Source organism: Pinus tabuliformis, chromosome 1_2, assembly GCF_031772625.1.
Source record: "Pinus tabuliformis cultivar Carrire ecotype Pingquan chromosome 1_2, CPIR1, whole genome shotgun sequence".
Taxonomy (NCBI): Eukaryota; Viridiplantae; Streptophyta; class Pinopsida; order Pinales; family Pinaceae; genus Pinus; species Pinus tabuliformis.
Window position 1 is genome coordinate 133,601,625 of NC_142298.1, and position 144,179 is coordinate 133,745,803.

General features: G+C 39.3%; 2 protein-coding genes and 1 pseudogene across 2 annotated transcripts; 1 reads left to right on the forward strand and 2 right to left on the reverse strand.

Annotated features, from left to right (window-relative positions):
• Positions 1-19,516: 19,516 nt before the first annotated feature.
• Positions 19,517-20,254, reverse strand: LOC149204878 (ABC transporter B family member 16 pseudogene; annotated as a pseudogene).
• A 3,923-nt stretch (positions 20,255-24,177) lies between these two features.
• On the forward strand, positions 24,178-88,428 carry LOC149204879 (small ribosomal subunit protein eS17-like). Its single transcript, XM_089394819.1, has 4 exons — positions 24,178-24,336; positions 24,434-24,721; positions 87,570-87,638; positions 87,781-88,428. Exons 1-4 carry the CDS (start codon positions 24,334-24,336, stop codon positions 87,856-87,858), a joined length of 438 nt encoding a protein of 145 aa, XP_089250945.1. The 5' UTR covers positions 24,178-24,333; the 3' UTR covers positions 87,859-88,428.
• A 45,443-nt stretch (positions 88,429-133,871) lies between these two features.
• Positions 133,872-135,819, reverse strand: LOC149204880 (putative pentatricopeptide repeat-containing protein At1g26500). The gene is made up of 2 exons (XM_089394820.1): positions 135,024-135,819; positions 133,872-134,942 (listed from the first exon to the last, which is right to left on the reverse strand). Exons 1-2 carry the CDS (start codon positions 135,744-135,746, stop codon positions 134,133-134,135), a joined length of 1,533 nt encoding a protein of 510 aa, XP_089250946.1. The 5' UTR covers positions 135,747-135,819; the 3' UTR covers positions 133,872-134,132.
• Between the last annotated feature and the right edge of the window lie 8,360 nt (positions 135,820-144,179).

The window sequence follows — 144,179 nt, forward strand, 5'->3', positions numbered from 1 at the left end:
GTTAAGACTCCGAAGATGAATAGAAACCCGCCCCAGAGCTCTAAAGGAGCTCCCCACTCCAAAAATAAGTAATGAGAATCGTCTCCTGGAATTGTAGGGGTATGGGGAGCAAAATCAAGGAAGAAGCAGTAAAAAATTTGATAAGATCGGAATATCCTGACATACTCCTCATCCAGGAGACTAAAATGGAGGACAAGGTCTTCCTCCAAATAGGCAAAAATCTCTGGAAAAAAAGTGAAGGGCAAGCTGTCTCAGCAAGAGGTGCCTCAGGAGGCCTGGGTACCCTTTGGAATCCAAGCAAGATCACAAAGGTGAAAGAGATCGCCAACACCCATTGGTTATTCACAAAACTAAAGCACGTTGATACAGATGAGATCCTTTGTCTCTTTAATGTGTACATCCCGGTCAGCGCAGGAGAAAAAAAGAATTGCTGGGATTCTATCAGAGAGCTGGCAGACTCTGAAGATCTAGCAAATATTATCATCGCTGGAGATCTTAACCTCACGCTATCTGCGGCTGAAAAACGTGGTGGAAGCATAGTAAGGGATCCAGCGAGAGAGTGGGTTGAAGACCTACTCCAGGATTGGGACATGATCAACATCAAACCCTCGTCGGGCAAATATACCTGGTCCAATAAAAGGCTTGGCCCAGGCCACATCGCTGCAAGGTTAGATCGATTTCTTGTTCAAAGTTCTTTTTTACTTCTTGGTCTAGATACTAGAATGCATATTCTTCCATGCAGTGTCTCTGATCACAGGCCCATTAAGCTAGAACTCTCGGCTCACTGGGATAAAGGCCCCACTCCTTTCAAATTCAATCCTCTCTGGATCAAGGAGCAATCCTTCTTGCAACTAGTAAAGGATATGTGGAAGCAACCTGTTAATGGCTCTCCGTTCTTTGTGTGGGAGGAAAAACTCAGGAAAGTGAAGGCAGCCCTTAAAGTTTGGGCAAAATCTCTCCCAAATCCTACAGTGGAAAGAAAGAAGTTACAAGAGCAGCTAGAGATCCACCAGCATAATTCAGAAAATGAGGAGATCACAAAAGAAATTCTCGAAAAAGAAGCAGATCTCCAGCAAAAGCTGCTCAAAGCAAGCCTGGCCGAGGAAGAATATTGGAGGACCAAATCTCGCAGACTCTGGCTCAAGGCAGGTGACAGAAACACATCCTTCTTCCATAAACAAGCCCAAGCTCGGAAAAACTCCAACAGCATCATCGAAATCAGGGAAGAGAACGCTATTCACAGAGACACTCAAAGCATAAAAAATGTGGCCTTTCAACATTTTAAAAAGTTGTATAATGAAAAAGAGGGACAGGCTCAAATTCCATTGACTGTAAATGAGGTTCCCAAGCGGATTTCTAATAGAAAGAATCAGTTCTTGGAAGCAGAAGTCACAAATAACGAGATCAAAACAACTCTCTTCTCTATGGAGCCGGACAAGGCTCCAGGGCCTGATGGCTTTACAGCAAGATTCTTACAGCACTGTTGGCAGATTATCGAAAAAGATTTGTGCAGGATGGTCCGGAAGTCTCAAAATTGTCAGAAGATAGGGGGAAGCACTAACTCGGCTTTCTTGGCCCTCATCCCCAAGGAAAGAGGTGCAAACTCCTTCTCCAGATTCCGCCCTATCTCCCTCTGTAATATAGGCTATAAGCTGATAACAAAAGTTATAGCGAATAGGTTGAAAACAATCCTCCCGGGCATTATCCTTGAGAATCAGGGGGGCTTCATTCAGGGAAGGCAAATAGCAGACAACTACACACTGGTTCAAGAAGCAATCCACTCAAGTTTAGCCCGGAAGGAGCAAGGAATGGTTATCAAACTTGATCTTGAAAGTGCCTTTGATAGGGTTAGACACAGATTCTTGCTGGAGGTCCTTCATAAATTTGGATTCGGGCATAAGTTCATCAATTGGATCAAGGCTTGCATTAGTGAGCCATGGATTGCCCCACTGGTGAATGGGAGAGCCACAGACTTCTTCAAAGCCTCAAGAGGGCTGAGGCAAGGGTGTCCCCTCTCCCCCTTGCTCTTTGTCATCCAAGCATCAGTGTTAAGCTTCCTTTTGAATAGAAAACAGACAGAGCAAGAAATAATGGGAATAAACATTGCAAGAGGAGTAAAAAGCATAAACCATGCGTTGTTTGCAGATGACACTCTGTTGCTGGGAGCTGCTTCAGTGGTCTTGGCAAACCGATTTAAAGAGGTAGTGGATGACTACTGTGCAGACTCAGGAAGTAAGCTTAACAAAGGCAAATGTCAAGTTTACTGTTGGAACACCTCTGCCAGATTGACTCAAGCAATTTCTATTTGTCTTGGCTTCACAGCCTCCTCTACTTGGACTTCTTTCAAATACCTGGGGCTTCCTGTTTTCCAAAAGAAGATCCTCAACAGAGAATGGATGCCACTACTGGATAAATTCAAGCTCAAAATCCAGTCCTGGGGATATAACTGGCTCAACCTAGCAGGCAAGACAGTTCTGATAAAGTCTGTATTGAATAGTCTGCCTATCTTTCAGGCAACAGTTATGATGGCACCCATGGGTATAATAAGGAAGATGGATGAGTATATAAAAAAAAATTCTGGAAAGGGGGCAAAGGTAACGAGAGAAAAATCCCATTACTAAACTGGAAAACGATCTCTCTGCCCAAGTTAGAAGGTGGCCTAAATTTTAAAAATTTCAGTATCCAAAACACAGCGATGGGTGCCAAATTGGCTTGGAGAATCATCGCTCCAAATCCGGGTTGGGCACAACGGGTTTTGTGGAAAAAATATTTCGGAGGGCAGAGATTGCGCTGTCTGAGTAATCCAAAGGGAAGAACAGGTACGTTGATCCACAAACTATGTCAAAATTCCGCAGCTCTGATCAGACAACACGCCCACTGGATCCCAGGGAACGGACAACGAATATTCATTTGGGACGATAACATTATGGGAAGTGATCCGTTGGCAGAAGACCATTCCTTAGCAGCTTTGAGAGAATGGATGAATACAGAAAATATCAAAACTCTGTGGGATCTGTCCCTTTGGGATAAGGACGAATGGTGGCGGTGGAAACATCTAGAGGTGCCTGCGAATCTTGCTCAGGATTATGTTGTTCTCCTATCCCATTTAAAAGGCAAAGCTCCGTTAAACAGAAGAATAGCCGACAGCAGAGGTTGGGGATCAATCCCAGGCAATTACACTGTGTCGAAGGGATATGCCCAGCTCACCCGAATCCCCAGCGCACCGCCTGACCCGAGACCATGGCAGGGGGTATGGTCTTCTGCTACGTTGCCCAAAGTGGATACGTTTTGCTGGCTTCTATGTCATCATAGAATTCTGACAGAAGACAGGCTTAAAAAAATAGGGCATTCAGGGCCATCCCGTTGCTCTCTGTGTGAAAATCATGAGGAAAACGCAGCACACATGATGTTAACCTGTAACTTCGCTTCAGAATTATGGAAGGAGGCTTTAGATGCATGGAACATGAAATTTGGTCCATTCAATCACTGCTCAGAGCTCTTTTCCAATTGGAAACGAATATATCCAGGTGGAGCCGCCCAGGACTCACAAATCAGAGATGCTTGGCTCGCCCTGCCCAAGCTAATTTGCTGGCATATCTGGCTAGAAAGAAACCAAAGGATTTTCAAGAGTAAGAAGAGAGCTTCTAAGTTAATCTGGGTTAAAATTAAAAGCCATCTTAAAGAATGTATGGGAGATCAGTTAAGCATAAAGGGCCTCACTGAACAAGATATAGCCTGGGGTGCCTCCCTGGATCTTCACTTCTCAGATATTGAAAAGAACCCCCCTCCCCCCTTAAAGTCTTGGCAAATTCGCTTAAATGATACAGAGTTTGCCGAATTCTGCAACAAAAAGGCGAGGAAAGCCCTCTTTTTTGACGGTGCAGCTAAAGGAAATCCTGGCAGTTCTGGAGCTGGTGGGGTCATTAAAAGTGAAGAAGGTATAACGGAAGCTAGATATGCTTGGGGAGTAGGTGTCAACACCAGTATTCAAGCTGAAGCTCTAGCTCTCCTACAGGGTCTCAAGGTGATCAAGAATTTGGGAATCAGAGAGGCAGTAGTGTTTGGAGATTCTCAGATCATCATAAACGCCATGGTGAACAAATCCTCTCCCTCTGATTTAAGACTTTCCAGATTGCTGAGCAGAATCAACATCCTCTCATCCTCCTTCCAGAAGTTGGAATTTCTTCACATAAAGAGGGAAAACAACAAAGAAGCAGATGCTGAAGCCAATATAGCAGTCCATCTCCCTCTCGGAAAATGTATAAGAGACGGAGAAGAAAGTTGGGATCCCATCCCCTAGCAGATCAATAAGAATGTATTACTGTGTATTGCTGAAGCAGTTTGTTTGTATTTTTAAATTAGGACAGATTGGAAATTCTGCAAGACGAACAACATGTAAAATCAACAAAATCTTTAAGAAGACAGCTATATGGATTCTGGATGAGGCAAAAGCTGAGCCTCTCCCCCCATTTTGTAATTTGAATTGAGGCATTTCAGCCAAGAAGGAATATATCAGTCTAACCGTTTCTTTAAAAAAAAAAAAAAACATACACATTTATGGAAAATGAACTTGTAATTGTATATATTAATAGAATAAAGGAGGAAGCATACAACCAAGCCTTGATGTCAATAAGCTCTCCTTGAGTGAATGTCCAAGTCCAAGCTCAAGCTCTCCAAGCACTTCTTCTCCAAGCCAAATGAGTAGCATGTAGGCACAATCTCAGCACAAGGGTGCAAAAAGCCAAAGACCAACCATCTGGGAATGGGATAAGATGAATATATAGGCAAGGAAAAGCAGTTAGGATCCCTCCAAAGATAGGAGAAGGCCCTTATCTCAAGTAGGTAGCTCATACAGATAAGACCAAAGGGCCAAGTTGAGAGAACTTGACCTCATCCAAGATGAACAACCTCCAGCTTGTCGATCTGGAAGCCTCTAGATTGTGAAGCTTATTGACCTCTTTGGGAAAATTGCCTTTTAGGGATCATCGCAGGTATCAAATCCAAAAGCGCGCTGGCATCGCGAGGCTAGTACAGTGAAACTAGAGACCAACACGGTTTCCCAGTGTCAGGGGATTGATGATGCTAAAATTAGGGTTTTAGAGCTCTTTCCTTCAGGGGAAGCTCAAGGCATTTTTCCATCAGTTTTTAAGGAGGATATGAGCTGCATATCTAGATGAGTACACTGCATGATTGCCAAGTTTCGGACACTTCAGGGTATGTCACGAGGAAGTGCGAGAGGTGTGACAAAATATTGTGTAACATATGCCCCTTAAAGCATAAAGGCAGAACAAGGAGTGATGGTTGAAATGCTTTATGAGCTTTTGCAAGGACGAGAACAAGCACTGTCAGGAGACCTGCAAACCAAGGACGCATATACATATACATATCTGATATCAAAACATGAATCCATGGTATGGAAGGAGCTATCCAGATAGTAAGGACTATGAAAAAGATCCAAGACATGGGCGCAACCATCCAAATGAGAAGGATCATCTGTAAATCTAAGATCTAAGATATGGACACAGCTACCCAATATAGAAGGATCATCATAAATGTAAGGTCCCACAATATGATCACAATCATCCACATAGAAGAAAGATGTGTACAATCATGAACAATATATAACTCCACGCAACCTAAGTCATATCAGACAAAACTCAAGGTCTTGTGCTCCATCCCAACCCATCGAAGGAGGGCCATGATGAGTCCCCCATCATCGACACGAAACGAGGAACAAAGTGGAATGAAATGAATAGGATCCAGGACTGTAGCGAAGGGTCATACAATGTATAGGTAATAGACTGCATATAGGACTTCCCTTGAACATCGGTGACACGACTTCGGAGTGTGGAAACATTTGACTCAACATAAGACCAAGGGTCATGATGATGAAATGAAATAGTCATATGAGAGACAAAATGGATCACCCAAACCCAAAAGGACAAGTGACTGAGCGAGGATATCCCAAATCGGACACGAGAAGCAGATGAGTTTCATGTTCAAGAGCGACATGCTGCCTATACAAAGGATATTTCACTTTCATTTTCCCTACTATTTCTAATGAGTACCCCAATTATTTTTTATCACAAGCTTGAAGGGGATAGCATATGCTTGTCATATAAGTTCATTACTCAAATGAATCCATCCTAGTAAGTTTTATGAGTTCTAGGAAGAAGAAACTTGATCTCATCATGGTGACAAGTCTTTCGTTGTTTAATAATTAATTTTTAACGAGTTTGACAGAAGAATAACTCAGTATCTTTTTCATATTTAGAGAGTTTGAAAAAGAGACGAAAAAGAAAACTCTGTCAAGTCCCTTTTCGTAATTTGTCTCTCGAACCTGAAAAGGTAGAAAACAATATTCGAGAGAACCTCTTGACCATGTCAACCAAGGTGTTCCTTTTTCGTAAATAGTCAATCCCAACCCAAAAAAGGGGTAAACATATACTGAGACAACATCAAGTCATTTAATTTAACGATTTCAAAAAGACAAGTACTCGATGATCTTTTATTTTTTCGAGAGTCATAAAAAGAGCTTAAAGATGGCTCCTCCTAGAGGAACAAGTGGTATAAAAGGATAGCAATTGGTTCCGGTGATGATAGAATTGCCCAAAACATGTAAAGGTCAAGAGGCTAGCTAATAAGACCACTCATCGTAGATGTTCCTCACGCAAGGTTAAAACAACCAAGTCAAAGCATATGATTGGCCAAAGAGATGGTGACAATGGAATGAAAAAACCAAGGCTCATCTGGAAAAATAGGCTAATAAAAATGGCAATCACGAGATGTAAAGTGGGAATGGTTTCATTTTTACACAAGCTTGAAACATGGGAAACTATGCTCGAGTATACTTGAGGATGGTTTCATTTTTTCACAAGCCTTAAACATGAGAAAAAACTATTCTTAGATTTGGTTTCATTTTTACACAAGCTTGAAACAAAGATAAATTATGCTCGAGATGAGTTTGCATGCCCCCAACATAATGACTCAATTTGAGGAACATGCCCCCCAAGCTTCATTCCATTCACCTAAGTGGATGGAATGAAGGTTCACTTATGAGATCAAGTGAAAGACTCGAATTGGAAGTGGATTTGTTTCATTTTTTAATGAGCTTGACACAAGAAAATAACCATTCTCATGACACCTTGTTTCAATTTTTAAAGAGCTTGACACAAGTAAAGCAAATTTGCTTGTGAGAACCTATTTCATTTTTTTAACAAGGTTGACATAGTAAAAGAACTATCCTCATGGTCCTTGTTTCATTTTTTAACGAGCTTGACACAAGGCAAAGAACTTTGCTCCATACCCTTTATCACAACCCAAAAGAGGCCATGGCTTTCAAGAGGTTCTCATCAAATGGAAGAACAACACTCTGGAAGGGATACATGTCCAGGGATTCAATGGAAAAATCAGGTTCCAATGTCCCTAATACATGGTGTACTACATCACCTACTAGATCATCAATAGATGTGGGCGTGGAACACGTGGCCACGTAATTCACATGTGGCAGGGAGATACCGCTTGCATATAAGAACCACTTAGGGATGATGGTTGATTGGGGGCTCTCTCTCTCTCTCTCTCTCTCTCTCTCTCTCTCTCTATATATATATATATATATATATATATATATATATATATATATATATATATATATATATATATATATCAGGACCAATGAATGTAAGCTGATCAATGATCACAATGCTTCCTTCATGTGGGAAACACATCACACGGAAGAGAGAAGAGACAAGAGCTCCCATGACATAAACATAGTCACGACCAAGGAGTAGATTAAAATCCAACGAGCCTTGGACAACCATCGCGTCTATATAGATAATTTTTCCTCCCAAAGTAATAGGAAACTTAGGAAGGATCCCTAACGGTTGACTGGTTCCTCTATTAAAAGCTAATAGATTTTGGGTGACGGGGACAAGCTGAGGAGAACCTAAAGCTTTCCAAGTTGTTGAGGATAGGATGCTAATAGATGCGCCCTCATCTATGACTGTGCTAGGTATGACCATATGGTAACCCTGTACTGTAATCTGGAAAAGCACATAAGACAGAAGACGATATCCTAGCAGTCAAATCCAATCAAAAGAAGTGACCAAACTACTTGGAGGGGGTGTCATAGGAATAGGAGAGCTACCCTCTTTCTCCATGGGAACAGGAGAACTGCTCTCATGCACCTCGAGAACAGGAGGATTTCCCTCCAGTTCATTTGAAACTAAAGAAACTAGAAGAACCTGAGCAGTATGAGGTTCATTCTCTACCTGAAAGGTATGGTGAACTGAAGGTAGAGTCAGGTGTACCGTTTTCTCAACCAATGGTTGGTTGAGAATAGACTCACGAGAATCACTTTCAGAGAGAGAGGGGTTGACCAAAGATGACTTTTGATCAATCACCGAATCAACTAGTGAAGGATTAGGGGAAAGCTTTCGATACCCTATCAAAAGACGAGGTTGAGAAGCAGTAAGGTTTTCCAACTCTTTGGAGGCTTCATCCATAAGAGGACAAAGGTGAATGGGATGATTACCTTCACACAACTTATAGGGAAATTTGACTTTTCCCTTTTTCCCATGGACTTTACTAGTTGAAGGTTTGTCACCAGCATGAACTCTAGAGGCTGATGACATAGGCCGATGTGAACATGTAGACCACTCTTCTAAGACCTTGGGAATACCAAGACAATTCCAAAGAAGGTGGTCACCCCTACATAACATGCAAGGGAATTTCACTTTCTGGGGTTGGTTGGAAGATTTTTCTACATCAGTTGCATCGGTAACAATAATTGTTTGGTTGCCCCCTTGCGTATTTTGCTTCTTCTTCTTTGGTTCCTGGTTATTAGGATCCATACTTTCACCAGGCGAAGAGGAAGAACGGGGTGAATAAATAGGTGAAGAAGGTGAGGGGTCAAATTTAGGATCAACATGAGGTTGATGTTGTTCAGGTGGAGGAGAACTCGGTTGAAAAGTAGTTTGGACACTCGGAATCACCGAGGTTGAAAATAACCAAACTGGCAGACCAATGGTCAATCCAGGAAGGGACAACGTCGCCATATAGGGAGCACCAGTATTTCCAAAAGACGGAAAAGGACTAGGATTCCCGTAAGATGGGTTTCCTTGACTGGTAGACTCAGGTAATGTTGCCATTGGTATCAACCTAAGATCTATTAAGGATTATTTCCACAAGAAGGATGTTTTTCTACTGTTAATTAATTTATTTTAGAACTTTAACAAAAATAAATAAAAAAGGGGTAATCTAGGCAAGAGGGTTTACCAAGTATCTGTGAACCATTACCAAGGAAGGATGTTTTCCTGCGGTCAATTAGTTGATTTTAGAACTTTAACAAAAATAAATAAAAGGGGTAATATAGGCAAAAGCGTTTAACAAGGACTTAACATACGACAACCAATCTCCCCGAATGTTGTGTTCGATGTATCACGTTTACAAGGCGGTTGACTCGGTTACCTGTGGCTAAAAGATAGCAACCTAGTGGGGTCTCCCAATATATACTCGATGGTACGGGGAGCACAAGTCCGTGTTAGCACTGTTTAATGCATAACCGTTCGGTTAGAGCGTTCCCATATACTTGCCATACTAAAGTGCCTCCTATATACTCGAAAGTATTGGAGAACCTTCGATATACTTTCGTACTGGAACGAGATTTCACCCCCGTGATACAATGTAGGCAGTTAACGACAATTGTTATGTTTAAAGATGTCAGGACATGTCTCTAGCTTAGACCTCTAGATATTTGCGTTAAGTTCCAAATGCTCCTTAGGTAAACTGAGGTAAATTTTAATGTTTATTTTCAATTATGTTTCAATTTTGGGCTCAAAACGATGTCACCAGAACACCTAAGATGCAGCTATCTGAGAAAAATAAAACTTTTCGTTTCAATGAAAGCTAGAATAATCAAGGGAATAAATTTCAATCAATAATGCATCAAGCATCAAGCAAAATGCCTTTCACTAACTTTCACTTTCATCTTCCAAACACAATGCCAAAAGAAAAAATGATTTCCACTTTTTACTATCCTAAATGCAACTTTTTCGAAAGCAAAATGATTTTACTTTACAAAAATGCACTTATATGAACTATGTTTTTTTTGTTTTGTTTTGAATGATTTGATGCACCTAATACAATTTTTAGCTTTCAATCACTGAAAAATGTGATCTATTTACAACGATGAATTTCAAAAAATAACTTTTCAATGCAACTAATCTAATGCATTTTCACGAAAAGTAAATTTTGGAAAACAAGCTAAAACAAATGCACAATGATGTTTTCAATGGTTTCCACAGAAAACAACACTCAATCAATTAGCAAAACCAACATCTCAATGACACCAAAAATCAGCAAGTAATGACCAATTGACCATAAACCCCATAACTCAGTCAAATTTCACTTTGAAGCCAATGAGACAAATTTTGCAAATTAATCAAGACAATCAATCAAAGAACTGAAAAATCCAAGCATACACAATGGGAAAAGACATCAGGGGCCAAGACACACTGGATTCTAAGGCAGAAACCCTAAAAATTCACACGTTTAAGGATCAACGCTGCTTTTCATAGCAAAACCCGCGTTGGTCGTGGTCATCATCACTACTTTATATAGCAAAATTAGTGATGATTTTCACCGCAACTGTATAGGTAAAAACACGCGCTACCAACACGACTGTCACTAATAAAACTTGCAATGAGCAAGGAATATGGGAAAAAACAAAAAAAAAAAAATTCCAATAAACAATCTAGACTTAGCACTCTAAGGTAGTGATCAGTGATGGTATAAACTTATATTAATGCACACAAGCCAAGAAATTGACGGTTGGTCAAACTAGTCAAAGGATCAGATTGAATAAATGGATGGAAAGGGTTATAGCTTCCCCAATGGAGTCGCCATTTTGTTGTCTAGGCAAATCCTCTCTGCAGACAAAGACGATCCCTCTAGCCCAATAAGTGGGACTAGCAACCTACGTGACAATCTACAAGACACTTTCCAAAATTACAATCGAAATGGGAGAAGAGGAAGATGACATACCTCGTTATGATGCTATAATGTTCTCCTTTGTTGAAGACCTCGAATCACTTGCGCCACGGGCTTCATCCTACTTCTCACAGCGTTTGAATGCCTGCACAAGATATAAAAACACAACAAAGCGTACAAGTACAAATAACATAATCGAAAGTAACCTACTTAAAAGATAAAGAAGCATTAAGATAAATGATGTGTTAACATACACATTTATGGAAAATGAACCAATAGTTGTATATATTAATAAAATAAAGGAGGAAGCATACAATCAAGCCTTGATGTCAATAAGATCTCCTTGAGTGAATGTCCAAGTCCAAGCTCAAGCTCTCCAATCACTCCTCCAAGCCAAATGAGTAGCATGTAGGCAGCCAAAGACCAACCATTTGGGAATGGGAGAGGATGAATATATAGGCGGGGAAAGGGAACTAGGATCTCTCCAAAGATAGGAGAAGGCCCTTATCTCAAGGAGGTAGCTCACAGGGATAAGACTAAAGGGCCAAGTTGAGAGAACTCGACCTCATCCACGCTAAACAACCTCCATCTTGTCATTATGGAAGCCTCTATATCACGAAGCTTCTTGTCCTCTTTGGGAAAATTGCCTTTTACGGATCATCGCAAGCATCAAAGTCAAAAGTGCACTGGAATTGCAAGGCTAGTATAGTGCAACTAGCGACCAACACGGTTTCCCAGTGTCAAGGGAGTGATGATGCTAAAATTAGGGTTTTAGAGCTCTTTCCTTCAGGGGAAGTTCAAGGCCTTTTTCCATCAGTGTTTTAGGGAGGATCTGAGCTGCATATCTGGATGAGTACACTGCATGATTGTGAAGTTTCGGGCACTTCGAGGTATGTCACGGGGAAGTGTGGGAGATGTGACAAAATACTGTGTAACAGGTTCGGGTGGGAAAATAATGTTCACCCCTACCAATAGAATGTGTTCATTTTCATCGTCCTCCCTATAATTAAAATTTGTAACTTGGCTTTGTCATTGTTTGCCTCTGTCACCATTTACCTCTAGAATTTGTCACCGTTTGCTTTCCACGACCATCCCGATTAGCTGCAACACTCGTTCTTCCCACCATAATTTCGTTGAGCGCCTCTTTAATGATCTTCTTCGACTGGTTGTCCAATGATGGTTGCCTCATCCAATAGTAATATGCTTAGATTCTTTTGAAAGCCCTCACTATTGCAATTAGTTGCTTTTCCCCTCCTAATAATTGCAGTCCTCTGTCTCCCTAGTTTGTTTCATACCCCTGACCCAAAAGAATTGCATAGTTTCACTATCCTAACTCAGTGTCTTAATTTATTACATAAACAATATCTTTCAATTTCAGCTAATTCATTGTTCCTAATTTATTGCATAAGCCTGAATCTGTTTATGTTAGAACAAATGAAGTAATTACCTAATGAAGTTGTAAGCGTTTGCAACCTTCGCAACTTCAATCAATTCCACCTCGGTTGCATTCTCTTTTCCGTAAAGAATGTTGTCTCGAATGCTTCCACCGAACAGGGTGGGTTCTTGACCTACCAGAGTTGTAAGTCTTCTCAGACTCTTCAGGTTGAACGTCATGATGTTTATGCCATCGATCCTCACCATCCCTTTTAATGGGTAGTAGAATCTCTTGATTAATCCAATGACGATCGACTTTCCTGATCCACTTAATTTTTCGAACCAGAGCCATACCTTTCCTTTATTCTTAAGCAAAAGTTCTTGAAGATGATCACATTTGGACGAGATGGGTAAGAGAAGTCCACGTTTCTCAAATCCATGTTCCCTTGTATATTATCCACGATCTCGCCTGTTGGGTCCCTATAATACTAGTGATTACCCCATTACTATTGTAGTTATACCCCTTATTTATATTGTTGTGCCCCTATTACCCCCATATTATTATTTCTGTGCCCCATAGAATCCCTCTATTGTTATTTTTGTGGCTTTATATTATTATTGTTAGGTCGGCTGGATTATATTGTGACTCCTTAGACTCCTATATATAGAAAGGAGGTTTTGTCATTTGTATCATCCAAGAATTGTTCATTTATGTAATGTAAAGGAGGTTGCCCCCTCGAAGAGGCTGAATTCTAAGGCGTTGATCTATCTTTTCTATCTTTTCTTGAGCTGGTTTCATAACATTTGGTATCAGAGCTTTGGATTCTAGGGTTTCGCTGGTCCAAACAGGTCATCGTGGCATTTTCGCTATAACTTTTTTTCTGTGACGTTTCAGAAGTCGCAAAAAAAAACCCATTTGAGAAGAATTGGCGCTGAACCTTGGGTCCGAATTTCAGAGCTTTTCACGCGATATTTTCGGAGATATGATCTGAGGAAGTTGGTCTTTTTGCAGACTCCTGAATTACATTCAAAAAAGGTGACCTGGGGAAAATCGTCATAACTTTCTCTCTGAGGATCGGATTGAAATTTCGTAAAAAGGTACAGAAAGAGGACAGACTGTAGTTTCTTGTGGGTGTTTTTTAGATCCAAAGGTCGAAACAGTGACTCGCGGCACGTCGTACAAGTTAGCTCTACTGAACTAGTCTATAATCAAGTCACTGTGGGAGATTTCGCATAACTCTTCCTTGGAGAATCCAATTTGGGTCAGACTTGTGGCATTGGAAAGAGGACACAGAGAGCTACTACAGGTCACAAGTTCAGAACTAGATGATTGGAAAGTACAGAGATACATTAGAGGCAATATCGAGCTCCTACAAAGTGAAAAAAGGTGTGTAGATTTTTTTAAATGTTTGCTTAAGCTTGGTTTGAAAATTTATTTTGAAGGAATTCAAAGGGCATAGTAGAGCATTATTATCGGTAACTGATGCCCCGAGGAAAGAAAATTCAAACACCTAGTAAGGAACCTGAAATCTCTAGCATGACTCATGAAGAAGAGGAAGAAATGCTACATGATATATCAAAATTACAAGAACAAGTGCAACAAATGTCACGCTCACAAAAGTTAACAGATGCTAAGATAAATGGCGTGGAAGCTAAGATGAATGGCATGGAAGCTAAGATGGACAATTTGAAGATAGATTTGAACACAAATTTGAAGACAGGCATGGCAGATTTGAAGACAGATTTGACTAATTTTCTACAAGAAATACTTACTAATGGTGAAAAGGTAGTAAAGGAAACTCATGATGAGAACAAAAGAAATGTTAATCATGATTCCATAGACGCTAATGTTGGATCGAAGAATCACCACATTCCAAAAATCGATATGAGGAAGTTTGATGGCAAGGATCCCGCCACATGGATATTACAGATGGAGCAATTCTTCGATCTCAATAATGTGCAAAACACACAAAAGGTACATATGGCAACTTTATATTTGGAACCAAATCAGTTTGTATGGTATCAATGGCTTTGTTCTCGTAAACAATTTATCACTTGGGCAATTTTTACGGAAGAATTGATAGCACATTATGAGGATACAAAAAGCAACACTTTTTTTAGCCAATTGATAAGTCTCAAACAAAAGGGTTCAATAATGGAGCACATTGAGGAGTTCCAAAAATTGAACATAAGGGTAAAAGATATTCCAGAGGAGCATAGGATTGATGTGTTCATAGGGTCTTTAAAGGATAATATCCAACATGATGTGCGCCTTTGGGAACCTGATTCATTAGAGAAGGCATTCAGGTTAGCAAGAAAAATGGAAAGCAAAATTATGGCAACTAGGAAGCATACCATTCACAACTATAAAGACAGAAGTGTTGTTGCCCATAGTCTTCCACAACCTACAAGGTTGACACCACAACAATTAAAAGAAAAAAGAGCAAAAGGGCTTTGTTACAATTGTGATAGCAAATACACAAGAGGTCATAAGTGTGCTGAGAAGAAATTATTCTACATAGATTGTGAAGAGGAAGAAGAAAAGGAGCAAGAAAGGTCAAAAGAAGAGAATATATTCCAGGAACAAAGCCTAGATGAAGAAAAAATAAATCCGACCATATCTTGTAATGCATTGGCGGGAATTACCACTCCTCAAACCATCAAGATAGAAGGACAAATCAAGAAGAAAAAGGTAATAGTGTTGATTGATTCAGGAAGCACCCACAATTTTATTCATTGTAGGGTAGCAAAAGAATTGAATTGCTTCCTATATCCAGCACCAGAGTGTCAAGTGATGATTGCAAATGGAGGAACAATAAATTGTTCTGGAAAGTGCCATAATATCAAGCTATCCATGGGAGAATATGTATTGACTAGCCCAATGCTTTCCATTCCAATGGGAGGTGTTGATGTTGTACTAGGAGTCCAATGGCTACAATCCTTGGGTACAATAGCTTTTAATTTTCAAGAACTTTTCATGAAATTTTCTGTGGAAGGAAAGGAAGTTGAATTAAGGGGTATTGCAGGGAAACCAGGAAAGATAATCAGCTCTAATGGCATGACAAAGCTTCTAAAAAAGGAGCAAAGAGGTGTAATTGCACAATTATGTTTGCTAGATGTTTCCACATTGGAATCATCTATTTCTCCAGATCTCCAAAAAGTCCTGGACAATCATTCCAAGGTATTTGAGACTCCCAAAGGTCTCCCACCTATGCGTGATCATGATCATGCTATTCATCTGATTCCAGGAAGTGTTCCTCCAAACATCAGGCCGTACAGATATCCATATGTCCAAAAAAGTGAAATTGAACGTATGGTTGCAGAAATGCTAGAGGCTGGTATAATTCAACCAAGTCAAAGTTCTTTCTCAGCTCCAGTAGTATTGGTGCACAAGAAGGATGGATCATGGCGCATGTGTCCAGATTATAGGGAGCTCAACAAGCTCACTATTAAAGATAAGTTCCCCATTCCTGTCATTGATGAATTACTGGATGAATTGCATGGATCAATTTACTTCACCAAGTTGGATCTTCGTTCGGGATATCATCAAATCAGAATGAAGATTGAAGACATTCCGAAAACGACATTTAGAACTCATGAGGGTCATTATGAATTTTTGGTCATGCCTTTTGGCCTTACCAATGCACCTTCAACATTTCAAGGTTTGATGAATTCAATTTTCAAACCATTCCTTAGAAAATTTGTGTTGGTATTTTTTGATGATATACTAATCTACAGCAAGTCTTGGAAGGATCATGTTGAACATGTTGACAAGGTGCTACAACTATTGGAGGAGAAACAATTATATGCAAAAAGATCCAAATGTTTCTTTGGAGTCCAGGAGGTGGAATATTTGGGTCATATTGTATCTCATGAAGGAGTTAAGGTAGACCCTAGCAAAATTAAAGCCATTAAGGAATGGAAAATCCCCACATCCATAAAGCATCTGCGAGGATTTCTTGGGTTGACAGGGTATTATCGCAAGTTCGTTAAGAATTATGGGAGAATAGCAGCACCTCTAACAACATTATTGAAGAAAGATTCATTTTCATGGACTCCGGAAGCAACAAAGGGCTTTAAACATCTTAAAGAGGCAATGTGCCAAGCACCGGTCTTAGCTACACTGGACTTCACAAAAACCTTTATTGTGGAATGTGATGCTTCAGGAAATGGAATTGGTGCTGTTCTAATGCAAGATGAAAGACCCATTGCTTTTGAAAGTCGTCCAATCAAGGGAAAGTTTTTAAGCAAAGCTATTTATGAGAAGGAAATGTTGGCAATACTCCATGCACTTAAGAAATGGCGACCCTACCTAATGGGAAGACACTTCAAGGTAAAAAAGGATCATGATAGCCTTAAATACTTTTTAGAACAAAGATTATCCTCTGAAGAGCAACAAAAGTGGGTCACAAAGATGTTGGGTTATGACTTTGAAATCATCTACAAAAAAGGGAAGCAAAATGTGGTGGCAGATGCACTCTCAAGAAAGGATGAGGATATGGAAGCATTGTTGTGTGCCATTTCTATTATCCAACCAGATTGGATAAACGAAGCAAAGGAGGAATGGAAGAATGACGAAGAAGTGTGGGCACTTATTCGAAAGCTACAACAAGATTCCAGTACTTCTGATACATTTAGCTGGCAAAATGATTCGTTATGGTACAAAGATCGCTTATACCTCTGTAAGAATTCCCAGCTAAAACAAAAGATTCTTATGGAATTGCACACTTCTCCCTTAGGAGGGCACTCAGGATTTTTAAAAACTTACCACAGGGTTAAGAAGGAATTTTTTTGGGATGGCCTTAAATCAGATATTCAAAAGTTTGTGGCGGAATGTTTGGTTTGCCAACAAAATAAAGTTGAAACAATTAAGACACTGGGTCTATTACAACCTTTATCCATTCCAAGCCAACGTTGGGAGGAGGTTTCAATGGATTTTATCACAGGTTTACCCAAGTCTGAGGGAAAGAGTGTCATCATGGTGGTAGTTGACAGACTTACCAAGTATGCACACTTTTGTGCATTATCACATCCATTTAAAGCCAGTACAGTTTCTACTGCATTTATGGAAACAGTTCAAAAGCTACATGGAAACCCAAAGATTATTGTAAGTGACAGAGATCCCATTTTCACTGGAAATTTTTGGACAGAATTATTTTCTTGTCTGGGTACTCAATTAGCTCATAGCTCATCTTATCATCCTCAATCTGATGGGCAAACTGAGATAGTAAACAAATGTTTGGAAGGATATCTTCGTTGCTTTGTATCTGATAAACAGACACAATGGGTCAAATGGTTGCCTCTGGCTGAATGGTGGTATAACACTTCCTTCCATACAGCAACAAAAATGACCCCATTTATGGCACTTTATGGGTACCAACCACCATCAATCACATCATATTTAAGAGAAAATTCTAAGGTTCAAGCAGTGGAACATCACATCGAACATCAACAACAAGTCCTCCAACTCTTAAAGGATAACCTCGTGTTGGCACAAAATAGAATGAAACAACAGGCAGATCAACATCACAGTGAAAGAAGTTTTGATGTAGGTGATTGGGTATTCCTACGGCTACAACCATATAAGCAAATGTCCCTAAAGCAAGCTAAGAAGGATAATAAATTATCACCAAAGTATTATGGTCCGTACAAGGTGTTGGAAAAGATTGGTACTATGGCATACAAATTGGAGCTTCCTGCAGCTTCTCGATTGCACCCAGTTTTCCATGTTTCATGTTTAAAGAAGGTTATAGGCGACAAGCTCCCAGTTCAAACAATATTGCCAGAACTTGACGAGGAAGGAAAAATTATATTGGAACCGGAAGCAGTCACAGAAACAAGAACTCGACAGCTACAAAATCGATCAATTTCAGAGTATCTTATCAAGTGGAAGAACTTATCCGCTGAAGATTCCACATGGGAGGATGAGAATTTTATGCAGAAGTATCCAGAACTACTCAAGCGTTGAGGACAACACTTTTTTGAAGGAGAGGGGCATGTTGGGTCCCTATAATACTAGTGATTACCCCATTACTATTTTAGTTATACCCCTTATTTATATTGTTGTGCCCCTATTACCCCCATATTATTATTTATGTGCCCCATAGAATCCCTCTATTGTTATTTTTGTGGCTTTATATTATTATTGTTAGGTCGGCTGGATTATATTGTGACTCCTTAGACTCCTATATATAGAAAGGAGGTTTTGTCATTTGTATCATCCAAGAATTGTTCATTTATGTAATGTAAAGGAGCTTGCCCCCTCGAAGAGGCTGAATTCTAAGGCGTTGATCTATCTTTTCTATCTTTTCTTGAGCTGGTTTCATAACATCGCCCTTCTCATTGTCTGGGTTTATGGGGATCTCTCTGTCCAGGATGCCGAACATGGATTTGATTGTATCAAATCCTTTAACGATGTTATTGCTCATACTCCCAGTGTCTGCTATCACTTTCTCGGTGCTCATCAACATGAAGAATGTTGGAAAAAGAGCTTTGGAGGTGATATATCCTTTGAAAACAAGGTGCCCTCCATACCAAAAATCTAAGGTCATACTGCATGTTGTTAGACATTGAGAAATTCCCAGTACTATTCCTTCAAACAAAGATTGTTTGAAATTGTCTCTTTGAGGGCCTTCTTATGTCTTTTTGAAGAGACGAAGAATCTTGTCATGTGAAGAGAAGGCACTAATAGTGATGGTTAGCAATAACCTCTTCCTCCAGTTGACTACCCTAATATTGAGCTTTTTGAGCCTTCAGAGACATGGTCTTCAACATAACCTTTTTGGTGTAATAACATAATATTACCAAAGGTTGCGCTGTTATTATTACAATTGCAAGACACCATTCTATAATCAAACCCAACCTGAAGGCGACTGCCACAACCGACACAATTTGTATAGGTAATGATATACGATCTTTGACCAGAGATCTCACCTGTATCACAAAAGCACATTCGAGCATTTGAGCTATTAGAAAATTGTACCACGATTAGATATGGGCTAGAAACATTCAAACAAAGGTAAGATTAGAATTCTTTTCCTTGTCGAACCACCCAACCTCGAAAGTAAGAATCCTGGATAACATCCGCTCAACCATTTCAATTGCAGCGCTTTAGTGCTCACTCCATCAAACAAAATCTCTCTAGCTTGGGGATCTAGAATCTCTCTATCAACGCCACAACTGTAGATTTCCCTGACCCACTTCCTCCCACCAACGCAACGATCGTACTTGTGGGAATGGTTAGACAAAAGTTGTGAAATATCTTGGTCTCTGGTCGAGATGGATATGCAAATTCAACATTTCTAAATTCAATTTCACCTCTAACCTCCTGCAATATTTCTCCATTTAAATCATCCGAATCAATGATGGGTTCTTTGTCGATCATCTCAAAGATGCATTTACCAACAACCCATGCTTCTGAAAAAGATCTGAGATTCAGAAGTGCAATTCCTAGACATCTGCAAAGATATCAATTATTCCATAAATTATGTTTGAGATCCTTGGAGAAATTATAGAAGCAATCAAAAGAGAAAAATTGACAGGGACAAAGAAATTACAAGCCACCTCGAAGTAGAGAAACTGAACTTATGAAAATCTTCCCTCCTATTGCGCCATGATGCATAATCAATCTACTACCATACCACGCGTTAAACACTCAAATACTGAAGGTGACTCCTCCCCTTCCTACTGCCAACCCTTTGACAAGACCTTGTTTCAGCCCAAGCTTTACAGTTCCATTGAGCGCATCGAAGAACTTGGCCATTGTCCTCTCCTCTCCAACAAAAGAAATGTCCGTTCTGATCGATGACACAGTTTTCTCTGCAATATTCCCAACTACATTATAGGCTTCATTCAACTTGAGAGAAGTCCCCACCAGAATCCGTCCATACATTAATCCTGGAATGATCAACAAGATCATGAAAGGAAATGACACTATTGTGAGTCTCCATGTCAAGTAGAATGTCACAAAATAAGTCCCCACGAACATAGACATATTCATGATGAAGCAGGGTATCTGAAGATGGATAAGAGAATTAGTAAAACCAATTTTTAGGTTTAAAAGAGACAAAAATCATGTAGAGTTAGAACAAAAACAAAATCCTGAAGAGTGGGAACAAGACAAATTAACTAAGAGAGAGACAAACCAACATACCTTTTGTAGTGTTGTTTTAATCAATCTTAATTGACCAAGATTGCAACCATTTAATTGTCAACCCAGGGTAGGTCTGTTATTTCAATGGAGTTTGCACTATCTGTTTTGATACGCTACAACAAAGAGTGAAAATAGAAAACAGTAAAGAATGCCGCTAAATCAATTGCAGAAACTAAATCATTCATGCAAAAATTAAAACACTCTACAAAAATGAAATCCCTTCATGATTACCAGAGCAAAGGTGCGCCACACACTGTACTGATAACTACACCAGCTGGTCAATTACCATACTACTTAATCAAATTGGTGTAACAACATGACATAATTATGGAACTGAAGCAGATATATTCTATAAATTATACAACGACAACAGAAAACCATACAAACAATAAAAGAGAGAAACAATAATATACAACTACTCTACCGCTGCAGTCCCTGCTAAAGAGGAGGGCCCTTCCTCCCTAGCAGGGGTGTAGGAATGAACACGAGATTAGTTAAAGAATCAACTTAGAAACAACAACAACATCACCACAGTGTCTTTGATATTAAAAACAATTAAAAGTTACAAGATCAAAATAACAGTGCTCTCTATGTCGTTCCCCATACATGAGAGATTAAGTTTCTCTTATAGTTATTACATACCCAAAATCAAGAATAGATCAGTCATGAGAATCTCACAATTCTCATGCTGATCATAAAATAGAAATTGTTATAACCAGTTCCTAAATACAAATGCTATTCAAATACATTGGTTAAGATCACAACTGCTAAAATAAACAATTCATAACTTCCAGTAGTTGTTGTGTGGAATAGTACCCACGACTTTGCCAACTACGGTGTAACAACATCCTGCGATCAAATGACGGTTTGGGATGTAACAATAATCATTGGGTAACAACGACCCTGTAACGGCACTTGAGGTGTAACAACGGTAACCTGTGGCAACAACATGGTGTAACAACGACACCTGTAACAACATCGTGGTGTAACAACAAGATCTATAACAACACATAGAGTGTAACAACAATATGTTCCATCCTGCTCTTAGACCAATCAATGCGGGTGTTCATTCCATAACCTCGTTCTCGCAAGCAACACTTGAAAAAGAGGAGAGGATGCACAAGACTTCTCCAATGCTTACCCCAGTTAGTCATAAAAAGGAATATTGCATCGTTATATTCAATAAAAATGGCAAAATAACATGATGGCAAAATAGGTTGTTCTTAATAAGGAAAAGGCAATTAATATGTAAAGTTTTGTTGGCTTGAAGGGAAAGAGGATCAAAACTGGGGAAAGAAAGTATAGGAAATAGGTATAAAAACTACACCCAACACCTTTTCAGCGAAGAATCCATTGTCGTGCTTCAATACCCCCTTCAAATATTTTATGCGCATCCGAGATACTTGTTTGCACATTGTAGTAAAGTAAAACATGTTGTGTCAACTGAGCCATATGGTTTTTTATTTAAATACAATAAAATAATAATAAAATTATAGGTTAGGTCACACACATAGACATTGCTTAATTATTCTATGTTTTGTTTTCCATCATAATCCAATGACACAAACTTTGGTGAGATTCTATTTTTTATTTTTTAAAATGCATAAATGGATTCAATGCTCTTAAAAACCTCAACAACACTCAAATTGTGGAAATTACAAATCTCAAACATGCAGTTTCAACAAATCCTTGTTGGATTTCATCCAAAATTAATTGGAAATTATTCTAGAAAAATGGCAAAAATAGAGAAGAGTTAAACTACGCGTAAAATATATATTGTATAATGGCATAGATCTCAACATTTCAAATCCAATATTATTGATTTCAACATTTCATATCAGTGGCTTGTATTTCAACTTAGCCTATTGAGCATATGCTTTAGATCCAAAAATGTATGTTACAATATATATGTATGTATAGTGTTTGTCAGATCTTCAATTCATATTTATTCATAAATGAAAAAGTAGATCTACGTGGAAAGTTGATGGAAGAGATTCAAAATAAGAAGGGGAAGTGATAAAGCTAAAACCTTCAGTAAAGGAAAAGTAACATTAAAAGAATTTAAATTACATTCATAGTTCAATGAAGAGTGTAATGCAATAAGAGAAATATATTTAAAAGACAATAGCAAAGAGAATGCCACTTTATTCCATACAATTATGAAGAAGTGAAAAGTATAAATGTAAACATATGAGGTTGAGACAACGAGAAATGTTGAAGATGGCAAAGGAAAACTTGTAATTTTTTTTGGAGGGAATTATGAAGCCCAAATGAAGGGGTAGCTAATGGTATTACATTGACTTGGTGATTATTTCAACAAAACTTTAGATGAAAATCTAGCAAAGAGAGAAACTATTCAAAATCAACACAAAGAAAAAAGCCTCCACAAAAGAGGATGAGAAAAAAGGTTAGATAATGCTATCACATTGATTCTAATCGATTTGGCAAATGAAGTGGGCATGAGATTTGGCAATGATAGTTCAAGCAAAACCTTAATCTCCAATCGTAAAATAAAGATAATAGGAAGAATGGGGCCAATTAAGTACTCCAAGAACATTGAACCCTTGACGAGAGATGGAGGCTTGGAATCATTTATAAAAGGAGCTTTTGAAACACCATCATGTGTGTGTATGACAATGTCTATAGTGACTAACTCATAGTAACGGATTCCATGGAATGCTTGTCCATTATGATGATGGACCATCGATGGAGAAGCATTTTACGATATTTTTCATAGTTCCACCCATAAAAAGAAAAATATATATGTACAAATTCATGGTTGCACCACTTACAAGTATTTCATACAACACATTTCACAATGATGCATATAAGTGAGAATCAAGAACCCCTGTGTAAGTCCTCGTGTGTGTTTGCTTACCTCACTATTGATTATCTATGTGCTTCATCTTTGGGCTAACAATTTCTTCAAATTCATCTCGTCACTCTCGATACTAAGCACTTAAATGCAAGTTACACACTTGTACCACCCTAACCACATCACTATTACCATTGTTTGCTTGCCTTCCACATAATAAAACATCTCACTTGACACGAGCCCCTTTGATTGCAAGGACTGGAGTGGTTCCTGAGGTTTGGAGGTTAGAAAGTTCTTTCCATTCAGTGTGGCATTGCGCAACCCATAAGGCAACATCAAAGATGTAACCTGACATGTCACACAAAGAGACAATTTCCTTCCACATTCCCTACTTCTCCTATCGACGTTCCTCTGCACCTCTCGGTGCAATTACTAGTTAAAATACAACATTCTGCACCTTTAATATCCATTTCAATCATTTTAACAGAGAATATTGACAAACAATTTTTTTTTTAATATATTTGATGAGCAAATCACCCCGTAACGGACTTGACCATCCCTCCTCGAGAGTAAAAGTGACTATTCTTCCTCACGTCCATATTAGATGATAATAGGACATATGCATGAATTAACGGTTAACTTATTCACTACAACATTGCAACCTTTGCATGTGGTCTTTCAACTTGGGGATAGGAGAAACCATGACTTTTTAGATACCACAACAATGCCTTCTAACCAATTAATCAAAGTAACGATATGTTCATTACAATAGGATGGGAGCATCAACCTTCAAAAAATATAGGGTTTAGGCTTTCACTACCCGGCTAAAACGAACCCTAATCCACGATTCTATTTTACATCCAACTTTTAAAAATATAGGGTTTAGGCTTTCACTTCCCCGCTAAAACGAACGCTAATCCACGATTCGATTTTTAATTCCTCCACCCACGGAGGGAGTAGAACGCTCCACTGGTTTTTGCTTAAGAGTTCATTTCAACCACCAATGGTGAGCTCATCGCCATCATAATCTGTATTTGTCGTGCTAAACTTAGAGAAGGTTGCGAACTGCGAATAAATAATAAAAATGAGTTCGGTTTGTGCAGGGGCGCGTGAGAACGAAAACGGTGAAGAAATCCTCTCGGCAGGTGCTCGAGAGGTACTATTCTCGCATGACTCTCGACTTCCACACCAACAAGAAGATCGTGGAGGAGGTGGCCATAATCCCTTCGAAGCGCTTGAGGAATAAGATTGCAGGGTTCAGCACCCATCTCATGAAGCGCATTCAAAGAGGCCCAGTGCGAGGCATCTCTCTCAAGCTTCAAGAAGAGGAGCGTGAGAGGCGTATGGACTTCGTTCCCGACGAGTCTGCCATCAAAACCGATGTTATTGAGGTAAGGAATGAAGGAAAATAAACTGCATCCGTTCGGAAAATCACAGACAAGATAGCCTTACGACATGTTAATCAAATCGTTTAGCCATTCTCCCCTTTAGCTTCAGATCCAATCTCAAATGAGGTTGCCAATTGGAAGCCACTGTAAAGCCCCTCCCTAACTAAATTTTCTAAATCAAATGCTTCTTGCCATTTATTCCACATTTGCTTTGCCCATCGATAGTTTCAAATTAGATGGCGTATATCATCACTATCCACATATAGGCCACAATCAACATACATGACACATGGATTCTTGTCTACGAGTACATATTGTGGTGACTTCTGGTAGTAGAATACCCAATGAGCCAATATACAATGCAGCAAGTTCCCTCTGGGCCGAGCATGCTTCTGCCAGATCCACTTTTAACTAACTTGGAAGAGGTGCTGCTTGATCTGTACATGATTATAAAATCTGTCTAATAGATTTTCAGTGTAGTCTTTCGCTCTTGTAGACATGAGAGAGTGACTTGGAAAATGGTGTTTCTCTGAAGATTTGATAGAATTCTCGTCTCTTTAAACACATCCCTTGTTATTTCTTCCTTTCACAATTTGATAAAAACCTACTGGATCAATCCAGACACAATTATGCAAATTTTAGAAATGTCGCACCTGTTGCATACCATTTTTTTCAACGGTGTAACTAAATTGTTCAAAGCTCGGTTCTACCTTTATCTCCTTTTTTTGTTTTGTTAATCTCAGTTGGAGGATACAACCCCAAAGTGGTATTGGGGGATTTCTTGATACTGGACATCAATGCCATCTTTGTAGTTTGCTAGTATTAACAGTGAATCCTTTATTACATTTTTGGAACCCTTTGATCCACCCAACTATTTTCATAGCGACAATTTTTCTTTGGCAATCTAGCTAAGTCACAAAATGTAAAAGATAGCCAACCAAAAACACAAAAAATGCAAACCCTACCCACAAACCTAAAACAACCCAACCTTAGTCATATCCTCATTTTGAGCATTCCCATGTATTCCTTGTTAGGTAAACTTGACTTGATGAAATAGTCAAAATTGTTAAATCAACAATGGTGGTTTTTTACCCCATGGTTTTTGTAGCTTATGGTATCGTGTCCATGGATTGCATGTAATGAAGCTTTCAAAAGGCTTAGGATTCTCCATTATCATGTGCATGGAGGTGAGTGATATAGGCTCACTTGGTTGGGTTTTGCCAAAGACAATAATAGATCTGTTGATGCTTGTTTTTCATGTGTTGGGTTTTCCAAGACAAATCATGTGTCACAATTTATGCAATGTTTCCATGTGTTATATTTTACTTATTATTATTTCTCTTGCATTCTAAATTTTTAATATGGTATCAAAGTGAGGTTGGCTTGAAATTTCTAGTAGGATGGGCCTAGGCATTTCTCTAACTATGGATTCAATATTTGCATTTGTTGTTGATAGATTGATATGTCACCATTGACATAGACCCCAAATGTCTTGAATATGCAGTCACTGAAGACTTGTGGTAGCCCTTGTAGCTGCTTGTATGGATGTCAGATACCAACTCTAAGGAAGAACTTGGATTTATGACTTGTTATGGGGAAAAACCATGAAAAAGTAAGGTAGGTGGCATGTATGATAGAAGTAACTTTGCTCTAGTAGGGCAAGAGGAGAAGAAGCCTTTCAATTAAAGAGATCACATCAGTTTGAAGGCTAAAGGCCAGGATGTGAAGAAACCCGATTGTAAAACACAAGTTTGGAAGCATTGGACGAGAGCTTGTTGCTGAGGGCGAGCATACATGGGGCACGACTGTTGTAGAGGTCTAGCAACCATAGAACACGAGGGAACCATGGGACAATTGAAGGAACAATAGAACAATTGGGCCTATTCGAGTCTTGTGGTCATCCTTGATATAATATGGAACTTGGCATTTACTGCAATGACAACAAGGGTTCCCATCATCAACAAACATGGAAACCCTAACATGCTTGATAAGGTTTGGATAGTGAGTTATACTCTAGTGCATTTTGTGCATGTTTCACGTGTTCCTTGAGTATAGAAGGCGAGTGGACCAATGGTGTAGATGGGGGTGATATACACAACGATTAAGCTTCTCAAGGGATGGCTTGAAACTCAAACCCTTGTTTTTGATCTCAACTTCACAAAGATCTAGAGGTGTTTGTCATGATGTTGGGAAGCCCTACACCGCATCATGATTTAGATGTGGCATTCAAGTGATCTAGGTGGCCATGACTTTGATCATGATTGTGGTCACGGGGGTCATTAAATGTGAGCATGAATGACGCAGGTGGGGTGGTTGAGGCTATGGAGCATGGAGTTGGTAGGGTGGGGCTATTTGGGTTGGCATCAAGCATGAAACTAATGTACATGTAGGCATTTGTTGCTCGATTTGGAGATGAGAGTCAAATTCGTGATTTTTTTAAGTGATTGTGCCAGAGGTTCAACTTACATGAAATGTGGGTTTTTGCATATTTGTAGAGTTTGCTCTATGGAGCACATAACTCATGGTTTTCTTTAAATTGCAGATTGAAAGTTTTCAGTGATGAAGTGAGTTGACTAGTGGAAGAGAGATATGCACAATGTTGGCTTGAATCAAGATTATGGTTTGGTTTTTTTGATGGTTCTTGGATATACTAACCATGGTAAATAGCAATAATACAAAATATATATCATAATGGAGTTGAAGATTCAATTACATGTAAATGGGCATATGACTGTAAGCCCTGTTAAGGCATGCACACCCTTGGTAAATTACTTGTGAAGTTTGAATGTAGACTTAGATGATAGGGGAGAGCATGTAGAATTCTTGATACCTTGGTTATAGACTTTGAGGGGGATAGGCTTTGGAGGTGAGTGGTGAAGGCTCACTCAGCTAGTTTGATTGGAATTGGGCAAGGGAAATCTCAAGTGACGTTTAAAGGGGGGCATGTTATGTTAAATTTGACTGGGTGAAAGAGTCAAAGTTGTTAGGTCAACAATGGTGGTTTTTGGGCCCGTGGTTTTGGTAGCCCATGGATTGCTTGTAATGAAGCGATTTAAAAGGCATGGGATACTCCATTATAATGTGCCTATAGGTAAGTGTTGTAGGCTTACTTGGTCGGGTTTGGCCAAGGACATAATTAGATATATTGATGTTAGTTTTCTCGAGTTGGGTTTTCCAAGTTAAATTGTGTGTCATGATTTATGTGTTGTTTCCATGTGTTTTATTTTACTAATTATTATTTTTCACATTTTAAAGTTTTAAAAATCTTGTACCCAAGTAGTGGCATCAATACCCTTTTTTTAGCTAACATAGGCCATACATGATTTGGATTCCATTATAACATGGCTTCTCCTACAAAGTCAATGAGGTCAAGGATGTAATTCGTAAAGAATGTCAAGCATTCTTTGAAAATATAGAGATCTCCTGCACCTATAAGATCATTGCATTGGAAGTTGAGATTCGACTTCTTAAGCAACTACCCAAAAAAATGGACATGTTTGTCAATATCTTAAAATAGGTCCAAGCATCAAGGTTCCATACAGGGTTCAATATTGCTCCAGATTGAGTTCCTTCTTTGGTTTGACATATTTCCTTGGGATATCTTGTTAGTTCTTACCTAAGATGGTTATTAACAAGTTTGATGGCATGCATGTGATGACTTGATTGGCTTTGTTATCGCAAAATCTAGCTGCCTAGTGCAAAGCCTCACTAGGTAGTGTAGGTTTAGAGCAACAATGAGATCAACCATTACTATCACCTTAATGGATTTTCCATTGCTATTTTGTGGTCATCTATTATGCCCACAAGGGAGGTTGGATTCACAATTATACTAAGGGGAGGGAGGATGAATTAGTGTAATACAAATTTTACTTATTTAAAACATTCATGCACTATAAAATATCAATCTCATAAGTATAACATAGAACACATAATATACGTGGAAACCCTTTAGGGAGAAAACCACAAAATTCTTTTAATTGATTGTTCTTTGTAGGCAACAATCTACTATTACATGCTTTGTAGGCACCAACCTATGTGAGACACCAATCCTCTCTGCTAATTTGTATGCACCAACTTACAGAAGACTCCAATCCCCTCTCCTTCTTTGTAGGCATCAACCTACAGGGGAAACTAGTTCCCTTTGAACTTTGCTTGCAATATTTTCTTTTATGATCCTCTCTTCTTTTATGAATTTTCGCAATCACATCATCAAACTTTGTTCTCTTTGAATTATTTGCAGTCACTTGAAAATGTAGCGAGCAAGGTCTCCTGGCTTTTGCCTTAGCCAGTGAAGACCTCAAATTGTCCTCATGAGTTAGACTTCATTTAGGATGAGTTATTTCTAGTTTACTGGATTAATCATCAAGTTAACATGCATAGAGTTGGAGCTTTAGTTAAGTGGAGTCTTCATCAGTTTGACTATAGAATGAGCTAGCAGTTAGCAGTTCAGTTAGAGCGAGTTAGTCTTCAGTCTTGATTGAAGGAAGAGCGAGTTAGATCTCCAGTGTTGATTGGAGAGAGCATGAGTCTACAACTCCAGTGAATGATTGGAAGGAGAGTGAGTAACACTCTCAGCTAACTTGTTATCACAACTTGAGTTCTAAATTTGTATTTGCCTAATTTAGCATGGATTGAATCTGTAAAAGAAGGACGAAAGCACAAGGATTAAACAATTGTTTTGTGCACGAGGTTGTGAGACAAAGCAAGCTCACGAGATTGTGAGAGAGAGCCTTGATTATGGAGCGCAAGAATTAAGTTCTAAGAAATAGGAGCCACAAGTGCGTTATAATTTAGGAGAATTGGTTGTGTGTAGGTTGTATGGAGTTGCGGTCCTAAAAAATAGGAGCTCAAGTGCACTAAGAAATAGTGCTAGAAGCAATGTTGCAGTAATTGTTATCAGGATTTAATCGGCGAGGGGAAAAATCAGGAAAAAATCGTAACATACAAAAATATTCATTTTTTTTAATATCTAAAGCATCTACAACATAAAATAAATACATTGACACATAAATATGATAAAAGAACTAATATATAAGATGTTTAATATCATTTCTAGTGCTACATCACACATAACAGTGAATCATGTCTTGAATAGTAAGTCCTGACTCATGACTCCCAACTCAGCATCAAAATATCAACAAAAAATATAATAATGTATCTCATGAGTCATATCATGAGTCATAATGTCATATACAATGAAATGAACCAAATAACTAAAGTCTAATACCACTGATTTCCTCTGCCCCTCTTGCGAGAAACCTTTCCCTCTAGATGTAGATGCCGATGGAGTTGGCAGTGGACTCTGCTGTGCTCTAGAAGCTAAAGAACTAGGAGCTATAGGAGGTAGACCACGTCCTCTACTGGTGGCAGGGGTAGCCCGGGTAGGTGGTGTCACCTCCTCCTCCTGTTGCTCCGCCTCCTCCTCCTCCCCCTCCACTACCTCCTGCTCTAACCAATCATTGGCAGACTCCATGAGAGGCCTCTCGACCTCAACCCTCCATGCAACAGTGGTGTCAATCCCATTCAATGATATGGCCTCCACATCAGGTGTCCTCTCAAGTTGACTCACCCACAATCGAAGATTGTAGTAGACGTAGACCATGTCATTAAGTCGCTGGGACTCCAACTTGTACAAAGATCATGAAATAATAATTATAAAAAAAATATTGTTTAATGAATTCAAAAAATTATTTGGAAATTTGCAATATTTCAAGTGTTAACCTGTTGCGCTTCTTGTTGTGTATTTTTTCAAATACACTCCAGTTGCGCTCGCATCCTGAGGAGCTACATGTTTGGCTGAGGATTCGAATGGCAAGCTTTTGCAGAAGGGGTACCCTGGCACCATACATTCTCCACCATGCATCTACAACAAAATTACAAATAAAATTTTAAATAAACATAAGAAAAAAATGAAATTTGAAAGTTGAAGCAAAGTATGAAGTTATGAACTTGAAGAGACAATGAAATTTGAAACAAACTAAAAAATACCTAACATTTTAATCGTCCTATTAGTCACAGCCATGTCAAAGCCAAATGTGCCACTTGCCATCCTGTATGTCTCAATTTCTTTGGAGATTTCTGTACGTTCTGTTGAAGATCGCACCATCCTCTGAACACAGGTTAAGAATCCATCCATGATCTCAGCATCAAATACGAACCCACATGGGTAAGAAAATGCGGGGTTCAGGTAGATCCCTGCAGCATGAATGAGACGATGGAGTGTGTTGTTCCATCATTCATCAATCACTTCCCATAAGAGGAGTTGTCTCTGAAACCCTTCATCTGTCTTATCATCATAGTAGGCCCGAATGGATTCTTTTGCCTCGTCCATGGCCTCATACAAATAGCCCATTGCGGGCTTCTCACCATCAACTAATCGAAGAACCTTTACCAAAGGTTTAGTAACGGTGCACATCTCCTGCACTCCCGCCTAGAAGTCTTCCTGGTATGAAACTAATCTGCATATGGCCTCTCCCTCTGGTTTGTGGCTCATTGTCAAAGCATGCCACTCCTCTGAAAGAAACATTCTCTTCACATCCCACATAAAATTCAAGAGAGATTGAAGAGATATAAAATTGGTGGCAAACCGTGTAATGGCGGGGCACACCAACTCTTTGTTGTCGGTGAATTTTCTCATCAAGCTAAGCACAGATGTATGAATATATATAAATTTTGTAATGCTTTTTGATGACTCAACAATATCTTTGAGAAATGAAATTTTCCCTATGTTCTCCAACATCAAATCAATACAATGTGCAGCATAAGGTGTCCAAAATAAAGTAGGATGCCTCTCCATAAGCATCCTGCCAACAGCAACATAATTTGCAGCATTGTTCGTTATGGCTTGGATAACATGTTCTGCACCCACCTCCAAAATAAATACATCCAGTAGATCACATAAAGTTTTTGCATCTTTGATATGTGAAGATGCATCAATAGATTTCGTAAACATTGTCCCCTTGGGACAACTAACCAAGAAGTTTATAAGGGTTCTCCTCTTTTGGTCGGTCCAACCATCTGACATCACAGTGCATCCTGTTTGTGCCCATGATGCCCTAAACTCCTCCAATCTTTTGGTGCAGTCAACCTTTTCATTTTGAAGAATCCGGCCTCTAAAGTCATCATAAGAAGGGATTTTGTACCCTGGGCCAACAGTTGCAATAGCATCAACAACAGGCTGGAAAAATGGATTATTCCTTGCAACGCTGAAAGGAATATCACTCCAAAGGAGAAATTTGGCCAACAACTTGTCAGCTTGTTCTTTCTCAGTTTTTTTAAGCATTGAAGTGATAGATGGCTGTGAACTAGGCGTGGTTCTAGGAACAAAAAATGATGAGGCAGCTACCGGGTTGGTTGTAGATATTGATGCTGAAGTAGAACCAGTGCCACTTCCTTGTTCACCTGAGCCTAACACAACCTTTTGTTAGTTGCTTCTTCATTTCTGCTTTGGTGTCTCTATTGTGCTCTAAATTTTCCAATGATCTCATGGCTTTTCAGATGATTTTAGGATTTGTATTTGAGCAAGGCCCTACATCAAATCTAGGGATTTGTGTAAGGTTATACTTCAATCTATAACCCCCCCTGACATATGTTGCCCACACAACTTGCAAGACAAGTTCATTCTATCAAACCCTCCATCAGGTTCACCAAATTCCCACAGAGGGTCCAATTTCCTTGGCATGTTTGTAACTTGGTTGAACTCTGGATTCTTGAGTTTTAAATTTGTAAGATGAAGTTTGACTTTGAACTTTGAACTTTGAAGTTGAATGGTGATTCGGGGAACCTATGGCAAAATAAGACTTACAATTTACAAGTTACAAACTTACAATTTACAAAAACTAAAAAAAAATTACATACATGAGTAACATAACAAAACACATGGAATTTTAAATTTTTTGACAATTTAAGAAATTTTAACAAACAAAATGAAAAATCAAATGACAAAAACCCCATCAAGATTCAAATCAATTCAAAAATATTTGATAACCCATCGAGTTCTTTTGATAAACAATGGGTTATCCAGATTCCAGACCCAACCAAAAACATAAAAAAAACCAAAACAAAGTTACAAAACACAAAATTTTGGTGCCCATACCGGTTTGATGGAGAAAATTTCCCAAACGACCAAGAGGTCACTCCAAAACCATGTTACTTGGGAGCGGGAGCGGGAGCGAAAACGGGAGCGGGAGCGACCATTTTCAGAAGCTCCCGGTTTGGGAGCGAATCCGGGAGCGATTTTTTAAAAATATATATATATATTTTTTATATTTTTTAATTTTTGATACATATATGTCAACAAAAACATGTAGAATGATGAATTAGACATAAAAAACATAAAAAAACATAGATTGATCATTGAACCATATCACATCAATCATCTAGAAATTATAATCGTCATCAACCATGTCCACAAGTTAGTAAAATACATATTACAACTGCAACATATTGAGTCTTATAAATCATGATTCATCAAATTCAATATTAAAGTTTCAACTTCAAGCTTTCAGAATTGAAAATTCAATAACATTTATCATCATTGATCACCAAAGTTGTACTTGTAAGCTAAGTTTAACCATTACAAGAAGTAATATCGAAGATATTTCTAAGTCCTAACTTCTAACTGTTAACATGATATGAAATGTTAAAAATTTATAAAATGAAACATGAATAATGAGATGAAATGAAACAACTTTAGTCTTTCACAAAGCATCATATTCATAATTCACAATCATTACCAATGAGTTATAATTGCCAAGGCCCAACTTCAAACTTCAAATTTTCATTGTCACAGTGATATAATGTTTACAAAAAATATCATAATGATATGAAAGAGTCAAGAGTCAAGAGTCAAGAGTCAAGGACTCAAAACTCAACAGTTATGAAAACTAAAGTCTAATAGAAACTAAAAAAGACAAGTAAACTGTAAATCTACATGTGGCCCTTGCCACGAGAGTCTCCAGGAGTATAAGCAGGTCGTGGTGGTCTTCTAGGAGTCTCCCGCACAGACCGACGACCAGAATTAGAACCTCCACGCGAGGGTGTAGATGGAGGTGGCGACAGCAAAGGAACAAGACTCGGACCTCGAGCACTGCTACTGGATGGTGGAGGTGGAGGTGGAGGTGGCATGGCTGCTGCTTCATTTTCATCCCTTACAAGTTCCTCTTCTAGTTCTTCAATATGTACAATGCCATCCTCCAAATTGTCATCCTCTGGGTGATTGTCCCAAATTTTATATGTGGGATCCTCATTAGCCCGATCACAGTAATGACTCAACAACCTCAAGTTGTAGTGCACATAAACCAAGCTTTCTGCTCGGTTTTCATTGAGTCTGTTTCTTTTCACATTATGTATATAACTGTAGGTGCTCCAACACCTCTCTGCAGAAGAAGAATTTACAACCTGTGAAAGAACTTTTTTTGCCAATTTTGGCAAAAGTCCGTGGCCGCCATATGTTTCCCACCATGTGAGAGAATCAAATTTATCTTTGTCGTCCATTGCATGGAAGTTACCATACAAACCAGTGCAACTGAAGTATTTGCCTATTTCAAGGCGCACAGCTGCACATTCCTCCCTGTCAGGTACCAACTTTTCTAATGCTTCCAGATATCCTTTAGTTACCTCTTGATCTAAATGGGGTTTGGTCCTAACCCCACCCCCTGCTGTAGGTTGGCCCAACCAAGATGTAGAGTAGTATTTTGGCGTAAGGATATACGCCAAGCAATGTAGTGGAAGGTTAAGCCTATTCCACCATTCACACACACAATCATGAATCAGTTTGTACAAGTTGGGATCTCTATTATGAACAATGTCTTTTATTTCCCCCAACATGGTATCCATTTGCTCATACACCTCGCCAATCACTGGTTTGTCTGTATCTGCAAACCGAATCATGTGATAAATTGGCTTGGTGAAATCCAATACCTGCCTCACAGTTGTCCAAAACTGCCCATCAAGAGCGGCCTCCTCCACCATTTCAAAACCTGCCATGTCAGCTACATTTGTAGCCCTTTCCTTTAACACCTGCCAATGTGGACTTGATACCATGCTAGCTAATGCCTCTCTTACCTTCAAAAGGCGCCTGAAGGTGAGGTAATAGCTACCAAATCTAGTCCTCGCAATCTTCAGCAACTCCAATCTCGAGTGACTGCGGAAAAGGCCATGGGTATTGCTATGATTTGTAATAAATTTTATCATTTGTTTTCCTTTCTTGTACAAATTACCAATCCATTGGTATTGTTCATTTTTGTTTTTGACAATATCATGCAACAGAAGGTTCAATGTGTGAACCAAACATCCAGACCAAAATATGTTCGGGTATTTATCCTCAATAATTGCTCCCGCTGCCTTACAATTAGGAGCATTATCAGTGATGACTTGGATGACATTGTATGGGCCAATACGCTCAATTGTTTCAAGTAATGCTTCTGCAATGTTGATGGCGGTCTTGAACTTGTCTGAGTAATCATGTGCAGCTAGAAAGATGGGACCACTAACAGACACAGCAAGAACACTTATCAATGGCTTGCCTTTTACATTTGTCCATCCATCAGATACAATGGACACCCCATTGTCAGTCCAAGAACTTGTCATTTTATTCAAAGAATGTGATATTTTTGCTTTTTCATGATCAAGGCCAACAGTTCTTGCCTTGTCATACCCAGGGCTCTTGTATCCTTTAGGGGCATCATTTATGGCAGAAACCATTTCGTGCCAATAAGGTGAGCGTAGAACATTGAATGGTATCCCACATGCATAGAGAAACCTGTAAACTTTTGAATCCACATCATTCCTACACCCCTCATCAAGGAAATCTGATATGGTTCTACGCCTTAAAGATGATGACCCTGTGCCTCCATGTCCATATCCACTGCCTTGGGAGGATGCTGAAGGAGTTCTTTGTGATTGTGAGCTTGGTTCAAAGAAACCCCTTGATTTTTTTGTTCTGTATTGGGCTTCCTCCTCTTCCCTTATGTATTTGGCTCTATCTGCTGTTGACACCGCTGCACAAGTTTTAATTCCTATTTGTTTCTCTCCATCCCATGGCCTTTTCCCGCAGAGGTGTCTTCTAGCACGGGTGTATGAACCTGTGTAATCAGTGTTGCAATGGGGGCAATGAAATTTAGTGGTTCCACCCCCTCTCCCTGTTTCAGCCCTGTGAACATATTTCCACAATGGAGTTTGGTCTTGTTTAGTTTTTTGAGGGTCATGTTCACCCTCCACCTCCTCCTCACTGGGGTTTTCACCCATTTGACTTTCTCCGGCTTCTTCATCCCCCTCTCCAGTTTGGGGCCCCCTCCGTTTCCTACTCTCCAGCACCATAATAACCATAAAAGGGACCAGGAAGAGGAAAATGCCAATAAATATCTCCAGGTCCATGGTGTTTGATGTTTGTAGGGTTTTGATTCTTGAATTTGCAAATTAATTTAATTTATTGGGATTAATTAATTTAATTTAAGTACATGATCTTTAAACTCAAACAACTAAATTAAATTAACTAAATTAACTACCTAACCAGCTAAACTAACTAAATTACTAAGTTACTTACCTCTGCAGGCTTGCTCCTCAGCACTTGCTCCTCGCTCCTCAGCACTTGCTCCTCGCTCCTCAGTACTTGCTCTTTGCTCCTTTGCTCTTGCTCCAACTCCAAACTCAAGCTCAATGAAGTTATAATGAATTTTTTTTGGCCCATTGGGCTTATAAAACTAAAAAAATTTTCTAAATTTATTTTATTTTATTTATTTATTTTTATTTTTATTTTTATTATTATTATTTTATTTTTTATTTATTTATTTTTTAATTAATTAATTAATTAATTATTATTATTATTTTTTGTTTTGTTTTTGTTTTTGTTTGTTTGTTTTGTTTTGTTTTGTTTTTTTTTTTTTTCTTCCCGGGTCCGGCGGATTTTTTTTCCCGCCGAACCGCTCTCGGCCTGGCTTTAATGTTCGGGAGCGATCGCTCTCGGGCATTAAAAATCGCTCCGGGAGCGCCGGAGCGATCGCTCCCTAATAGACCAGGGAGCGCAAATTTTTTTAAGGGAGCGCGCTTCGGGAGTGGGTTCGGGGGGGGGGGGGGGGGCGCTCCCCCGCAACACTGCTCCAAAACCTCGTCGCTGCCGGAGCGCCGTTGTCTGTGCAAATGATTTCCAAAAGTCATGTATTTTGCTCTTATAAACACGATGTTTTAATGGTCGGCGATTTTTTGCTATCGAATCGCGAGTTTTTGGAAAAAATCGCCGAAAAAAAAACTTTATATTTATCAGGCGAAATTAAAAAATCGCAATTTTCGCAACACTGGCTAGAAGTGTGCTAGGAAATATGAGATCAACACAAGGAATAAGGAGGCCAAGTGTGCAAGGAAGGAGGAGCAAAATTGAAGCAAGACAACATCGTTTGCAGAGCAAGTCAAGGAGGCAACAGAGGAAGAATTGTGTGTAGGAACCAATATCAAGTAGTGATCAAGGCAGGCCAAGATCAATTGTATCAGATGAGAATTGTGTGAGACGTAGAATGCTTTCTCATGGGAGATAGATTGCTTTGTAATAGATTCTTTTTTTTTGCTAATGCAAGAGTTAGACCTTCAAATTCATTAATCATCAAATAGAGTACATAAAATACAAAAAATTCCGCATGGTCGTGGACCATGGAGAGACCCTATCAAAACCTGAAACCGGGATCAAAGCCCATGCCTCCCTCCCTACAACCAAACCTTACATTTCACAAATGAATGAAACAAGAATCAAGAAACGGAGCCGAAAAGAACCAAAAGAGTCAATAAAATAAGGGTATTGTGTCCGTCCGATTTCTTAACCCGAGGCACAATGGTTAGAGTGAAAAGTCTTTTAAGGTCAAGGACACCTGCTCCCCGCCAAATCCTAACTTGCCCGTTTAATCTTAACCGTTGAACCTTACCGTTCAATCCAATGACTATGGACCAATTCTCTGTGTTATGCAGCCTGCTATTTATCTCTAGGACCCACAGACATGCACGATCAATCCCATCCGTTGATCTGCACTGTATGATCCAACAGTTGAGACTGATATCGCACCCGCCTACCTTCGCGCACGTTAGCGTGCGATGAGGGCGGTATTCCTCCCGTCCCCACCGCCACGTGGAGCACGCTGAATGGGATTGCTCCCGAAAAGGAAAAACCGCTTCCCGCCTTTGAGGGCCGCGATCCCCGGAAAACCGCTCAGGTCGCGGTAGAGTGAGCCCATCGGAAAAACTTCGTGGTAATGTGTGCCAACCGGAAAATCTTCGCAGTAAAGTGAGCTCGCTGTTTACCACTGGGACCCGTAGACTTGCATGATCACTTTCAGCCGTTGATCTGCTGTGAATGATCCAACGGTTGAGATTGATATTGCACCTGCCAACCTTTGCGCACGTTAGCGTGCGATGAGGGCGGTATTCCTCCTGTCCCCACCACCACGTGGAGCCCGCTGAATGGAATCACTCCCTAAAAGGAAATACCACTTCCTGCCTTTGAGGGCTGCGATCCCCGAAAAACTGCTCAGGTCGCAGTAAGGTAAACCACCCGGAAAAACTTCTGGTTTCTTGGCCACCAATGGTCTTCGGCATTCGACCTGTCGCTGCGTCAACCCTCCTTGAGCCGATATGCATTAAAGCATCCGCCATACTTCCAGTTAACCACAATACCAAAACCTCCTCGTTGTTGCACCTGGACCCTATAGTGTACATAATAACCTGGAAATCGCTTGTTGACTACTGCAAGCCACTCTCAAAAGACCTGATTGAGAGCAAGCCTCTAAGCAAATAGCTGCTGGTCAGCTGTGCCTGCCTCCATGGCTCTTTCACGGAACACTGTCTTATCTTCATCTGCCTGGTTTTGACACTCCGTTTTTAATCTGTTTTGAGGGAGCTCTTGCCAGTCCATCGCCACTCTATTATCTATGCAGATCACTCCTTGATTGCCCAGCAAATCTGCCAGTTTATTAGCCTTTCTACGTACATGTACAAAACTCATTGTTCTCAAGCTCTGTAGGTGACTGTGAATCTGTTGAAAGACTTGGATCAGCCTCCAGTTTCTTGAGGCCTTTTCTGGTTTCGTTCCCCAGCTTATTCTCTTGACCGAGTTAATGATTAACTCGGAATCAGCTTCAATGATCGTATTTTGGCGGTTTTCCTGAACCAGGAACTCTAGACATTGTTCCATGGCCATCAGCTCCGCCATGTTGTTGGTTGCTTTGCCTAAATGACCATGGAAGATAAACATAATCCTTCCATTATCATCCCTTAACACCCCTCCGTGGCTGGCCGTGCCCGGATTACCTTTAGAAGCACCATCAATGTTGAATTTCAGAAAACCCTTAGGGGGAGGATGCTAGAAATCTAGCTCAGGATCCAGAATTGAAGCTTTCTTGACTAAGCCCTGAGGAACAAGCCCCTGCAACTCTAGCTTATATAGAATCCTCCATTCTGTAACAGAAGGGGGTTTCGTAGGGAGATTTTGGACAACAGTGCCAACAATTTCCTTAATCTGTTTTAGGATCAGATCATAGAGATACTGGGGAGATTTCTTAGCATTCTTGAAGATTCTATTGTTCCTTTCTTTCCAGACATTCCAAATAATGAAGCTTGGTGTTAGAGCCCAAGCTGAACTCAAAACTTCATTATCCGAAAAGTTCTTTCTCCAATTGGTTAGGGTATTGAAAAGACTTCCATTGTCTCTATCAGATTGTTGGAAGATAGAGGCAAAAGAATCCCATAATCTGGAAGTAAAAATGCAGTTGTTGAGAAGGTGCTCCATTGTCTCCTCTTGAACTTCACAGAGCGGGCAACTGGAAGGTCCCAGGACACCCCTTTTCCTAATGTTATCCCAGATTAGAATTTTTCTGTGCAGTACCAGCCACATGAAAAGTTTAATTTTCATCCACCCTTGAAGTTTCCATAGGTTTTGCCAAATCGTGTCTGGAGCTTGGGAATCTAGTTCAAGGAGTAGGAGTTTAGCTTCCTTGAGATTATAAGTCCCCTCATTATTGTCGCCCCATCTTAGCTGGTCATGCCCCCTAGAAACTGCCCCCGAGAAACTAGAATTTCCTTTGTTCTAACATCTTCATTAGCCTCTCAGCCTTGGCTTTTAGGGGACTGTCATTTCTGAGATCAAGTTTCCTCCAGTTTCTCCATTTCCTTGAACTGTTGTTTTGATCCCAAAAATCCTTAACTCTGGTGAGCTCCTTGGTGTTTGTTTCTGCTTTGAGGTCCTCCAAATCCTCCTTTAGCAAAATAGGTTCTTGTTGCCATCTGTCCTCCCAGAATAAGGCTAGGTCTCCCTCTCTAATTTCCCAGAAGTTGTGATCTTGAATTATGCTTCTGTTTTCCCAGGCTTTGTTCCAAATATATGATCCTCTTATATTTCCATCCATCCTTATGCAGTCATTATCTAGCCAAGAGCTTGCATATTTTTCTTTCCAAAGGATAGCCCAATGTGCCTCTAGTTCTTTGATCCATTGCCACCATAATTCTGCTCCTAAAACCTTGCTCAGAATCTCAGGATCATCCAATCCAAGACCCCCGTGGTTTCTGGGTTTATAGATTTTTTCCCAGGCAATCAGGGCCCATTTCTTCTTATCTTCCCCCTTGCCCCATAGAAAGTCTCTTTGTATGTTTCTCATTTGGTGCAGGATTCCTTTAGGAGCAGGGATAGCTGAAAGCATGAAGACTGGGATTGATTGTAGAACAGCCTTTGTGAGGACCAACCTGCCAGCCAAGTTTAGAGATCTCATAGTCCATTTCCTGGTTTTGTCTTGTAATTTATTAATTATCGGCTCCCAGATGCTCTTGTGTAATGGTTTGGCCGTTAGAGGAACTCCCAGATAATTTGAGGGGAGAGAATCCCTTTGAAAGCCCAGAATTCTAGATATGTTCCTCTGAATAGCAATGTTAGTATTGAAGAAAAAGATTTTGGATTTGGAAAGATTTACTTCCATACCTGAAGCCATGGCAAAGTCACTAAGGATTTGTTTATAAGCAAGTGCTTCTTTGACTGTAGGGATTCCTTGCAGCATGGTGTCATCCACAAATTGTTGATGAGTCAAGGCCTGTCCATTGTCCGAGAGTTGAAGACCCTTGATTTTACTGACTTCTTTTGCATTCTTGATAAACCTTCCCAGTCCTTCCATCATGAGGATGAAGAGGGAGGGTGAGAGAGGGTCACCCTGCCTAAGGCCTATGGAAGGAATAAAAGTCTCTGAAGGAGAACCATTGACCAGAATTGAGAAACTGGAAGAAGTGACCAAAGCCATAATCCATCTTACTCAATTGTGGTCGAACCCGAAAGCAGTAAGAACTTTCCTGATATAGATCCAGTTCAGCTTATCATAAGCTTTGGCTATGTCTAGTTGCATGATCATTCCAGCCTTTCTTTTGCTAGTAAGAGAATGCACCACTTCATGTGCTTGAATGATGTTATTAAGAATTTTCCTTCCTTCCACATATCCAGATTGTTCCCCCGAGACTAGTGAAGGAAGGAGGGGTTTGAGTCTATTAGCAACAACTTTAGATATTATCTTGTACACCACGTTGCACAAAGCTATAGGTCTAAACCTGTCAGGGGTTTGAGCCAATTCCTGTTTAGGGATCAGGGCTATAAAAGTGGTGTTCAGAGCCTTCAAAATGGTTTTGTTCGATCTGGAATCCTCAACCACCTGCAGAATGTCTTGTTTGACAATATTCCAGCAAGCTTTGAAGAAGTCAACATTGAAACCATCCGGGCCTGGCGCCTTCCCATTCTGCATTTCTTTGAGTACTCCACTAACTTCCTCTTCAGTCACTGGCTTGTAAAGATTGGCATTATCCTCTCTGGAAACCATCTTGGGTATATGCTTAGTGAAGTCCCGGATGTGGAGTTCTCTATCATAACAGGTTTCCGTTGCAATGTTTCGAAAGTGCTGGACTAGAACTGCATCTATTTCTTCATGAGAATTGAGAAGATTTCCTCTTTCATCCTTGATCAAAGAAATTCTGTTATGAGCTCTATTTGCTATGGTGGATTTGTGGAAAAATCTTGTATTACATTCACCTTCTTTTAGCCACTGAACTCTAGATTTTTGTCTCCAAAATATTTCCTCTTGTTTGCATAAATTCTCCCAGTTTTGATGATATTTGGTGGCTTGATCACTTCTTGCTTTGTCATGACCCTCCGCAATAAGGGCTTGGTTGAGTTCTTGCATTTTACCTTCAATAATTTTTTTCTCTTCAAAGATGTTACCAAATTCATTCTTGTTCCAGTCTTTAAGCCGGAGCTTGATGTGTTTTAGTCTTTTTTGAAGAAGGAACATGCTGGTGCCCTAAATGTTTAAATCTGTTGACCACCATTTGGCTATGTTGCTGATGAAGTCTGGGTGTGTAAGCCAGAGGTTCTCAAATCGAAAAGGTTTGTTCCTGGGGGTGCCAATGCCATGAACCTCCAGTTGTACCGGCCAGTGATCTGAGCCTCCAAAGGGGAGCATACTTGCTACCATTTCCTTGTCATTGAACATAAGATCCTCCGAGATTAGGAATCTGTCTAATTTAGAGGCCACCTGAGACTCTCCTACTCTTTTATTGTTCCAAGTAAAGATTCCATTACTCGTTACAATGTCCACCAACTTCATCTTATCAATAAAGGTTTGAAAAGCCAAAGAATCTTTGCTTAGAACCCTAGTTCCCCCTTTTTTCTGTAAGTGATTTGATCATGTTGAATCACCTCCCAGGATCCAGGGTATTCCTGCATGTCTGTCTCTAAGATTCTCCAGAGAGTTTAGAAGCTTGAGTTTGTCGTTCATTCTTTGAGGACCGCAAACATTCGTTACCAGGTAGGTATCCTTGTCTCCCACAGGTTGAATGACTACAGATAAATAATCCATAGATGCCTCCGCATCTATTAAGCCATTTTTTTGTTGATTCCAAAGAGTGAGAATACCTCCTGCTGTATTCTCTGCTTTGACTTCCAGAAACTTAAATATATTGAGCCATTTATTATGGATATCTCTTATCTTCTGGATGGAACACTTAGTTTCCTGGATGAAGATCATATCCGGAGTTGCTTGTTTCATTCTATTATTTAGTAATCTTTGTTTCCTTTTACTACCTAGACCCCTAATATTCCAAGAAGTGAACTTCATAATTAAAGATTAGTAAAGGAGTAACTGGATAGGTCTTTCATCTTACCTGAATCTATCATTAGCTTTCCACATTCCATCAACAACTCATTCTGCTTTTTTCTGCCCTGTTTCTTCCCTGGGTTTCTGAGTGCTAGTCCCGCTGTGTTTTTCATTGTTTTCACTCCTTCGTTGCCCTGCCTATCTTTGTGTTTTTGTCTGTCCACCCCTTTAGTCTGGGTTTTCCATAAAAACAACTGCTGAACTTTGTTGAACTCCTCTGTGGGTAATGAATCTAACCCTTCTTTGGTTCCTTGATTCAAGAAACCTTCCAAATCTAGGTTTTCTTTCTCAAGAATTTCCTGGAGCTTATGGTCCTCCATTTCCATCTCACTTTGGGTCATTTCATGATCCATCTCCTGTTCTGCATCATTCATCATAACTGCTTTCTGTTTGTTATTATCTTGTGTTTGTTCCCTTTCTTCTACTTTCTCCTCCTCCACTGGACTTCCTTCCTTTGCCTGATCTGTTTCTATGGAACCTTCGTCTACTTAAGGACATGAAACATGTTTTGGTTAGCTTGCTGCCCAGTTGATTTACGTGGCTTTGGTCCTCTTTTGCCTCCTTTTCCTTTATGTTCCACCTTGACGAAGCTTTTTGAATCCTTCATTGTGTCAGTTTTGTTTTTGTTATCTATTTTACTGAGAGGGCAGTCTCTGAACAGGTGTCCATGCTTGTGACATTTGAATGGGATGTGTTCATAATCTACTGTTTGTATCCATTCTTCATCAAAAACCTCCAAAATAACCTCGTCCGGCAGAGCTCCAGAGAGATCCATTTCCACACATATTCTAGCAAAGGAAGTATACTTTCCCCTTCTAGTGGCCTCTGAAACTTTGACAAATCGACCTAGCTTATTTCCTATGGCGGCTAGAGATTCTATTTGCCAGTAATCAAGAGGTAGAGAATAGAGTCTTACCCAAACCGGAACCGATGTAAAAGTTTCGCGTTCCGGGACAAAATTCATAATCTAGGGTCGCATATAGAGGCCTGCTGCAGCATAAAAGTAGGGCCCTCCTTCAAACACTCTATCCTTATCTTCAATACTTGCAAATACAACAGTGAAAAAAACCTTAGACCCAAGATGTAGGTCAATGCTGCCTTTTGGTTTCCAGTGGTATTTAATCCACATTTGTAAGCCTTTTTCAGTGGGCCATAGACCCATGAATTTACAAATGATAGCATAATTTTGCATGTGATCCCTGTGCGCTTGCAGCACTGGCTTATTTAAAATGACCCTGGGAGTTACCGCCGCTTTGGGTTTGCATGGTCCCATGTGTGCTTTGTCTTTTGTTCCTTTCTCCTTGTCTTCTTCCTCATTTTCCTTTGCATCATTATGCTTCCTTGACTTAGTTCCCTCCTGTTCTTCTTCACTGTTTCTTTCCCTTCCTTCTGAAGGCTCTCTGTTGTTTTCCATTGGGTTTTTTTCCCCTGCTGGCCACAACTTGCTTGTAGGAGGGAGTGGAGCTCCCTCCTTTGCGTCCTTCCATGGAGAACGCCTCTGTATCAGTCCGAAACCCTGGTTTTTCCGTCCTGCCTTGCGCTCCTCCCAACAACAACCAAGACCCAAGGTAATAATTACTTTCGCTTTGTAATAGATTCAATTGCTCCAAGAAAAATCAATAAAATAGCCACATCAAGCAAATAGGTTTTCCCTATTGTGTTTCTTGAGAAAATAAGAGTGTCAATTTGTGTATGTGTTTTTTATTCTGTTGCTTATAAGTTGTTAAGAAACTCTGTATCTTGGTGAAAGTAAACTAATTTCAATTTTCAGTAATTCATATAAGTAGTTGCAGAGTTTCATGGAAATTTAACAATCCCAACTTCTTCAAGCTGCACTCTTTGTTTACTGTCACTTATTAGTCACTTCTCCCTTCAATTATCAATTCTTTGCTCTGAACCAAACGCTTCCTTCAGATCCCAATTTATGAATTTGTAGTCTTTGCTATCTAACACTCTTATGGCACTTTTCCCATCAATATTCCATTTACCAACGTAATCTTTATTATCTAGTGCTCCCTTCAACCCACTGTTCAAATGTATTCTTTAACATTGTAATTAATATATATATTGGTGCTTCCTTCACCCCAACCTTTAAATTTGGCTCTCCCTTTAATTCCTCATTTCAAAGCTTGGTGTATTATGAGGAGAGTGCTTTTTTTGAAAAACTCCCTCAGTTCCTTTAAAAACCTTTATTATATAAGCCCTTTGTTTGACCCAACGTTTCAAAACTTCGCGCTTATACAGTTGAGTGTATATTTTTCACTTTTATTACGCTTTAACCTTTATAAGCTCCTTTCAATCCAACCTTTTCAAAGGTTTAGTGCTCACACACCTTACTTTCACCTATACGCCCATACATAATGACTAGGCCTTTTTATATCAATATAGTGGTTAATCAACAGTGAGAGATGAACCAAAAATTCCCGAGTCTTCACACTCTAACTCACATAGTTACCGAGGGTGTGGGAGGGGTCTCAAAACACCAATTTTCGCCTTTCATTGGGAAATCGGGAAAATCCATGGAATCTTTAGCGTTGAATCACTTACAAAATCGACTTTTTCGTGGGCCTTAGCTCTCGGTGTTGCAGCTTGAGCACCCTACGACCAGGGGCCATAATTGGGGGCTTTGCTAATTCATAACGAGATATCGACAAATTTATCCACAAGTGCACCACAAATCCTTTCGGGTGTCGATATGTCGAGGGATCTAAGCCCTTAGCATTGGAGCTAGCCTCTCTAAGATTGAGCACTGTAACCATGAGTAATTGTTTCACATATTGGGAAAATCCTAAAACTTTTGCTTTTTGGCTATAAAGACGATATGCTGAAATGTGCAGGGCTCTAAGCCCTTTGAAGCTAAACCTTAAGCCCCTTGTGACTTGTCTCTATGACCAGGTGCTTATTAGAGCTCGAGATATCGATAAAATGTTGTGGGATTTAAACCCTCAGGCGCTACACCTTAGCACAGTGTGATCGAGGGTTGTGACCAAGAATTTCTTATATTGGATATTGGGAAAATTGGTTGTGCTCTAACTTGTAAAATTGGTGATATGCCGATATATCGAAGGTTGTTGAACTTTAACACCTCCATGATTAGGGGCTTGACCAAGGGCTCAAACACACTGGGATATCAATGATTCTGGTGAATTTTGTGTTTTACAATCTTCACTTTGTTGAGGTTTCAATAGACAAATTGACAGCTAATGCCAAAATTGTCCATTAATTGATTGTGGAGATTCAAAACGTTTGCTTTTGTGATAATTTTGCTGTATAATGAATTTTGTCGAAATTCGAGGTTTCACCAAGGTTCCTTTAAATTTGAGGATTCAACTCTGTTACCCAGCAAAAGTTGGTGACCCCATAGGAGATTTTTTCTTCTAGATTTGTCTTCAGCCGACAGTTAGCAGCCCCTGACAGCCACCAATGTAGGCGATATATTGTGCCATTTCATATTTGTTCCTTGAGCTAGTCACATGTCCCCTCGCCCATCTGTTGAGAGCATATGTTTGAAGGTGGGCAATCCAATCCTAAATGTATGTTTTTCATTGTGCAATCGAGTGATCATACTTGTTTTTCCTTGGGCACTTTGGGCATGGATTATTGGGTGACTTGGAAGAAGGAAGGGTTTTGACCATAGTCTTGTTCCCTCACCTTAAATTGGGGGTTAATACCCAATCTTAGTCTTGTGGAATCTCCTATATTGGCTTATAGCTTTAGGAATGGCACTAGTTGGTAAACCTTGATTTTTGGTAGAGCAATCCCATTTTCTTGTTTCACATTTTTCACTCCCCTCTGCACATTACAAGCCCTATTTCTTCATCTTCCCTCACTGGGTACACAAGTTACTCGTACACCCCCTCCCCTTGTCCACATGTTTGGGTTGGGCTTGGAAATGTTGCCCCAAAGGTTGATGCAACTAAAAAAAAGGTTAAAAGCATATCATGGCCACAAGCAAGAAACAAAAGAAAAGAATATTATAAAATGCAAAAGATGGCTGGGACATTATATTAGCATGTGGGAAAAAGCCAAACATGAGCTCTACCCCTTCATTATGGCCATCACACTGGTTCTTATGGCCCCATGAGTGCCCCCACATCATTAAGGAACCCATGCACGTTCCAACCCTTGGTCGGCGATGAACTGCCCCAGCTTAAGGGGGCAATAACTGCTTATATCATACACAACATGCTCTCATCTCCTGGAGCCTCGAACAGTAATATAAAGAAAAAAATCAAGAAAAGACCAAAGGAAAATGAAGAAGGGTGGAAAAGCAAAGGTCGGGGTAACTCATGTATCCAAGATTGTTCCATCCTACCTCTATACACCCAAATATATGGACATCCCTCATCATTACCATCCTTGAATCCATGGCATTTGGTTTTGAGGCCCCTGTGTCCATATCCACCTCATCATTATTCACATGACCTCTATCAATTGAAGGATGTACCTTGGACCCGTCTTTCCCTTTAGGCATTGGGAACACCTAATAAGGTTGTTTATTAGCCATTCCTACTTAGGGAGGTAACACTATTACAAGCTTAAAGCCCCAAATTTGGAAGGGAAGCTCATTATGAAGTCTCAGTGTGCCCTTGATTAATAAGCTTGATCCACTTAGATGCACTAATGGATTATTGTACCTAATGGTGATGGAGCATGTTGGATCTTATATGTAATTGGCAAGTGGTTTGAAGTTTCATCATGCACTGTGCAACTTAACTGGGCCCAAGACCACTAGAGTGTCATATTGACACCTTTAAGGGATGCAGTGAGAACCATGGGACTCCATCATGTGTTAGAGCATCATTTCATGCCATGGGCAACCTCAACACCTTCAACAGTTTGTTCATTGCCCCACATTATTTCTGGGATGATGCACTTGGACTAGTATGTCCTAACCGGCTTAGCATGATCATGGCAGTTGATCTAAGGCCCAAAGGAGGCTTGTCTCACCTTTGAGACTTGGGAGGGAAAGCACCATTGTTAGAGCCCTCTTTTGGAGCATTATACAAGGTTATCAAGCATCAAGAGACTCATGAGACCAACATTTATGCCCCAACACCACTCTGGGGCCCCACATGATGGCTTACATGGAGGATTAGGGGCCATCTCCTAGTTCATATTTTATGGAGTTTTCTCTCACATATTGGCACTTAGAGAACTCAACGTGGCCCTCCAATGGCCCTACACCAACATGACATCATCAATTCGGCTAGCAATTGGATGGCTAAATCAAAATATATGAAAGCTACTTGGTCGGCTTGTGACCATGATTTGTTTTTAGCACATTATTTTATAATTTTGGGAGCTCATTAGGCTAATTCGATTTAGAGAGACTCATATAAATAGAAGTGAGTCTCATTTATGAGTACTTATTATCATCACTTTGATTCTTCTCTTGTAAAAGAACTCACACTTTTTCTTCAGAGGCTATTGGAGTATCTTGGATACACTATGATATTTGGAGCTGATTTTTGATCTTGTTTTGGAGCTACTTCTCGAATATGTATGGATATATTGCATGATTATCTTGCAAGTTCTTTTGTTGATGAAATCTTTCTCTTGAAAATGTCTAATGTATGTAATCATTGCCAACTAATGCAAATGCTATTGTGCCCTAATTTTTTTGAAGATTTTTTTGGAAGCTATTTGGTTGCCTCTTGCATATGTTACTCATGATATAACATGCAATGAATATTCTTAGTGATGAAATGTTATTTTTCTTCATGAAACTCCATATTCTAATAGTAGGTAATTGTTGAAGGTTGATAGCTAGGGCATTTGACTCGCTTGAGGACAAATTTGGCCAATATAACGCATCTAGGATTCCATAGCCCAAAGGACTAGGTACTAGTCCAAGGATTTTGGTGATCAAACTCCTCTTTCTCCATATTTTCTCCTCTTAAATTTCAGTCCCCTAAAGGTAGGGCAGAAATCTAGGGCTTGTAGCAAAATTTTAGGGGGGTGATTTTTTGGGAATTTGAGGGTCCAAACATGAAGCTTAGGGTCTAGGTTACTTATGCTCCAAGTTTGGTGGGTATCCGCTCGAGTTTCATCCATAAAATCTCTTGCCCTAGGTGCTATTCTAAGAGGGAAAACCTAGGTCTTTCTCTCCCACCTTGGGGACTTCTTTGAGGGTTGTATGAGTTTAGTATTCATTGGAATAAATCATAAGGACCCCTTTCTTCTCTCGGGCTTTGACCTTGTGAATACCTGTTACCATTGAGAAACCTCAAAACCCTAGGTCTTGTGCCTTCTTTTCTACGGTTTTTCGTAGAGAGCGGTTTGCTTCTTTGAAGCCTTGTACCTATTAGAAAATTAGAAAGGCAGAAATATTTTCTTATATAGATAATTACTTGTGATTCTTTTATCTTTATGTTCTTCTTTTATCTTTTAGTTCATCAAGCAATTACCAAAAACTAACACAAGGACACCAGATGTAGGCGGACAACTAAGGCAAAACCCCTATCTAGGGGAAATCCCAGTCAACAATTCTTCCTTCAATAGTTTCTTGAGATAATCCAAGACTCTTTGACCTAGAAAAAGACTTCCTCCACACCAAGTCAACCCTCAATCCTTCTTGCAGCTGATAGCCCTACAAGAGCAACTTCGACCTAGCAGCATCAACATGCAGTAACAACTTCGACCCAATAGCAGCAACAACAGCAGCTTCTACTAGACTAGGAAAACTTCGATCTCCTTTGATACACCTCAGAAGTGAGAGAGAGTTGGCCCAAAATTTCGATCTTGGTATCTTCTATCTTCCTCCAAAAACTCACACTTTTTTTTAGCTCTCCTTCCAACTCTTTTCCAACTTTGCACTTCCCAGCTTCCAACTTCAGATATCGAACTATGTGTGAGAGAGTGAATTGCTCCAAATGAATTTGTATATATAACCTTCCAATGAGGTCGAATTACCATTCTTAAGGTTGACTTGGTGTGGAGAAGTCTAAATTCATTTTTGACTCAAAAATAATTCTTGTTACATGATTTGAAAGCCCAAGAAGGGTCTCTTTTAATGTACATTGACTCTAATGGTTCAGAATAAATCCTAGAAGTCCTCAATGGGGACTTTGACCTAAAACATGATGACCCAAGCATGAAACCCATGCTTTAGTAAGTCATAATAATAATATTATTATTTTTCTTCATTTTTTTGATAGGTACATCTCATTGTGACTCAAATACATTTATGATGACCGAACCTAGTTACATATTTCAACACTCCCTCTTAACTAGGGATGTATTCACAAGTACAAGGAAGATCTCATAACACATGAACTATGAAGAATTTAGGCACTGCAATGCCATGGACTAGATTTCTGACTAGGGCAATCTATCCAAGTTCCTTCAATAGTTTAGGCTCCGCAATGCCATGGACTAAATTCTTGACTAGGGCAATCTATCTAGGTGGGACGAAGATGGACTAAATTTTTCAACCTCTTTAGGTACCATCAGGCTTACTTTCTAACCATCAACTCAGGGATCTAAGTGCGTATCCGAGGTCAAAGCTCCATGACCAATGCCAACCTTCCTACTTCGGGAACTAGACGTCAATGCAAAGTGTCGACCAAATGTCTTCCTAGGCAATATGTCTCACACACAAAGCCTCAACTTTCCTGATTATTTTAATCGTTAACAAATCCTCCCCGATCAAACAAATCAGTAACAAATCTCTCTCGATCAAACTGATTGATAATACTAAGCATGTAAAACATGCTATCAAACCCCCGATAGATTTACTTGTACAAGCACAACCCCAATCAATTACTAACTTTCAAATGTACATAAATAAATACAAACCTCTGGGGTCTTCCAGACAACTAGATGTTGTTTCTCAATTTATCATAATAGTACTTTCAAATGAATCTTGATAGAAGATTCCTCAATCATACATTTTCCTTTCCTACTTCACATGCAACAAGATATTTTTCAATCAGACCCTCCTTTTCTTATCTTAGTAGCTCCTCAAAATGCATTCTCCAATTTCTTCTTTCAAATTGTTCATCATGACTATGATATGCCCTCTTGTTAAAATTGGCAACTAGCGCCAAATTCTACCTTAGGACAACTCTATGATGGAGATGATTATTGCATTGGATTCCTCTTTTCAAGAGGTCCAATTTTGATATAAAAGATCATCCCATTATGACAAACAGAAATGGAATTTTGAATTTATGAGATCTCATGCACAAATTGTTAAGGTCAGCCTCAGTGAAATGTAGGCTCATAAAGCCCAATAGACGTGTCTCCTCAATCTCAACAAAGTGTATAAATAGGAGTGACCTCTCTCTCATTTGGACATCACTCATCTCATCACATATATCTCTCTCTCTCTCCTCTCTTGATTGGTTTGTACAAATTGGAGGCAACCTTCTCTACTTTGCACGTGTGAAAGGAGGACAAATTTCTGGTTTGTTTACTGGCCGAATTTCAGGAAAACAAAACAACGTTGACTAGCGTTGACTAGGGCTCTTTTGACCAACGTTGCCTGTGTTTTCTTGGGCAAAAATTTGACTTTTGGAGGCCGCATTTATTGGCTCAGATATCGAGGAGTTTGGGACAGTTTGACTAGGGTTGACTTTAGATTTGCCTACAGAGATCACAACAGTGTTTTCTCTCTCCTTTGATTGGTTTGACTGATCTTTTTTGGGCTGAGTTTGACCCTCTTGGAAGGTTGAATTGGACTGCTGTTGATTGAGCTACTTTGAGGACATTTTGGTACTACTTTGACCAATGTTGACTTTTTGGTTAGGGCTGCAGTTGACTGCTGATTTTGTCAAAATTGTTTTGGGCAAGTTAATTTGATATTTGTACTTTCTCTCTGCTAAACTATTGAAGAATAATGAGAAGATTTGATCAAAGGGTTTCCCCACATTGGGTTTTTCCTTGGCATCTGCCACATCTTGTGTCCTACTGTCTTGGCTTGTCTTCTGCACATGTTTTTGTGTTCTATCTGCATTTACTATCAATGTGTTTAAGTTAATGTGATTGCTACTGAATATAATTGGAAATTGTTATTGGGTTGATAAAGAACATTGAAGTAAATTGTGCTAAAGCATAGAACATACCGTTGTTATCTAAAATTAACATGGAATTAGAGCTCAAGTGAAGACAAAGCCCAAGCAAGAGTGAGAAAAAGCAATCACTAAGAGACGCTGTTGGACTAGGACTTGGAACTAGTCCCAATGACAACTACATCTTACTTCAAATCCGAGGACAAGGTTAAGGACAAATCTGACTATCATGCATGGAAGATGTCTCTAGATTTGACATTGGAAGAAAATGATGTTATGGACTATGTCAAAGGAAAAGTAGTGGCACCTCCTTCAAATGCATCTGCAGCTGCACAAACAAAGTACAAGAAAGGTGAGGTTAAAGCTAAGAAAATTATTGTTGATTCTATTCACAAGCCTTTGGTTGCATATATTTCTGATTTGGAAACATTTAAGGAGATGTATGACAAACTGGTTGGGATGTTCAAAGTAAATAATGCAAATCAAGTTCTCTTTCTCAAGAACAAGTTGAAAGACATCAAGATGGATAGAGGAGAATCCATCCAATCCTACTTCATGAGGATTACCGAGATCAAGAATGATCTTCTATCTATTGGAGAAGTCATTGGTCACAGGGAGCTCACTCTTATTGCACTTGGAGGCCTTACAAGAGAATGAGGTGTGTTCAACACTACCATCCTCAACAATGACAGGAATTCAGGATTTGATGAATTATTGGTCAGATGCACTCAAGAAGAAATAAGGATGATGGAAAGAGACAAGCCCTCAAATGGAAACAATCCTACCGCCTTCTCCGCTCATACTAAGAGGAAGAACAATGTTGGTCCAAGAAAACAAGGTCAAGGGTTCAAGCCAGGATTCAAAGAAGGAAGAAAAGGAAGATGCTTCAATTGTAATAGGTTTGGCCACTTCATTAGAGAGTGTCCTCACAAGAAGGATACTCCAAGAGATGATGACAATAATAACAACAACTACAAAGGCAATGGCAATCAAAGGAACAACAAGTTCAACAACAAAGGAAAGAGGAATGCTCCTGTTGCTTGAAATGGAAATGGTTGTCCTCCCAAGAAGTTGAGAAACTCGAGGTATGAAGAAGTTAATGTTGTAAAGCAAAAATAATTCTATCTCATTTCTGCCCTCACCACCACCTCTCCTTCGGATACATTGGATCATTAGTTGATTGATAGTGGTGCCTTGGGGCACTTCACTGGGTACAAAGAAGCTCTCTCTAACTTGATTGAAAATAAGACGAATATCGTGATTATACTTGGCGATAATGCCACTTATCTCGTGAAAGGAATTGAGACTGTGACTCTCCACTTAAATCAAGGTCAAACTCTTCATTTACAAGTACTATATGTACCTAATCTAAAAAAGAACTTGGTCTCTATTTCTGCGATGGAAGATAAAGGTTTCAAGGTGTCATTCATTCATGGGAAGGTTCGTGTTTGGCAAAGGAACCCAAGTGCATTCACTCTCGGATTCAGGGTTGAAGGTCTCTATCAGGTTGGAGGAAGTCTGTTGGGAGCAATGACTTGTGATACTTCTCTTCAATCCGAATTAAGATTTGCTCACTTTCTTTTCAAGATGGTCACAGGTATGCCCGAATTCAACTTAGATCATGAAGGTGTTTGTCAAGGTTGTGAAGCTGGAAAACATACAAGGGGACCATTCCCCTCAAGTGAAACTCAAACCACCGATATTTTTCAATTAGTCCATTATGATCTATCAGGTATGTTGGTATGTTGCTTGTGACATCTTTGGGTGGATATTTGTACTATGCTATTTTTGTGGATGACTTCTCTTGCAAAACATGGATTTATTTCTTAAAGAAGGTTGAAGTGTTCAAATGGTTCCTCTCTTTCAAAGCCTTGGTCGAGAATCAAACAAGGAAGAAGATCAAAATATTGAGGACAGATAATGGGACCGAATATGAATCAAATGAATTCAAAGACTATTGTAGAGAAGCTGGCATTAAGAGGGAGACCACTGTTGCATATACTCATGAACAAAATGGTGTTGCTGAAAGGAAGAATCATACTATCATAAAAGCCACCCGTGCCATGCTTCATGACCAAGGTCTACCGAAGTTCTTATGGGGAGAAGTTGCCAACACTGTTGTGTGTCAAAAACAGATGCCCACATCAAGCTTTGGACTTCAAGACACCTGAAGAAGTATTCACCGGTAAGAAATTTGATGTTTCTCATTTTAGAATTTTTGGCTGTCTTGTATATTTTCATGTGCTGAAAGAGAAAAGGAACAAACTAGATGCGTTTGGGAAGAAAGGAACGTTTGTGGGCTACAATGAAACTTCGAAGGCATATAGAATCTATGTGCCTGGTCAAAGGGAAGTGGAATTAAGTCCTGATGTCACTTTCGATGAAGATTCTGCTCTTAGGAAAGTCTAGGAAGAAAGGAACGTTTGTGGGCTACAGTGAAACTTCGAAGGCATATAGAATCTATGTGCCTGGTTAAAGGGAAGTGGAATTAAGTCCTGATGTCACTTTCGATGAAGATTTTGCTCTTAGGAAAGTTTGAGATCGTCCTATCCCTAGAAAGTACAATGATGATGTTGATGCAGAAAAGCAAGATGAACCTCTGTTTGATGAACCGATGCTCGATGTTGAAGGTTCGATGGATCCCATTGATCCACTTCCTAATGAGCCCTCTACTTCAAGAAAAATACCTTTGTGGCTCAAAGATACTCTTGAAGATGCTGAGAAACATATTCCACAGAGGGGGACATTTCGTAAAAGAAAGAAGTCGAATAGGTACCAAGGGTACTTAGCTTCCATGAGTACCATTGTACAATCTGAGAAACACCAAGTTTGGAAGGATGCGATGAACGAGGAGTATGAGTCGATCATGAAGAATGATGTTTGGGATGTGGCTCTGAGACCCAAGGACAAGTCAGTGGTCACTTCAAAATGGCTCTACAAGATCAAACATGGAGCTGATGGGAGTGTTGAAAAGTTCAAGGCTAGATTTGTTGCTCGAGGCTTCTCTCAAAAGGAAGGAGTAGACTATGATGAGATATTTGCACCAATTTTTCGATATACCACTATCCGTTCAATTATAGCTTTTGCGCTTCACAAGGATGGAGCCTACACTAGATGGATGTCAAAACTGCCTTCTTGCATGGCTCGCTTAAGGAGGAAGTCTATGTAGAACAACCCGAGGGGTTCGAAGTTCAAGATCGTGAGACACATGTATGCAGGTTGAAGAAAGCCCTCTATGGGTTGAAGCAAGCCCCTAGGGCTTGGTATGAGAGGATTGATAACTATCTTATGAAGTTGGGATTTACAAAGAGCGATGTTGATCCTAACATATACTTCAAGGTTGAAAAGTACAAACTTCTCATTCTGGTCCTTTATGTGGATGATCTCTTTCTGACAGGTGATGATCCTCATTCATCAATGCAAGAGAGAGTTGGCTTCCGAGTTCGAGATGAAGGACCTAGGTCTGTTGCACTATTTCCTAGGGCTGGAGTTCTGGCAAAAGCTAGATGAGATTTTCCTTTCTCAAGGAAAATACATTGTGAAGCTACTTGAGAGATGTGGGATGGTGGATTGCAAGTCCGTTACTACTCCGATGGAACTATACTTCAAGAAGCTATGTGGAAGTGCTGCTGGGCCCGGATTAGCGAACCCTTCTGAGTATTGTCAACTTGTGGGGGCCTGATGTCCTTGGTCAACTCCCGTCTTGACATATGCTTCACAGTGAACATGGTGTGTTAGTTTATGGTCGAGCCTCATCACATTCATTGGATTACTGCTAAGAATCTCTTGAGATATCGTTGGGGCACAATCCACTACGGATTGAGATACACTACTTGGAACTTGAGGCTACATGAATATTCAGGTGCTGATTGGGCTGGCAGTGTGGTGGATTGTAAGAGCACGTCTGGGTGCTGCTTCTCTTTGGGGTTTGCTTCAATATCTTGGATGAGCAAGAAGCAGAAATCGATTGCCTTAAGCACCACCGGGGCCAAATACAATGGCCTGTTGTGAAGCAATTTGGTTGAGGAAGCTCTTCAGTGAGCTATTTGAGCATGTGCTGGATACCACTGTGATCTTTTGCGACAACCAGAGTGGGATTTGCTTATCAGAGAACCCTGTGTTCCACGATTGTTCAAAGCACATTGATACTGGGTACCACTTTATTCGGGATATGGTACAACGGGGAACAATAAGGCCCCAACACATCAGAAAGGATGAGCAGGTCGCAGACATTCTCATGAAACCTTTGGGGAATGTCAAAATCTTAACCTTCCGAGAGAGACTTGGAGTCATGGAATGACCCTCCTATAAGGCTCCTGTATGAGTTCGACACTGAGCTCTGGGAGCTCCTGGGGGCTTGGGGTACTTCTTGGAGCTATGAGCGACCATAGGGTGAGTGGTTCATCTTCCCCTAGTGGTGCGCTATGTACAGGGGGATTGGTTCACCTTCCTCTATGATACCCCATGATGTTTGACATGTGTGTATGGTGAGTGGTTCACCTTCCCCTACCCGAACACATGTATGTAGGGTGAGTGGTTCACCTTCCCCTATGATTGACATATGCATAGGATGAGTGATTCACCTTCTCCTATGGCATATGAGCAGGATGAGTGGTTCACCTTCTCTTGCTGATGCCCCAACACACATCCTACCCATGGAGTCCAAGACTCATGGGAAGTACCTCTCATCTGGCCAATGAGTTGGGAAAAGATAGTAGGGACCATAGCACTACCGATGGATGCATCATGTATTGCCGTACTCCCTATGACTAGGATGCATGGTGTTCAACAACTTGATTTGGGATCAAGGATTGACCTTTGTCAGTGGAGAGTGATATGATCTTATGACTCACTCTCGACCACTTCTTCTTCATTATTACTTCATGATTCAACAGAGCAGAGCAGGGTAGTGATGACAGGGATGGTACAGGATAACAAGATGACAGATGGATTGGCAGGTGGAATTCTCCCTAGTTGAGAGGGAGTGTTAAAATTGGAAACTAGGGCCAAATTCCATCTTAGGACAATTCATGTGATGGAGATGATTATTGCATTGGATTCCTCTTTTCGAGAGGTCCAATTTTGATATAAAGATCATCCCATTCTGACAAGCAGAAATGGAGTTTTGAATGTATTCTCTCTCATGCACAAATTGTCAAGGTTAGCCTCAGTCAAATGTAGGATCATGAAGCCCAATAGATGTGTCTCCTCACTCTCAACGAAGTGTATAAATAGGAGCGACCTCTCTCTCATTTGGACATCACTCATCTCATCACATATCTGTCTCTCTCCTCTCTTGATTAGTTCATACAACTTGGAGGCAACCTTCTCTACTTCGCACGAGTGAAAGGAGGACGAATTTCTGGGTTTGTTTGTTGGCCGAATTTCAGGAAAGCAGAACAATGTTGACTAGGGCTCTTTTGACTAATGTTGACTATGTTTTCTTAGGTATAAATTTGATTTTTGGAGGTCACATTTATTGGCTCAGATATCGAGATGTTTGGGACAATTTGACCAGGGTTGACTTTAGAAATTACAATAGTGTTTTCTCTCTCCTTTGATTGGTTTGACCAATTTGTTTTGGGTTGACTTTGACCCTCTTGGAAGGCCGAATTGGATTGCTGTTGACCGAGCTGCTTGGAGGACATTTTGGTGCTACTTTGACCAGCGTTGACTTTCTGGTTAGGGTTGCAATTGGCTGCTGATTTTGTTAGAACTGCTTTGGGCAAGCTAATTTGATATTTGTACTCTCTCTCTCTATGCTGAACAATTGAAGAATAATAAGAAGATTTGATCAAAGGGTTCCCCACATTGGGGTTTTTCCCTGGCATCCGCCACATCTTGTGTCCTTTTGTCTTGGCTTGTGTTCTGCACATATTTTAATGTTCTATTTGCATTTACTATCAATGTGTTTAAGTTAATGTGATTGCTACTGAATATAATTGGATATTGTCATTGGGCTGATAAAGAACATTGAAGTAAATTGTGTTAAAGCATAGAACATACCATTGTTATCTAAAATTAACACCTCCCTCTTAACTAGGGAGATTCCTTTCATCCAAGATCCCTCTTAACTTAGGGAGATTCCTTTTATCCAAGCTCCCTCTTAATTTAGGGAGATATCTTTCATCCAAGCTCCCTCTCAACTTAGGGAGATTTCATTCATCCATGCTCCCTCTTAACTTAGGTAGTTCCACTTCTTTTATATGACATTGGAGAATCCTTCATCGCTTCCATCTTCTTATCAGAGTTATCATGACCATCACCATTGACGTCATGCTTATCATTTTACTTTATGTACCTGCACAACTTAGATAGCAAGTGCAACCAAATCTAAAGAAGCATGAAGTTAACCATATCAAAATCATATAATAATGGAAGCATTGACGTTATACATTAGATACCCAAACTTAGTTACAAACAAGAGACAAATATTCTTCAACTTTTGCTAGGGTTTTTGTAATAAACCCTAAACTATATAACAACCTTCATTACATCTAGGGTTTCAATGTTTCTTCCAGAGGTATGGCATACCCTACTACAACATATTGCAACTCCTAGAAGCAATTCAAACAAATATAGATCTACAATGTATCTAACAACTTTGCAATTCATATGTTAGACTTCCTACTAGGATTTAGTGCGAAACTCTAGATTTCATACATGAGCTCAACATCATGACTAGCTTCCACTAGAGTTTGTTGTAAACTCTAGATTTTTCCAATTCTCAACAACCACCATACAATTTCAAATGTGATCAACTTTTCATAAATCCCAGATTATTACACTGTCATCATATATCAAAGATTTTAACTTTTACCAAGGTTTAGTTACAAAACCCTAGAATTCACAAATACTATCATCCTAGAGAATCAAACTTTGACTAAGGCTTAGTTCCAAATCCTAGGTCCCATGACCATCAACAATTAGGTCAATACATATATCTAGGACTCCATCATCATTCACAAGCATATCATAACATGTGTTAGTGAAACCCAAAGACACAAATATCAATAAAAGTTGGACATAACAAACTTGATTAGACTAGGGCTTGATCAGGCAAACACACACATGCCAAGGATTTCATTTCTAGGACATTACAAGGGTCTTTCTTATACATCCTGCCAAACCCTGATGATACAGGGTTTCAATACAAAACATAGCAAACCCTAAATTACCAATACTTCAAATGTTCGGGATTTCAGACATCACCATTCAACCCTAACAAGTTAGGGTTTCCATAACCATACCAAAACCCCAAACATGACATCATCATACATTTTCTTTTGACTTCAACAATAACCCTAAGTAGGCTAGGGTTTCACACATTATCATCGACATACCCTTAAGTTAGGGTTTTCACAACAATAATCAAAGATATGGGGAGGGTAGATTTATCTAATGATGAATCACCCAATCAAGAATCTTTAATATTCAAGAAAGCTAGACACAATGATGTTAGTAATAGTTTATCAAGAATGAATATTATGAAGAGAGAAAAAACTTATAGTTCAAAACATACCTTTTGTTTCTTAGCAAACCTTGTAATTCCAATGCTTTGTCTTGTGAGACCTTCTTCCTTGAGTATTCAACACGTTTTTCTTAAACAAGGAAAATATGAGTAGGAATGTGATTAGTATTTAATTCAAACAAAACTAGATAAGTAAGGAAAACTAAAAATGAAAAGGTAATAGGATACTTATCTTTAGAGGTTGGTGAGGGCTCGCTCCAAGCTTGAGGGGTACCTATAGCCTTAAAAACAAATAAAAAATGTTTTTCCAAAATATGTTAAACCTACAAATACTAGATATCAAATAATGAAAATAACTAAGGCTTGGATCAAAGGACTTAGTAGTGTAAGTCCCTTATATCTAGTTCTTCGGGTTTATTCTTCTTTGGAGATCCTTATTCAACAATATTGGCTTGGTCTCTTCTTCTTTTATTGTTCTTCGGATTGTCAGGACAATCACTTCTATAATGACCCATTTTGTGGCATTGGTAGCATTCTATCTTGGACATATTGACCTTCCTTATTGGCCCTCTTGACTTCTTGGAGTTTACTTTCTTGTGAGAATCAAAGTATGCATTTGAAACCTTTTCTTATTCATTGTTGGATAATAATGAGATTCTCATTTCTTCTTGGGTGCAAGCATTCCATAATTGCTCGAAGGTAGAAGCTTCTTTCCAACTATTGAGACCTAAAGCCCAACTATTGAGACCTAAAGCAAAAGAACTCCAAGTAGGTGGTAATCCTAATAATGCAGTGATTACTAGCTCCTTTTTTGGTATAATTTCATCTATGGCTTGAAGTTCATCTCTAATTCTAGATATCCTCACAAAGAAGGAAGCCACAGTATCATCTTTTGTCATTTTTGTAGGTCTTAACTCATTCTTCAAACTTGCTACTTGACCGATGTTCTTGGTAGTGAATAACTTTGACAATGCTTCATACATTTCTTGAGCATGGTTTATATTGGAAATATATGGGACAAGATTTCCCTTTATGCTTTCTACCATCAATGTCATAGCCAATATCTTTGACTCTCTATACTTCACCTTTTTTGCATCACTGGATTCTTCGGTAGGTTTCTTTACATTTCCTTTGACCAAATCCAAGACCTTGTTTTTTTCAAGAATGAGGTCAATTCTCTTCTTCAATGCCCTGTAATTTGATGCTCGTTCCAATTTGTTCTCTCTTTATTGTGTTAGACATTGTCCTTGAAGATAGTGATCTTCTCCCCTTGATCAATCCTTTATACTCCTCCCAGTAGATTCTCAAAATTGCCTTTTTCCTTCTTCACCTTAGCTCTAATATCATGTTAGAAAATAAAAAAAGGCAAAAAGATTTTCTTATATAGATAATTACCTGTAATTCTTTTTATCCTTATGTTCTTCTTTTATCTTTTAGTTCATCAAGCAATTACCAAAACAATAACACAAGGACAACAAATGTAGGCGGATAGCCAGGGCAAAACCCTTATCTAGGGGAAAACCCAATCAACAATTCTTCCTCCAATAGTTTGTCGAGATAATCCAAGACTCTTTGACCTAGAAAAAGACCTCCTCCACACCAAGTCAACCCTCAATCTTTCTTGTAGATGATAACCCTACAAGAGCAACTTCGACCGAGTAGCATCAATATGCAGCTGCAGCTTCGACCCAATAGCAGCAACTTCGACTCAATAGCAGCAACAACAACAACTTCGATTAGACTAGGAAAACTTCAATCTCCCTTGATACACCTCAGAAGTGAGAGAGTGTTGGCCCAAAATTTCGATCTTGGTGTCTGCTATCTTCCTCCAAAAACTCTTACTCCTTTCCAACACTCCTTTCAACTCTTTTCTAGCTTTGCACTTCCCAACTTCTAGCTTCAGATATCGAACTGTGTGAGAGAGTGAATTGCTCCAAATGAATTCGAATTGCCTTGTATATATTGCCTTTCAGTGAGGTCGAATTACCCTTCTTGAGGCCAACTTGGTGTGGAGGAGACTAAATTCATTTTTGACTAAAAAATAATTCTTTTTACATGATTTGAAAGCCCAAGAAGGGTCTCTTTTAATGTACAATGAGTCTAATGACTTGGAATAAATCCTAGAAGTCCTCAATGGGGACTTTGACCTAAAACATGATGACCCAAGCATGAAACCCATGCTTTAATAAGTCATAATAATAATAATAATAATAATAATAATATTTTTCTTCATTCTTTTGATAGGTACATCTCATTGTGACTCAAATACATTTATGAAGACCAAACCTAGTTACATATTTCAACAGTACCTTTATTGAGCCTCTCTTTGAATGAGCTCTAGCTCCATCACCTTGAACCTTCAAACCTAGAATATCTATTATAAGTGATCACAATCATATCGGGACTCCTCCCTTTGGTGAAAGTCAGCAAAGACTCTTTGGTGCCATTGTGAGGGAGGAAGCAGGGTTTCCTTGTGTTGGTCAAATATTTGAAGAGGTGGCCCTTTTAATGACAATATAGATCCTCTTCTCGTGATGCCATTGGAAGAACGAAACCCTTGTACTTCATTGAACCTTGAAGTCAATGCTTGTAGGGTGAAGCAAGCATCTCTCAAGGCATCTTTGAATTCACCCTGGCGACTCTACATGATTGATATGTGTAAGCTAATAGGATGTCTTACTTTGATAAAATCTTCGCCTTGGACATCGCTAGCATTCCTGAATCTTGGGTGTACCTGAACCGTGTCACCTTACGCACAATACTCGGGGTGCCCTAGTTTGATGGTGATCCATCTTCTACTATTGATCGTGTGACAAGATTTCCTACATATACCACAAAAGCTGATGTGGTTCATCATGATGTGCTCATAATGTTGTTCATAAGGTCCCTTCAAGGTCATGACTCATGGTTATATAATTGCAAGCCTAGGAGTATTTCATCAATTGAAGCATTCTTTGATAACTTTATGGAGCGTTATCAAACTAAGGACTAGGCTTGCCCAACCTTAGATATTGATTTTCAAAAGGAAGCCTTCATTGAACACAAGGAGGATCATGAAGAAGAAGAGGATCCCTTTCTAGATCATCAAGATGAGATCATCGATGAAGACATTAAGGGAGATCTTGAATGGAAGCAAGATAAGGATTTTGATGAAGAAGGTTCCTTAGATAGTAGAATTGAAGATAACCCCATCTTTTTCAAGGACTTTATCTCTGACATCTTACATATCAAAGACCTTGAGAAAGATGATCCCATTAACCATATGGACATTAGTGATTTCTTGCATATTGAAGAAGGGAAGTGGGAAATTACAGGCCATCATTTTGACAAAGATCCTATCTATGACACGGATGAAGAAAGGGAATTTGTGCGTGAAGTTAAGGCTAGCCCTATTTTTGTCAAGGATATTATTCTCAATAATATGGTTTTTGAGCCCCTTGAAGAGCAAGGTGATCTCATGGCTCCTTTGATAATTGACATTGAAGACTACTTGCATGTTGTAGAAGGAAAATAGGAGATTATTATCTACCGCCCCCCATTTATGATGCTAATGATGAACTTGATGAGGATCTTGAGCAATCCTTGGGCCTTAGTATTAAAAATTATGAACACATGGTGGTATCCCCTTTTCAACATGATCCTTGTAATAGGAAACCTGATTTGTGCAATTCCCCTTGCTTGCCTTATTTTCTCTCCTATCCTTCTCGGCCAAAGCATGAGGATATAAAAGGGAACTTCATGAATAAAAGAACCTTTGAGAAAAATGTTATGGGGTTTGATCATTGATTTATCCATACTCTTGATTAAATGAAAAACCCAATGGTGTAGGCCTGACTCATGTTCCCCTCTTTTGTCCGTTGTTCCTTTACATGATTCACAGTCGTTTTATTTTCCCACTTCCCACCCTTGTGAACTTGCATATGAGTGTCATGATTGTCATGTTTGCTTTCAAATGTATATCATACTTGATCATAAGTATATGAAATATGATTTTGATTTGATGCTATGTTGGCTATATGATTATACCTAGCATTTGCATAACATAATATGCATGTTAGAGTAGGATGCATTGCATATTAATTTTTCATAGATACTATCATCATATCATGTTCTCATGCTTAAATAGGTGCATTTAGATTAGACTTGCATCATAGAATAAATTTTCTTTTTTGTATGGTTTTTATTATTTGATGAAAACATGGGTGATAAAAATACGCTCGGGAGAAATGCTTCCAACATTGTTTGTGATGTGTAGGGTACAGGTCTGTGGTCCCAAAGGATTGCTGGTGTTCTCATGACCTCCCTGTTCAAGTACATGGTCATTGTTTGTGATGTGTAGGATACAGGTCTGCGGTCCCAGAGGATTGCTGGTGTTCTCATGACCTCCCTGTTCAAGTACATGGTTCGTACACTCTCCAGTGAGCTCATGTCCTAGTTGGAGCCAGATGTTACCCACCAAAAGTGGGTAAACCCCATAGGAGAAATTTTCTCCTAGATTTGTCTTTAGCCGACAGCCAACAGGCTCTGACAACCACCAATGTAGCCAATATATTGTGCCATTTCATCTCTGCTCCCTGAGATAGTCATATGTCCCCTCGCCCATCTGTTGAGCATATGTTTGAAGGTGGGCAATCCAACCCTAAAGGTATGTTTTTCATTGTGCAATCGGGTGATTATGCTTGTTTTTCTTTGGGCACTTTGGGCATGGATTATTGGGTGACTTGGAAGAAGGAAGGGTTTTGACTGTAGTCTTGGTCTCTCACCTTAAATTGGGGGTTAATCCTCAATCCTAGTCTCGTGGGATCTCCCCTATTGGCTTATAGCTTCAGGAAGGGCATTACTTGGGAAACCCTGATTTTGGTAGTGCAATCATCATCTTCCCTCTCTGGATCCACATGACCATTCGGTCGACATGGCATTGGTACACCCACTCCCTTTGTCCACATGTTTGGGTCAAGCCTGGAAATGTTTCCCTAGAGGTTGATGCAACTAAAATAATGTTAAAAGCATATCATGACCACAAGCAATAAACTAAAGAAAAGAAAATTGTAAAATGGAAAAGATGGCCAGGACATTATATTAGCACGTGGGCAAAAGCCAAACACGAGTTCTACCCCTTAATAATGGCCATCACCATGGTTCTTAGGGCCCCATGAGTGCCCCCACATCATTAAGGAATCCATGCACATCCCAACGCCTGGTGGGTGATGAACTGCCCCACCTTAAGGGGGCAATAACTGCTTATATCATACACAACATGCTCTTATCTCCTAGAGCCCCAAGTAGTAATACAAAGAAAAAAAATCAAGAAATGGCAAAAGGCAAATGAGGAAGGGTGGAAAAGGCCGGGGTAACTCATGTATCCAAGATTGTTCCCTCCTACATCTATACACCCAAATATGTGGACGTACCTCATCATTATGATCCTTGAACCCATGGCATTTGGCTTTGAGACGCCTGTGTCCCTATCCACCTCATCATTATTCACATGACCCCTATCAATTGAAGGATGTACTTTGGACCTGTCTTTCCCCTTAGGGGTTGGGAACACCTAATAAGGTTTTTTTTTAGGCACTTCAACCAAGGGAGGTAACACTATTACAAGCTTAAAGCCCCAAATTTGGAAGGGAAACCCATTATGAAGTCTCAATGTGCCCTTGAATAACAAGTTTGATCTACTTGGATGCATTAATGAATTATTGTACCTGGTGGTGAGGAAACACATAGGATCTTATATGTAATTGGTAGATGGTTTCATCATGGGTTGGGCAACTTAACTAGGTCCCAAACCCACTAGAGGATCATTTGACACCCCTAGGGGATGCATTGAGAGCCATGGGACTTCATCATGTGTTAGAGCATCATTTCATGCCATGGGCATCCTCAACACTTTCAACAGTTTGTTCATTGCCCCACATTATTTGCGAGATGATGCGCTTGGACCAATATGCCCCCATTGACATAGCATGATCATGGCAGCTAATCCAAGGCCTAGAGGAGGTTTGTCTCACCTTTGAGACTTGGGAGGGCAAGCACCATTGTTAGAGTCCTCCTTTGGAGCATTATATAGGCTTGTCAATCGCCAAGAGGCCCATGAGACCAACATTTATGCCCCAACACCACTTTGGGGTCCCACATGATGACTTACATGGAGGATTAGGGGCCATACCCTAGTTCATCTTTTATGGAGCCCTCTCTCACATCTTGGCACTTAGAGGACTCAACGTGGCCCTCCAATGGCCCTACACCAACATGACGTCATCAATTCGGCTAGCAATTGGATGGCTAAATCAAAATTTATGAAAGCTACTTGGTTGGCTTGTGACTAAGACTTGTTTTTAGCACATTTTATAATTTTGGGGGATCAGTAGGCTAATTCGATTTAGAGAGTTTCGTATAAATAGAAGTGAGTCTCATTCGTGAGAACTCATCATCATCACTTGGGATTCTTCTCTTGTAAAAGAACTTGCACTTTTTCTTTGGAAGCTATTGGAGTATCTTGGATGCACTATGATATTTGGAGCTAATTTTTGATCTTGTCTTAGAGCTACTTCTTGAATATGGATGGATATATTGCATGATTATCTTGTAAGTTCTTTTGTTGATAAAATCTTTGTCTTGAAAATATCTAATGTATGTAGTTGCTGGAACTATTGCAATTGCTATTGTGCCCTAATTTTGTTGAAGAAATTTTTGGAAGCTATTTGGTTGGCTCTTGCATATGTTACTCACGATATAACATGCAATGAATGTTCCTACTTCCTAGTGATGAAATGTTATTTTTCTTCATTAAACTCCATATTCTAATAGTAGGTAATTGTTGAAGGTTGGTAGTTAGGGCATCAACTTTTAACCTCCTCCTTAAGGACAAATTTGGCCAATCTAGCACATCTAGGACTCCATAGCCCAAAGGACTAGGCACTAGTCCCAAGGATTTTGGTGATCAAACTCCTTTCCATATTTTCTCCTAAATTTCAGTTCCCTAAAGGTAGGGTAAAAATCTAGGGCTTGCAGCAAAATTTTAGGGAGGTGATTTTTGGGAATCTGAGGGTCCAAACATCAAGCTCAGGGTCTAGGCTACCTATGCTGCTACTACCTATGCTCCAAGTTTGGTGGGCATCTGCCCATGTTTTCTCCATAAAATCTCTTGCTCTAGGTGCTACTCTAAGAGGGAAAACCTAGGTCTTTCTCTCTCTCACCTTGGTGACTTATTTGAGGGTTGTATGAGATTAGTATTCATTGGAATAAATCATAAGAACCCCTTTCTCTCGGGCCTTGACTTTGTGAATACCTATTACCATCAAGAAACCTCAAAACCCTAGGTCCCGTGCCTTCTTTTCCACTGTTTTTCTTAGAGAGCGGTTTGCTTCTTTGAAGCCTTGTACTTTTATTGAGCGTCTCTTCAAATGAGCTCTAGCTCCATCAACTTGAACCCTCAAACCTAGAATATCTATTATAGCCAAAGGTGATCACAATCATATCGGGGCTCCTCCAATTGGTGAAAGTTCGCAAAGAGCAAGGGACATTGGCTGTGGTGACAGTGGGGAATTGTCCCATTGTTGTCACTTAGTCTAGTAGTTGTCATGTAGGCTTTCTCCCCTTAGGGCCCTTCTAGATTTTGTGGTAACAGACCCCTTTGTATGAAATTTAAAGTTTGTCTCCCTTTCGCTTCTTTTTTGAACCCTATTTTGAGGTTTGCCCCTTTTACTCTTTCCATAACCAAATAGCTAGTGCTCTTGCCTTTGATCCAAATCCCTCTTTGGGTTGTGCTCTTGCCTTTGATCCAGCTCCCCCTTTGGGTTGTGCTCTTGCCTTTGGGTCTCCCCCTAGTTTTGACATCAATGACCACATTATGCAACAATTTCCCCCTTTGGCATTGATGGCAACCCTTGGACGAATTTTGGCAAAGTATTGAGGAACTCCCCTTGATTGTAAACTCCTTTTGTTGGCAATTTCTTCATTGAAGTTCCCCTTGTTTGCAATTTTTTTTATTGTAAACTCCATCTATCTACAATTTCTTCAATGAAGCTCCCCCTGTCTGCAATTTCTCCCCCCTTTGACATCAATGTCAAAGGGTTGCTCCCCCAAAGCTAATACGTCTTCTTGATTGCAAATCTCTCCCTTTTTTGACTGCTTCCCTAGAGTTTGTGCTTTACAATTTTGTAGATCCAGTGCCTTTTGTTTCCTATTTGTCAGTAATTTCATTTGTCAATGCTTTTGAATGAATGCGTCTTTGTTTTATTTCTCATGCAATTTAATCACTACCAATTGTTTCCAATCATTCTGCTCTTGCAACTCACTCTCTAATGCTTCCATCTTCTTGATGTGATCTAGAGTGCTGCAATCTGTCACTGTTCTTTATACTTTACTTTTATTGATAAGATGAGAGATATCACTCCCAACTTCTATCTCAGAGATTCAAGTGTCTCTTTGGGAAGATATTTGGTAAATATATCTGCAATTTGCTCTTTAGCATTAATGTATTCCAACTGAACAGTTTGATTAAGTAATTGTTCTCCGAGGAAATGATCTTTGAGAGGAATATGTTTTGTCTTTGAATGCATAATAGGGTTCTTTGAGAGTTTAATTGCACTTGTATTATCATGGATAATTGATACAGGTTGATCACAATTTGTCCTGATATTTTTCAAAGTCTTCTTCGTCTAGAGAAATTGAGAGCAACATGCTGCTGCTGTAATATTTTTTGCTTCAGCTGTGGATATAGAGATGGAAGGTTGTTTCTTGCTCAACCATGATACCAGATAATTTCCCAAGAAGAATGCTCCACCAATGGTGCTTTTCTTGTCATGAACACAAAAACAATCCTCAGAAGGAGATGTTAATTTTTATGAAAGTATAAAACAATTAATGGCCACACTTGAGTGACAAAAGGCATATTTTGATAAAAAGCTTGTGGCTCAAGAATTGAAGAAAACGAATCCAATTTGCAAGTTGAACACCCAACATCACTCTTACAAGACGACGTAATTCAATGTACTGAGAAATTGCAGTTGGAAGATCAAGAAAATTCACATATTAAAAATTTAGAAGACAAGATGGCAAAACTTCAGCGAAACATGAAAGCATAAAAAAGGAAATATAAAGATCTTGAGGTTATGCATTACAAGAAAGTAATAAAAAAGGACGAAGAATTTTCTCTCGTTCAAGACCACAATGAAAAATTACTTGCACAAGTCAAGAAGGCTAAGGTCACAAAGAAAGAACTCAAGACGCACCTATCAGAATAAGAAGAGGAAAATTTACACTTAAAGAACCTTAATCAAAGGTTATTAGAACAAATCAAAAGTTTAAAAGATGAGGAGAAAGACACTAAGAATAAAGTCAACAATTTAGAAAACGAAGAACTTTCTTATCTAAAGAATCATAATCAAAACCTACTTACACAAATAAAGAAGCTTAAGAGTGATAAGAAGTCGCTAAAAGACAAGTTAGAACAACTTATTCAAGAAGCATCAAAATCTTTAGATGTGCAAATTCAAGTTGAAGAAAAGGGAACAAACACTGATCCAAATAATACCACAATTGAGAAAGATCCCAATCCAATTGAAGTCATGACGTAATTGGAGGTTGCAGTTCAAATGAAGATCCAATGATTAACCAAGTGGCTTCTGTACCTGAAGGAAATTAGATACCTCCAGTAAACCAAGAAATTGGTGCAAACAAATTAAGCGGAGATCAAATCACAAGAACTCCTTATCGACACCCAAATCATAAAAGCAAACATCTCAACCAGTTTGCAAATCCATATCACTCATACAAGAAACAAATGACTTATGTTCCCAAGAACATTGATGTCACCATAATCCAATCTTTTGATAGCAATTCATCCCAAGTTTTTAGTAACCACAAAATTCCACAGAAGATTAATTTGGGATCGCTAAATCATTTTACTGTGTGACAATTTTGCACCACACTCAAAAGTTCATATCTTTTTGTTTCATTAAAGATGACTGTACGAGAATTGAGAAGAGATGAGGAGACATGACGAGACATTAAAAGATATCAAACATTGCCATCAATAAGTTTTGAGGACAAATCTTTTCTAAAGGGAAGACAATGTTATGAATGTAAATAATTAATAATTGAATAGTTAACAGTGATTAGTATACTGAAGAGGCATGTCTCAAAAGACATGACTGAAGGGGTACCTACATCATATTCTCATTCATATATATATATATTGTATCTTCAATGGATATTTTCATATTCCAAGTGTTCTGGAGTATTTAATGTGTGTAAGTATGAACTTTGTTCATTACATAATGCCAATGGCATTTGCATTTCTATCATCATTTGTGAGCAAAGTATTATTTGTTGGAATTTCTAAGTCTAACCAGTTAGAAACCCTTCATGTACTTTCTGATTTATTCCTACCTACTTGTTCTGTTAATTAACAAGTTATTTACCATGTAAATATTGGAAATAAATACAAGTACATGCTCAACACATTACAGATCATCAATTGAAGGAAACAAAAGAAGCACAAAAGTGACACCGTTGTTTTTGAACCAATGTCCCCGGAAAAACCCAATGCGGGAAAACTAGTGCAACTATCTGAGGGTTTTATCATTATGCAATTTCTGAATACAATCTGGGTGCCAAAACCGACTCACCCAACAGAGAATAATCTCGGCAGTAAAACCTCTCCTTCGGAGACAGATGCTCTGGCTGAAACCCCGGATAAACACTCTGGCAGCTCCTCAACTCTAATCTGCCCCACGAAAAACCCCAGCGTCAGCTTCTAGGGACTGCGACAACCTCTTCTGCCCTCTGCGTTAGCTTTCCCAACAGTTCCCGATAGTTTCAGCTGTTCCCGGAAGTTCCGACTTCTACCCTCTGCGTCAGCTTTCCCGGCAGTTCCCGATTGTTCTTGGCAGTTCCCATTGTTCTCGGCAGTTTCGGCTTCTGCCCTTTGCGTCAGCTTTCCTGGTTGTTCTGGCAGTTCCTGCTGTTCCCGGTAGTTTCGGCTTCTGCCCTCTGCGTCAGCTTTTCCGGCTGCTACGCTGATCCTCCCGGCACTATCTTTGCCTCTCTGCTTTTGTATTCACTGCCCCACAACTGCAATTCCGATCACTCTCTCAACTTTCTTAGCAAACCCGGCCCTAGAAAGTCAAAATCTTGATCTCTTGGTGTATTCTCCAAGTGACCCTCAAGCCTCCTCTTATAGTTTTCTCGTTGACAAATCAATGGCCGAGATTAAGTCCCTAATCAATGCCTAAGATTAGATGTGGCTTGATCCATGACTTTTGGACCATTCTAACACAATTTCATATTAATTCACATTAATATTTTAATTTCCCTAAGTTTAGACTTAGGGACTCCATTAAAAATAGTAATTATTTTAATATCTCCCAAACTGTTTAGAATCTGCCCAAACCCTTTTTGGGTATTGGAGATCTCATGTGCCTTAGCCTCTCCACCAATTTTCGTGGCTAGAGCACATCCGATGCTACCCCAAATCAACACTCCCTCTTAGCGAGGATTGTGCTGTAGTAATACTCCTCACTGAGCATCACTCTGATCGTTCGGCATAGGTCCCTGTGCTGATGCTAGACCTGCTGCCCAACATCCTCTGCACTGATGCATCTTGTATTGCTACCCATGGCCCTGCCACTGCCATTGCTGCATTCGTACTGCAACTCCCTCTGCATCCGTGTTGTTGCCCATGGCCCTGCCACTACCACTGTTGCATCTGCACTGCAACCCTTCTCATCATGCTGCATCGTGTTGCCCATAGCACTATCACTACTAACTGCTGCACTGTAACTCAGGGACCGAGAATTAAGTAACTAATCTCCCAACTCTGACATCTCCGTTAGGCTAGAAAGTTAGAAACACTCCTGATGTTGAAGCTCCCTCTGTCTTTGACAAGTGCTCCCTCTTTGACCTCTGCGCTGCTGCAACAACTCCATGCATCTCGCACCGTTGCACCTCTCTGTGCCATCCTGCACTAGTGCAACACTCCCGTGCCTCTCACACTGTTGCAGCCTGCTAGCCTAGCGTTGTCTTGGGAATCTTGCACTATAGCTCCCTTTGTCGCTCCATCCACATTTGTCTCTACTGACAGCGCCAGTACTGCTACTCTTCTTCGGAGCTCCCGTAGCAAGGTCTAATCCAAGAGGCTGGGTGCCTCGAGGATCCTATCCCTCATCGCCTGTAGTCCGCCTGACTACAGCTTGATGTTTTCCCACTTCTTCTCAAGTGGCACATGAGTACTCCTGGCACAATTGTCATCCCTTAAGGCGAAGGCCTTGATACGATGTTTATCTAGAATGGATAGGATCCTGGCCTTCCAGACCACAAAGTTGGACGTTCCATCCAGCCTATCCTGATCCCTCATTCCATTCACGACCATCTCTCTACTCTTCTCTATCGACTCCTCCAAGTCTCTCTACTTCTTGCCTGGAAGTTCTCCGTTTGACTCCTGTTGAGTCTCTCTACTTCCCATCTGGAGGTTCTCGGTTCGACTCCTCCGAGTCTCTCTACTTCCCATCTGGAAGTTCTCTTCTGGACTCCCTCTGAGTCTCGATTTTCCTCCTGGAAATCCTTTTGCCAATCGTCAAGTTGCCCCTCCAATCGTCTCTGCAACTGCACCACTGATCTAGATTCCTTAGCTGGAAATCCGCCTCGGCAACAACTCCCTCCCCTTGGTCTTGCCTTGTTAGGTATTGTTCTGACTACAGTACCCCACCAACTTCACTCTGCAACTTACACACAGCCTCCTAAGCCCCAACAAACTGAAGGTTAGAGCTTCTAGGCTTTACGCAATCTCGACACCAACAAAATTCGCACCTCCTGGCCACGGGCGTCAATCCTTCCTGACTGAGAAAGATGATCGGGCACTGCGTAAGTCGAGTCTGCTCCCCTCTGCCACTGCGTTGATCCTCTTCCCGGCTCAAACTTGATGCCCTTCCTTGCTGTTTCTCTCCTAGGAACAACTTTTGTCACTCGGGACAACTGTTTTCTGCTGCTGCTGCTCTACTCGGTTGATGTCCTCAGTTCTCCTGTGATTTGCAACCATGCTCTAATACCATGTTGGAATTTCTAAGTCTAACTTGTTAGAAACCCTTCATGTACTTTTTGATTTATTCCTACCTACTTGTTCTGTTAATTAACAAGTTATTTACCATGTAAATACTGGAAATAAATACAAGTACATGCTCAACACATTACAAATCATCAATTGAAGGAAACAAAACAAGCACACAAGTGACACCGTTTTTTTTGGATCAATGTCCCCAGAAAAACCCAATGCAGGAAAACCAGTGCAACTATGTGAGGGTTTTATTATTATGCAGTTTCTGAATACAATCTGGGTACCAAAATCGGCTCACCCAACAGAGAATAATTTTGGTAGTAGTACCCCTCCTTCGGAGAGAGATGCTCTGGCTGAAACCCTGGATAAACACTCCGGCAGCTCCTCAGCTCCAATCTACCCCACGAAAAACCCCAACGTCAGCCTCTTCTGCCCTTTGCGTCAGCTTTCTCGGCAGTTACGACAGTTTCGGCTTCTGCCCTCTGCGTCAGCTTTCCTGGTAGTTCCGACAGTTCCCGACAGTTCTCGTTGTTCTCGGCAGTTCCGACTTCTGCCCTCTATGTCAGCTTTCCCAGTTGTTCTGACAGTTCCCTACAGTTCTGGCAGTTCTCGGTAGTTCCAGCTTCTGCCCTCTATGTCAACTTTCTCGACAGTTCCAGCAGTTCCCGACAGTTCTGGTTGTTCCCGACAGTTTCGGCTTCTGCCCTCTGCGTCAACTTTCTTGGCTGCTGTGTTGATCCTCCCGACATTATCTCTGCCTCTCTGCTTCTGTATTCACTGCCCCTCAGCTACAATTCCGATCACTCTCACAACTTTCTCAGCAAACACAGCCCCAGAAAGTCGAAATCTTGATCTCTTGGTGTATTCAAGCCTCCTCTTATACTTTTCTCGTTGACAAATCAATGGCCGAGATTAAGTCCCTAATCAACGGTTAAGATTAGATCTGGCTTGATCCATGACTTTTGGACCATTCTAACACAATTTTATATTAATTCACATTAATATTTTAATTTCCCTAAGTTTATACTTAGGGGCTCCATTAAAAATATTAATTATTTAATATCTCCCAAACTGTTTAGAATCTGCCCAAACCCTTTCTGGGTATTGGAGATCTCGTGTACCTTAGCCTCTCCACCAATTTTCGTGGCTGGAGCACATCCGATGCTACCCCAAATCAACATTATCACAACTTCGTCATCTTTCAATACTTTTCTATCAAATTGCCAAGGGCTGCGAGGCAATAAATACTAATAACAAGCATCCATAGTAACCACATCTCATAAAACCTTGTCTTCATAAGGTCAGATATTAAAATAAACATAACACGGTTATAAGCAAGTTACAACTCTTTTTGCAGCCAGGAAATTTGTATGTAGTCAGATTAGGAAAACAAGCCAAGCTTACTTTTGAACCATTTTTGTGTTTACCAAGTTGTTTGAAGATCCACTGTTGATAATAACCCTGCATTTTTTACCTTGACCTTTGCAGCAGGTTCTAAATACATTCATCCTTTTCCAGTTTGCTTTTCGAGTTTTGTCATTTACGAACATCAATATCTTCTGCAACATCAGATTTTCTCCCCTTTCAGCTTTGATACTTGCATCTCGAATTTGGTCATCCCGCACAACCAAGTTCTTGTTAGCATTTTTTGAATTCTTGGACATTGCATTTGAAATTTCCATCCATTGTTAGTTTGCCATCATCATCATGTAGATTCGTTCTAATATGCAACTTCATAAATTGTTCAGTATAAGCCTTTACAGACAAGTTTCTCTCTTAAATTCTGAAAATGCCTAAATAATGTCTGATATTAATCTATAGGAAAATAATTTCCTCACAAATGCTTCTTGATTTTCTTGATTTCTCTGCAATTTAACCCCCTGTTTTAAGAAACGGCCGGCCGAAACGGCCGGCTTGATCCGAGTCAAAAGGTGGCAGAGTGACCCGGCCTAGGAAACGGTCCGGTTGGCCGAGTCACCCATGAATCGGCCGAGTCATTCAATGACTCGGCCGAGTCATGGGTGACTCGGCCAACCCGGCCGTTTCCGATATGACTCGGCCGAGTCACAAAGGGACGGCCCTCCACACGTAAACAGCAATAAAAAATTGATTTTTTTGTATGCGCTATCTTTTGGGAGGCCATTTTTTTGGAGTCTGGTCACCGTCACAGTTTACTTTTGTTGTAGAGGCCATTTCTAGCCTCCTTGGTTATGTGTTTTTTGTTTTGAGTCTTCGATCATGTATGACAGTTGACTATGTATTGCCATTGGGTACCATTTTGATATAATGGATTGGTTCATGAGCCTACTTTGATCATATGTTGTATTCCATCTATATTATAATGCTGTGTGTTTGGAAACATGAATGAAAATCTTTAAAATTATGTTTAAAATCTTTAAAATTATGTTTTTTTTTTATAAAAAAAATAAATATTTAATGTATTTTTTACAACGACCGAGTCATTGAAATCAAGCCGGCCGAGTCATTACCGTTTCGGAGTCGGAGTCAGAGTCGATCCTCGGCCGAGTCGGAGTCGGAGTCGGAGTCGATCCTCGGCCGAGTCGGAGTCGGAGTCGGAGTCTTAAAACATTGATTTAACCTGCTATAAAGTTGTGTGCGTCGTCATCTTTGACACAAGCTTCACCCTTTGGGTTGCCTCTCTGCAATGTTCTCCAGGTCAAAGTATTGCTCATATTCTTAAATCTAACCGATCAATGCAACTGGATTCAAATCGACTCGGGACTCTGAGACTTCACATCTTATTACAGTTCCCTGCTTTGACATAGATTCAATAAGTCTCCACTGGATGTTGTGCCCCATTTGGATTTGTGACAATTTTTGCTTCATCTTCAGAATCTTCGGTTCCCAGTATGCTCTCCAAGGCTTCCAATTCTTTTTTGCTGAAGTTTATTATATTTTCTAGCACTTCCAACACACCTTACTCTTCTTCTCCAATTGAAGTTAATTCCTCAAAAACCAAACTGTTGCTCGGATACCAAGAAAATACAGCATTATGAATTCCTACAGATATAAGGTGTCATAAACCTATGAAAAAAAAGTATTGCCTAAACATAATAACAGGGAATATTCAACTCGTAAGACAAAATTAGAACTTGGGATGGAACATTCAAACATATTTTGTTTAAACTTTAACCCAGTTCTTCTTTCAAAGGTACTTGACATTTCCTTTAAATAGAGTTCCCACACAATGCACTGTATAAGAAGTTGTGCGTTTTACAAGCTCGGTAGGAGACACGTTGGTGCAACATATGTAATGCATGTCAAGACTAATGAAATAATATGGCAAAATACCATCAACCGACATTTAATGATAAAAAAAGGACAGAATTGGTACAAAAAATTAGCATGGATCCATCATTCAAACACTGATGAGTTTGCTCACGGTTTTTTTATCCCTTTCGGTGTTTAATAGATCCAGGGTAAAGATGGATCTATGCTAGTTATAAATGATGCAGTGGTATGAACCTGTGCTGATCTCAAGTGTCATAAACTAACATGAAAGGAAAAAACTGCCGCTTTAACATGACAAGAGGGAAAATTCAATTCATAAGAGAGAATCAGATCTTAAGGGGGATTGGACATTCAAAAGCACTTTGATTAACTGTCTCCTTTTCCTTCCCTTCAAAAGTACATGACGTCCTCTTTAAAAATAGTTTTTACTCTTCATTACCACTAATGTAAGGATAGCTAACTTATCATTTACCACAAGATCATTCAAAATTATCTTCATTCAACTTCTAATATTATCCTTTCAACTTCGTTATTTTTTTCATGCATAACTTCTCTCGTCATGCACCAATGAATGTTCCATATCTAGTGATTCGATTTAGTTTGCACGTACCTGCATTATCCTCTTGTTTTGCATGCACATGCATTGAAATCCCACTACAATACATCTTATTCCTTCTCCATGCCAAATTTCAGGAACGTAGCTGACTTCCTTTTGTGTGGAACCTTCTGAGGTGATTCGCTTGCCATTATGTTGTTCAAAATCTTCCTTATTGGAACAGATTCAGTTTTTCTATTAGAAACCAGATTACTAATGTAGGGGCTTATTCTCTTGGAAAGAGCAGATGCCATTGTTTTATAGCTCAGATTATGTAAAGAATTTGGTCTCGAGCTATGTCATCAGAAGACTGTGACAGTGAAAATTTCCATTGTAAATCCATTTGGCTTGGATGATTTATCATTTGGGAGATTTTAATTACTTATTTCTTCCTTGACTTTTTTCGAAGATCTCATTTCACTCTCACATTATCTTGACGTGGAGTGATTTTTATATTATAATATTGGATAGATCTATCCTAATAAGCAATTGTGATCATATTGTTGGCCCAATTTCTCAAGCAGGAAATAAAGATTCACATCTTGTTGACCTTGACAAGTCTGGAAACTTTTCGTATTCTTATATCGTGCTTGGTCCTGGACTCCCAGTTTATCCTGGACCATTTTTTATACTTTTCCTTCACTTCTTGTTTGATAATTGTTAAACACACATGGATAGTAAAGACAATAGGAAAGATAAATCAGTGAGTACATTTTTTTTATTAACTTAAGATACACATTTATAGTACAATAGGTGACTCTTGGGATTCAGATCCCAAGGTCTCTTGGACTGCTTTGTCCATTCAACTTCCACGCTAACCCATTAGGATTAGGTGTCCAACATTCCCCCCCTTAATCCGAAGGGTTATGTATGAGTCCAAGAAGAGAGCTGTAATACAGAATGTGCAAAAGATGCATGGCAACACTAGGCTGAATGTGCTCTATGAAATGTTGGTATAAAAGGGCGGTGGTTTAAGGATGACCACCAACACTGGAACGCTTAGTGCAGTTCCCGGAACTCTTCCAAAAGTGGCAAGAAACTGGTGTCTTCTGCTAGAGGAAGTGTTCTCAATCTGTGATGGTTTAAGGATGACCAACAACTCTGGAATGCTTAATGCAATTCCTGGAACTCTTCCAAAACTGGCAAGAAGCTGGAGTCTTCTGCTAGAGGAAGTGTTCTCAATCTGTGATGGTTTAAGAATGACCAACAACTCTGGAATGCTTAATGCAATTCCTGGAACTCTTCCAAAACTGGCAAGAAGCTGGTGTCTTCTGCTAGAGGAAGTGTTCTCAATCTGTGATGGTTTAAGGATGACCAACAACTCTGTAATTCCTGGAACTCTTCCAAAACTGGCAAGAAGCTAGAGTCTTCTGCTAGAGGAAGTGTTCTCAATCTGTTCACGGGCATCTTTGTCTCTGGCTACAACTCTGAAACTGGTGTGGCAGGTTGTGGCTCAGGCTCGCTTGATGTGACTTTGAAGCTTGTAGATGACCATCATTTTCCCCCTTGTCAGGTACAAGGTGAGAAGATGGAGAAAACTCAACTGCAAGACTGTTCAATATTCTGGAACAAGTTCTGACATGTGTTTGGAATATCTTCTTGGCTGTTGATGCCCATTGCCAAGAAGCGATCCATCCAAGATGAATCTTTGTTCTTGCAGGACGTTTGTTTCTGAAGCATCTGTGTGAAGAATGGCTGGTTTTATGACAGTGCTTACATGGATGAAGATCAAAACAGTGATCTTTCAGATGGCCAACTCGATCACAGTGTTGGCATTTCACGATCTGTTGTTTTTGTTGTTGCTGTGGAAGAGGGGTAGAATCTGGAACAGTTGAAGCTGAACTGTCATAAGGAGCAGGTGAACTGTCATTAATGAAACCAGCACTCTGAAACTGAATGGGCTTGGCATAGTCTGGAATATGAAAGGACAAGTCCTTGTCATATCCAAGACCGGTTCTGTGCTTGATGTGGACAAGTTGTTCCCAAGGTCTGATGATGGGCTTGGGAAGTGCAGACTGAACCTCTGCATCTGCATGTAACTTTGCTGCTTTATTTGAATGAACTGTAACATTATTGACTTGCTGTTTATGGGAGTCTGCTTCATTGTTCTGAACAGAAACAGGTTCAGAATGATGACTCCACTGGTGTAATTCTTCCTGCTGTAGTTTTGTTTCAAGCTGCAAAAACTCAATATTCTCATGTGCAGTTTGCAGAGAGGTTTGGATGTCAAAGAGAGTTTCTTTGTTAACTTTGACCATCTCATCAACAGTGGAATGAATTAGGATATTCAATAACTTTAATGCATCTTCAAGTCTGGCCATTTTTCTTCAATGTCACTTAAAAAACACAACTGAGGCAACAGCAACAGAAAAATAATATTGTACTCTTACTACAAGATATTGTAAGGGCTTATCAAGTGGCAACAATGTCGCGAAAATGGTTGATGGAGCAGGACCTGAGTAAGCTGGATGTTACCAAGTTAAACTACAATAAACATTTCTCGTCAAGCTACAATAAACATTGGTACAATTGGGCACATGGTAAATCAACAGTCCACAGTTCGTTTCAAGAATGAACTGGAGCATAACATCACCAATGCAAGAAAAATATATAAATGTGAAGATGAGCGCTGTCCTCAACTTCAAACTTCAGAGCATCTAGCTGCTATGGAAATCATGCAAAATCTCTACAAGAAACTGCTCCAAAATCTCTACAAGAAACTGCAAAAAAATGACTTCCAAAAATGTCTTCAAAAATGCTTCAAATTCACTTCACAATGCTGATCACTTCTCCACGAATCACTTCACTCAGAGGTTGTTTCAAATTGTTCCATGGACAACACCAAATCTGCTTCGAGGTGGCTTCAATACTGCTCTTAAAATCTGCTTCTTGTTAATCTAAGAGGAAACCTCCAGATAATTGTACAGGCAACGGATTCACTTGGCCTGATTTGATCGTCTATGACTGTCAGAATGGCATCCATTCAATCACGATGCCAAGCATTTTGCAGCTCCACTCGTAGGCATATAAAATCCTCGCACTTTTACAAACAGAAAGCACCACAACACAAGACTTTGATGGCCAACAATGAAGCTAACTGTATCTCAAAATTTTCAGACCTGCAGAACAAAGAATGACGATCCCAAGTGCATGCATCAAGAGTAGTGTTGCTAAAGCTACCAAAGACGGTACTCTGCTCTCATATATGTTATGAAATGATACCCAGGTGCTTTTCTTGACATCAAAACATGGCCCAAAAAACTAAAGTAGTTGCTACATAATCAAGTTTGTTAAAAAAGAAACGTGTTGAGGATAGCCCCTAAGAGTCATCAAAGTTATCCGCAGGAATTATGAGCGCAAGTCATATGAAGGGCTCTATTTCTTTTTTGGTTCATATTTGAGTTCCAGTGAGCACCCCGATATTCACTTTAAATACATTGAAGCAGCAGCAAAAACTGGTCAAATCAAAGAGGTGGAGAGAATTTTCTGTTGCAGGTGGTCTGGAATTGACTCTTGGATTTGATTCGCTGTCGGGTTTCATGAAATTGCTCACCCTGGCAGGTCGGGCTTTACATCACGAATCTCCTTGCCTTTCATCTATTGTCGAGAATGCACAACTGAACTGTAAATGGAACGACCGTCACGAATCTCCTTGCCTTTGATCTATTGTCGAGAATGCACAACAGAACTGTAAGTAAATGGAACGAAAAACAACTTGGCTCGTATCTTTACATGGATCACCTCCCTCTCGTCATGCAAGAACAACAGGCACAAAAAACAAAATATCTGATGACCAATATTGATGCTGACTTCGCGGATCTGACTATTATAATGAAGAAATTGAATGTCTGCACTGTTATTAATTCACTATAGAACTACAGACGTTTCATATGCCTGGCGATGAATGCGCAAGTAGGCATTGAATGATTCAGTCGTCTCTCACAAACAGAAATGACCTGCTCCAGAACACCGTCTTCCTGCATCATGCGAACACTGGCTTCACCGTCTTGCGCGCGACCGGGAAGATCCGTGGCTGAGTTTCCATTGAGAATTCACAAGGTATATTTAGTGCAAGAGGTGGGGATTCAACTTGGCTGTTCTGTCTTCACCCAATAGACTTTTAAGACAACCAGCAAGTGATGCAGCTCCAACACGCATATGTATGGTTCATTTTATGCCAGATTTCACACCCTCTCTCGAATCGAATTGTGATCTATCACCCAACGACAACCACATCCCACGACCACATCCCTCGACTCCGTATGCGCAGAGCTCGCCACCGCGACTCCACGTTGCGACTATATTAAACAATGGACAAACTTAGAAAAAACAATATCACAAAGCACATTCCTGGTACTGAAGAAATTCATTAAAGAATCGATGATGCCGCCATTACTGGACAAGGCGGAGTATCGGATTGTACATGCTACAACAATCTATTATTCGATTTGAAATGCACAGCGAAGTGGAGGGAGGTCGGAGCAGTTTGAATGACATGCAGACCAAAAGGAGAATCAAACGAAAATGAAGAGTTTTGTTGAGTAACGCGCAAGCGGAATTGGGATACTACGTTACCATACCATACGTTACCATACGTTAGCTCTGAGATGGTCCAAAACATTATCTTTACGTTACCATACGTTAGCTCTGAGACCATACATTACCAGGCGTTTCAATTCAGCACTGGCGCTACTGCTATCAGCGCAACTCCTCCAACTGAGCCAGCGATTATACTGGTAGTCTTCAGAAAAAGAGTCTTCAGGCAGCGTGCGTTTCACTCAGCAGTGTTTCAGGCAGCGTTACCGTTTCAACTCTGACATCATTTGGTATGCAGCTTCAGAAGAGCAAGGCACAGGTACAGCGCAGGGATGGCAGAATTAATGGAGCGTTATAGAAGACTAGGCCAGCTCTAGTCAGCACTATTCAAGGCAACTCAGACCAGTTGCTCAGGGAAAACAGGCCACTCATCATGGCTCTGATACCATGTTAAACACACATGGATAGTAAAGACAATAGGAAAGATAAATCAGTGAGTACATTTTTTTTATTAACATAAGATACACATTTATAGTACAATAGGTGACTCTTGGGATTCAGATCCCAAGGTCTCTTGGACTGCTTTGTCCATTCAACTTCCACGCTAACCCATTAGGATTAGGTGTCCAACAATAACTTCGAGTTCAAAATTCACTTGTCAACTGATACTCTCTGCATCAAGTCTGATTCTTGGTATTTCTGTCAACAGAGTTTCAGTATAAAATCTCATGCCTTCCATCCATGTAGTTGCGTATTCTTTGGTCTTATGTTTTAATTTTCTCCAGGTCCAATTATATCTTTCCTGTGGCTTCAATCCACTGTTGATTCAGCTTTTTAACATAATCTTATTCTTACATAGTTTTTTAAATTTTCATTAACAGTACAGAGTAATGTTACAAAATTGGGGAAGAGAAAGTCTGCCCCTCTATTGAGATTGGACATGATGTATTAAAATTGATACATTGATTCTCCTGGCTACCCCATCTGCTTGTTATATTATTCTAGCTTTGGGTGGCATTTAATCCGAGTACAACTAAATGGCTCAACTATAAGATTCATAGTGTAAAGATTTTGAACAGTGAGCCAAACTTATACCAGAACAAACGAAAAAGCTGTACTTGCAGGCTATGTTGCACGAAACTTCTAGGAACCCGGTTTCGGGATGTAAACGTACCCGAAACTCCAAAACTCGGCCAAAACTTGACCATAATGTAATCAACTATGAGTCTATGAGAGTTAATATAGACTTGGTTTTCCTTCTAAATTCTCATCTATGGATCTTATTCCCTTTTTTCTGGCAAAATATTATGTTATTCACTTATCTATATATATATATATAATATATATGACGTTTCAGATGACGTTTCCATTTTTGGGAGGTGACGTTTCTAAACGTACCTGTTTTGGAAACTCCGAAACATTTCGGCACTTCGTGCAACTTAAGTTGCAGGTGATTATGTGTCAAAAAATCTGTCCAATGTCTGACCCATCCATTAATGTTGAAAGTAAATTACTTGAAACTTCAAAACATGACCACCTTTAATCATGTGGGATAATAACTAGTGCTTTTCCTTTAGTAGAATTCACAGTGCTCACATCTTCCATTGTATCTCCCTTGTCAGTGACGAATATGATCTACATAGGGTACTTATTCTTGTCTTTAATCTTATGCAGATCAATAGATTTTTCCTTTACTGCCCCCCTCAGTCCTACCTGCTGCTCTGCCAATTCATCGAGTTTGCTTTTAGCTTCTTCCTTCCCTGCATCATTGTGATTAGAAATACCCAGAGCCTGTCTCACTGAATCCAGCAACCACTCATAAAGAAGGATCTGGGAATCATTAAAAATTAAAATGCTCCAGCATCTTGTCTAATGATTGTGGAAGGATGTCTCGAACATAGAAGTTGAACTCCAAAGTGGACTTATAGAGAGTTCTGTGCCCTGTAGTGCAGCTGTATCTGGGATCTTTAGTAGCTACATCGGCCTTTTCTGGGGTGTTTTCCGACATTTTCAAATTTGTCCTAGCTTTCTCTCAATCTTCCAGAAGCTTTTTCATCAGGCCTTTTGGGATTTGGTAATGGGTTTCATCCTACCTTAATCTTCAGCTCACCCTTCCATCCCCTTCTACAACCTCATCCTTGAACAGGTCCTTGTGTGTTTATTCTTACAGAATTGACCTAATGATATATTTTGTCCTGGACCATCCATTCCCTGTGAACTGGCTGCCAACAAATTTGGATGGTGATTTGACCGAGTCCCTTCTAGAACTACTCTATAGAATCTAGATAACAAGCTTCCACTCTAGTTGTAGTTCTGTAATATATACCCTGTTTAGCTTTACTGCACTGTAATATTCTTCTTGGTGTTAATTATGATGTCCCAAGGGACCCCCAGTGTGGAGGGTGCACCCCCCACACTTCTGGGATGGAGGGACGCCTGGGGAAACATTTATGCACATCCCTCTTTTGGAGAAACGCAGGGGGAAAGATCTCCCCAGTGTGGGGGGCGTGGTACCCCAAAAGGGGGACTTTCGGGCATCCCTCCTAGAAAAGGGGGGTTTCTGGCTGTCCCTCCAAGAAAAGGGTGCTTCTGGACGCCCCCCCATGAAAGGGGGACTTTTGGGTGTCCCCTTCAGAAAAGGGGAGCTTCTGGGCATCCCATCTCCCACCCCCCAAATTTATTTTATATTTATATTTTTAGATACAGGGATCCCTATGCTAGGTACCTGACGCCCACCATCTCCTTTGAATTTCCCCAAAGTTTGGGGGTGCTTCCACACATCCCCATGTGCGTCTCTCCACTCCTGTGCTCCCTCGTCCCGGAAACTTGGTGGAACATTGGTTATTTAGTCCATTTAGACCTCTGATCCTTTCAGGTTCATCCTTTCCTTAAAATGGATAAAGCTATCCCTGCCATATGGCTTTGGACAGTTTATTTTACTTCTGTTTACTAATGAATCTATGTTAGTGCAGTCTCATAAACATACTAATCTGGTAGTATCAAAATTTCCTCTAGCCAAAGCTTCTCCAACAATAGTTTGTACCCTGAATGCATCTCTTTCTCTCTCTAGTATTAGGAGATGCATGGATTCTGAAAATACAGTGTTGCTGACCAATTTTTGCAACCTGGGTAATAACTTAATGCCTTGAATTGTCTACCATAAACCTTAATTGTCTACGATAAACCTTACTTGTCTGACATTCCCAATGCCTTTCCAATGTCCACATTACAAGCACTCCACTAGATACCGCCTTATAATAGGATAGAATAAAAGAGGCTCCCTTCCAGATCATATTTACAGCCCTTGTTAGCCTACTTAACTTGACTAATTTTCTGGGTTAAAGAGGAATTCATCTCTCTAATGTTCCATGTAATATATATATATATATATATATATATATATATATATATATATATATGTTTTTAAAACACAAGACAATCAGAAGGAAGTTACCATATATATATATATATATATATATGTATATGTTTTTAAAACACAAGACAATCAGAAGGAAGTTACCAGTGGGGAGGATTTGTGTCCCGCATCACCTTTTGGGAAGTAGCAACATAGTAGACCACATTCCCACCTTCAAAAGTAGGGTCAAATCCATGTAGTCATTAAGTGTTTCTGTATGACCTGCTTGTGAACTTGGACCAAGATGGTGATTGAAGTCTTGCTTTCCAATCACAGAGACTGATTTTTGCCTCTTTTGGCCTCAAATTGGAGTAGTTCTCCTGAAGATCTTGTTAGGGTTCTCCTTCCTGGACTTATTTTGTTCTTCACTTGTATTTACATGCACCTCTTGATTTGCATGTTCCATACCTGGCATGAGAGGCAGTTATTAGGACTTAGACTTTCCTTCCTTAATTATAGCATTGTTCATCCTCCTCCTATATTTGTTGGAACTAGGTTTTCTTTATTCTCTTAGTTTAGCCGGGTCATTTTTTCTAGCAGCCTTTTAGCATTTTCTGCATCTAATGTTTTTACATTCCCACTTGTTACGACATGCTGTGCAGCATTCCCTCTGCTTTACCTATAAGACCGGTCTCTGGCTTCTCGTCTGTAGCAAGGGCAAACTTCCCCAGATGTTTAGTTACATGACTCTCAGTGCAATGTAATTATATCCATGCAAAATCAACTTGTATCCTTCATGTGCAAGTCCAAATTTTCAAAATAATGATCTCTAGAACTTCCCTTGAAAATTCATCCTCAGACAGATTAGCTACTACCCTTGTTTGCTTGTTAAGTGTGTCAAGGTCCAGTTTAAATACTGCCGAACATGCAACTGATCTAAACTTACAATCTTTGCACCCTAAACTCGTACTGAAGTTATGGAAGTCATATCCATACTTGAACTTTCAGGGGACCAGGGTCATCTAGATAGAGCAAAGGGCAACATCTTTGAATAGACAGACCAGAGTTGTTGGAGTACCATTCCTAATAGGATTCTCTCCTTACAAATTCTATATTGAAGAAGCCCTTCTGTTTGTGTTCAAAGTGAACTCCTCAACGCACCACTTCTTTCCGTGTTACTGCTACCCATGTCTTTAGTAACCAGGATGGTAAAGCCACTTAATTGAACTTATTAATTGATGTTCTCTATATCTCGATACAGATCTCTTGAATCCCATTAGCCAGAACTTCCAATATGGTTGATCCTTTGGAATCAAAATCATTGAGCCTCTTGTGGGCTGGATTGACTGGCTGCAGGTGTTCCTTGTTACAAATTTTTCTGCTGGGAGATGACTAAATATAAACAATTGTTGTACTGCCACAAGTACTTAACATGCTGTTCTTCTGATGGTCCCAACTCTCTTTGACATGAATATATTCTCTCCCCTAGAGTGCACTCTACCCATGCATTTGGCTGTCTAGATGTTTCATGAGCAACAGCCTCACCCTGATATTCTGGAGAAGTGGCTGAAGGTTGCTCTAAATCCAAGCCTTCTGATATGCATCAGTTTGATAAACCCCAAGGTCAAAATTATGAATCCAATTTTAGCTCTTAGATCAATGTTTTATCAGGTTTAACTTAATCCACCTCATTGGGAAGAATGGGGGAATTGTAATTACACATTTTTATTAGATTGTTTTCTTTAAATGTATCCCGTAAGCAAATATATGGATGCATGCATTTGATTTGCTGATTTGTGACTGCACTAAAACATTTGTGAACGTTATATGCAGTATAGCTACTATGGACATGCATACTACATGTAAATATATTATATATTCTTTTGTTGGTTTGACCCACGAGGGATTTGAACCTTGAATCTCATTGTTTTACATAATACTTCATAACGTGGCGATTGCCAATTGTGTGGCACCCGTGGGTACTACATGTAAATATTGAAAACAAATTACAAAAAAATTTAACCCAACCATACAAGGACAGGCAATACTAAACAGAAATCTCATTAACATGAGACAAAAGTACAAGCATATATCTTTTTTCATCAGATGAAAGCATTTAAAAAAAACTTATGAATTCATAAAAGGGAATTGTAAAAGAGACTCAAATGAACATGTCTATATGGAGATAAAATCAATGAGAATTACTTCTTTCTATTTACATTTCTGGAGTTGACAGTGGCTAACAGCCTGTTTTTTGCTTAGCCACCTGGTTTGAGTTCGTGTTTGAGTTGGTGATCATGAGTTTGACAAAAAATCAGCAATGCAAAACTATCAACATTGCTTCTTCCATTTCTTGTGCCTTTCTCAGAGCACCCTTCAATGTATTAATACAATAATCTTTCAGGGGCATATTTTACATCTGCCGTTGCATTTTTGTAAAAACCATAAATTAAAGGCTCATTAGAATGCTGGTATTCAGGGATATTTTCTAGCATCCATAAAGATCTACAAATAATATCGCTATTCCTTTCATTCTTCAATTGTATTCGAGTAAATTGTGTGAGGAGAGTATGGGAAGCCACATGTTGTGCATGTCTACTAAAAAGGACATCTTTAAATTCATTAAAAAAAATTATAGAGCCAACTGACAAAAAGAAAAACCATCATCATGGGCGATCAAATGAATATCAGACTTGGCCCAAAAACTTATCTATATGGCTATCCAGATTTCTAGCGACATCTCCTCTGAAGAGTAATAAAATTTGGCATTAACTTTGAGAAACTATATATATATATTCTGTGCTCATTAAACTTATATGATAAAAATGTAAATTTCATGTCAATGTTAAGCATATAATTCAAAACGATGGTATCTTGTTCAAAATTCAAGGTTTTTTACATTAGGTTTTATGAATTATTATTATGATTTTAAATAATTTCAATTTTTAAAAATTTTAAGTCATTAAAAATTGAATTTGATTAAATTTGCCCTGAACTTCCGCATGAAGTCCGAGTTTGGTTGAACTTCAATGAATTTCAAATTTCAACTGAAGGCAGTTACTAAGGTTTTTTGTGACCTCCGGGCTCTATCATTCCTAGTTCTTCAAACTTCATGAATATAATGCAAATCCTAATCTGCTCCGCAGATGAGCAGATGCTAAAAATACATATGCGATGCCCCTATACCCGTTCCTGTATTGTACTGGCATAACCAGATTTTAAGGAGCCTTATCTTCGGTCCCATTATATGGATTCTGTTCACTGCCATATCTGCAAACCATAGGATCTTTTGCCTTTATTTATACATTAGTATTTGTACATGGAATTCATTTTCTTGCAACCTTTTAGGGATGTGTCTTATATCTCTCTGTTTTGTTGATATTAAAACTTGACTGGGATTTCTTATATAGGTGGATAAAGAAACCATGGACATGCTTGCTTCCTTGGGAATGGCTGATTTACCCGGAGTTGTCAAGCAGGTCCGTTTCTTTTTTTTTTTGAAGATTCTTCCGGAACATCTTTTTGAACTTATTACTTAATGGTACACCATTTACTATGTGTTTGTTTTATATAATGTCTCTTTTCGTGCCCTGCTAAATTGATTGTTTTTGTGTTACACAGGCAGATCCACCAGCGGGTGGTGGTTTTACGAGACTAGGAGGTGGTTACCCGGGTGGTGCACCAAGAAGGATATTATAAAATTGTGTCCTTTAACGTTTACAACAAAACGAAATATATGCTATTTGTGACTTGTGAAAACATCTTTTGAATTACATTCTTTAATTAGTTGGGGATAGTAGTTTGCAGGATAGAAATCGTGTGATGTAAACTCCTGGTTGGGAGGAAAAAGTGTTATTCTGATTAAGTTGTCATCCGTATTTACACTAAGGTTAAAATACAAGCATGGTATTAATGTGGGAGAGCGATTGCTAGATCAAATTGGTGCATAATACAAGGACCATTTTATTGATGCCGTCGACGTTTCTGATAAATTGTTTGCAGATCATAATCACCATCTGGTTCGAAATTTAGTGTTTCTAGTCCCAGATGTTTTATTGTGGGTCCGAAAGCTATCAAAAGCTACAATATGGCATTGGCATTTTGGGCTTCTTTTCACAATTGCTATGCTGTTATTAAGACTTGCTTCTTTTCTCACTAGGGTTCAATTTTCTTTTCATGCGTAAATGAAGCTGTTCTAAACCAGGGAAACAATTCATATTACAATATTGTAATGATTTGATTTGATTCTATACAGATTCATTTAACTCACACTTAATCGCTTATGTTTTACCCACATTTAAACCAGAGATAAGTTGGAAAAATTCACATTTCTCCATCTAGCTAGTCAACTCGTTAGTTAGGTTGTCTCCTTATGTAATTTTCTAGCCAAATGATAAGCCACACTATCTTGTCTAGATTAAGAAGCTACAAAAATTTACACATTCCAAAGCCATGTGACTATAATCCATTAAAACAAATATTTTTACAAATAAAGTGGACTTTCTGATATTTGTTTTAATTAACCCAAAATCATTGGAAAGAGTGATAGAAAGTAGGAGAATGTTATTATTAGGATAGGTGTGTTTATTTTGGAATAAAGTTTTAGTAATTTTAATTTAATTATCAATAATTGTTAGGTAGATGTAGAGATTTAATTTCTATGGAATATTTTAGAATAATCTTAGTAGTGGTCATAGATCAAGGGTTGAGATTTATTTCCTAAGTAGTTATGCTATTTTTGCTTTTTTAATTTGATTGATTAATTAACAAAAAGATGTCATATAAACAAGCGTCATTTAGGAAATGAGTTATTGTTTTTTGGGCATGTGGTATTGGCAAGCCATGGTCTCTGTAACAAAACCTATTTATAGATTAAGAATTTTTCCATTGTAAAGTGGGGGGAACTCCATGATTAAGAATCTTATTACATAATTTTTCAAATGCATATATGTTAAACTCATATATTATGTTTTTAATTAATAATAATAATAATTTAAATTAAAGCTATAATTTGATTAATTTTTATAGTTTTTTAAATCCTACCAATTAACAATGTGAGATGTATCATAAAGTGTTTTGATTCTCATCATGGATTGATGCATAAACTTTAGTTGATGTTAAGGATGTTGCATTAATTTGTACAATATTAGATGAAGAGTTAAGATTAAACATATTTAAGTGAAAATTTTGGTCATTTTGATTAATGCTTGTTAAATATAACCAATGCATTAATGACTTATTCTATGGACAGTTAAAAAAATGGTATGTTATGTTGGATTGTAGAAGTTTTCCAATTCCTTAAATATAAAGAGTCAATAAAGCTCTTAATGTTGAAAATGCAACAAGAAAATTTTGATTTAATTTTCCTTTGAATTAAATTAGGAAAAAAATTATAATTCCACATCATAAGACAACTTATATATATTAACTAAGTTAATTTGACTTGGTTCAGTTAATTCAAGTTGAGGGCCTAACTTGAGTCATGTAGAGTGTCTCCTACTTTATAGGAGCTTTGGTTGAGTTTATTTTGAGTTGTAATTAATTAGTTCAGTTTAATTTAGTTAAAGTCAATTAACTAGTTTCAATTGTTGGAGGCACTAATAGGAGTTTTAGCAATGGGGTGCAACTTCAATGTTTAACCAATTAATTGATAATTCAACCATAAATAACTCATGCATGTGTGATTTACGTGTTATTTAGTTGAGATTGGAGTTTAAGGGTAGTGTACTCTCAGTGGTATAATCATCCAAATTGTATAAGTGATACATGCAGTTAGAGGAAGGCTTATGATGGGTTGCACAATTCCAATTGAAATATTTCCTTAGTTAATAGGGGCTAATTCCCAAGGAAACAACACAAGGAAATAGGGACTTGGGCAAACAAAAAATTGGTTAAGTATTGGCCAAGGTTTGTCTAGGAAGCAGTGAGATAGATAGAGATAGTGCAGAGGTTGCTCGGGCTTGAGCAAAACATTGTAATCTTCTCATGTTTTTTGATTAATGCAATATACAGATAACAGGGGTTTTTAGTTGTGGTTTTTTTAGGAAATCATTCTGTAATGTGTTGATTGAATTCTTTCTCTTGTATGCTTTGTGATTTCACGATCATTAATTGTTTCCGATGATTAATAGAGTAGATTCAAGTCTTTTGTTTTAGTAAATTACAATTAGCAATTTGAATTTACAAAGAATTTCTACATGGTATCAGAGCTGAAATCACAATAGAAGAGAAGAATACAAGTTTGCCTTTGCAGGATCGAATTTGTAGAATCAAATCTTCAGAGCTAGCAGGATGACCTTCTGCAGGTTGAGACTCGAATATGCCCTTGAGTGTAGTTTGAGTTATATTTCTTGGAAGGACATGATGGAGGCAGTGTTGGAAGATAACGGGTTGAAGGAATTTGTAGATACTAATATTCCTAAACCTCCAACATTTAATGCTCAGGATGAGGAGGATCATATTGGAAGGAGTTCGAGATCATATTGTCTCGAACTTCCACGAGAAGGAAACTCCATATGTAATGTGGCAAGCCTTGATAGACTTGTTTCAGAACAACGACCATAGGAAGCTGACACTGAAGGACAAGCGTCAGAAGATCGAAATGGGGAAGGGTGACACAATACCACAATGCTTGAGCAAGTTCACCCAATGTCAGGGTGAACTTGTGAACATTGGTATTATAATTGCTGAAGATGATCTGGTTAGCCTAGCAGTTCTAGGCCTTCCCAAGAGTTGGCACAACTATTGGGATTCGGTAAATGGGAGGGAGCAACTACCAAAGTGGGAGCGATTGTGGTCTGACTTGGTGCAAGAAGAGATAAGGTGAACACCAAAGATGGAATCTCATCCAAGCATGATGATGAGGAGCACTGTGCCTTGGATGGAAAGGCAAAGAAAGGGAAAGGGAAAATATCCCAATCCAAAAGAGATTTCAGTCAGGGAGGCAAGAAGAAGGACTTGTTGAAGATTAAATGTTTTCATTGTCATGAGCTGGGACACTATGCCACGAAGCGACAGCTGAAGCTCTAGCTTCATAATTTGAGTTGGATTTCACCCTCATTACATGCATGGTGATATCGGTGATGGGTAGTGTGTGGTATCTGAATAGTGGATCCTCATTCCATATGACATGCAATAAATAATTTTTCAGTGATTTGGAGGAGAAGGACCTCTAGATGCACATCGAGATGGGAGATGATGGAAGGGATAGTGTGACCGATATCGGCATTGTTACTTTTCAGAGGGAGTCTGGTTCTCCTCTCACATTAAAAGATGTCATGTATGTTCCAAGTCTGAAAAAGAATTTAGTTTCAGTTGCTATGTTTGAAGACTGTGACTACAATGTGATATTTAGCAAAGGAAGACTTTCCTTCGTCACATAGCCATATGACAAGTGAAGCGGATCGGGGTTCAGGTGAAGAAACTCTACAAATTGGATGTAGAAGATTGTGCTGCTTTGAACACAAAGCAAAGAAGGTGTAGAGCCGAGACATCGGTGAATTATGGCATAGAAGATTGGACCATTTGCACCATGGAGCCTTGAAGATCATGCAATAGATTTCTATAGGACTTCCCAAGGGTGCACTAGAGCAACGAGATACATGCAAAGGGTGTACATTAGGGAAGTACATCAAAGCCACCTTTTATGATAAGGACAGTCGAGCGCAAACGATCCTTGAAAGAGTTCTTTGAGATGTGTGTAGACTGTTCTTGACAACCTCCACGACCAAGCACATGTATTATGTGATATTTGTAGATGATTTCTCACGTAAGTGCTAGATATTCTTCATGTAGAGGAAAGACTAAACATTCTCAAAATTTTGTGAATTTAAAGCACTTGTTAAGAAAGACATTGGCATGAAAGTGAAGGCTCTCAGAAGCGATATCGGTGCAGAATATGTGTCGAATGAGTTCAATAACTTCTGTGCAACAGAAGACATTCGAAGGGAGTTAATAACACCCCATAACCCACAACAGAATGGGGTTGTTGAAAGGAAGAACATAAGTATGGTGGGAGTTGCACGAACAATGTTGCATGATCAGGGCCTACTGTTGCACTTGTGGGATGAAGCATGCAACACAACAGTATATGTGCAAAACAAGAGCCCTCATCGGATTCTCAGGATGAGTATGTTATAGATCTGATATGAAAGTATAAGATAATAGAAATAAACCCATAAATAATATGAAATGCTTCTTTATTGATCAATCTCTTAAGGTAGGGCAACACCATACATTCACTCCTTAAGGAAGGAGAACACTTCACAAGCCATATACCTGTTCATACAATATTCCTTGACATCCCTCAATGGGGAGTCTTTAGCTTTTATATAGGTCTCATACATACAATACCATGGGTCATTGCCATGGTTCCCTCAGTACCATCTATCTGATACCATGGGCTTATTACATTATTGCTAACTACTTGTGGTCTCTTACATGATGCAGGTTAACCACTTTATTTATTACTATGGCCCACTCCATTATTACATTATTCTCTTGGGTACCTCCCTTTGTACCCCATATTATCCCCCTAGGTATACTACATTCCACCCCTCTTAACATGTTTCATCCTCGAAACATGGGAATAACACAAATAATAAGATCTACTCAAAAGAGTAGTCCACTGGTACCATGCACGTGCATTTAGCGATCTAAGAGAAAGGTGAACCCTTGATCCAGCTGGTGCCTCGCTCGCTTGAGATGGAAGTTGACCCTGGCGGCTCTTCTGTGTTGATGTGTAGTAGGTGGATCGTCACTCCTCTCTATCTATCATGCGGGGGTTGTTGTCCTTGTGGCTAATTCGTTGCCATCTTGTTGGTTGTTTTCTTGCAGGGTGATGTGGGTGGTGATATGCTGAAGTTTTAACCAACAATGTATCTTTCTTTAATTCACCACCTAATGGAGCCTGATTGGTATCTAGTACATGTTGTGGTGCCTGCTGTTGTTTCTTATCTTCCAATATTACTTCAACCACTGAGTCCTCATCTGATGTATCAGTACCTATAACCTTTTCTGCTTTAGCCTCCTTCGACACTACCTGTTTTTTTGGTACTTGGTTTGATGTTTGTGTTTGGTTGTTGACCATCAATGACTCATTATCTAATATGTCAGTCCCTGGAACATTTTTTACTTCAGCCTCCTTAGACTCTATCTCTTTATTGATGGAAATATTCTGTAATGTAATTTTCTTCTTTTTATACCAAAGCTTCAGGAATTTCTTCTGCACATTAATATTTATAGTATCCACCGATTCCATCCAAGGGTATCCCAAAACAACATCTTCATTAGTCATATCTGAAGCATAAAAATCAGAATGAAATAGATACTTGTCCATAGAAATCTTCAAATCTTTATAAACTTGCACTTGCTCATTATTAACCTGTGTGTGCTCCATGTGTTTTGCTGGCACTTGCAATTTTTTTGCCAAATTGACATTTATGAGATTTTGTTTGCAACTAGGATTTATAGACACAATGATCTTCTATTTCTGAATCAATCCATGAACCTGCAATAAGAATATACCAGTAGAAAATAACGCCACATGTTTCTCCTTATCTTGTTTTCTGGCATGAGACCATTTGTCTAAAAGTAATTTTTCAAATTCTTCTTTGGGCAGGTTGGAACACTTCTTCGTGTTAAGTAATTCCCACCATGTGGCTGCCTCATCTTCAAAATTAGCCATTACCCAAAATCTCCAATGATGTTTCCATAATGATTTTTTTGCTTTTATGTATTCTTCAATAGTAGGACCATTATCTTGTCCTATAAAACATAAAACCGCCATGAAGAGAGTTTGGAAAAAAATTCACTTACTTGGCGAAAATTTGAAATTGTCACAATTTAGTCAATATTGCTCGGAATCCCTATTATGCTCTGTTTTCGGAAATGGAACAACCATTCTACCTGCCCATGTGATAGAAATCCCGATCTAGGCACTGGAATTTCAGATATGCGCTGCAACTGTCCGACCATCACAAAAATTTCTATAAAAAGCGTTGATTTTAAATCAGTGATATCTCCCTCATTAGGACTCCGATTCGACTGGTTTTTTTTTGAACTTGGGTATTTTTTCACAAAAAATCCGTATCTGCAATTAGATTCTGCAGATTTTGCACAAGAACGTACAGATCTGCTCCGCAAACTCGCCGCCCCGAAAAATGTTTGCAACCCAACTGATTTTTATATCAGCAATATCTCCCTCATTCGGACTACGATTCAGCCGATTTTTTTTTCCAATTTGGGTATTTTTTCGCCAACAACTCAGATATGCAATTAGATTTTACAGATTTTGCACCAGAACATACAGATCTGATCCGCAAACTCACCGCCCCGAAAAATGTCTGCAACACAGTTGATTTTTTAAATTAGCGATATCTCCCTTATCCGGTTTCCGATTTGGCTGATTTTTTTTTGGGTCAAATTAGGTATTTTTTCACCAACAACCCAGATCTGCAATTAGATTCTGCAAATTTTGCACCAAAATGTACAGATCTGATCTGCAAACTCGCCACCCCAAAAAATTCCTGCAAAAATAAAAACAAATTCTCCACTTTGCCCAAGAAAGTGCTCTGATACCAGTTGTTATAGATCTGATATGAAAGTATAAGACAATAGAAATAAACCCAGAAATAATATGAAATTCTTCTTTATTGATCAAACCCTTAAGGTAGGGCAACACTATACATTCACTCCTTAAGGAAAGAGAACACTCCACAAGCCATATGCCTGTTGATACAATATTTTTTTACATCCTTCAATGAGGAGTCTCTAGCTTCTATATAGGCCTCATACATACAATACCATAGGTCATTACCATGGTTCCCTCAATATCATCTATCTAATACCATGGGCTTATTACATTATTGCTAACTACTTGTGGTCCCTTAGATGATGCGGGTTAACCATTTTATTTATTACTATGGCCCATCCCATTATTACATTATTCCCTTGGGTACCTCCCTTTGTACCCCATATTATCCCCCTTAGGTATACTATAGAGTACACCAGAAGAATCTTTTTTAGGGAAGAAACCAGATGTGTCACACTTCAGGATCTTTGGTTCATCAATTTACTGTCATGTTATCAAGGATGCAAGGGAAAAGCTAGAGCCGACAACTAAGCTGGGCATATTTATGGTGTACATTGATACACCTCACAACTATCGGGTGTACCTTCCATCTCACAGGATGATAGTTGTTCGTAGAGATGTGAAGTTCGATGAAGAGGAGGCCATCAGATGTTCCCTTGAGAGAGAGCTTTAGTTACATGTAGATGAGGAGCTTTTGGCTCCAAAGGAAGAACCTCAAGATGATGTGGAGTAGCCACAAGTAGAGGAGCAGAGAGTGGAAGCACCCACTTATGTAGAGACATCCAAAGATGGAAGGAAACACGCCAGAGAAGCTGACAGATTGATGCATGATGCTAGATAAAATGTGGGAGCACCCACATCACAACGCAGGTAGAGGAGGTCACCAGATCGGTACACTAGCTACATAGATTTGGTGAGCGAGAGTGTAGAGACTGAGCCATTCTCATTTGAGGGAGTAGTGCAAAAACCAATGTGGGTTGATGCCATGGTAGAGGAGTATGACTCCATTATCAAGAACAGTGCTTGGGAAGTTGTCCCAAGGCCAAAGGATAAGTCAGTTGTAGGTTCCAGGTGGATCTACAAGGTGAAGCAAGCAGCATATGGGAGTGTCGAGAAACACAAGGCTAGATTTGTGGCCAAGGGGTTCTCTCAGGTGGAGGGAATTGATTACGAGGAGACCTTTGCTCCAGTAGCAAGGTACTCTTCAATCATATCTATTCTAGCACTTTCAACGCAGATGGGATGGAAGATACATCAGATGGATGTGAAGACAACCTTCTTCAACAGAGTGATTGAAGAAGAGGTCTACATAGAGCAACCAAAAGGATTTGAGACCTTCGACAGAGAGTTGCATGTGTGCAGACTCAAGCGAGTGTTGTATGGATTGAAACAAGCACCCCATGCATGTTATACCAGGATCGACAATTATTTCACCAGGTTGGTCTTCACCAAAAGTGAAGCAAATGCAAACTTTTACCATATTGTGGTTGAAGGTAAATTATTGATTATAGTATTACATGTCGGTGATTTAATTCTAACAGGTGATGAAAAGCTGGTCAAATCTTGCAAAGAGGATCTTACAGGGGAATTCGTGATGAAGGATCTGGGGCTTATGCATTATTTCCTTTGTACGGAAGTATGGAAAGGAGATGAGGAATTGTTTGTCTTTTAGGGCAAGTATGCCAACTAGATACTGAAGAAGTTCCACATGGAGAGCAACAAACCCATGAAGACTCCTCTAGCAGGGAATTGGAGGAAGGAAGATGCTACTTCAGGTGAAGTGGTAGAGGCTACCATTTATAGGCAGCTTGTGGGTTCTCTTATGTACTTGGTGAACACATGACTATACATGTGTTATGTAGTTAACCAACTTAGACAAGCAATGTAAAAGCCAACCAAACTCTATTGGAAGGCAACTAAACATGTATTGAGATACGTCAGAGGCACCACTCAGTTTGGTATTTGGTACATACAGATAAAGGGAGTGAAGCTTCAAGGCTTCATTGATGCAGATTGGGTAGGGAGTTGATTTGGAATTTATCCAGAACAAAGAATTAAAGGTATTACAGACTCATGTGCATGGATGTGCCTATGTTACTTTATGCAATGGATCGATAAGATTGCTAGAATACATAGACACTAAGGCAGTTAGAGAAAACATAACAGGTAAACATGTAAACAAAACAAGTTTAATAAGGAGTTTACCCAATGCTCCTAGGCTACATCTCCTGGTTCAGCCTTCAGTGGTGGCCTCTCTATTATGTTTTCAAGCAGAGTTTTACAACAGTGAGCTCGATTTGAGTCTCACTAAACAGATAAAAATCAGTATGACTGGAGTACACATACTCTCCTTACTGAAACTCGACCTCTAATGGTCACAGTAGTATGACAGGCCTATGTCAAGGAGTTTTTTTGAACCTCTCAAGCCTTCTCTGGAGTACACAGACTCTTTGACCCTCTCTGGCTTTTTCTGGCTCGATGCTGCCTTCAGGTCAGTGTGACTTCTACTCTCTATTCTCTGCTCTTAGCTTACATCTTCTAACTAACTCTTGTCCCTGCCTGCTCTGTCTCTGTCAGTTCGTGGCTTTAAAGCAAGTCTGTTCTTTCACTGTTTGTTTCCGCTTCCTGGCCTTCTGGTTTCCTTGCCTCTGTCCATTCAATTTCCTTTGCTTTGCGTCATCATCACCGGGTAACGCCTCGCAGGGAGGTGGCCACCCGTTTTCCTAACGAAATGAGTGTCAGATTCCTTGAATCATATTTGAATGGTCGCTAATTCTGTTTGCTTCAAGATTGCCTGCGAATCATGACTCTTTTGCCAACTCATCATCCACGTCGGACTTCAAATCCCCTGTAATCTTTCTTTATCACCTGTCAAATCCGGTCATTTATCAGGATGCGCCTCCACCGTTGATCTGGGCCCCCCAGATCCTACGATTGTCGCTCATATCGGGCGGGTAAGTTGCATGACGTTTACCCGTCCGATGCGGGCGATTTTCTCTCTCATCCGTAGGACGCGTGTCACTTGGTGTGTGGCATCGGGCTGGACTCAGTCGAAACTGCTTATCGCCTCGAAGCCTTCCGATATCCTGCCGGTTTGTGGAATCCTGTGCTACGGATCCAAAAGCATTACTTTTCCGCATTTCATAGTCTTTTCGGGCCCGGGTGCTTCGGGGCTTTCCTTCACTGAGGTGGACACCCTACGATACGTGATTAGTGCTTAGAATCTACCTCGCGTATCAAAATCTACCTCCGTTCTTCGAATTAGCCTCCGGTTTTGCCAATTCGTGCCAGTGCGACTTACCATGGGCCAACGATCTGCGTGCTCAACCGAGGGTCCTCGTTGCTCCGCTTTGGTCACAACTGCAACTGTCACGAGGATTCCTTCTAATAGCTTGATTTATTCTAAGACTTGAATTTTTTTTTGCATAATTTCAAACAGTCATGAAAACTTAGAGAGTGTTTAGGATCCAATTTGGATCACGGCCTTCCCACTGAAAAAGCTTTTGGACCACCAAAAGTTGGTTTTCTTTTAAGCATCAATTAAGTGAGGGTATAGATTCCTCAATTGCTCAATTTTTATCCAATTCACACTGCTTGGCTTTGAACCTTTGAGTCCAATCCTGAGGTACTAAACATTCCCTCTGCGTGTGGTTCTCACCTTCCTGTCTAGAACTGTATCTTCCTATAACTGATTAAGATATTCAGGTAATAGATCATCAATAGAAGGCAATTGACTTTGCTCTTCGGGGTCTTCAATTAATGAAGGTTCAAATAGTCTCAAGCTGTCTGCATTAACAACTGAGTAGATGTGCATGTAAGCTGGTAGATCAAGGCGAAAAGCATTCTCACCAATTTTCTCGAGTATCTTGAAAGGTCCATACCTTATTGGCTTCAACTTCTTACCTTCACCTTGCATTCTGTCTTCGCTGATATACAACCAGACTTGATCACCAACTTGGAAACTATGCTCCATCCGATGCTTGTCATGTCTTGCCTTGTACTTGGCTTGGCTCTTTTCCAACTGTTCCTGTACTGCTTGGTGAATCTCTTGGATTTGTTCAATGAAATTGGTTGCCTTGTCCACATCACTGTGTCCATCAACTACTATGTCTTTACCAAAGACAAAATCCAAGGGCGACCTTGGTGTGAAACCAAAACAGGGCTCAAAAGGAGATCTTTGTGTAGAAGAATGTTTAGCTCAGTTGTAAGCATGCTGTACATAACATAAATGTTCATCCCAAAGCTTGAGATGCGTGCTGCAATAACCTCTGAGCAACTGGATCACTATTCTGTTGACCACTTCTGTTTGGCCATCTGTTTGAGGATGAAAAGTTGTGCTCTTTTTCAGTCTGGTGTCCATCAATTCCCACAAGCTCGACCAAAATTTCCCAACAAATCGAGTATCTCGATCAGATATAATGGAAGTGGGTAATCCAAAATGAACCCATACATGCTGAAAGAACAACTTTGCAGTTTGTTCAGCTGTAATCTGTTTGTTACAAGGTATTAAAATACACATTTTGCTGAACCTATCCACAACAACATATAAATAGTCATGACCTTTCCTAGATTTAGGCAGTCCTCCAACAAAGTCCATGGAAACACTTTCCCAAGGATGAGAAGGAACTGGTAGTGGAGTGTACAAGCCTAGTTTTATATTGCTGGGCTTGCTTTTAGCACACATGGTACACCCTCTTACATATCTAGAAATTGTCTCATTCATTTTTGGCCAATAACAAAATCTTTGCAGCTGTGCAACTGTTTTACTTACACCAAAGTGACATGATATTAGAGAAGTGTGTGCTTCTCGAATTATCTTTACTCTTTTAGTTTGTGGAATGCATAGCTTCCCAAAATGATACAAGCTCTAGCCCTTAACATGATAATCCAATTCTCCTACTTGTTTGCCTTAACTTAAAGTTGCATATACATTTTTAAAATCTATATCTTGAGCATATTGTTTAATGTAGCTTTCATGCAATACTGAATTATGCTTAAGTATAGTAGATGCATTTATGATTGGTCTGGACAACATGTCTGCAACTTTATTGTGTATGCCCTTTTTATATCTGATGACAAGATGAAACTGTTGTAGAAAACCCATCCACCTATAGTGTCTTGATTGTTGCAACTTAGTTTGGGAGTGTAAATATTGAAGTGGTTGATGATCAATGTGTATAATTGTCTCTTTACCCAATAAATAATGTTTCCACTTTTTCACACTCTGTACTAATGCATACAATTTTTTATCATATGTGGGATAATTAACTATTGCAGAATTAAGTGTCTCAGAATGGTAGCATATGGGTTTACCGTGTTGCATCAACTCTGCTCCCATGGCATAGCCACTGGCATCTGTTTCGAACTCAAATGTTCTTTTAAGATTGGGCAGTGCTAGTACTGGTGCTGTACTAATATTTTCTTTCAAGGTGTCGAAGGCTTTCTGTTGTTTGCCTCCCCACTGAAACACCTTGTTCATTCCTGTTAAAGCATGTAAGAGAGCTGCAATTAAGGAAAAGTTAGAAATAAACTTTCTCCAATATTGTGCTGCTCCTAGGAAGCTTCTAACTTCTGTAGTAGATTTGGGTTTAGGCCAGTTTACAATGACTGCAACCTTAGAGGGATCTATCTTCAATTCACCACCCCCTACTATATGACCCAAATAATTCAAAGATGTTTTGCCAAATTCACATTTTGAGAGTTTAACATAAAGATTTTCTCTTTTGAAAATATCTAGAGTCTGCTTAACATGCTTTAAATGTTTTTCCCACGTTTTGCTGAATATAAGAATATCATCCAAATATACAATGACAAAATCATCAAGAAAAGGTCTGAGTACATCATTTATTACTCTCATGAAAGTAGCAGGAGCATTAGTTAAGCCAAAAGGCATAACCAACCACTCATACAATCCCTGCTTTGCTTTGAAAGCAGTCTTCCATGCATTTTTCTCCGCAACTCTAACCTGATGATATCCACTATGAAAGTCTAACTTGGAAAAATAAACAACTTCTTTCAACTGATCTAATAGATTGTTTATGCGAGGAAGGGGATAACGATTTTCGATCGTTATTTTATTCAGTGCTTGGTAATTAGTGCACATTCTCCATGAGCCATCTTTCTTTCTCACCAAGATAATTGGAGATCCACATGGCGATGTGTTAGGCCTTATGAACCCTTTCTCAAGCAGCCCTTGTACCTGCTTCTTGATTTCTGCATTCTCTAAAGCGGACAACCTGTACATTCCGATAGGCAATGGAGCATCTTGCTGCAAATTAATTTCATGTACTATTTCATTTTTGGGTGGTAGACCTTTAGGTTTTTAAAATAATATATCATATTTTGAAACAACTTTTTCTAAATCAGCTTGTTGTTTAGCATCACAACCCTCAAATACATTGGTTTTATCAGGTTTTTTTTTTTCCTTCACAACCATCAATAGAAATTGTTTGCATGAATTTACAATTCTTTTCATCTGCCCTGAGTTTATTAGAGTGTAATTATTCTTCAGCTTATGAGCTCTTACAATATATTCGATTCCATCTTTAACGAGTAGATACTTGTTCTCAGCTCTATAGAAAATAACTTTTCTATCATACAAGTAAGGACTTCCTAAAACAATTCCACATATATCCAAAGGAACTATATCTAACTCAACCTCGTCTACAAATGCTGACCCAAAAGAAAACTTAAGTTTACATTGTCTAGTCACTTGTAGCTTTGCTTTATCACATAACCAACCTAATGGATATGGTTTCTTGTGAGGTGTGGTTAGTAATCCCAACTTCTTTACAATTGCTTCAGAATTAAATTTACTTGTGAGCCACTATCAAACAAAGAATCAATATTTTGATGATTGGAAATAGCTTGAATATGAAAAAGCTCATGTCTTTTCCTCTCATTTTCTTAATTATCAGTAGATTGTGCAGAATTACAAGTAGATGCTTCAGAATTTTTACCTTTTATACCTGTGGCTGCGATTGTTGTTTCATCCCCTGAGTCTGGCCCTAAATCCTTTTGAATAGCTGCAACAGTCTTCTTCCTTTTGCCCTCTTTTTTCTTGGGTTTCATCTCCGGATGCAGAATCTAGCAGTGTTCATCATCATGCCCATCCTTCTTACAGTGAGTGCATGAAGACTTGTTCTTTTGTACAATATTTGTCTTCCTCTCTTTCCATTTTTGTTTTCTTTTCTCCTTATTCTTGCTTGCAGTGGGATAATCCCCCAACTTTTGGGTTCCCATTCTTACCTCTAGCTTCTAGATGTGTAGCCTGGACAAATATCTCATCTATGATGGTGGGATTAAACATGAGGATAGTGTGCCTAATGTAGCTGTGTAGACCACCTATATACTTCAGCAGAGTTTCAGGTGAGTCTAAAGAAATTCCCAGAATCAAAGCTCTTTTCTTAAATTATTGGGTGTAACCTTGTACTCTTTGCCCTTTTAATTGGCGAAGAGTTTGCCAGCTCATCATGGCCTGTTGCATATAGGCTAGTGGATAGAATTGATTTTTATTTTCAGAAACAAATTCACTCCATACAGAAAGAATCTTACCATGTTTCTTCATGTCAGCTTGTGTTAGCTTGTACCAAGGCAATGCCCCCAAGGCGTAGGCTGGCCAGCTGAATCTTACTCTTGTCTGAATCAATGCTCTGCACTCTGCAATAAACATCAATCTGTCTAATCCAATTATCCAGCTTCTTTACATTCAACTCTCCATCATATATCGACAAATCAAATTTAACATCTAATTTAATCAAAGATGCTTTTTTTTTTTTTTTTTTTTTTTAGGGCTATTAGGAGGTTTGAGAAATTTTTCTTCTTTCCCTTTGCCTTTAGAGTGGTCATGGATGAGAGATTCTTCTACTCCTTTGTCTTGTTTGGAGTTTAATGAATCTTCATCTCTATTTTTCTTAAATTCCTTATACATTTCCTCCACCATGGATCTCATGGTCATAAAACTATCCATGAACTGGGGGTTTGATTCCAAGGGACTTTCTTCTGACATTTTCCTCTTAGAATAGACTCTTCCAATTTCTGGGTTAGTTTCAACCAACTCTCCTTCTCCTAATTTAAGCTTTGATCTAGTTAGCATTCAACAACAAAATCCAGCATAAGCTTGTCTAACCTTAATAACCTAGAGCTTTGATACCACTTGATCTGGAATTTATCCAGGACAAAGAATTAAAGGTATTACAGACTCATGTGCATGGATGTGCCTATGTTACTTTATGCAATGGATCGATAAGATTGCTAGAATACATAGACACTGAGGCAGTTAGAGAAAACATAATAGGCAAATATGTAAACACAACAAGTTTAATAAGGAGTTCACCCAATGCTCCTGGGCTACGTCTCTTGGTCCAGCCTTCAGTGGTGGCCTCTCTATTATGTTTTCAAGCAGAGTTTTACAATAGTGAGCTCGATTTGAGTCTCGCTAAACAGATAAAACTCAGTAGGACTGGAGTACACAGACTCTCCTTACTGAAACTTGACTTCTAATGGTCACATTAGTATGATAGGCCTATGTCGAGGAGTTTGCTTGAACCTCTCAAGCCTTCTCTGGAGCACATAGACTCTCTAACTCTCTTTGGCTCTGTTTGGCTCGATGTTGCCTTCAGGTAAGCTCGGCTGCTACTCTCTGTTCTTTGCTCTTAGCTTTCTTCGTCTAACTAACTCTTGTCCTTGCCTGCTCTGTCTTTGTCAGTTCGTGGCTTTAAAGCCAACCTGTTCTTTGACTGTTCATTTCCGCTTCCTGGCCTTCTGGTTTCCCTGCCTCTGTCTATTCAATTTCCTCTGCTTTGCGTCAGCATCACTAGGTAACGCCTCGTAGGGAGGTGGCCACCTGTTTTCCTAACGAACTAGATGTTAGATTCCTTGAATCATATTTGAATGGCCGTTAATTCCCGTGAATCATGACTCTTTTGCCAACTCATCGTCCACGTCGGACTTCAAATCCCCTGTAATCTTGCTTTATCACTTGTCAAATCTGGTCATTTATCGGGATGCACCTCCACTATTGATTTGGCCCCCCTAGATCCTACAGTCATTGCTCATATCAGGCGGGTAAGTTGCATGACGTTTACCTGTTCGATGCGGGCAATTTTCTCTCTCATTCGCCAGACGCGTGTCACTTGGTGTGTGGCATTGGGCGGGACTCAGTCAAAACTGCTTACCACCTCGAAGTCTTCCGATATCCTGCCGATTTGTGGAATCCCGCGCTACAGATCCGAAAGCATTACTTTTCCACATTTCATAGTCTTTTCGGGTCCAGGTGCTTCGAGGCTTTCCTTCACTGAGGGGGACGCCTTGCGATACGCAATTAGTGCTAATCGCGTATCAGAATCTACCTCCGTTCTTCGAATTAGCCTCCAGTTTTGCCAATTCGTGCCAGTGTGACTTACCATGGGCCAACGGTCTGCATGCTCGACCAAGGGTCCTTGTTGTTCTGCTCTGGTCACAACTGCAACTGTCACGAGGATTCCTTCTAATAGCTTGATTTCTTCTAAGACTTGATTTTTTTTTGCATAATTTGAAACAGTCATGAAAACTTAGAGAGTGTTTAGGATCCAATTCAGATCAGGAGTCTATGAGACAAGAAGAGCACATAAGGAGGAATCTTCAGTATTGAGCCAACAACAATTTCTTGGTACAACAAGAAGCAAAGATCAGTTGCACTTAATTCAATAGAAGCACAGTACATGGTTGCCAGTCAAGAAAATTGTGAGTCTATATGGATGAGGAAGATGTTTGTTGGGTTATTTGGTCAGCGTATGGATCCTACAGTGATTTACTGTGACAATCAGAGTTGTATCAAACTCTATGAGAATCCAATTTTTCATAATCGGTCCAAGCATATCGACATCTGATATCACCATATCAGAGATTGTGTATAGAGGCAGATCATGTTGTTAGATTACATTCCAACGAAGGAACAATATGCACATATCTTGACTAAGGCACTGTCAAGAGGCACATTCGAGTTCCATAGAGGCAGGATTGGGGTATTTAATAATCCCTTTCTTGTTGAGAGGGAGTGTTGAAAACACAACAAGGAAATCTTGATTTAATTTTCCCTTGAATTAAATGAGGAGAAAAATTATAATTCCACATCACAAGACAACTTGTACGAGTTAACTATGTTAATTTGACTTACTTGGTTTAGTTAATTCGATTTGAGGGTCTAACTTGAGTCATGTAGAGTGTCTCCTGCTTTATAGGAGCTCTGGTTGAGTTTATTTTGAGTTGTAATTAATTAATTCAGTTTAACTAAGTTAAAGTCAGTTAAACGAGTTCCAACTATTGGATGAACTAGTAGGGGGTCTAGCAGTGGGGTGCAACTTCAGTGTTCAACGAGTTAACTGATAATTCAACCATAAATAATTCATGCATGTGTGATCTACGAGTTGTATAATCATCCAAATTATACAGGTGGTGCACACAGTCAGAGGAAGGCCTATGATGTATTGTACAATTCCAATTGAGGAATTTCCCTAATTAATAGGGGCTAATTCCCAAGGAAACAACGCAAGGAAATCAGGACTTGGGCAAGCGGGAAATTGGTTAAGTATTGGCCAAGGCTTGTCTAGGAAGCAGTGAGACAGATAGAGATAGTGTAGAGGTTGCCCAGGCTTGGGCAAAGCATTGTAATCTTCTCATATTTTCTGATTAATTCAATATACAAATAACAAGGGTTTTTAGCCATGGGGAGCAACTTCTGTGTTCAATGAGTTAACTGATAATTCAACCATAAATAACTCATGCATGCGTGATCTACGAGTTGCCCAGTCGAGATTGGAGTTCAAGCACAAATTTTCTATCAGTGGTATAATCATCCAAATTGCACAGGTGGTGCACGCAATCAGAGGAAGGCCTATGATGGATTGTACAATTCCAATTGAGGAATTTCCCTAACTAATAGGGGCTAATTCCCAAGGAAACAACGCAAGGAAATCAGGACTTGCGCAAGTAGGGAATTGGTTAAGTATTGGCCAAGGCTTGTCTAAGAAGCAGTGAGACAGATAGAGATAGTGCAGAGGTTGCCCAGGCTTCGGCAAAGCATTGTAATCTTCTCATATTTTCTGATTAATGCAATATACAAATAACAAGGGTTTTTAGCTGTGGCTTTCCCCAAGAAATCATTGTGTAATGTATTGATTGAATTCTTTCTCTTGTATGCTTCGTGATTTCACGATCTTTAATTGTTTCCGATGATTAGTAGAGTAGATTCAAGTCTTTTGTTTTCGTAAATTACAGTTAGCAGTTTGAATCTACAAGGAATTTCTACACTTAATGAATAGTTCACAATGTACAATGGTTGTTAAGGTTTTGCAAATGTATGGTAAGTTAAATGTTTGATTCTGGATAAAACTTTATAGTCAAGTGCACTTGAGCCATAGGAATTTTGGGATGGGTGACTTCTTGAGAAGAACTTGTTACTAGGTGCAAGTCCTAGAGGTGATGATTGATGACACATGGTTTATGTTGCTAGTTTTTGTGTCAGATCATTTATGTAAGCACCAGTTGGTACAATGAGTGCTAAGTGGACTATCCATATGGTGGGAAATTTGGTAAGTTTGACTAATACCATTGAGACATGGGTCTTGCTCCAATACTTACTATATGTAGATAATCCCCTCAAAATAATATCTAACATATAGGTAGTTGAACAAGTTAAAATTGTGGCAAAAAAACTTTAGTCTTAATAGTCAATTAGACAAGCACAACCACTAGGGATACAAGCAAAGCAACCAATACAAATAACAATAACATTGTTAATTACATGATAATAGAGTTATGCATTGATTTTGAATTCTATGATGCGTTGTTAAGAAGACAACGGTTGGGAAAAGTAGTGCTAATATATAACTATGGAGAAAGTTTGGATGAAAAGACATTGAGTAGTGGTTATCTGTATGAATTAGATGAAGAGTGATATTACACTAGGATGAGTGTTTGGAAGAACACAAAACTATCTAATTTGAGTGATTCTTTTAGTAGTAGTATTTAACTATATGAATTAGATTCAAATACATTTAATAGTAGTAGTTAACCATGTGATTGGATGATCAGGTATGCTACTGCTAGATGATTGGTTTGAAGACAAAGGAATTATCTAGTTTTAGTGACTCATTTTGATATGTAAATGAGGGACTTATAACCGACTTGCTTCTCCAACACGGAGCATCTGTGGAAAATTAAAGCCTATCTTTGTTCCTTATACAAAATGTGCTTAAAGGCACATGTTTTTATGTAACCTCTGCTTAGGATTAGCTATATGAATTAGATGAAGTGTGATATTACACTAGGATGAGTGCTTGTAAGAACAAGGAACTATCTAATTTGAGTGATTCTTTTATTAATATTAGTTAACTATATGAATTGGATGAAAAGACATTTAGTAGTAGGTAACCATATGATTAGATGACATGGTACATTACTGATATATGTTTTTTTTGAAAACCAAGGAATTATGTAGTTTTAATGACTTATTTTGATTTATAAATGAGGGACTTATAACCCACTTGCTTCACCAATGCGGATCATCTATGAAAAATGAAAAAAATGTCTCTATTCTTTATACATAATGTACTTCAAGGCTTATGTTCTTTGTGTAACGTTTGCTTAGGATTGATTATTTGACTCCTTCCTCCACATAACTTACACAAAGAAAAAAATGACAGTGCAATGAAAAATGAATCTCTATTCTCAATATGCCAATCAATGTTAGGTATCTAACTCTATATGATGTCGAGTGCTTTATTTTCAAAATCGATCTCTAGGGCTTTGTGTACAATGCAATTTTGAATGCAAATTTTTTTTCTCATTGTTTTTCAACTTGTAAGGATGGGTCCACTTGTTGACTTTGTAAGCTTGAGGCAAGAACTAGTGGTGGGAAGAAATTACACACAACCAATGCACTAGAAAATCCACCTTTGCTACGCACATGCCAATCAATAAACACCTTGTTGATGAATTAAAATTTAATTGATCAAAATACCAAATGAGTTCTTTAGATAGATTGTTACTAATTATGTGGACTACACTTTGCTTAATACTCAATACTCTCAACAATCAACAAAATAAAAAGGTTGTGTTAAATGTTCCATTAAATGGTAGGTATCACACCAACATTCTAGTCAACATTGTCTTGAATGAAGAATAACGAAACACAATACAAAATTCTCCAATTTAACTATAAATTCAAGTGCAAGCATCAATTTAAATATAGAAAAGAGCTTCTATTAACTCTCACATATATTTATTTCATGAACATAGAAATATTAAAATGATTTAAGATACAATGAACAACATATTTTCCTTGGAAACCCAAATGGGAAAACCTGCTTCAAATGGTTGCTTAATGCTCTTATTTCGCAATCCTTGGTTACAATGCAAATAATGGCTCTTTGTGCATCCTCCTTTTTGGCCAAACATTCCTTTGAGAGTACAACGAAAGGAAGGAATTGGTTGAGTTAAGGTAATTTGAAGGCCAACATGCTTAACCTTTCATTTCCCATTCCTCAAATTTTTCTCTCCTATTATTATTTTTATTTTTTCAATTTTTCTCTTTTCTCTATATAATTTTATGTTTGCATTGTCTTTAATAAGTTATACAACCTTCATTAATTTCCTACTTACACTTGAAAGGATTCAGTCTTGCAACCATTTACTTGTTCGAATCCATTTCAAATTACACCTCCCCATTGAGAGATTTTTTCTGTCTCCAAAATCATAGAAGAAACCAATTTGGATCGATTTGTCCTCTGTATGCTTATCTGAAACATGGCTTTGACTTTGGCTCCTAGCTATAACTCTAAATCTAGCTCTGGCTCATGGTTTTGGCTACTAGCTTTGGTTTTTTCTATTGCTCTAGCTTTGGTTGCTAGTTCGCTTGTTCCTATAATGCAAAAATCTGTTCATTGATTCTCAAGTCTCATCTATCTCTAGATCTAAACTCTATAAAAAATGTTCATTCTCATCTATATCAGTGTTGAAGAAGATCCATCTTGGTTGTTAATAAAGCCAAGTAGAATGTTGGTCTTCTTGTTTAGTGTGATCCAAGTAAGATTTTCCCATCAATTCCACAAGAGGAGGCATGAATTGGCTTTTGTTAGGACCAATTGCATCCCAAATTCAAAACAATTCTCTATGGTCATGTTATTTGAATGAGAGTTTTGCATTCCTTTACAAGTAGCTTGTAGGAGACATAATCATTAGTGAGATGTTTCATCTACTAGCGAGTCATTCTTCAAGCAACATGCAATGAAAGATACATCAATCCATGCTTCATATTTTTCTCTTCTATCTCTTGCTTCCATCGATCAACTACTTGCTTTTTTAGTGAGGTTGAGCTCGTGTTGCTGCACATTTGTGGACACTTTTTGTTTCTTGAACTACTAAGGAACAAAACTCTTCATCCTCTTTATTCTTTTACTCTTAAACACTCAACTATGTGGTTTCTTGGGTGAAGCTATAGATGAAGTCACCATTAGTTTTCTTCCTAATGACTCAACTTGTAGCGGTGGAAAAGTTCTTTATGTTGTTGTATGGATTGATTGACATCCTCCTCCTCTTTAGATATCGTTGACTTTGTTGTTAGTTTGGGGAAGCCTACTTGCCATTCTTCATCCAAAAATAGTTTAGCTTGTGATCGCGTGGCTTGCTTCTCCCATCAAGATGCCTCAAGATGGTCTTTTTTCCTATAAAAGAGACATTTTGGCACACCGATCGCTGGAAGTGATATGGCTTTTCCTCTTGCAACACAAATAAACAAGGGATTGATTCAAAATTCTTGCATTTGTTTTCTTGTTTTGGTTGATCTTCTTGCCACTTCTTATTGTAGGTTTTAATTCTATACAATTAATTGTTGTAAACATATTCTTAAATAAAATAGAAAATATGTAATGGAAAACACACACATTAACACAAAGATTTCATCCTGGAGACCCAAAATGAGATAACCAGTAATATTTTTTCAATATATATTCTACAGTAAAATATTACAATACAATACAATATATATATATATATATATATATATATATATATATATATATATATATATATATATATATATATATATATATATATCACAACATTCATGAATTTCAATCCATTAACCATGGATTAGAACACAACCGTAGATATTTAATCAAAACTACAAAACCATGGGCAAAATCACCATGTGTCAAAAAATCACTAAAGGCGAAAAATGGTGTGCCGAAAACTATTAAATTAACGCAAAAAACCATCCATTTTTTCGATGACACCACCCTCTAAGCCTTGCACAAGGGAGCTTCCACTCTCTTATGGACCCTTGAGTAAGCGTGGATCCACCCCACCTGCGACCCCCCCAAATAGGGGGGGGTATTGCACCCCTTGTGACTCACTTGTTGCGCTTGATGCAATATACAATGCTCGGAGATAGTCACACAAAGAATATAACACATACCAAACATTCTCCCACTTGTTCTTTTCTTTGCACATTAGGGTCATAGGAGTAAATGATCAACAATCTAGGGCTATAATTCCCATTGTTTCTCTACACCAAGAGAACTTCTGAGTGCTCATATATTTTGTTAATGAATTTGCAACATTCTTCCAAGTATCCACTGTTTCCAGTGGCGCTTTATTAATTTATTGGTTCCAAATCTTATAACATTTCAAACCATCTTTATATACAATAAAGATACACTTTTCAACTTTCTTATCTAGCTTGCTCCTATTCTACTTTGGAATGTGTTCATAGGCATCACATCCAAATACCTTGATATGTTTAAGAGAGGGTTTCTTACTAGTCCATACTTCATGTGGAATCTTGTCATTCAACCCTAATGAGGGTGATCTATTTACCAGTTAACGTCTAGTGTCCACTGCCTTTGCCTAGAATTCCTATCCTAACCCAACACCATAGAACATGCTTCTTACTTTATCCATCAATGTATTATTCATCCTTTCTGCAACTCCATGTTGCTAAGGTGTGTATGGAGTATTCTTTTGCCTTGCGATACAACACTTCTTATATTTTTATTCAAATTCATTCTCGCAAAATTCTCCACTATTATTTGTCCTCAACACCTTAATTTTATTATATGTCTGATTTCCACAAGAGCCTTAAACTCTTTAAATTTGTCAAAGAATTCGTACTTTTTTCTTGAGGAAATAAATCCATGTATTCCTCGAGAAATAATCTATAAATGAGATATAGTACACATGCTTACCTAGTGATGGAATCGACACAAGTCCAAACGAATCATTGCGCACCAGTTGTAATATTCTCTCGGACCTCGAAGAACTAGAGGATTATCTTACTCGATTCTACCTCCCATATAAACAATGTTCACAAAAATCAAAATCTAGAGAGAAATTAGACATACCTTCTACCATACCATTACCATATTGTACTTGAATTCCATTCTCTTCGATATGTCATAGTCTTTGATGCCACAACACAGTATTTTCTCCAGAGGCCATAGGATTTTTTCGTTCTTTTGATCCACTCTTAGGAACATCAAAACTGTTGCATCCATCATTAATAGTGCTTCCCAACATATTATATCGAGTTCCAATTCGAGCTCCTCTCAGCGGTACCATTGGTCCTCGAAGCATCCTAAGGGTGTCATTTCAAATACTATGTTTACACTTGCATTGCTCATGTTGCTTACAAAAATCAAATTTCTTTCCAATCCTGGGATATGAAGAACACTAGGAAGTGTTCTAATCCTTCCACCCATGAGTTTCAAATTGACTTTTCCTCATCTTATGATTATGTCTGTCGATTCATATCCTAAGAAAGCATCATCACCATCACATCTTTCATAGTCACAAAACCACTCCCTATGAGGAGTCATATGAAAGGATGTGTTTGAGTTGACCAAACATGCCTCATGATCTACCTGTGTACTTGAAGAAACAAAGTACACATTACCTCCTCTATATTATGAGGTTTTTTTCTTGTACAAAAGGATCATATTCATATTCTTTCCTTTTCTCAACAATTTTGGATCTACAATCTTTCTCGTAATTCCCTTCTATTCCACATCTTCGACATACCTTTATGCACTTTCCTGGAGATTTATATCTTCCTCTAGATTTATATCTCCTACCCAAGGACTTATATTTATTCTCATTCTAAGGGCGTCCTCTTACAAAAAAACATCTCAATGATGGATTTCCATGTTTTTCCATCTCATCTCCTCCAATAACAAGGATGAGACTATTTAATTGAACTTAAAGTAGTTTCAATACTACCTAGTCATGCATTCAGAGGTTCTGTCACGAGTCTCCACCCTTCATCCTTAGGTAATACAACTTTTTTCATAGGAACAATTTGTTCACTAGGGACTTAGATTGATACAAATCATATAACTCGTTCCACAAAACCTTTGTTGTGGCTTCCACCGAAACATTTAGAAACAATAAATCTGAGAAACACAAGTGTATTATGCTCTTTGTCTTTTGATCCAACTTTGTCCATTTTGCTGTTGAAATCCCCTTCGGTGCGAAACCTAGATCCACAATGATCCACTAATCTCTGTCCACCAATAAATATTCCATTTTGAGCTTTCACAACTCAAAACTTTTCCCATTGAATTTCTCACCATTTTGTTTCACCACAAGAATCAATTCCATTGGTGTCCCACTATAACAGGGTCTACCACAGGCCCAATCAAAACCCCTTAGGCTAAAATGTGTCCCCTTTATGTTGGGTTGTGTTATATTCTTTCCGTGACTAGCCCATGTAGTTAACCGGGGGGTTAGAAGGGGGGGGGGGGGGGGGGGGGGGGGGTGGAGCACCCTCTTCGTTGCGCCGATTGTGTAGCGGGGGGCGGTCACAGAGGGTTTGAGGGGGGGGGGGGGGGTGGAGCACCCTCTTCGTTGCGCCGATTGTGTAGCGGGGGGCGGTCACAGAGGGTTTGAGGGGGGGGGGTGGAGCACCCTCTTCGTTGCGCCGATTGTGTAGCGGGGGGCGGTCACAGAGGGTTTGAGGTGTACCCGTAACCCGCTCTACGGGGTTCGGGGTAGTGCTCCGGGAATTTTTTTTTTCGACCCTATATTAGGTTGGGTGAACCTACCTATGGTTTTCGGTCCATGGTTTTTAGATGCGATGGTTTTTGGCTCATGGTATTGGATGCTTCGGCATGTATATATATGTATTGTAACATTGAAAGGAATATAATGAAAAATCAAGCTGGTAGTCCCGGTTTTGGGATCCAGGGGAAAATCTCTGTGTATATGTGTTTTATGTGTTATGCTCTTGCATTGTTTATTTTCTGTGTTTTAGAATTCGTATGCAGGTAATTTCTGTATGAGGTTAAAACCTACATTTGGTATCAGAAATGTTTTGGCTTCAAGGGGACGCCTTTGTTACTGAGGGGTTTCGCTCGGGTCTGTGGTAGACCCTGTTCAGTGGGAGATCTGTGAGATCGATTCTGGTGGTAAAAGAAGATGGCAAGCAGTGGAAAGATAGAGATCAAGAAATTTAATGGTCAGAGTTTTGAGTTGTGGAAACTCAATATGGAGGATCTGTTGGTGGATAAATATCAGTGGATCGCAGTAGATCCAGGTACTAAACCAATGGGAGTGTTTGATGAAGAATGGAAGAAGTTGGGTCAGAAGGCAAAGAGCACAATACGGTTGTGTGTCTCAGATTCAGTATTGTTGAATGTATTAGGGGAAGCTATGGCGAAGGATTTGTGGGACAAGTTAGGTACTTTGTACCAATCTAAGTCTCTGGTGAATAAACTGTTCCTGCGGAAAAAGCCATATAACCTGAGGATGAAAGATGGAGACTTGGTGACAGAGCATCTGAATGCATTTAATACTATGGTAAGTCAGTTAGCATTTGTTGATATTAAAATTTTAGATGAAGATAAGTGCATTAGTTTGTTGTGTTCTCTACCAGATTCGTGGGATAGTCTGGTTATTGAAATAGGTAGCAATGCAACTGCCTTGCATTTTGATGAAATAGTCTCATCCTTGTTGACGGAGGAGATGAGACAGAAAAATATGGAGATCCAGAATGGTGATGCCTTCTCTGTACGAGGTCGGTCCCAGAACAGAAACAAAAATAAGTCATCTAGTGGGAGATCTAAATCTAGAGGGAGATCTAAATCTCTAGGAAAACCTATAAAGGTGGTGTGATGGAAATGTAGAAAGGAAGGGCACTACAAAAGGGACTGTAAATCTAAATCTCCTGATAAAGGAAAGGGATCTGATGATGCTCCTTCTCCAAAGGCAAAAACCACCTCAGATGAAGGTGGGGATGTGTACTTGGCTTCTTCAAGTACACATGTAGATCATGAGGCATGGTTGATTGACTCAGGTGCATCCTTTCACTTCACTCCCCATAGAGAGTGGTTCTGGGAGTATGAGAAATACGATGGTGGTGATGTCTTCTTGGGGGATGACAGGAAGGCTAGAATCGTTGGTCACGGAAAAATAAAGTTGAAGTTGCAAGGTGGAAGGGTTAGAACACTTCCGGGTGTTCTGCATATTCTTGCATTGGCCAGAAATTTGATTTCTGTAAGCAAGTTGGATGATGCAGATGTAAAAACAGTGTTCGAGAAGGATACCTGCAAGATGGTTTGGGGAGCACTGGTATTGATGCGGGGAGTTTGGACTGGAACTCTGTACAAGCTGCAAGGTAGCACTGTTGTTGATGGGTGCAATAGTTCTGTGGTTCCTGAAAGTGGAGCAGAAAATCTAGTGGTCTCTAGAGAGAAGACCATGTAATGGCATCAAAGGCTTGGACATATTGGAGAGAAGGGCCTTTGAATACTTCATGATAAAGGTACGGTAGAAGGTATGAGTAATAGCTCCCTGGACTTTGATTTCTATGAAAATTGTGTATATGGGAAGCAGAATCGGGTGAGTTTCCCCTCTAGTGGTAAGAGGGTGAAATAGATATTAGAGCTTGTGAACAGTGATGTGTTTGGACCTGTGAAGGTTCCATCACTGGGTAAGTCTGTGTACTATGTATCATTTATAGATGACTTCTCAAGGAATACATGGATATATTTCCTTAAGAAGAAATCTGAAGTCTTTGATAGGTTTAAAGAATTTAAGGCTCTGGTGGAAAACCAAACAGAGAAGAAGATAAAGGTGTTGAGGACAGATAACTGTGGAGAGTTTTGCAGTAAGGAATTTGAAGAATTCTGTAAGAAGTGTGGTATAGCACGGCAGAAGACTACTCCATATACACTTCAGCAAAATGGAGTTGCAGAAAGAATGAACAAGACGTTGATGGAAAGGGTAAGAAGCATGCTCAGTGGTGTCGGGTTAGGACAAGAATTCTGGGCAGAGGCGGTGGAGACATCATGTTACCTGGTCAACAGATCACCTTCATCAGCGTTGGAGGATAAGACTCCACAAGAGGTATGCACTGGTAGGAAACCCTCTCTTTCACATCTGAGGGTATTTGGATGTGATGCATATGTACATGTTCTAAAGGAGAAACGAACCAAGTTGGATAGTAAATCTGAAAAGTGCATCTTTATTGGGTATAAGGATGGTTTAAAGGGTTATAAGCTTTGGAACCCAACAAAAAGGAAGGTTATGTATAGCTGAGTTGTGGTGTTCAGAGAGGTGAAAGATGTTATTAAACATGAAGTCCAACGAAAGGAACCTGAGAAGATAGAGTTTGAGTTAAAGGAGGAAGAATCATACTCTACAGCGGAGGAGGAATCAGAAGATGAAGAGCCACAAACTCCGGGTGTAAGAAGATTAGTTCAAGAAAGAAGGCAGCCAGAAAGGTATAGTCCATCTGCTTTCTGTTCAAATTTTGCTTTATCTATTACTGATGATGATCCCAGAACTGTGAAGGAAGCAGTGGATTCGGAGGATGGAAAACTCTGGAAAGAGGCCATGGTTGATGAAATGGCATCTTTGCACAAAAATGAGGCTTGCGATCTGGTGGAGTTGCCGGCTAGAAGGAAACCCATTGGCAGCAAATGGGTGTTCAAAAAGAAGACAAATGCAGAAGGAAAAGTGGAGAAATACAAAGCTCGGTTGGTAGAAAAAGGTTATTCCCAGGTATCGGGTATTGATTTTGGTGATATTTTTTCTCTTGTTGCCAAGGTAACTTTTATTAGATTACTTTTATCTGTTGCTGCTGCTTTTGATTTTGAGGTAGAATAGATGGATGTAAAGACAACATTTCTTCACAGGGATCTGGAAGAGGAAATATACATGAAGCAACCTGAAGGCTTTGCGGTGAAGGGTAAGAAAGAACTGATATGCAAGTTAATGAAGTCTCTGTATGGGTTAAAACAGTCACCAAGGATGTGGTATCAAAAATTTGATACGTTTATACGGGGACTTGGCTTCACCAGAAGCAAAGCAGATCATTGTGTGTATTTCAAATTAATTGGTGACCGTGTTATTTATTTGGTCTTGTATGTGGATGATATGTTGCTGGTTGGAAATGACAAAGAAATTATCTAGGATTTGAAGACCCAATTGTCCTCCAAATTCGACATGAAATATCTTGGTGCTGCAAAATATATTTTTGGCATGGAAATTAAAAGAGATCGGACAAAGAGGAACCTCTGGTTAAGCTAGAGGAAGTATGTCGAGACAATACTATAGAGGTTTAATATGCAGAATAGTAATCCGGTGAAGGTTCCTATTCCTGTAGGTGTGAGGTTATCTGCTGAACAGTGTCCCAAGACACAAGAAGAGGAAGAGGACATGTCCCATGTTCCATATGCAAGTGCAGTCGGTAGCCTGATGTATGCAATGGTCTGTACTAGACCAGACATTGCACATGCGGTGGGAGTATTGAGCAGGTTTATGTCAAAACTAGGGAAGGAGCACTAGACAACAGTGAAGCGAGTTTTCAGGTATTTGCGTGGCACTAGTGATTATGGTTTTGTTGGCATTATGATTCAAGTGTTGTCCTTGATGGCAACTCACTCAGAGGTTGGTACAGGTGCTCAGAGGTTGGTACAGGTGATGGCAACTTAATCAGAGGACAGATCTTAGTACAACATGGCAAGAAAGTTCATACACGCAGGTTCGTTAAGCCCCAAGTCGCGTGTACACGCAGGTTGGCTTCAGAAAAAGCGCGTGTATGTGGAAAAGTACCTTTGGTCCATGGCGGTTAGTCCTTGGAAGTTGTGCCTATGGTTTCGGACCATAATGTCTCGACGGACGTGTTGATCCCTAGTTTCGAGGTTGATGGTATTGTGTTTCTATGGTTTTGGCTCTTGGTATTGAACAAGGCCTAAGGTTATATAAGGAGAAGATCACTAGGCAAAGGAGTATGGACTGTGAGTGTCTGACGCAGTGAGAGGATCTGGTATTACTGGTTATCTGTTCGGGACGCTTGGCAAGGGTCGGATCTGACAGCGAAGGCAGAAGTAATCATTTCTAGATCTGCACGCGGGTTGCCTTTGGAGAAAGCGCGTATACACACGGTTTTGGTACAGTGAAGTAGCGTATGCATGATAAGGGTTAATATTTCAGGTTGCTGCTGATTCTGGTGGTTGTTACAGAGTTCTGGATTCTGGTTTGGGTTCTGTGTTCTTGATGACAGGGTTTCAGTGATTCGGTATTGGGTTGTTTAATGAATTATGATGCAAGTATAAGTTGATGATTGTATTGCGGTAATGTTTGCTTTGTATTCTTGGATCCAGTCTGAAAATTGATGAAACGTGGTCCCTGAAGGTTGTAGGGTCAGCACCTACGTACTAGTAAATGGATCAGCTAGTACAAGAGCTGAGGGGGTTGTAACTCCCTTCCAGAAGTAGTTGGAAAACGAGAGAGGGTTGTAGCCCTCTGCAGGTTGTAGCCTGCGTACTGGTAAAGGACTGCACCAGTACATTGTAAAAGAAGTTTCTCATTAAAGAAGAAAGAGACGAATTGCAGCAGGTGGTTTTCACCCGCATTGGGTTTCCACCTTATATCATGGTGTTCATGTGTGTGGCTCTTGTGTGATGTTCTGTTCTGTTATACTGCGCCTGTTTACTGTTAAATTGCTTAATAATGTTCTGATGCATTTACTGAAGATTAAGCTAACTGAATTATAATATCTCTGGGTATACGCTAGTTGCATTAGACACAGTCGCGTGTACACGCGGGTTCACTTATCTTAAGTCGCGTATATGTTTCTGAGTATGAAATTGAAAAGTTTTATCTGATCTGATAATACTGATTCACCCCCCCCTCTCAGTATTATTTCCAACAATTGGTATCAGAGCAGGACCTTCAGAAGAAGCTTGATCGCTTGAAGGAAAAGATCCATCAAAATGGCTAATCCAGAAAGAGAGGCACGCATCAGGCCACCAGTCTTTGACGGGAACAATTTTACTCACTGGAAGATAAGAACCACTGCATATCTACAGTCTCTTGGAGCAGAAGCTTGGGGAATCGTAGAAGGAGGATACAAATTCCCATCGGCAACTCCTACAGATCCAGCAGAGAAAAAGCAATATGAGCTCAATGCCAAAGTAGTTACTGTCCTATTGAGTACTTTGACTCAATCAGAATTTATGAAGATCATGCATTTCAAATCAGCTAAGGAAATATGGGACAAAATCGTTACAAGCTACGAAGGAGATGATCAGGTAAAAATAGCAAAGCTTCAAACTCTCAGAATACGGTATGAAACTCTTAAGATGCGAAGTAATGAAAGCATAGCTAATTATTTCCTGCGTATGGATGAGATTGTGAATTGTATGAGGGATCTGGGTGAAGAATTTGAGGAAGTTGTCTTAGTTCAAAAGGTTTTGAGATCTCTGTCTACTAAATTTGATTCTAAAGTATCTGCCATAGAAGAAAAGGAGAATGTGCAGAAAATTACCATGTCACAGCTTCACGGGATCTTAACTGCTTTGAAATGCGACAAGAGGTACCACCAGAGGCCGCATTCGAAGTGTCAGAGGAAGAAGATGAGGTAAATTTTGTCAAGAATCTTGAACGGGGAACTGGACGGTTCAAAGATAAGCTACCTTTCAAATGTTTTCTATGTGGTAGAGTTGGTCACTATGCTGCTAGATGTCCTCATAACAAAGGAAAGATATATGAAGAAGATGGTAGAAGCTATTATACCCATATTAAAAGTACATTAAATGATAGTGAAGATATTAGAAGTCTCATGGCACATAAGAAGAAGAATGCTTCATCCAATAATAGCGAGGATATTAAAAGTCTCATGGCACATGAAGAGAAGAATGCAGAAACTGAAGAAGTTGCCAAATTAAAGGAACAATTGGAGACAGAAACCAGGGTAAGGGAGAAATTGCAGGATATAGCAAAAGATCAGAGCACAACTATTCAGAGACTTGAATCAAAGATCCTCTCTCTAAAAGAAGATCTTGAAGATCAAAAACATGAAGTGATCAAACTAAAGCGACAAGTGGAAGAAGGGAGAAAAGTTGAAGAAGACCTAAGGAAGCAGTATCTGAAAAAGGAAGAAAAACATCAAGTTGAGGTAAATATCTTGAAAGGTAAACTAGAAGAAAAGGATAAGCTCTTACGATTTCAAGATAGTTCTAAAGTCTTGGATGATATTCTTAATAGTCAAAGATCTCCTGCTATCAAGACTGGTCTTGGTTTTCATGAATATGTTGAAGGTGAATCTAGTTCACAAGGTGAGGCAAGAAACTCTAATGAGAAATCTGAAATGCTCAAGGAACAACCAAGGAAAGAAATTCCTCAAGGAAGATCCTTTACTCCTAACTATGGACGTGACAGACGATTATTTCCTCCGCTGAATAATGTTGAATGTTATGTATGTCATAATCTTGGACATGTTGCAGCCAGATGCAGAAGTAGAATGGTTCAAGAAAGATCATCGCATCCCAGGTATTTCAGAGGGTATTGCTTTGCCTGTAATGCATATGGACACAAAGCAATTGATTGTGATAGAAGGAACATGAAAAATATAAGGTGTTATACATGCAACAACTATGGGCATAAAGCAAGGGAATGCAGAAGCAGATTTCAAAATTCAAGACAAGGGGACCATACATCATCACAGTTGCAGGAATTGAAGAAGACAGAGACAGAAAGGTGTGGGATAACTCAGTCAGCTGACATAACAGACACAGGGGAATCTGAAAGTGATGAAATTCAGTATTCCATCCTGCATACGCTGATATAATGAAGACAAGTCGCGTATATACGCGAGTTACAGGCTGCAAAGTCGCGTATATGGAGAAAGGGCAGCAGAACAGACCCAGGTTCAGTCATGGTTGGCTCAGGCTCAGGGGGAGCAGAACAGACTCAGGAAATGGTTCAGACATGGTTGGCTCACACTCAGGGGGAGAATATTCTTCAAATAATTCATTGTTGGCACTATGGTTAGAAGTTGATGATACATCTTGTTGTTTGATCAAAGGAATGGTATTGCAGGCTGATGCTTATGATACAGATCTGAATGGCTGGTCTTAAAACTTGCATCTGCTCAAGGGGAGCGTGGATAGATTGGTACACTTTGGCATATACAAAGGGGGAGTCAAATCAGAAACTTCAGCATGTACTCAGGGGGAGTATGGACAGCAGTATGGACAGTAGAAGGTATACCAAAGAAGAGCATATCTTGGTACGCCCTTTGCCCTTGATGTCAAAGGGGGAGAGTGACTTGGTGTGGTGGTTGCCATCAAGTCCAAAGGGGGAGATTGTTGGCATTATGATTCAAGTGTTGTCCTTGATGGCAACTCACTCAGAGGTTGGTACAGGTGCTCAGAGGTTGGTACAGGTGATGGCAACTTAATCAGAGGACAGATCTTAGTACAACATGGCAAGAAAGTTCATACACGCAGGTTCGTTAAGCCCCAAGTCGCGTGTACACGCAGGTTGGCTTCAGAAAAAGCGCGTGTATGTGGAAAAGTACCTTTGGTCCATGGCGGTTAGTCCTTGGAAGTTGTGCCTATGGTTTCGGACCATAATGTCTCGACGGACGTGTTGATCCCTAGTTTCGAGGTTGATGGTATTGTGTTTCTATGGTTTTGGCTCTTGGTATTGAACAAGGCCTAAGGTTATATAAGGAGAAGATCACTAGGCAAAGGAGTATGGACTGTGAGTGTCTGACGCAGTGAGAGGATCTGGTATTACTGGTTATCTGTTCGGGACGCTTGGCAAGGGTCGGATCTGACAGCGAAGGCAGAAGTAATCATTTCTAGATCTGCACGCGGGTTGCCTTTGGAGAAAGCGCGTATACACACGGTTTTGGTATAGTGAAGTAGCGTATGCATGATAAGGGTTAATATTTCAGGTTGCTGCTGATTCTGGTGGTTGTTACAGAGTTCTGGATTCTGGTTTGGGTTCTGTGTTCTTGATGACAGGGTTTCAGTTATTCGGTATTGGGTTGTTTAATGAATTATGATGCAAGTATAAGTTGATGATTGTATTGCGGTAATGTTTGCTTTGTATTCTTGGATCCAGTCTGAAAATTGATGAAACGTGGTCCCTGAAGGTTGTAGGGTCAGCACCTACGTACTAGTAAATGGATCAGCTAGTACAAGAGCTGAGGGGGTTGTAACTCCCTTCCAGAAGTAGTTGGAAAACGAGAGAGGGTTGTAGCCCTCTGCAGGTTGTAGCCTGCGTACTGGTAAAGGACTGCACCAGTACATTGTAAAAGAAGTTTCTCATTAAAGAAGAAAGAGACGAATTGCAGCAGGTGGTTTTCACCCGCATTGGGTTTCCACCTTATATCATGGTGTTCATGTGTGTGGCTCTTGTGTGATGTTCTGTTCTGTTATACTGCGCCTGTTTACTGTTAAATTGCTTAATAATGTTCTGATGCATTTACTGAAGATTAAGCTAACTGAATTATAATATCTCTGGGTATACGCTAGTTGCATTAGACACAGTCGCGTGTACACGCGGGTTCACTTATCTTAAGTCGCGTATATGTTTCTGAGTATGAAATTGAAATTTTTTATCTGATCTGATAATACTGATTCACCCCCCCCTCTCAGTATTATTTCCAACAGGTTTGTGCTACCAAGGAAGACCAGGATTGGACAAAATGCTGAATATTCGTGGCTTTGTTGATGTAGATTCGGCTGGAGATCTAGATCAGAGAAGATATACAAGTGGGTATGTGTTTAACCTATTTGGAGGTGTAGTCAGTTGGATGAGTAAGAAACAATCTGTAGTGGCACTATCAACTGCAGATGCAGAATACATGGCAGCCACTCATGCAAGCAAGGAAGCACTTTGGTTGCAGAGATTGTGTCCAAGTATGGGGTTAGTACAGGGAGCTATAAGGATAGACTGTGACAACCAAAGTGCAATTTTCTTGGCAAAGAACCCTGCTTATCATTCAAAGACAAAGCATATTGATGTTTAGTATCACTTTGTGAGGGATATGATAAAAGACAAAAAGGTGTTGTTGGTAGAGGTGGACACTTTGAAGAATACTGCAGATGCATTGACAAAATCTGTGAGCTCTGAGAAGTTCTCTTGGTGTAGAGAAACAATGGGTGTTTCAAGGCTAGAAAAATGACTAAACTCTCTTGTGGCCCCCTATGGAAAGAAAACAACAAGTGGGAGAATGTTGGGTTGTGTTATATTCTTTCCACGACTAGACCACGTAGTTAACCGGAGGGTTAGAGGGGGAGGGGAGCACCCCCTTCATTGCACCGATTGTGTAGCAGGGGGGGTCACAGGGGGTTTGAGGTGTACCCGTAACCCCCTTTACGGGGTACGGGGCAGCGGCCCGATAAATTTTTTTTGGACCTTATATTAGGTTGGACGAACCTACCTATGGTTTTCGGTCCATGGTATTGGATGCTTCGGCGTATATATATGTGTATTGTAACATTGAAAGGAATATAATGAAAAATCAAGCTGGTAGTCCCGGTTTTGGGATCTAGGGAAAAATCTATGTGTATATGTGTTATGCTCTCGCATTTTTTATTTTCTGTGTTTTAGAATTCGTATGCAAATAATTTTTGTACGAGGTTAAAACCTACACTTTAAGTGTTAGAAATACCAGATGGGGGTGAATTAATATTTCATCCAATCATTAATTTTATTAGTTTAAAATTTAAGCTAGTCTATTAGAATCTCAAAACATAAACCATGCAAGTACACCAAAATTTAGAATAAAAAGAAATCACTAGAGTATTTTTAACTCAACTTCAATTTACAATGATGAGGACACTGATCCTCTTTCACAAATTCATTCACAAATTCAGGCTTCAATTTATTGAATGAGGACACCAATCCTTTTGTACAAGCACATGCACCAACCAGACAATAGAATGAGGACACCAATCCTCTTGAGCAAGCCCAAGATCCATCCTGGAAATAAAATGAGGACAAAAATCCTCTTCAGGCACCAACCTATCCAAAATTACTTCAAAATAGGCTCCAAAACTACTCAAATATTGCTAAAAAATAAGCTCCAAAACCACTTCAAGATAGGCTCCAAAATAAGTTGATATCGAGGAAACTAGGGCCAAAGTTTGAGGCTACAAACATGCCAAAAATAGATCTGCCACAGGGGTCGAATCTGAGGCTCAAATAGGCCAAAAACAAGGCTTCCACATGGGCCAAATTTGAGGCTCAAATAGGTCGAACACAAATCTGCCATAGGGGCTGAATTTCAGGCTAAAACATGTCGAAATTCCACCTTGATATGAGACCTAATTAACAAGTATAATTTTGAATTTTTATCTTATTTCTGCAATATTTATAGGCACTATTCAATTATATAAAATTATTTTTTGCCCAAAGGCTACAAGAAATTATATTATAGTTCATCTTAATTATTTTCCAATTTTATAATATCATTTACAACCTAAATGTTGCAAGTGGATTGATTCCTATAAGATGATGGTTGAAATTTATTCTGGATTGTATAGTATCATTTGTAGTTGTGACTTTTAGATAGTCTCACCTTCAATTATAAGTTTTATACAAATGGGGAGTAGATGTTCCTATAAAGATTGAAGGTGAGCGCATAATCTTGGACAAAGAGCATAGATGGATTAGAGGTTTTTTGCGAGCATGAACTAGGCTTTAGATAGGGTGAAGTCCAATGATAAGAAGAAAACTATTAGTATGTATACATGGAAATTTGTGTTGATCATGGAGGAAGAATGTTTGGATTATTTGAATGACCCATTGGAGCGCTAATATATTTGGAAAAAATCACCTTTCATGCCACGTATAAACTCATTAGCTTTAGGGAGGAAGTTTCACCCAGAATTACACCCTTTGGAGGAGGAAAAGTGGCTATCATTGGTGATTTGGTACAATAAATGTCTAACTAGGGTTTTAGAGTGGAGGATTGGATAAAGGAAAGGTTAATGGGAGTAGCTAATGACTCTCCTAAGGATATTCATCTCAAGGTTGGTATTCTACTTTCAGATATTGCTAAAATAGATCTTGTAGATCCTTAATAGCTAAAACATAGGATAGAAAAGGACACAAAATTAACTTTATGATATAATGACCTTGATACCCCTATTCCTTTTGTTGATTCTTACTAATTCTTTAAACCCTCTTAATATAGCTTAGACTATATATACATATATTTTAAATGGAGGTAGGGTTTATTGGAGAATTTCTAGAACTTAAACATTTGAATGGCTCCACAACCATTGATGAAAGGTGTTTAGGGTTAAAAAGTTCTAGAAGGTGAGAGAAAATACAAAAGGCACAAGTGTATTAAAAATTTTAGGACCTTGTCAACTTGAATTTCGGTGCAAAGACCGGGCTTAATGAAATTATAGAATTTGAAGAATTGGTGCTTGGAGGTTAGTTTCTAGGTAGAAGGATGAACATTGAATGTTTCAAGGATCATAACAAATCTAATTTCTAGTTGGACACATTCCATGTATCATGACTTTGGAAAAGGGCTGGTTGGTATGGGTTTTCAAAACAATACTAGAGGTTGATAAAATCCTTCCTAAATGTTGGGAGTAGGGATCAAAAACTCTTTTTCTGATAAAATGGCATGTCAGAATTGATTCTTAGTTTGTTCAAGTGGATATCCTCCCAATACAGGTTAAGATTTCAAGAATTTAGGTGATCTTGTGGTAAAAGGAAGTGTTTAAGGAAATATGGAATTCTCTTGTAATATACTCTAAAGTATATTTCTATTTCCATGACATAGGGTATTTTTTGAAGACTTGCATTCTTTTAGGTTTGGAGAATAGAAAAGGATTGGTGAAAATTATGGTCATTAAAAGAGGAGTATGGTTTTTTAATCTAATTCTAGACTATAAAGGTATACCCTTTAGGTGTATGCATAACTATAGTTATGAACACCTAGTATCCAACTGTAACTATCAAAATCAAAGGAATATTTTGGCTCAAAGGAAGAAGATGTAAACCTTAGGAGGAGAAAGGATGGGAATATCCCACATTCCAAGATGAAAGGAGGAATTGGGGAGTAAGGTTTCCACTAGTTGTCATCATGATACATTGTTGGAAGTAGACAATTATCTTTCAGTCATAGGCCAACATAAAAAGTGAGTCTAGATATAATTAATGATGATAAGGATCACTTCATACATTCAGGTAAAGTCCATATAATCATGCCTTGTCCAAATAAAAGAAAATCCGTTGAAAAGATAATTTTTGGGACTTTGGTTTTTGAGGTAGAATCCAAAGGTAAGGAATTGTTGAGTGAGTTTCTTCCCTATCTCTCTAGTATAGAATATCATAATCCCCCAACCCTACTATTCATTTTTGGGTTCAAAAATACGTTATTAGATGGAAATTCCCAAATATGGGCCTTTGGGCTTCTTGAGCCTACATAAGTTGCTGGTTGGCTTGATGATAATTTCATAATCAAAATAAATTCATATCTCCATAAATACTTATCGGAATTGGATGATCTTTAGATCAATCCTACACCTCTCGATGAGAGGGATCCAATAAAAATATCAGCTGCAATAAATAAGCTGACCCACATGGAGTTTGGCCCTAGTTGCCAATTTTAACACTCCCTCTCAACTAGGGAGAACTCCATCCGCTGATCCATATGTCCAACTGTACTATCTCTGCCATCAGTGCCCTGCTCAGCTCTGCTTAGATCTGCCCAGCTCTACTCAGCGTTGCTAGCTCTGCTGGCTCTGCTCTGCTCTACTAGCTCTGTTGGCTCTGCTATGCTCTGCTCAACTTAGCTCTATTGAACCATGAAGAAGAAGAATTGATTGAGAATGTCTCATAACATTCTCCACTGACCCAAAGTCAATCTCAGAGTGTGTACCACTGGTCCCAGACCAGTCTCAGCCAACCCAAAGTCAGCGTCATAGTGGGTACCACTCCTACAACTGGTCCCAGACCAGCATCATCAGTTTCAGAAAGTGTACCACTGCTCCCAAACCAGTCTCAACTGACCCGAAGTCAGCGTCATAGCATGTACCACTCTCACTGGTCCTAGACCAGTCTTCCACTGACCCTAAGTCAGTCTCAGAGTATGTACCACTGGTCCCAGACCAGTCTCAACCGACCCGAAGTCAACGTCATAGTAGGTACAACTCCTACCATTGGTCCCAGACCAGTATCATTGATCCCAGATCAATGAAGGTCATCCTAGCATAGGGAGTACGGTAGATACAACGATGCGTCCATCGGTATTACTATGGTCCCTATCCTCATTTCCCTGTTCATTGATCAGATGAGACGTACTTCCCATGAGTCCCAGACTGCATGGGTAGGATGTCTTGACAAGAGAACTTAATCAATCCTGTCCTCACAGGAGAACTAATCATCTTGCTACACCATCGACATGGAGAACACATCATCCAGGCCTCACAGGAGAACTAATCATCTTGCTACATAATCATCATGGAGAACACATCATCCAGACCTCACAGATGAGCTAATCATCCTGCTACACAGGAGAGCGAATCATCCCATCCCACAAGAGAGCGAATCATCTTGTCCCACAAGCGAGCGAATCATCTTGTTCACAGGAGAGCGAATCATCCTGTCCACAGGAGAGCGAATCATCTTGTCCCACAAGAGAGCGAATCATCTTGTCCCAGTGCGCACCACCAGGGGAGGGTGAGTCACCCTGTGGTCGTATGTTGCTCTAGTAAGAACCGCAAGCCCCAGAGCTCCCAGAGCTCAATGTATGCAACATGCAGGACCCTTGTACAAGGGTCTCTTGACGACTCCAAGTCATTCGGGAAAATCACAAATTTGATCTTTCCCTGGGGCTATGACAAAGGTTATCGACTTGTACATCATCTTAATGCAATGGAGCCTCTTTGCTCATCGACTTGCCATATCCCAAATAAGGCAGTATCTGATGTCTATCTGCTGGAGCAATCATCGAATACGAGATTCCTCAATAATCGAATCCCACCTCTGGTTGTCACAGAGAATCATAGTGGTATTCATCATGTGTACTCACTGAAGAGCTTCCACAACCAGGCAACTTCATACGAGGTCATACTCGTAGTTATGTATCCAGTCTCGGTGGTACTTATAACAACCGACTTCTGCTTCCTGCTCATGCATGATATCGAAGCATAATCCAAAAAGAACCAACACTGAAAAGTGCTCTAGTGATCCTCCACACTGTCTGCCCAGTTAGCATTCGAATAATCAGGCAGTTTTCATATTTCCGGCAGTGTATCTCAATCCATGAGAGATTGTGCCTTGAAGACATCTGAGAAGATTCTTGGCACCAATCTAGTGAGGCTCAACCAAATATGAGCTCCTCGTGTTAACTTCAAAACATATGTCCGGACGGAAGTTCACCAAGAACTTTCCTAAATCTAGTCCGACATCACTACTGTATAACTTCTGAAAGTTAAGATCCTTGAGGTAGTCACAGGTTTGCAGTTTATCTTTCCACATTTAGAATCCAACTCCCTCTGTCTTCTACGAATGAGAGGGTCTGCACCTGTCAGATATAGGTGCCGGTATGAGAGGTTTGTCATTCACAATCTTCGGATGGTTTGGATCGATTTCACTCCTAGTGAATCTCAGCTTCATCAGACAGTTGTTGATCCTCTCATACTATGCCCGGGGTGCTTTGCTTCAAGCCATAGAGGGCTTTCTACCACCTGCATACATGATATTCCCGATCAGGAATCTCAAACTCCTCGAGTTGTTGCAAACCTGTGGACCAGTGGCATGAGGGGAATGGTCCCCATATAAGATTTTCCTTTGGTACATCTCAGACATGTACCTTCATGCTCTTTTTGAATTCAAGCATCCTTGTCACCATCTGACTTACAGACCTCAGGTGCTCTGTGTTAGTGGACATGGTCCCCTAGTGGACTTCCTGCAACTTGATACAACCCTGAACTCAAAAGCATCTTTGAAAAATCTATTTTCAAACACGTACCTTTCCATCAATGAGTGCCACCCTGAAACCTTTGACTTCCATTTCCGAGATGGACACCAGGTTCTTCTTGCAATTAGGTACATAAAAGAGATTCTGGGGTTCCTTGCTTTCTTTGAAGAATCGACCATTTCTTTGATAACCTGCTTTACGAGTCATTCCTTTGATCTTTGAAGATGTCCCTAGAATGATTTTTATCTTCATCAAGAGATGTGTCTTTGCCATTCGGGCACTCCTTCGTATGATGGCCGAATTGATTGCAACCAAGGCATTTGCCTTTTCTTCCACCCTTAGATCCGTACTTCCCAATGAAGTGATCTTTACGAAGGCCATCAGAAACTTCTGCTGCGCCATCCTGATAGTATTCTCTGCTTCCACTTCACCCTCGGTGAATTTGAAGAGGGATGAGGAACCCATTGATCCTTTTGTCCTTTTCCCAGCTGTCTTTGGTGATTGCTCTTTCACTCTTGCTTGGGCATTGTCTTCGTCTCAGCTCTGATACCATGTTAAATTTAGGTATGTTCTATGCTAGAGAAAAATAATTTTTCACAGTTAGCAATCACATCAGCATTAAGATAAACTGCAGATAGAACATAAATATAAATCGCAGAAGACAAGCCAAGACAAGAGACACAAGATGTGGCGCTAGCCAGGGACAAACCCCACAATGTGGGGAAACCCTTGATCAATTCTTCTTTTATGTTCTTCAAAGTTCAGCAGAGAAAGAGAGAGAGAGATAGTACATTTACAACAGAAGTCAACACTTTGACTTATCTAGATCTAGCATAGATCATTTCATATAACGATGAGATCAGTTGAAGACATTCTGCTTCAACTGATTCTCCAAGGTGACTCCTTCACCTATCATCGTGCTGCATCTGGTTCTCTTGTTGTACCACTACATATTGCACCATGCTGCACTAATCATGATTATCATCATGCTGCCCATGTCCATGATCTTATCCATCATCATGCTGTCCTTCATGTACATGTTCTCATTCAACTTCATGCTGCCCATGTCCATGATCTTATCCATCATCATGCTGCCCTTCATGTCCATGATCTCATTTATCATGCTGGCCATTCATTATGCTGCTTATGATCTCATCTATCATGCAGCCCATTCATCATGTTGCTCATGATCTCATCTATCATGCAGCCCATGATCATTGTGTTGCCCATGCTCTCATCTATCATGCTGCCCATGATCATGATCTCATTCATCATGATGCTGTCCATGCTCCATGTCACCATGCATCATTATACATCATGCAATCCATTCATACATCATGTTGCTAGCAGTCCTAATTTGTCATGCTGTTACCTACAACAATCCTTCCTCTGCCTGTGTATAAGGTGTTACTATTTACAACGGAATAGGTGACTATATATATCAGCGTACATGTTTCCATTTACAGCTACATATATTTAAGTGTATGTCTCTATTTACATTGGAATATCCTTATGATGAACAACGTGTATTTTCTCTTCATGAACTATATATAGATCTCCATGATTAGCGTAAGAATATTCCATAATGAACAGCGTATAAGTGTCTTCAAGAACAGCGTGTAAGATAGCTTCATTGACTACGTTGAGATGCCTTCATGATTGCGGCTAGGTGTCTCTATTGACAACGGATTAGGGCATCACGTTGGCTGTGAATAGACGTCTCCATAACTAAGTATAAGGTCTTCCATTCCAGCGTATGAGGTATCTCCATTTCAGCGTATAAGGTCTTCCATTCCAGCGTATGAGGTATCTCCATTTGACAACGTATAGGTGTCTTTGTTTGCTATGTAGATCGACTTGCGGCTAGGGCATCACCATCACTTCTCCAAAAACCCAAGACGTGGAGAGGAGGAGATCACCTCAAGAATGTGTGTTCCAAATGACATCAAATCCTCTTCTATTTATACCAAAAACGTATAGGTTGAATAGACATGACGTTTGGGCTTCTTAAGCCTACATAAGTTGCTAGTCGGCTTGATGATAATTTCATAATCAAAATAAATTCATATCTCCATAAATACTTATCGGAAACGGATGATATTTAGATCAATCCTAGCGGCGGGCGAACAGAAAACCACGGTTCTGGATGTCCGTTCCACGACTCCTCCTTGCAAACACAGCTGCCCTTTTTTCTTTACACGTTGAGGGCTTCTTTTGTTCGTTTGGACGACAACAACATCTATCTCCAACACATTTGTCTCACGGTTATGCTGCAACAGATTTCTCAAATCACTGCTCACTCAATAGATTTCTCTCACGGCTCTAATACCACTTGTTGCTTCGAGCAGTTTATTAAGCAAGAAATAAATGGAATGAAAACTAAATGGAAATCAAAAATCACACAAGTAAACACTATATTTTAAGTGGTAAAACCTTGACAGTCTGTCAAGGAAACATCCACAGGGCAAGGGATTGGATCTTTATTTAATCAATAATGATTCTCCATGATTACATTATCTCTGGCATTTATCAATTTTATAAGAGCCTCTCCTCCGTTACATAAACTGTTATTCGATATAAAACTAACTAGCAGTAACTAATAAAGATTTTACACATTTTTACACAATTCATTATCACATTTCAATAGTGTGATTTTAGGTCCACGAGCCTATGTGCTAAGAGGCCAATGAGCCTAGCGATGTAAATATGTAATCACACTAACATTGATAAAAACACACCGTTATTGTGGACTGAATAGATGAGTGAGTATGGGAGCTAGGACTCCACAAGTGAGAGAGGGGGCTAAGAGCTAAGTGATGAAAGGACAAAGACTAAGGGGCTAATCCATTATTAAAATGAGCCTAAAGTCAAAAGTGAATATGCTTTTATCCTAAAGTGGGGGAAAGGGCTTCTTGTAAAGACTGTACATTCATTATAAAAGCAGTAAAGGGTTTGTTAAAAAAATATCATGAGCCTGTGATAAAATTTCCTGAAATTTTACAAATTTAACTGACAGAATTGATGAAAGTACCTACCTGTATTTCTGCGGTTGATGATGCCTCAAGTTGCTACTGCTTCGGTTACCAAAAGACCGAAACCACCTAGCCAAACTGAGCAAAACCTCGCTACTCAGTCCAGTGAGCTTCTCAGTTGAAGCAAACTATTCCCCCGTGCCCAGAAACCTCAGAACAAGCAAGGCTCAATTGTTCCTGATGATAAACTCTGTGTACAAATTTTCCTCCTCTTTCTCCCTTGCCTCCAACCGTCCTTTCCTTCTTATAAGTCTCTATTTACCGACTTCCTCCATCTTTGTGTCCAAATTATGATACGTGTTGATTTTTATAAACAAAATCTGATTTTATTTTATTTGAATATCTTAATTTGAAATAAAGTTTATTTATTTATTTTAATTTATTTAATTTTTAATTTAATTAATTTCATAAATTTTAATTTATTATAAGTAGGTCATTACACTTCTTGAGGTGCCACTTGTCAAAAAAGGGCACATGCATGTACAAGTGGGGAATTTAGTGTAATTCCTATCATTCTAATATTCACATTCACTTTTTCCACTATGGGTATGGAACTTGCTCTAGGGAGAGCTGATGACTTAAATTGTGTTACCCTATTGATCCTAGGAGAATCTAGGTATGCACTTTTCCTTCGGTTTCCTTGGGTTATGCTGGAGCCCTAGAGGGAGAAGTGTAGAGATAGGTATCCCTGCGCATAGCCGGGGGACTCTTGAGGGCAAATGGAACTCTTAGAGCCACAAGACTCTGAGACTCCTCGGCCAACCTCTGTCGGAGCCCTGGAAGGGTAATTGGAAGAGCCTAAGGGATTGTGGGTGTAGAGAAAGGGATGCACTACCTTGGGTTGTGTAGGCTAAATAGAGACTATAGATTGGAGGCTGTTGGAGCTCAGTAGCTTGACCCACTACCTTGCTAGTGTGTTCTATGGACCCTAGTTGGCTTTAGGAAGCCTTTTGCCTTGGTGGAGTCATAGCCCCAGCTTGGGGATGATCCACTGCTGAGAATACTAGAGCAGTGTGGCCTATGGTTGGGTGGAAAATCTGAGGTCTGCAATGATTTGGTGTCATTTCTAAAAAACAAGTGCTCTTCATTATGTTTTATAATGTTTTATAAGCTGATGTTGTGTATATTCTGATGTGTACATGCTATTTACAATTTATGTGTCTCAGAATGCTAAATTATGTTGTTATGGATGAGCAAATGTTGCATTGCATGCTAGTACACATTGCGCATGTATGACCAAGCATGATTCATGTGCCAGGGGTGCCTTGATGACAGATTCAGGACTGGTATGATAACCAGGCTACATTACAGAGCAGATAATTAGCATGCTGGTTGATGTTGGGCCCTGGTAGGCATAAGCTATAGTCGAACCAGATCTATTTATCTCCAGATTTAAATAAATTTGTTAATTATGGTATCAGAGTTGGAGTTGAGAAGTAATGCACTTCAGCTGTGTGACTGGGGGTGTTACGAATGATGCAGCAGTAGAATTTCCTGCTAGCAATCTTGAGCTTAAACTTCCTAAAATGCTAAGCAAGCAAGACAGTATGAGTCAGTCATGTGTTTTCTCCTTAGATCTACTGTTCAGGATAGAAGGGAATGCATTATTAATTGCTGGAATATTTGCCGAAATCTAGCAGAGCCACTCGTCATTTTAATGCAGCAATTGCACAAGAACACCCAAGGTCGAGAGGTAAATGTTGAAACATGCCTTGGAAAATATTCTGATAGGTTGTAGTTAATAAGTATCATAATCTCTTGGTGTACTCTCTATTTTCAAATAAACGAATTATAAATTGAGTTTGGTTGGTTATAGCTAAGTGTGAATCAATCTACTGTAGCAGTGATTATTTTGAGTGCATTGTTTAGTTTAAGCTATTGCCAATTTCAACATAATAATTTGCTTTAGGAGCTTAGACTGGGTTAAATGGAAATGGAACTGCTGCCCGTGCTCAGAATGAGTCTTGAATATGACAATCTATGTTTTTCAAGAGTTAACTGAGTGATAATGAATCTGTAGCTGGTTAGAGTAAAGGAAATCAATACCCAACTCCTGAGATAGGAGAAGGGAATCTTACTGTCACCGAGTTAAAATTCACAAATTCATCCAATTCAATGGATCAAAATTCATGCCCCAAGCAGGTAAATTAGTGCTTGAGTATTACATACCTCGAATCTAACAATAACTTCTGCTTACATCAGTGGCAAAAGTATGAGCATTTTCAGTCCAGTAATAGCTGCCTTCTCGCATGAAATGATGATGTCCCAGTCCAAAAGATATGCAAGAATGACTTTCAGAAATCATGCCACTGTTCCTTCAAATGATAGGTAGACAATATGAGGGCAAGCTTCACAATGCAAGCATAAGTCTCGAATGACTCTTCGAAACTTTAAGTATTCCGAGGGGTAAAGCATACGTACCACGATGAGAGGTGATAACCACATAAGTTCTCAATAGACATTAAGTATATCCGTGTAAAACCCAACCTTTTGGACATCATTCACAAAGACCATTTATATCTTAGTTAATTCAAGCTAAAAAATGTAGCTGTCTCTGTGTAATGAATTTTAAAAGGGAAATAAAACAGGTGATAATTTTCAAAAAATCTTCACATTTGTAAAACATTTCAGTGTAACATCTACATCTCTACTCAGAAAGTGAGAACTAGTGCTTGGTCCCTTCATATACGTTGATGCAATCTCTGATTGGCTCTGTTCATATAAGATGATGCAATCTCCTATGTTCATTTCATATACACTGATGCAATCTCCTATCATCCTTCCATACACTGATGCAATATCTGAAGATCATCCCTTCATATGTGATGATGCCATAACAATATCAGTCAGACCCCATCCCTTTATGGGATGATTGGTTATCTGCTAGTCTTCATTACACCTGTTCCTGAGCCCATTTTACTGCTTGTAAACAGCCATGAAAGGAAAGAACGCTCAAACTGAAAGATCACAAATTACAAGCGCTAGAAGTTGTTCGCTCAATAAAGCAAGATTTTTTGTGGGCTGTCTTATGCACCCATGTTCTAAGTCCTGACTAAGACATGCGAGGGTTCACACCAGATGCTCACAAGTTAAAAAGTGTATCAGTCCCTAAACAACTGAAGAGCTTTGTCTAGCCTATTTGGCTACTTCGAACTACTCTTCTGTCCCTGGTGGTCATTTTTTGTGAATACCTTAGGAATACATTCGACAGATCTGCCTTGCCTGCCTGCCTCAATTTCTCTGCAACCTCTTCAAAGATATTATACCCATCAGGAGTTGGGGAAAAATCATGGAGAAATTTGTTGTAGTCGAAGCGAGGAACGTCAACACCCTCATATATCATGCCCTCTAAATACTTGCTAGCCTCCCTTGATCTGCCTTTCTTGACAAGCCCACCCACAAACACGGTATGAAAATCAACATCAGGACAAAGGACCTCGCTACACCTTCTAAACCCAAAGTTCACCTGCATGAGCATAACATAGGTGTGCATAATCGGCTCACAACCACCTTGGATCATCCTATGGAACAAACGGTTAGCTTCATCCGGTCGGCACAGATTCACCATGACCTTGATGAGAGCATTATAAGCCCCAGTATCAGGCTTTCCCATCTCCTCAAGCATTCTATATACCTCATCTAATCTCATTGCATTGCCAAGACCCGTAATGAGGGACGTATACACCACCCCGTCAGGTGCCAACCCATACTCCCTCATCTCATCAAAGAATCTCAGGGCTTGTCTAATTTTGTTATCTTTGCAAAGGGCGTCAATCATAATGGCATAAGTCTTCACATTGGCAATGGCAGAAATGAATTGAAAGAGCTTAAAGGCATCTGGATATCTCTTACCTTTTAAGAGGGCACCCAGCATGGTGTTACAGACTGTGACATCGGATTTCATCGCCAGGGCCACCATCTCATTCCAAAGCTCCATGGCCTGCACCAAGTTGTTCACTTTACACAGACCAGATAGAACCAAACCATACGTAGCAACATTTGGAGAAATCATCCGCTTTACCTGCCTAAATATCTTGTTCCCTTCATTACCCAGCCTGGCCCTGCGCAGCGAGTCCAAAACAAAATTCAAGGCCCCAACATCGACATTAACGCCATGGTGGGTCATAAAATCGAATACACGCAGTGCCCCACTAACCTGTCCACCATCTGCAAGGGCTTTCACAGACACTTCGAGGGTCTTCACTGTCAGCAAACCATTGGTGCCCATCTGCTGAAGAACTTCCCAGATGGTCCGGTAATCTCTGGTTTTGCCCAGAATGTCGATCATCTTATTTGAAGTGATGGTGTTATGGCTGTAGCCTAATTCTGTCTGAGTGGCTGCCCAGAGGTAAAACCTCCATGCGGGCCTCCTCTCCCTCAGAAATCTGTTTAGTACGCTGAGCACGAATTCATGCGAGAGACTGATATTGCCCAGCAGGCGTCGGAGCTTGGTATCAGAGGAGAACTGCTGCTGCTCTAACACTGTGCATACCCTCTCCACCTCATGGTAATCCAACCGGGAATGAGAATGGTTGGTATGGCTGTGGCCGTGCCTCTGCGGAACAAAAGCAATGAAAGGAATGTATTTTTTGGGTAGCGTGAGCTCCATGGCCTTGACGAAGACGCCATAACCGCATAACGTTTCTATGTCTCGCCTATCATCTTTGCATACTCGAGTTCTATGAATCATTTGTGTCTGTCGAGTGCCATCATTGTATCGCTGGAGAGGTGTTACGTTCGGCATACAGCAATATTCATATTTTGGGCTCTGTATACTTCATCTTATTTTTTCATTTTTTTCAAGCAAAGAAAACCAACGGAACTTTGCATTGAAGTAAATTATGTACATTTGTCTTTATAATTTCAAGATTCATACGTATTAATACCCTATGTTAGTATGTTAGTAAATTATGTACATTTGTCTTTATAATTTCAACATTCAGACATATTAATATCCTATGTTATTTTCAAAATAGATATCTAAGATAAATCATTTAAAATAGATATCAAGATAAACAATGAATTCTGTCCATGTAATACAAATTCACCAAGACATAAATATATAACCGAATGTTAAAAAGGGTAATTTCATTTTAAAAAACAAAAATGTCAGTAGATAAATGTCAAAATAAGGAAATCATCAAGTAAACTTGATTAGCCTTTTAAATTTTGTCATTTCGAAAAGTTGTGTTGTGGATCTCGCCAAGTGGATATCTATGGCCTTTTTTTGAAAGTGTATTAGTAATGTTATTCAGTTTTTGTGAATATGTGAAAAAGTCACTCATCTAAAAAAATCCAATCAACTCTCTAGTTCTACTCATGCAATTTGTGAGCATAGGGGGATCGAAAGTAAACTTCTCATTTGCCTAGTCAATCGCAACATTTGAATCCTAATAGACATCTAATGTCTCCAAGAATAACCATTTCGCACAGAGTGGGACTCCCTAGAGTACAATAATCTATACCCGTGTATTTGTACTTGTACCACTATTCCAGGAGAAATGATAAAAATGTTCATGTTATAAGACAATGTATGTCCCATTGCCACATATGTTAATAGTTGTAGCACTGTCAAAGAATCCCACACGGTATCTATTTCGTAGCTCCAATTGTTGAATGCATTTATGTTTGTTCTTATGTACCACAAGACCTATCTCATCAAAATAAGCATTGACTTTTAAACATATTCTACTAATATCGATTGGGATATTTTTGAAAATATGATCATTTTTGCTCCTCTAAATACCCCAAAAAATATAAAAAGGAAGTGTTATATATTCCTTGTACTCCTCCTTCCAATCTTTTAGACTATTTTCCACTAATGTAGAATTCAAGCCAACAAAGACATTTAAGGTTTTTAAAACACCATTCCAAATGGTTACTACAAAGGGACAAGTGAGGAATAGGTGGGAGACATCATCATTATCAACCATGCACATGACACATCTAGGAGGACCTATGAAACCTCTCTTGCATAAATTTTCCCAAGTTAATATTTTGTTTTTCCAAACCAACCACCCAAAACATTTTAGCTTTAGAAGAAAAATCCATTTCCAAACCTTCCTAAACCACCACCTTTCCCCATCCTTCTGATGTGATTGTGAAATACACCTATAGGCCTCCTTAACATAAATTTGGCCCTGTACTACATTTCCAGCCCATGTATATTGGTCATTTTCTTCAATCAAAGAGATACCAGCTAAATATAAATTAATCACATACATATCCCAATGCTCGGCCAATTCGCCAATTCAACCCAAGTCACTTGAGCACATCCAGGTTGGATAATGGAAGATCGGATCAACATCCATTTGAATCTTAAGTAAATAATATATACATTTGTCATGGATGTCCTTGATGAGAGGGTATGGCAGAGAATGATTCTCTGAGAATCCTATAATAGGATCCAATCCAATTTTGACCGATGTACCCGACCCAATCGCCCACTTCAAGTTCCCAAGCAGCCAATGCTTTACCTTCATAAAATTGTTACAAATATATGAGACTTTGCATGGAACCTGTGTTCCAGATTTAATCCATCCAGAAAAGACAGATTTTTAAAGTATTTTTCCATAATTATCCTTTGTTAGATGCCTACTCCAAATAAGGCGAACCATAAGCTCTTCACCGCTAAAGCCCATCCATTTTTTTCAATGTTCTTTAATCCCCAACCACTGTCCTCTTTCCTCATAATTATTTCCGCCAAACAGGCTAGATGTATCTTATTAACATCTCTTGTACCAAACAATATGAATTCAGTGAATAGAGAATTACTTTGTTTGATGATATGCTTAGGAATCAAATAGAGGTGCATCCAGTATATTGACAAATTCTAAAGGATAGATTGTGCCAATATTAATCTACCTCCAAGAGTGACCCACTTTAGTGACCAAATGGCTAGTTTTCCCTCAAATTTATGAATCAGCCAGGCCTAGTCTCTAATGCCAGAATTATTTGGTTTTAGGTGGAAACCGAGATATTTAAAACCCCTTGTCCAAATCAACCATACCTATAGCAAATATATCAACAATCTCCATAAACATGTCATGTTTAGTGGCCGCATTAATAATCATTGATTTCAAGTTGCTCATAACTAAACCTATAGGATCACCAAGAGTGGAAATGGACAAGTGTAGATATTTCCATTCCATAATGGAGGCTTGCCCAAAAATTAAAACATCATCCACGAACATGAGGTGGGTAATGGAATTATTTTTAATGATTTTTATACCCACAAAATAATTGTTATTTCTAGCCTCAGTGATCATTCTGCTAAGTTCTTCATTGATCAACAAAATAAAAGGGGCAATAAAGAGCATCCCTGCCTCAACCCTCTCGTGGCCTTAAAGAAACTAGATGGCACTCCATTTATCAGGACAACATAGTTCATCGAAGTGATGCAAGCCATTATCCAATCTGCAGCCTCCACAAAAAGACCAATTTAATGTAAAACCATTCTAAAAAAATCTCAGTTGACACAATCATATGCTTTGATCAAGTCGAGTTTTAGTAATGTTGCCTCATTCTTATAGATCTTAATTGAATGTATGCACTCTTGCACAATAGCCACTACATCTTGAATTTGACGGTGTTTTAAAAACCCAAATTGTTCACATGTAATGTGTTTAGAAAGAGAATCTTTTAACCTGGTAGTAATTATCTTGAACACCAACTTGTAAGTAATATTACATAGAGAGATAGGGTGGTAATCCTTATAGGAAGAATCTTTTGAAACTTTTGGGATCAACGCGATGAAAATCCAATTTAAAGCACCATAAATTTTACGGGTGGTCCTTGATTCTTTAGCCAAGAGAAGCAGATCTGACCCCATGATATCCATATAATGAATCAATAATTCAAAGGTCCACCCATCCAGACCCAAGAATTTGTCTCTAGCAAATGACTTTAGAAAGGTTCCAACTTCTTCAATTGTGATCAGGCACCTGATTACTGCATCTTCCTCCTCAATAAAAATTGTGGATATTTGTTGATAACCGCTAATTGTGTATCTATGTCCACCCCTTCTTTGGATTTATATAAATTCCCAAAATATTTGATAGCCTCCTTGTGAAAATCTTTTAGCCTGTATATATGTCTTCCCTCATCATCCTCCAAGTCCCAAATAGTATGTTCCCTTCTTCTTTGAAAGGAAAATTTGTGAAAAAGAATTGTGTTGTTATCTCCTCCGACCATCCAAATGGTGTGGTTCTCAAGCCTCCATTCTTCTTGTTGTTGTGTTAATATCTTTCTCTTTCTAATTTCCAAGTCCAAGGCCTTTTGCTTATGTTCTGCAGAGAAGTAACCAGAATCTATTGGGTCAAAAATCTAATCGAGTTCAAGATCAATCCCAACTAATTCTTGTTTGTTCCTTATCTTTTTTTTTTCTCGTTCCCATTTTTTGACCTCCAACTTATGTGCTTTAAGTTTCTAACATAAAACATCCATATAGGATATCTCATGTTGATATTTCGCTTTAGTCTATGCATCTCGAACAAGTTTCTCAATTTTTTTTTCTTTAAACCATGAATGGTTGAATTTGAAAGGGAGACCCTTCCAAGCAATTTCACCAGACCATTGGTGAAATATAAGGAAATGATCAAAAAACTTTGAGGAGTTGACCCATGATTGCATCGAACCCACCTGTTCCAACAAGTTCTCATGAAATAAGAACATGTCCAGTCTCTTGGCATCTCCTTGACCACTATGTATTTTTTCCATGTGGGGAGAAGTGGGGTTAGAGGAATATCCACTAAGTGATTTTGTCAAAAAATATCCTTGAAATAACCATTGAACAAATCCATTTTACTTCGCAAACCCCAAATCTCATTTGAGGAGACTATAAGATTTAAATCTCCCGCCACAGTGAGAGACCCAATCATCAACAACCCATAAATGTCCATCTTGTTCCAAAATTCCAATCTAGAATCATAGGGAGCATATACATTTAGAATATGAAATCTATCATTTATTTCCCTCGTGAATCCAGATAATAAGATGTCTATAAAAGATTTAAATGTCAGGAAATTAACAAGGCACAAATCCAACATAGCTTCTAATCCCCTCGAGAGACCCTGTGCATCTATAAAACAAAATTTCCGCCCTGGGCATATTTTTCAGAAAATATGCACGTGCCTTAACCACATTTACCATTGTCTCCTAAATTAAAATAATAGATGGTCTTTGTTCCTGAATTATGTGTCGAAGGGAATTCCATTTTGGGGCATTCCCTAAATCCCGAATACTCAAGGACGTAATCTTCATGATGGGATATTGGCATCACGCATGTGATCTCTAAGAGTCCACATATCAAAATAGAAAAGGGGAGTGGATTGATATGAATCTAACATATTAGAAATAGCTAATGTATGTCCAGGTGGAATACGATCCCCCGAGGGAGGCAATTTCAACCTACCTTTGTGCTTCTTATATATAGTAACATTATGCTTAGAACCTAGACTAATGGAAAGGTCATCCTTGGGTTTCATAGTCAAGTGAATATAAAGGGGTTTAGTGTCGATGGTCAGATTGTATTTTAAAAATTCAATGTCACTACTGACAGAGTTCATAGGGAATTTGTACCCATATATATGTCGAACTGAATCATAAGGGAATTGTAGTCGAGAAGGGGGCAATTACTCACATCAAAATGGACATGTCCTTGGACCACCAAAGGATTTATAGAGCTTGAGGTATCTAATACATGAGGACCTAAACCCAAACGAGGGAGAGTTCTAAAGATGGAAGAAATGCTAGAAGACTCAAACCTAATCACTGGGTTTAAACATGGGGAAATATGTCCAACAGTATCATCCAAAAGTTTATTAATAGGTAAATCATTATTCAAAATAGCATCCTCATTTTCTGTTTTCAAAGAACATTCATAAGAGGTAAAATGAGGGAACTTATCAAAACCAGTACCTATGATAGAGTCGTGCATATTTGTTTCATGTCCATCATCTTCAGCCAACAACGACAAGGTCTCATCCCACTGCACCTGAGACGATCTCTCTTTAGATACAAGAACATATGAGGAACCCCAGAACTGCAAGGGATAATTGGTGACCATGTGCCCCATCCTATGTCATCCTAAGTAACGAAATGTGATACCCCAATAATCAATTCATTGGCAATGTAGTAAAACGTCCCATTTTAAATTTGATTATGCCAGTAAATCACTAGAGAAATCCATCTTGACGACTATCCAAGCAAGTTGTTACTTGTTTGTTTAAACCACCCAAACTGGCCTCATCCAGAAAAATAAATTTTCCAATCTTATCGCCAATCTGCTTCAAGGCACACTGAGTCCAAAGCTCCAAAAGTATACTTCATGATTATAAAGCTTAGTCTAACTATTCAAAGTTTTGATTTTTTTATCATCTTTTCTTTTCATTTTTTTAAACCATGGTGGATCAGTGGATTTTACCATAATCCGATAGGGATTTTTTAGAAGGGTAAGTCTGAGATGTGTAATATACACAATTTGAGTGCTCTAGGGTTTTCCAAGTCATTAAATCCATTTATGTAGTCAAAAACACATTTGAAACACTAAGAATTCACAATCTTGTGACTCAAATTTCATTGTTGTATTTAAACCAAAAAAGAAAAAAATTAGAATAGTTAGATTGCAGTCAAAATATAATATTATTTATATAATAAATAAATGTGATTCAAAACATAACTAAACAATAATCACATTCTTCTGTGAAGTTAAATTTCCATGCCTGTAAACAATTTTTTATATCAAAACCACAGGATTATGTCATGGCTTGCAACTAGGGAAATCAGACCGAGCAAAGAATTTTAGTTTCCATGATAACATATACAAAGTTTACTGAGTTTAAACCAAAACATAAGAAAAGTAGTCTCAGAGACTTGGCCTTGAGGGCCATTCTTAGCCAAATAACTAGATAATTTAAGTCTAAGAAGTGAAAAACTAGGTAACCAAAAAACCATTTAGGACTTGTCAGATTCAAAGGCTTTAACAAGGATGGGGTCCCCTTTACCTTCTGGAGAGCAACCTGCAATAGGAGGTAGGCCAAGGTGAGCTTCAATTTTGTTGTGTTTGTAGTCCATGGAATGCATGTGCAACTTAATTTCATCCAATTGAAGGTGAATTTCTTCCCAAACCTCATTCTTGTCTATCAACACACTTCCCAACAATGTTTTTAAATGCCAATATAGATCAACAATGTGCATGTAACGATTGAAGCAGCCCCGAGAGTGTCCTATGTCTGGAACCCGATCCCCCACCTTAGTTAGCACCTCAAAACCTATCAAGCACTAGTGATCATCCATAATTTCTTGCTCTGTTGACTGATTTCTTCTTGAATGTGTGGCAAATAAAGGTCATGAAAATGAAAAGAAAAGTTCTCCGCTCTATTAGGATTGACAGCCACTTGGATCTCGATAATTGGTCATGCCATGCCTCATTCTAACACGTTAGCAAACAATTCTATATGTCTTCTAGAGGGTATATTCAAGGCCAGGGGAGTGTGGAGCTCAGAAGCGGAAAATTATAGGGAAGCTAAGTGGGAGGGTGCAACAAGAGTGAGGGGGGAATCCAAAAAAAAGTGGGAGGAAAGAGAAAATGTCGAGGAAGCCACAAAGGCAGTGCAGACTTGAATGTGTCAGGAAGAAGACCTAGAGGAAGAGAAGAAGCAGGGAGCCAAAGATGGAAGAAAGCTCAAATACTTAGAGGATGCCTGCAACTTTTAATGAAAACAACCCAAGGATTCAAAAACTTTGCCAAGAGGGAAGAAGGGAGACTTAGTCCTAAACGAGAAACAACAAACAAAGAAAAATCCACGAATAGAAGTACCTAGAGCTAGACCAACAAGTCCATACAAAATTCTACCGTGATTAGCCATAGATTATGAAATGATTTCACATGCTAAGGAAAATCAATGTATATTGTATGCAAGGTGGTGACTCTGATTATAATGAGAGCATTATACCTCCATGAATGGACAATATACTTCATGAAATCTGCCCTGAGTGTGGCAATCGATGAGCAAGGACAAACCAACTTAATCCACCCAAATCCCTCAGTGCACTGAGGGAGTTCGAGCACTAAAAGACACCAAAAGGGTTGGACCTTCATTATAAAAGCCTAGTAAGAGGCATCCTATCTGAGGTTGATGGAATGTATGCATTAACCATTGAGGGGGGGAGGTGTTGCCACATCCACTCTATATATTAATTGGTGGGATGGCAACAATGCCTCCCCTCATCTCTCCTACACAAATCACCCCATCCAAGGAACGAAACAATAAACACTTAGTCATAATTCAAAAATGCATTTAAACAATGAAAATTTAAAACCTTCCAAAATATTTCTATTATTGAATTCCGACCAAAAAAATAAAAACATAGAATAGTTAGAATAGTTTTTGTTGGTGTTGTTTTTTTTCTTTTTTTCTTCGTAAACTCAAAGATCTATATTAACATATAAAATATTTACATTGCATGTAATTTATCAGGATCCCAATCTATCTTAGTTTTCATTAGAGGAAAGAAGATCCAAGTCAATATATGGAATCTGATATGGCATACTTCAAAACTAGAAGAACATGAATTTTTGACAATTGTCCTGATTACAAAAAGAGTAGCTAGAACATTCAAAGACATAGATTATAAAACTAAAAATAGAACTCAATTGCTATCAATATCATATGCGACAACAACATTAAGGTGGATTGACAAGTGCAAGATGAACTGAGTTTCCTGGAGGTGGCGGATCTCTTTGTAAGGTAGTAGCCTCAATGTGGACCATGCACTCAGCCATGTATAGGAAGAGTTCATATTAGATTTCATTTTGATCAAACAAAATTGAATAGAACACTACTATGCCAATATAGGTCAACAATGTGAAAATACTGACGTTGTCAGGCTCAAGAAGTCCCCAAGTCAGGGATCTAGTTTGAGACCAAAGGCATAACCTCAATGTCTTAAACATTTTCCCTTTATTCTATGGATTATTGCTCCAAATTATAAATTTATTGTTGAATTCCTAGTGGGGTGTGCTCCCTAAACCTGTCGACAGATGCATGGGCTTGGGCATGAACTTGAGCATTATTGTAGGCTCCATGACCTCCAACACCCCATCTCGAGCAAGCTTGTTGGTGGCCCATAATGAAGATAATAGAAAACAAATTAGATATGTGTGGGATATGGAGGG

Bases quoted from the DNA above. Each gene is read 5' to 3' on its own strand.
- LOC149204879 (XM_089394819.1), top strand. The intron at 24,722-87,569 runs GTAAGGAATGAA...TTTCTTATATAG, and splicing joins TCAAAACCGATGTTATTGAG to GTGGATAAAGAAACCATGGA. The intron at 87,639-87,780 runs GTCCGTTTCTTT...TGTGTTACACAG, and splicing joins TACCCGGAGTTGTCAAGCAG to GCAGATCCACCAGCGGGTGG.
- LOC149204880 (XM_089394820.1), bottom strand. From the start codon at position 135,746: ATGCCGAACGTAACACCTCTCCAGCGATACAATGATGGCACTCGACAG. The intron at 134,943-135,023 runs GTAAAGCGGATG...AACTTGGTGCAG, and splicing joins GGAACAAGATATTTAGGCAG to GCCATGGAGCTTTGGAATGA.